Raw genomic sequence first — 112614 nt, 5'->3', positions numbered from 1 at the left:
GAATTCAGTAATGTCTTACTGAATTAAAACACACACACCTTTCTTGTATACAGAAAGGCACACTTTCGGGGCTATAAGAACATGGTCAGAGATTCATCTCAGCTGAGCAGTCCAGAGCTTATCTTAGCCTGTAAACATATTAAGTAATAATAAAGAGCTGGGCATCTGAGCATGTGCAAGGTGCCAGAGCACTGTATTAACACAACCAGGGAAATTCCAAGGAAGGGATTCCAAGTCAGAGGAATTAATTTACAGGTGGATTTGAGCTCCAGCATTTCCCATTTTAGAAATTAATGTCTGCTTACAGCAGTACAGAGATGGGTTAGCACAGGGGTGGGGAGTAGCTTGGATTGCAGCTCCCATCAACCCTAGCAAGCCTAGATTGTGAGGGATGATGGCAGTTGCAGTCCAGCAACATCTGGAGGGCCACACATTCCCCATTCCTGCATTAGCATCATGGTGTGGCTCTTAAAGGTTCAGAATGACTAACACCTGAAGAACTACAGAGAATTTGATGTGATCTGTAGTTGAAACATGTTTGTCTAAGACAACAGCATAGCATTGGCAACTGTTGTCCTTTTAGTCTCACCTCCCAAAGAATAACAACCTAGTCCTAAAGAGGTGCTTTTATTGAATAAAGTTATCAAGATATTGGGTTCATGGATTGCAGTTTGTAATCTGTAAACAGTGTATTGTTTTCTATATGTTTGAAATAATAGTCTTTATGATCCAGCCACTATCTCTGTGTTGTGATTAAGGCATTTGCATTAATGAGTGCTCTTTATATCCATTGGTTTATTTTACTAGAGTCCTGTATAACCTGGAAGCTTTCATCTTGTAAGGAAGTTGGTTCAATAGACATGATCACTTTAGCTATTTTGTATATTTTGCAGCAGCAGGTTCATTATGTTTCTTCACAAAAGAATGCAAAGAGCCAAGAAACTACTACCCTCAATGTGAACACTAAGTAAACAATTAAACAATTCATCCATATAAAATGTTTATTAAGCAATTTAAAATGAGAAGGCAGGTTGAGAGAGAGACTGTACAAAGAACCAGTTTCAAAAGTGATTTTATGGAAGATCTATTGAAACTTCCTAGACAGTGAAAAAAATGTTAAAAGAAATAACTTGAAAAGTCTGTGTGCACAATTCTTAGGAAGCATCATTTTAATATATTCTCAAAAGTGAGTAATAAAAAATACTGAGAGCATCTGCTTAAAAACTAAACTACAATATTACTAAAAGTGGCAAAGAAAATGTAACACCCATAATAAATAAAACAACCATCATAACAATGACTGCTACATTCGTCACTTGTTGATCGCAGTGGCTGCAGTCCAGAGAGCTCCTTCAGATGTGCCCAGTGAAACTTGACATTTTATTTTTTAAGCACAACACTCCCTACAGTGTTCACAACGCCAAAAACAAAACTGTTTTTGGAACTACCTAAAGATTAAAAAAAGAAGGAAAGGCTTGGCCTTCATAGTGGAATTGGAAAGCTACTGTTTGAAAAGAAAAAAGTCAAAAGTTGCACTTATTTAGTAGGAGCCTGTAGGAAGTAGTTGTGTAGTTCTCAGGATTGAAGTCATTGTCACTGACCTAGTTTGTATATCAAGGCCAATTCTTGGGTTTAACAAAGGAATTGGCAAGGGTGAACAGGAGCAAGCAAACACACTGTCTCCCGCACATTCATTGTCTCTATTTTCAATTAACGTCCCGTTCCTGGGTTGTTTTGTGGTGTGTTATCAAAACCCTGAATCAGAAGCAGCCCGTTTTCTATTGGGGAAAGTATTCATTCAGTTTCTTGAGTACAGGCAAGTATTTTAGTCCAATTTGGATTTACGCAGGCTTAACTGCTCTATTGAGCTGCTGCCTGAAGACCAAATTATTTATCATGATATTCGCTTGTATAAACTATTATAGGGGAATCTCTCTTTGCCTAGGAAGAAAGATAGAAACATTGTTTTCCCGAGAATTATCTTATGATCAAGAGGACTAGCATTTCAATGTGGAAGATCCAGACAGGTTTGGTTCACATGAACACTTTTCTCATGGCTTGACCCCACCCCTGCAAGACTAAACAATACTGTGGCACAGGCCTGCCATCCCAGAGTCTGTCCTTTTAAAACGACAGCATCTCCATCCTCCAAGGTGACTGACACACACACTTTCTGGCACCATCAAAAACACAGTTGGAGAGCTCTGTTGATACATCAAGTCTACCAGTAGTAGGTAGAGCAATCTCCTTTTTAATTATCACCTTTCTAGCCACATTTCTGAGCTCCAAAAGGTGATAAGAGTGTCTATGTGTGACTCATGTGATTTGTGGAACGAGTTGGCTGGTTATCCTGGCCACTCTGGCAAAACATAGTAATTATGGAATATGGCTCCCTATTCCTTTGTCACCATTTTTGGTTTTCTGATGATTCTATGCAATGTACACTGAAACTATGCAGGTGACCCCTACATGTGTGAGAATACAGATGTTCTTCTAGGTGTCTTAGCATAGGCTAGTAAGGTTCTTAACTTTTCCTTTATTTTTGCTTTCTGCTTTTCCCTTTGTCCCTTTCCATTTAATTTGGACCTGATGAGGTGAGTTTGTGACAAGTCCAAGAGAATGTTTTTTCCCCTCCACCTATGTTGCTTGGAGCTATGTTACCTACTTTGGCCTAAAGGGAGATCAGAGGAAAGCAAGTTAGCACTCAACCCAGTGACAGCTCAGCCTTCCCCAAACTGGTGCCCTCCAGATGGGCTGGACTACAACCCCCATCATCCTCAGCAATGTGCTGACTGGGGATGATAGGTGCTATAGTCCAACACATTTGGAGGGCGCCAGGATGGGGAAGGCTGGTCACTACATCTTACAGGCAGATCATTGCCCTGAAGCTCTGGATTTCTTTCCTGGCCAGAGTTAAAAGTGAGGTGGTGGTATTAACCAGATAGTGTGAACAGCTGGCTTACCTCATTAGGCAGTTACAGGCACTGGCTTTCTTTTCATATACTCATTGTGAATGGATTAGGCTACAATCTTATACCCACTTACCTGGCAGTAAATCCTATTAATCTCAGTGGGACTTACTTCCGAGTGGACTTACTTCTGACATGGATAGGATTTCACTGTTAATGAGAAAGTATAAAACGCCTTACTGGATCAGACTAAGTTCCATCTATGCCAGGGGGGCAGAACACTTTCATGGAGGGGGGCAGATTATCCCCTACCAGGCTCTCCACAGTCTGGATAATGTTGGTGGGTATGCCTCCCCACATCCATTTCAGCATTTCTCCGTGCCGTGCTGAGAGAGGTGCAGGGTTCCATATGTCCCTCAGCATGGGGAAAGGGATTCAGCTGGTGCGTGGAGAGCAGCTTCGTGAAGCAGCTTGGCTGGTGCTGGCATTCCCACTGTTATTTCTGATGTCAGGAAGCTCCACGGGCCAGATTAGAACTGCATGCCGGGGGCTCTGCACCCCTGATCTATGCCACCATTATGTTTCCAATAGCAGCCAGCCACTTACCTCTGGATGCTCACAAACAGGGTCTGATAATGTCATTCCTTGTTGCCCCCGTTCCCTCCTAGCAACCGTCCATGTTTATGGGATGAATGCAAATAACATTTGTCAACAGAAGCCCCACGCACAGCACTTTCTTTGATAGTTTGTTAAATGAAGAGTGGCAAGCATTTGTCAAATTATCCTGTCAAAATATATATTTTCAGACTTTAAAAAAGATAGCTAACCACTTTGATTCATTGAAATTGTGCTTACACCAGGCATGCTAAGCCAAAGTTCCTTCACATCTCTATTGACTCATAATCATTTCCGGGAAATCTTTTGGTTTGTTTTTGGTTTGTTGCCAATGACAGCTCAGAGAGAGAGATTTGTTTCAATTATATACTATGTATCTATCTCTCTCTCGACTGGCAGAATAGCAAAAAGCCAGCTTCCAATGCTTTACTCTTTATACAATGCTATGTTTATTCCACGTTGTTGCGTAATAGATTCTTAGAAAAACCACTTATCACCATTTATCTAGCATTACATCCCTCACCCCCTCAAAGCAAATGTGTTCCTAAGAGCAATACTATGCAGATATATTGCTGTGCAGCTTCAAATGTTGAAGACATCAAGGCTGTTTGCCACTTCAAAATGTTCAGAACGGAATTTTCTTCCCTACTCTGTTGTATTTGTAAGGTTCTAGGAGTCCCTACCAGTTGTCCCTTTTCTGGTGGACATCAGCTGCCTGGTGTCCAAACTGAATATGATCTCAGCTTCAATTGTCAGCCTCCAAGGGATGCAGTTTGCAAGTGTACACCAGAGACACAGAGGACTTACAAGTCAGTTGTTATTTTAAAAAGAGCAAAAAGAAAGAAATTAAGAATAATATGAACTTTGTTAATAATTTTTGAACAACTAAATGGTGAACAGATATAGGGCAGTATCCAATGTTGTCCATGTGCCACCAGGACCCACTATTGGTGCATCGAGAAACTAGTGCTTCCTAAACAACCAGAAATGAGCCAAGACACTTGGGTCTGGAACAAAACAGGACAAATGAGCTTGCAGAAGGGAGTTCTGCTGACTGCCTGATTCCAGAAACAAGTGTTTCACCTCATTTCTGTGGTTGCTGCTCTAGAAAGCACCAGCAGCAGGTCCTACTGGAGCAATGCAGTCAATGGAACACAGGGGCAACACTGGATAATCAATAAACCACATAACATGCTAATAAAAATTCACAGTAAATTCTTAGACTATTAAACAACTCAACAGTTTAAGTCCTTTTTTTCTCAGCTCTCTCAGAACTCTTTCATCCCTTTTCTCAACTCTCCTGGATTTTTTGGACCACCCCACTTTAGAAGCAAGGCTGAATTTAGGGTGAAGCAACTGCATACAGTAGCGGGCTTGGATGTGACAGGCTGGGAGGAGGGAGGCACATGCCACAGGCTATCTATTCTATTATTATTATTATTATTATTATTATTATTTCTAAAGCACTTTGTTACGAAGTGCTGTACATAAAAGAATAACTCAACAATTTTAAATACATAATTACAATGATTCTAGTACAACTTAACTAAAAAATACAGTATTATAACAATAGTCTTAATAAGCCAAATACACATAAAAGCCATCAGCATACTTTACTTCAGAAGCAACCAACCACTCCCCTCCTACTCAGAAAGATACGTTTTCAAATATTTCTTAAACAAACTACAAATAGTTATTGTTCTTGGCCAACACTGATCAACCTGGCTCATGTCGTGTCAGCATTCTTTTTCCCTATTCAGTGTGTGGGAAAATTTACCTCATCGTTCCTTCAACAAATCATCAATACCATGAAAATAATCAAACATCAGATTAGTAGTTTCAGCCACATTAACATAATGTTCATTTTTCTATTTTTATTGTTAGCAACCAAAGGGAAAAGACTTATAGAATGCTTGGCATAAAACATCTCAGTATATGGATTCATCCTAGAATGTTCAGGACTTTTGTAGAATCTCATTGCAGCCATTCCAGATTTTCTATGATCTGCAGTTTCACCAAACCCCCTTGAATGTTCCTTGCCAGACAAGTTTTATTGTGGAATTGTGAAAGTGTACTTGTGTCATTCTTCACAAATAGAGAGAGGGGGCACCAAAGAGTATCTTTCCATGGCTCTTTTCAAATCCCAATTTAAACTCCAGCTCCCTTATTGGTTTACGCTGTATACTTTACAGTGTGTGTGTGGGGGGTAACATCGGAGAATTCAGGGGCCACTTCTGCCCCCTGGGCTCCCCCTCCTATGGGATGCTTGGGGACAAATCATATGGAAGTCGCTGGCACAGGCAAAAACCCAAGATGAAATTCTATGTGACCACAGGCATGTTTACAGTCTGACGGAAGTCAATACTTTCTATGGAGTGCCTAATATTCTGTGGAGTCAGCACACATTTAATTAGGCTGTTTCCTCCTTTCAGCAATTTTGGGCAACCAAAAAGGAAGTAAGATGCCATATGTTTTTCATGGCCCTCTGGATTACAAGACACATAGTCATCAGCTTCGGTAGGGTGGCAACAGATTATGATTAGAATTCCATCCTTCTTGAAAAGGCTCCAGCAGTTCTTGCATATATTCAGCAAATGCTACAATTCTTCTTTAGCAGCTTATCCAGAAATCTATATCTATATTTATATCAAATGTCTGTGTCTATATCTATCTATCTATCTATCTATCTATCTATCTATCTATCTATCTATCTATCTATCTAATCTATCATCTATCTGGTTTTCTGGATTCATACTCTCCAACATTTTTACAGATTAAAACAGGGACATGCTTGCAACACCCCTCCCATAGCAAGGACCACTTTACAACCTCATCCATTATTACACATTGCTGAGAAATCTTCATTGCCTGCTGTGTGTTGAATTTGTTTGCTCTGCAAAAGCCAATCCTCCAGCAATTCAAAAGCCAGGAGGGTGACAGTTCTTTGAATTAATGATGTCCTAGAAAAACATCATTGTCCTACAATACAGTGGCAACTCCGGGTTTGGGGGAAGAATGCGGTTGAACAAAATATCCTCAAGCAGGCCCCTTTCCTCCACTAATTACTTTATTTATTTATAAAATTTATAAACCACCTTTTACCCCAGGGCCAGCCCTTTCATTAGGCAAAGTGAGGCAGTCACCTCAGGTGGCAGATGCTGGGAGGCAGCAGCAAGGTGTTGGAGAAGAGAGCTGTGTGTCATGCTCCCTGCCATGTGCCCTCTAAACTGAGCTCAGGTGCAATGGAAGATGCTGTCCCATCCCCAGTATTGAAATAAGATTCAACTGAAACTGCTAGTCCAGTTGGCTTTTCTACATGGAATGCGAGGGTGCACCTTCTTGTTTACTGCCTCCAGCTGCAAAATGTCTTTGGTTAAGCCTTCTTCACCCACAAGGGATCCCTGGGCAGCATGCACAACATCAGAACAAACAACTCCAATATAAAAATCGTACCATTATACATTAAAATATAAATTAAAATGACAACTCTTCAGCCAGCAAGCCAAACAAAAATGCAACAATCAATTCGGTTTAAAAATAAATTTAAAATGGCAAAATATGAAAATGTTAAACATCAAGATGGTGTTTGTTATTTTAACTAAATGTATATTTTAGGAACAGAATTGTGTGATAATATGCTAGGGCAGTTCAAAGTAGACTTCAGCATCTACATGGGATGAAAAGGCCAATTTGTGAACTTCATGATATCTTCCAAAATAGACATTACACCATTCAGGCAATTAGCTAGTTTTAATTTTTAAGGGTGCAATCCTATGCATGTTTAGACAGAAAAAAAGGCCTACAACTCCCAGCATTCCCCAGCCAGCTTTGCACCCTAAATGCCTCATTCCTCCTCGTAATCATTAAAATATTGATATTGTGCCCAGTTAGGAAACCAATCCCTTCCCCCCAATTTGCTTTTGCATTCCCATTTGAACGGCAATGTACTTTCAGCTCTGTTTCTCCAAAACTAGTAGAACAAGTCAGGTCAAATAAAAGCACAGGATAGACTGCAGTTGGCATAATAGGTTTCCCGGCATGAATCATAGACTAAACAATGATATATATATATATACACACACACACACACACCCCTTCTAGCCAACTACAGTTTGAAGTCCTCAAGTTGAGAAAGAAAATGCTTGGGTGTTGGCTTACTTTGCAAAGTGTTTTGGAATCTAAACACTTTTCACTGTGAAGGATAGCTATGGCCAACTGGCATAATGAGCTACTGGCATCCTACCAGTACAAACTATTGATGAAATAATTGACTACAGTTAGAGGAGAGGGGCCATGCCTCAACAGTACAGCCCCTGCTTTGCATGCAGAAGGTCCCAGGTTCGAACCCCAGTATCTCCAGGCAGGGCTGGAAAAACTCCTACCTGAAACCCAGGAGAGCTGCTGCCAGTCAGTGTTGACTATACTGGGCTAGACGGGACAATGGTCTGACTCAGTATAAGGCAGCTTCACAGCGTTTACCTGTGAAAACCTATCGGTACTGCTCAGTTGTGTATTTTAATCTCAATATATGCAAATTCTGAAACCACCACTGAAAATAAAGGATGAAGAATCCAGTTCGACACTACCGCTAACGTAAGAAGAGCCATGCTGGATCAGACCAAGGGTTTATCTAGTCCAACATCCTGTTCAAACAGCGGCCAACCAGCTATCTGTGTCATAATGTAAATGATGTTACACTAGTGCCAGCAACCTCTAGAACGATGGAAATAGCATTTGCGAGTGCAACAGGTTTGCTAATGTAAATTGCGTTGGGCTAGCACAAGCAACATCTAGTGCAACAACAATAGCGTTTGCCAGGATGACGGGTTTTCTGGGGAAACTCTTGGCATCAACAAACGCTATTGGTATTGTACTAGAAGTCGCTTACACAAGTGCAACGTAATTTATGTTAGTGGTAGTGTCAAAGTGGAATAACTCTAGCCTATCAATTCCTGCCCCCTCCCTACTTTGCAATGGGCATCTGTCAGCTTAGAGACTCATACTGGGGACAGAAGGCAGGGTTAACTTGGAAGGTTCCCTAACTTCAGAGCTGACGATTTATCTCTCCTGTCAGTTCAGGTGGGCTGCTCCTGCCTTTCTAGGTCCAGAGCTATGGCCCAAGTGTCCCATGCTGTAGCACTGGCACCACCAGCATAACATTGTGGTGCTTCAAGTTTCAAAGGAAAGGAATCTTATCCAATTCAGTAGTTCCTTTTTCAGTAACTATGGCACTTCTTTGTTTCTCCTAACCCCCTCTGAAAATGCAGTTAGCATAATTTAAAATCCATTTCAGGTTATTTGCAGCCTGATATCAGTGTAAGAGCTGATATTTTACAGAGGACTAGCTGCTTTTCTTTGCTGAGACAGGCAAAGTGAGGACAACAATCTCGTTTACGGATCTTAATTAAGAGACTGGAACAGAGCGTTCAGCTTTAGCACTGGCCGAGCGAAGCCATGCCAAGGCAGTCCTAGCACACTGGGTTAAAGGGTCACATCCCAAATTTCATATGCAATATCAATCAATGTCAAAGCTACACAAACCCCAAAGACACAGTGGCTGGCTATAATTAGTGACCTTTACTTTGAACAGATAATCTTTGACTCGCTTTTTCAGCTCTATGACACAGGTGTTATTGAAGATCTGCTTCATTATTTTATTGTCCCTCTGACTCCTTATGTCAGGAATGCCCCTGTAGTTTTCTGAGCCCTCCAATAGCCAGAATCAACAGTCAGACAAAAGGGCTGCTTTCCAAAGCTTTATTTCCATTCAGCCTAATGAGGCTTACAGATGCTAATTGCCTGAGACTCAGAGGAAAGACAAAGGAACAGCGTACCAGGGGTTTCTAAAGGTTAAGACGTCAGTTGGTCTCCGTTTGGAGAAAAGCGCGGCAACTGCTGAACTTAAGGAGTAGGAGGGGAAATTCTCCCCCTTTCCCGTGGGGCCTCGGGGAATAGCTGCTGACATTGAGTCAAACAGGCTAAGCGCCTCAGCTCGGCTCCCGCAACCTCTCACTTATGCCTGTTCCTGGCATCTAAAAGCTCAAGTTGTCCCTCCCTTTCCATGCCAGGGTCAGTATTGCTCCCAGGAATGTGAGCGGGGGGGCTCCCCCTCCAGCTGTACCTCTGAAACCTGAGGGGGTTCCTCTCCCATGGACTCTTATCTCCTCCTCAGAATCAGAGCTACTTTGGGACTCTATGGGCTCAGATCCAACCCTGACACCTTAGATGGGCCTGTATAGAGGTAATCTCTTAACCATGGTTAAGAGATCTGTTCCCTAAGTTAATCACAATTAAGATATCAGGAGTGGGCTTCTCCCCTCTCATGTACAAATTCCTCCGATTCTTCTCCAGTTGGCTTAATTCATGGGTAAATATTATGGCCCAGTTCAGACAACACAACAATCAACAGTTAAACAAACCAAGGGTTGTTCAGGAGTGAGTGAGCATGCATGCTCCCACCCACTCCCACTGTACTAAACAACCCAGGGATGCTCAGTCCTTGGGTTGTTTAGCATAACGTGCAAACCTGGAATTATAGTTTGTTGAGGGAGGAACAAACCCAGACTAGAAACCCATAGTTGTTCCTCCCCTTTCAACCCACAATTCCTAGTTTGCAAGTTGCACTAAACAACCCAGGAATGGAGTATCCCTGGGTTTTTCAGCACAGTGGGAGTGGTCAGGAGCCAGCACGCTCGCTCCTGCTTGTTCTCAGCAACCCATGGTTTGCTTGAACCATGGTTTGTGTCAACTGAACCAGGTCTATATCAGCACAGTTATTAATGATGCTTGCCATTAATCAAGATTCCCTGCCAACCAAGGTTTACTGGCCACCGGACAGCTTCAAATCCCAGTTAAGTGGGAATCCTAGTCCATAGGGAATTTATATTCTCTCAACTCTTAAGCATGATAGTTGTACATTTGCACAGGTCCTACCTAAGGGACAAACGAAACTTTCTTATGTCAGCTAGCAGATAGCTTGTGATAATTAGACAATTGCAGGCTCTTGTCACTGGGCAACTGGGGAATCCAGGGGCCTGCATGGAGACCTCTGATGGCTCCTCACACAGTTGCTACATATGCTTTAACTATGGCAAAATTTAGAATCAAAGATATCCAGCCAAAAATGTAATAGTATTTCAAGTTCAGCTGTGATGCTACAAATTTGTGTTTCTGTTTTAAATTGGTTGCATTTCGAATCATGTTTAGATTCTTTACTTGCATTTATATACTTGATTTTACACTTTGCATATTCTGTGTGTTTTACTGTATATTCTTTACTGTTGTCATTGCTCTTTGTTGTTACTACTTACTGTGCTAGTCTGCTGAATAAATAGATCTGAATTTGAGAAGCATGCAAGCAAGTCTCTTTCCTCCTCTCAGCCTCGGTTGCCCCGCGGTAAAATGGGAATAATAAGATTTCACTCACAACTCAATCCTATGCATGTTTACTCAGAAATGTCTCATCAAGTTCAGTGAGATGTACTGTCAAGTAGAGAATGCATGGGATTGCCATTTTAGTTACAGAATTATTATGGAGGTGAATGACAGGTCTTTTCTCATGTGATGCTACACTATGGTTTAGCATTATGTGCCCAAGTTTGCACAAGCCTCAGTCTTACATACTCCTCCCTCCTCTGGGGCGGTTGCAAGGAGATCAGAAGCTTGTGCTAAACGAGAATTTCCTGACACATCCAAATTCAGATGGTATGCCTGGTTAGTTTAAAGTATGGTTAGTTAAGCAAGCCAGGATCAAATCATGGCTTATGATCCTGGCTGTTCATTGATAATAGTTTGAAGTTTAAACTAAGCCAAGAGCAATGCCAGGTTAGCACCCAGTTGATGTGAACTTGCAATTAAGACAGGAAAGGGTGTTTCCAGAAGAGGCTTTGTTGTGCAATCATCCTGCCTCATTCAGCGAATTTTACAGGGGGGTATCATCTTCAATTTGTAGCCCTCCCCTGCTTTCTCAATGCGTTTTCCATCTTTTTTTCTTACCAGAAAAACTGTTGAGGAGGAAAAGACAAAATAGCTGCATGCCTTTTGTTTGGTAGCACTAGGAACCTTTCTCCTGGAAGCCTCCAAAGATTTCCTGTGGCACAAACTTTTAGTGGCCTCAATTTGTGCCACAACAAATCTGTTAGGTTGTTAAATGATCACAAGAATCTTCATAGGTTTTGCTGTAACAGACTAATATGTCACCTATGGATCAACTTTCTTTCTGCTGTGGCTTATAACATGCAACAAAAACTTGTCCATACAGTTGCCTGTACTGTACAGATTACCTGACATTTATTTACCACTGATTTATTTACAAAATGTAATACCCCACCCTTCCAGTGCATTTGCATCACTCAGGATGGCTTACAACCACTACAAACAAAACAGTCTCATATACAGAAATAAAACAACAGCATAACAGCAGAAACAGGCACGGAAGATTAAACAGAAAAAAAGATGAAGTTTGATTCTTTTAAATAGAAAAGGTTGGATATAAATGTCCAAAGGAGTACAAATAAATAACAGAGCAATCCTTTACACGTGTACTCAGAAGCAAGCCCCAGTGAATTTAATGGCATTTACTCATTGGAAGGACAGATACTGAACCTGAAGCTCAAATATTTTGGCCACCTAATGCGAAGAGAAAACTCTCTGGAAAAGACCCTGATGCTGGGAAGGATTGAAGGCAAAAGGAGAAGGGGACAGCAGAGGATGAGATGGCTAGATAGCATCACCGATGCAATGAATATGGACTTGAGCACGCTCTGGGAGAGAGCGCAGGACAGGAAGGCCTGGCGTGCTGTGGTCCATGGGGTCATGAAGAGTTGGACACGACTGAACGACTGAACAACAACAACAAAGGATGGATACGATTACAGCCCAAATAACATTTTGGCTTCATGCCATGAAAAGCTTCTCATGCTAATTTCTGCATATCAAGCTTCTGATAATGGCACAGGCCATACTGTTTGGCGGTTTTGTTTTCCTGGCCATTTAGGAGCCTTAAACGCAGTGTTTATTACAATCATATATCATTATACACTAATAGTGAGCTGAGCTGATGAGTGACTGTAGTGAAAACTGGGCACTGAGAAACAAGAGGGAAGTATAGCATGAGACCTAGGGTGGCCATGTGTCCTCTTAAGAAGGAAGAAGGAAGAGAAACAAAACCCATGAAGTTGCCCATTAACTGTTAGCACCTGGACAGCAGACTGAACAGGCAGGAACACAGGTCAAAGTCTTCCTCACTATGAAATTTTATTTCCATTTAAATTATTTATTTATTTATTTCATTTATGTCCCTTTTTTCCTCTTGCAAGGAACCCAAGGCAGCTTACACGGTCCTCCTCCTCTCCATTTTATCACCACAACAGCCCTGTGAGGTAGGCTAGGCAGAGAGTCAGCGACTGGCCCCAAACCACCCAATGTCATGTCCGGAGCCTTGGATCTCCCGAGTCCCATTCCAATGCTCTAACCACTACAGCGTACTGCCTCTCAAATTATAATAATTATTCCTACGTTTGCTCATTTACACCTGTAAATGAGCATAACCAAATTTTAGGAAAACCTGTGCCCTAGTTTGTGGTGATGCATTTCCTTTTGAGGGGGGTGGGGCGATCCATATAAGCGCCCATCCTTGTGGGACTCCGTGCTTTGCAGAAGTACGGAACACCTTCCTGGGAAGACACCCTCTCATCCAAGACTTCAGTGAAAACTGAGTATGCTCAATTGTGGGTGGGCGGGCGAAATGGGAAAAAAGGGAGGGGGAAGGAGAACGGAAAGTAGTATCCAATGTTAGTCCTACTTAGAATAGACCCATTGAAATGAAGGAGGCTTAAGCTAGCCACGACTAACAAGTCCCATTCCTTTCAATGGCTCGACTCTAAGTAGGACTGACATTGGATACTAGCTTGTTTAATATACCAGTATTAGCTTGTTTAATGGTTTGATACGTTAGCTGTTTAAATCACTTAGTTTTATACGGTTTAAATTGATTTCATCTGCACGCCACCCTGAGATCTGAATGACATAGGGCGGGATACAAAAATTATAAATAAATAAGGGCGCAATCCTATGCATGTTTAGACAGAAGAAAGGCCTACAACTCCCAGCCAGCGTAGCTGGCTGGGAGTTGTAGGCCTTTCTTCTGTCTAAACATGCATAGGATTGCGCCCTAAATATCCAGAATATCCCGAAAGAATATGCCTTCCTTCAGGGTACTCCATTCCGTCCTGAGCAAGAGCTCTCCACGCGGCCGGTCTTCCAGGCCCGACCTGCTGCCCGGACCACACACCTGCCCGACCCACCGACCAGGCTGCCCAGCGAGGCTTGCGCAACGAGGACGTTTTACGGAGGCAGGAAGGCCCGCGACGCCACGCTTCCCGCCGCTCCCCACTAGTTGTCCCGCTTCCTCCCAGAAACAGGAACCGGGCGGGGCGGTCCTGGGCGAGCCGCCTGCAGACTGGGCGAGCTGCCTCGGTGCGCAACGGGCAGGCTGCAGGAGCGAGAGCCGCCTAACGCGGCGGCTGCGGAAAGGTCGCCTCTTTTCTTCGTCCCTGTTGCGGAGGGCGGGGAAGGAGAAGGCAGCGCGCCAGCAATCCGTCTCTCCCTGTCTCCTGGCCAAGGCGACACAGCCTCAGTAGAAGACGCGTCAGCGAGATCGCTCGGCCGCAGCAGCAGCAGCAGAATTCGCCCAGCCTAAATTATTCACGGTCGCGTCTCTCCAGCGCCCGGCGATGCCCGTCGTCGACAAGCTCCGCCTGGAAGAGGCTTTGCAGGATAGTCCGCAGGTACCAGGGCGGGGCTGGGGGGTCGTCTGAACGGCGGCTCGGGAAGGGAGGGCGAAGTCCAAACCGCGCGCAAACGCGAGCGCTACCCGCAGCATGGGCGAGAATCCGCAGGATTGTCAGCGATCCAGAATAAGGCATTATTTAGCCGAATTAGCAGGCCTCCTCTGCGCGTCTCTTTTATGGATCTGGCTTCCGACCGCATCAAAGCAAACCTGGGGACTAGGAGAGCTTTTTGCCGCTGTTTTTCATCGGTGTTTGAAAGCAGATACATGAGGGGTTCCTGTTTAAATCCTCTTGATAATAAGTTCTTCTAGCGCTCCAGCTGCCTTTTCCCACAGAGTGTCAAGGAATCAAAATGGAAAGGTAGCCATGATGGTTACAGGCTTATTAACTGGGAAAGAGGGAGATTTTCCTTTTAAATAAAGAGATAAATGCCTCACGGTAACAGTGGGATGATATTTCCAGGGCCAAGAAAAAAAATCAGAAATTTCTGAGCAAGCTTTTGAACTCATCAAAACCCTTCGTCAGGGGAGGCATTAAGAAAACAACAACAGGGGTTGTGTGTTATGACACAAGATGGAAAAACAGAACTCTGAAAAACAAAACTCTAGTCTTTATGGACGTGATCTGATGTATGAAGGAATCTGGCCCTGTGGAAGGGAAGAATAATCCTGATAGCAAATACTAAGAATAATTTGCATTCTGTCCATCAAGTATGTTGTGAATGTGCAAATTTCTTGCAGTTGCTGTTAAGACCATAACATTACTCCATTTTATAAGGTGGGAAGGAGAGCATGGAAGCATTAGAACAATAGTTATTGTGCAAAGTTCTGTGGAAATATTAATGAGCTTTGAAGGGAGGAGAGGAGACCGGAAGTAGCTTTATCACTGCAAATGTATGAGAGGTTGCACTATGACAAATTTAGGTCACTTTTAACTGGAGGTGCACCACAGATACCTCTCCTTGAAATCTCTGGGAAGGGAAAGATAATTGTTTCTGTTTCATTTGTATTCTTGATCTCTTAGGCTTCATATGCATTAACTAACACACACACACACACACACCAGCAACAACAAATGTTAGAACAGTAGAGTGTATAATTAAGATAAAACAAATTATTGAGACTCCACCATTAAAATCTATGAGAGAGTTTTAAGTGTGAGGAGATTGCTCAAGGCTTTGAAATATTGAGGCTCTGAACTGATATTGAGGCGTGCTTTGTATTCCTTTGCTAGGGTAGAGAGTAGGTGTTTGAAAAAGAGGCTTCACTACCAAGTAATTCCCCCCCACCCCTTTTTGTTCTTCTTTCCTTCCTTGATGTTTTTGGGTCTTTTGAGGGGCTGCATTGCAAATGGGGTTTCCGATTCAGTGGAGAATATGCAGGCATCATGTGACTCGTCCAAATGGATGCTGGTGCTTTAAAGGCCTGGTTGCTTAACAAGCCTGGCTGCTGGTTTGTGCAGCACATGGAAAAGAGCAGAGGCTGCAAAGAACGTTTTAAAAACCACCGGATGAAATCTTTCTGTTTGTTTACAGAATTTACAGTGGGCACAATTCCTGGAGTTCAGGGCACTCCCATTTAAGGATGCCAACCTGTATTGTACACATAATTTTCACTTGAGTTCTCTCAGTTACTTGGGGAAACTGTGTACAGGTTCATAGGTGGTCTTCCAATGGAAGGAGCTGGAATGTTGGGGGAGCCTTCAGGCATGCATACTTCAGAGTTCAAAATGGTCCAGGAAAAAAGATTTACCAATTAATCTTGCCTGTTGGTGTGTATGAACAGGCATTGAGACCTAGTAATTTATGATTCTGAGTGTGATAACATTGGTATTGGGTCGTAGTTTTAAAACTAATTTCATTTGAGCTTTTAATATTGAGCTTGGTTACCTGCCCCAAGTCTTTACAATGGGGCTGACTATAGACCTGAATACATAAACTCATATTGAGGACACATTTTATGATCTGTCAGTTTTCCTCTCTAGAGGTTATGTTATCATTTTTTTAAGAATTGGTCAACTTGCTCATTACCTGCAGATGTAATTATTATTTCAGGGTGCAGATTTAATGTCGTCTTGGGAGAAAACACACACAAAGAACCACCCCCACCCTACCGCCTTTAAAGTTTCTTCTTAAGTTTAGTTTGTAAGTTTTCTTCAGCGTAAATATCTGGAAGCTGTGCCAATTCAGCAATTATGCTGTTTAGTGCCCTGTTGCAATGGTTTAATGCAGCCTATTCCACCAAGAGGGCTCAGATAAGATTCACCATACTCCCCTTCCTCTTCAGATGCTGCTAGCCCTCTGGCCTGAAGAGGGAAATCCGTCTTGACTAGTGATCACCTGATCCTTTTTTCTTTTTCTGCCCAGGGGATAAACCACAACTTACTCAGAGCAGTTGTAATGTTATGTCACTAGATGTATACATAGCCTTTTCCCTGTACAGATCCTAGGGTCCTGTTCCAAAGGAGAGCAAAGTATGAATAAACCTATACAAATATAGTAACTGATTTTAAGGTCTAATTTTGGTTCTCCATATCTCTTTCCCCAACATTAGTATAACCTTTTTCTATAAAATTGGTCTCTGAATACCATTCTGAGGAAAAAGCACACAAAAGGAAAAATCAGACTAATAATGTAAATTTAGGACGCAATCCTATCCAGAGGTTGAGCATCCTATGCAGGATGGGAGGAGTGTGGAGGCAATATTTGCCTCCGCGCTCCTCTCACCCTGCTTTTTTGCTAGATGGGTGATTTTGTCCATCTGTCTGAAGTGGGAGGGAAGGAGGCTGGGGTGGCTGGAGGATTCTTCATAAGCCAGCTGCCCCAGTCTCCTCCTGTCCCTTCCCACAGAAACACCCTCTTTCCCTCCTCTCTAAGCTCGCATTTATAAGCTCATAGAGGCAGCTGGCACGGTTCTCTCCACACCGGCTTCGAGGAGGCGGGGTCAGGGAGCTTGGACTCCTGGGTCTGAGGTCAGAGTGCTGTGTCTGGCCTTGGATCCAGGAATCCAAAGTATTCTGTGGCCCTCTGTACTCTGTGTAGGGGCATAGGATTGCTCTCTTCGTTTTCAGATAATGCATCCCCATCTTAAACATGCTTATTTGGAAATAAATTCAGTTGAGGCCTGTAGAACTTTCTGCCAAGTAACTATGTTTAGGATTTTGATGTAATTCAGTGTTCCCCAACCTGATGCTCTCCATATGTGTTGGACTACAATTCCCATCACTTCCAACCAGCATGCACAACACATCTGGGGGGCACCAGGTTGGGGAAGGCTGGTGTCATTGATTACCCAGGTTTGCCAAGTTTGCTTACAGATGAAAAAGCAGAAGAAAAGAACAACATGATACTGTGCTCCTGGACTAAAAGGAAAGTTTATAATGGATACATTTAATTAAAAACTCTTGATTATAAGCAAGATACTCATGAGACGTTAATGTGAAGTAACCTGCTTTTGTAGATGAAATTATGGAAAATTATGCTGTGAAGCATTGAGTTTTTTGATTCCCAACGTACTTCTGCACATTAAGTAAAATGTAGATGTGTGTAAATAATAATATTGTATTTATTAGTTATGGTGATTAAAATGTGATTTATTTGAAGAGCAAAGATTTCCAAATCAAAATTCCAACGTCTATTTCTCCCTTGTCTTTTTTTAAAAATTATTTTCTTTGATTGTTTCTGAGCAGAAGCGATAAATGACAGTTGTCCCTGTCATACGTGTATCATATCCTAGCTTGCCTCCTGTTATTTGGTTTGTGTGATAAGAAACCACTTCCCATTATAGCTGACTCGTGATCATTACCTTACAGCATCAAGGTTCTGGGACTTGCAGCTATCAAATAAACACAGCTGTGTGAAATGGATGCCTCAGGGAAGTGGTTTCAGGGTAGAAGCCTTAGCTTTCTAGTTTGCATTTAAGAAGAATAGAATCTTAGTTCTAGGAATGTGTTCACCTAATGTCACTGGGATTACTTCAAAGGATTATTTATTTATTTCTATACCGCTCCTTAGCCAGAGCTCTGTGCACAGTTTACAACAGTTCATAAAAAATAACGAGCAGGAGTTCCTTCAAAATACTCCCCACTTCATAAGCCTTCAGTTAAAGTTTATTAAGGCCCTTTTATTATTAAGGCATGGATTAAATCCTTGTTCCCTTAATAATGGTCTTTGCCACCACTTTACTCTCCCAGACTAGTTTTTCTGGGGTTGCCCTTGTTGCATCAGCTGAAGCTCTGGTGCTTTCTGCCTTAATTTGCCACAGCTCACTTATTAAAGCCTATATAATTAGTCAGTTGTCAGGATATGCGACCATTCTCTGTATGGCCCCAGTCCTTTTGTCCCTCTCTGGCCCTCACCCTGACAAAGATGTCTATAACATTAATATTGTTCGGAAATTCAGCTGGTCCAGAGCGGTGCAGCTGGACTGTTGACCAGGGCTGGTTACAGGGAGCACGTGACTCCCTTGTTAAACAGCTTGACTAGCTACCGGTCTGTTTCTGGGCAGAATTCAAAGTGCCAGTTATGACCTATAAAACTCTATATGGCTTGGGACCAGGCTATCTGAAGGACCACCTTCTCCACATGAGCCTGCCCACTCCTTAAGATCTTTGAGAGAGGTCCTTCTTGGTGGCCGCTCCCTGGCTGCTGAGATTAGGTTTGCTCCCTCTCTGCTGCCCTTCCTCTGGCAGGCAAAAACTGCTTTATGCAAGTGGGCCTTTGCTGTGCAAGTTGGTCTGTTGATCTGGATGCCGTTTTTACTGTATTGTGTTTTTAATTGTGCTTTAATGTATTTGCTCATTGTTGTTTTTATTAGTGATTGTAAGCCTCCTTGAATGCCGTTTTTGGTAGAAAGCTAAGGTACAAATCAAATACATAAAGCATTGCCTTAAACTGCCTCCAAAACACCTCTTACTTCCTTCAAATCCTTCCTCATAACACACCTTTTTTGTTGGCTCAGCTTCCTAGTCCCCAAACCCCACTATATCCTAGAGTAACATGTGAAGGGGTAAAGCGCTCAAAAATGGTCCATGGGGCCACGCCTGTAATCTGCGAACATGTGACTCCTCCAGGCCCTGCTGTCCATGAAAATACGTGGATGTCTGAGTTGGGGAACCCGACCTGTATAGACCTTGACATGGGTGGGCTTCCCAGCATCCTGGAACGCTGCCTGATTCGGGTTCCAGAACCCAGGGAAGCCTCTGCGCATAGTGGCTTCCAGCACAGGGGTGTTCTGGAGCTAGGGCTTGCAGGGACGCAGCGCCAGCACTTCTTTATTTACAGAGACACTGACGTCACCTGCCAGCCCCCTCAGAATTCCCTGTTCTCCACCGAGCTGCAATCCTCACAGTGGCTGGGGCAGGAGATGAATTTTCCCAGCAACAATATATTGTCCCTTGTCCTAATGTAAAGTGTTTTGGGGGTGGGTTGGTCTTGAAAGGGCAATTAAGACCCATTAGCTTTAGGAAAGACCCGCTCCCCTAGCGGATGAAAACTTTGAGAACGAGTTTGTTGATATGGAACAACATAGCTGCCTGTGGTTTGGACTCTCCTGGGGGAGGGGCGGGGTGGCTTTGGGAACTGTCCTGTTGAGTGCCTGCCTTCAAAATTCATCACCTGCAGGAATGCACCTGTGCTTTCCTGCTTCAGGTGTCTGTGGATGGCAGTCGTAGGAGGAGGTCTGTGTCATTGGGAGTGAGGCTACAGGTGAGGCCCCATAACCCCTTTCTACACACTTCACTTCTTAATGAATGTGATATGTGAAGGAGTGTAAGCATAACAGAAACCAAGCGCATATTTTTCCCTTAGCTACCCTGGCTTCCATTTCTACTCCCCTTCCTCTATTATCTCCCTTGTGTTGGATTTTAGATTGTAGGTTCCCTCAGAGCAGAGACTTGTCCTCTCACATGTTGTAATGTGCCACCATGCACATTGATGGTGTGAATATCTATAATAATAAAAGAGGATGTCCGTCAGGGTCATAACACCACGACCATGAAGCCTAGATACCCGATACTTGGCATGCATACTAAGGAGACTCTAGGGGGTGTGCAGCGCAGGGTTGGTTTTTTAAAAAACGCACTGATTAATTTTAATTAATTTAAATGTGTCCATGTGGTTGAAGCCTGCAGTAACATCTTCAGCAACTAGGGGCAGACTCCCATAACCATAAGTTTAACTCAGGGGTGACTAACATTTTTCAGTCTGAGGGCCAAATTCCATTCTGGAGATGCTCTCAGGGGCTATAGACAAAGGTGAACCTATAAAGTTTGAAGCCTGGGGAGATTAGTAGGCCAAGAATCACAGTTATACGCCTGCCCCCTCCCCTTTGCTATGGGGTAGTCCTCATTGGGGGGGGGAACAAGTAACAATATGAAAATACAGCTTTCTAAGAATTATACATTAAACTTCAACAAAAGCAGACCAAATATCCATATAAGTATCCAGTCACAAGTATTGTCTATATAACACCTGTTCAAATTTTGAAAGTGTTGTTAGGTCCTCAATCCATTGCATTATAGGAGGTGAGCGTTTATCCTTCCAATGTTGTAATATCAGTCTTTTAGCTGTCAAAAAGGTGTGGAGACTCCATTTGCACTACTTCCAGGAAGCAGATAGATAATTTAAGAGGACATGTACATCAGTAAATATTAAAGAGTGTTCCAATACAAGGTTTATCCGTATAATAACTCCTCCCAAAAGAGGCAACCATTGACCATTGTCAAAACATATGATTAAAAGAAACATTAGCTGTGTTACCCCTCCAGCAATTAGCTGACTTAGACAAACCCTTATTAAAGAGACATTGCAGCATCCAATACACACGGAACAAGAGTTTGTGTGGAATAAGGCATAATCTGAGATCCATAGACACTTCAGATACAGACACCGCAGTGGTGATCCATTGATTAGGCAAAATGGGACAATCTAGTTGCTTATTCCATTCCTGCTTAAGACCCTGTGTGTCGTATTTATTCACCAATAATTATTTATAAACATGGATTGTGGGTTGATATAATTGATCAGCCTCAGTAAGTGCTTCCAATAATGAAGGAGACTCTGAAGCTGTAAAAGCGGGAAGTTTAGGGTGACCTAGAGCAGTGGTGAGCACAAGTTAGATCGCCAGATGTTTGGGACTTCAACTCCCAGAAGCCCCTGCCTGCATGACCAATGGTCAGAAATGCTGGAAGTTGAATTCCAACTCATCTGGAGATCTGCTTTCTGCCCACCCCTGATCTAGGGTGTTTCTGGAGCAACACGTTTGTTTCTGATCCCTCCGCTGAGTTCACAGAGCTTTCCTGTGCCTGCTTAGTCACAGCTAAGCATTGTTAGGAAGTGCTCATTTGAAAAGATCATTTTAAAGAGATTTATTAGTAACTAGACCCCTGGGCGGTCACCACAATCTCTGATAAGAGACATGCACTGAACTGAGCTGAAGTTGTCCTGTGACTTACATCTGAGTAGGCATAGTCCTAAAATACTTATAAGGAGGCAGGGATCCATTGGATTTTTAAAACATAAAAAAAAGAACACACTCCAGTTGGCTGACATTTATGCTTTTCATTGCATAGTTCTGTGGTTGCTGTGGCTTACCTCTGAGTAGACATGCACAGCCACATCCAGCAGAAATGGCTTCCTACTAGAAATTGGTAATAGTGGGATCTGGGAATTTTTTTGCTAACGTTTGCTGATAGCCTCTGAGAGCTTCTCCAAAATGGAATTCGGCCCTCAACCTGAAAAATGTTAGTCTCGCTTGAGTTAAACTATGGAATTCACTACCACAGTACATATAATTTGTAATTAAATTAATCATGCTGCTCCATCTTACCGCTCTGTACTATTATTGTAATTGGAATTGTTTTTAATATTGTATTTTAAATGTGATTTTAATGTTTATGTGTGTGTGTGTGTGTGTGTGTGTGTGTATATATATATATATATATATATATATGCGGTATAGAGGTATCACAAATAAATAAATAAATAAATAATAGTGATGGCTGCCAACGTGGACAGCTTTAAAAAGGGATTTGTCACCTTCATGAAAGATAAGGCTATCAGTGGCTGCTAGTCATGACTATATACTACCTCTGGTATTGGAGGCAGTATGCCTCTCAATACCAGTTATGGGGAAACATGAACAGGGTCGTACGTTTCACATGTCTGTTGTTTTGATGGTTGCTTCAAATGCATATATGGTGAAAGCCAGCACAGTGTAGTGGTTGGGGGGTTTGACTAGGACTTGGAAGACCCTGATTCAAATCCCCACACAGCTACGAAGATCATTGGGTGACTTTGGGCCAGTCACAGTCTCCTGGCTTAACCTACCTCACAGTGTTGTAATGCAGTAAAAGGGGAGGGGGCCAGGAATGCCACCCTGAGCCCCATGGAAGAAGGGTGGGACACACATGCAGTTGATACTGCATGAAGATTGCCACAGTCCCATAACTTGCCCAGGGCCACTTGGTCAGTCCAGTTGCACGGTAGGGTAGGAGTCCAAACTTCCCGGTTGTCAGTCACAAAAACTTGTCTTTCTAGAACCTTCAGAAACAGATGTCTTATGCATGAATAGTGAGAATATCAGCCTGAGCGAAGCCCTGGGCTGTTGAGTGTAAGTTCACCGACAGCTATTCTGTTCAGAAAAAACTGCCTCGCATAGAGGGAGAACCGCACAGGACATCTGCAATCAGATCTCCAGATACTTCAACTAACAAACAAAAACCTTTAAAATAGCTGCGAGCACTTTGATTTTGATCTAACAAGGAAATGTTCATTTAAGTAAGTGTGTCGGGGAGGAGGGAGCACATAAGCACCAAAGAGATTGGAGACATTGGGAACATGTCATCTGAATGCAGCTAGAGGTTCACATTAATGTTGAGAAGAAACTAACATGTCAAGCAACTTCCCCCATCCCTGGCCACTATGTATGTATGTATTTATTTATACATAATTACTTTTATACCGCATAATATCCTAAAACCAACCTATGTACATATGTATATGAGATTGCTCAGTCCTGGTCTCTCAAATGGGAATGATATTAAGAACACCATAAGAGCTCTCCAGGATCAGACCAAAGACCCATCTAGTTTAGCAGCCTATGTCTCCCAGTGGCTAACCAGATGCCCCAATGGGATGCCCACAAGCAGGACATGAGGGCAATAGTCTTCTCCAATTGTGTGTTGCCCAGCAACTGGTAATCAAAGGCTTACTGATACTGGTGGTAATACATAGCCATCATAATTAGTAGCCATTGATAGCCATATCCTCCACGAATTCATCTAATCCCTTTTTAAAGCTAGCCAAGCTGGTGGCCATCAATGCATCTTGTGGTAACAAGTTTCATATGTGCTGTGTGAAGAAGTACTTTGTCTGTCCTGAATCTCCCACTATTCAGCTTCATTGGATGACCCTGACTTCTGTAAAAGAGGGAGAAAAAAGTCTCTCTCTCCACTTTTTCCACACAATGCATAATTGTATACACTTCTAACTGATATTATATGTTCTTGTGAACCTGAATGTGAGGAAGGAAATAACAGTGAAGTGAGTTGTGTGTGTGTGTGTGGGGTGTGTGTGTAGGATTATAGCCATGTAAACCTCTACAAATGTCTTCATTGCTGAATGCTTCTCTTTGTTTTAAGGGTTTTGATGACATTGCTAAGTTTTGAGAGCCTCTGTCAAATAATCTTATGCGATGTCTTAATAGTTCCCAGAGAGGCTCGCCTGGTGCCTACGTTGTACTCTTTCCAGCACCAGGTGAAGACCTTATTTTCCCAGGCATTTTAGTTTTTCAGTTTCTATTGTTTTGAATCTGTATTTTAAATCTTTGCATTGCTGCTAAGTTTTATTTTGGTTTTACTTTTATACTGTAGTTTTAAAGTTTTAAACTTTTACATTGTATCACATTGTATTTTATGGTTTTAATTGTTGTGAACCACCCAGAGAGCTTCGGCTATTGGCCATATAGAAATGTAATTAATAAATAAACAAACATACTACTACTGGCTTGTCTTCATTATACATGTTTGTTTTTATACTGTACACTTCCTTACCCATAAATTTCCATTTGGCATTAAACCGCTGATCTTTTTCTTTCATCAGACCCGCTCTTTGCTGAGTGTGTTTGAAGAAGATGCAGGAACGCTTACAGAATACACCAACCAGTTACTTCAAGCAATGCAGCGAGTTTATGGGGCTCAGGTAAACAGTTTTCTTCTACGTGCATTGGGGGTCTTTCTTTATTTTAAATGACTTACTGTTTTATTGCATTTTCAGAACTGGTAATACAGAAAACAATAAACAGAGTCCCCCTTTCCTCTCCCACAAATAACAAAAGGAATTACAATTACCCTGCCTGGTTGCTCACTTTTTTTTGGTCCACGTAGCATTAATACCCCCCTACCCCCCAAAACAATATAATCTGAAGCAATTAGTACAAATATAAAGGTCTGTGTTTGGATGGTCATATCTTGGCTTTTAACCATGCATGCAGCCCCTTCATAGCAAGCTGTGATTAAACCAGGAAGCCTCTTAGCCGTTTCATCTGAACTGGAAAACACGTTTTGAAGTTGATTTAAGATCCTGGCTTGTTCCAAAGCTGGTGACCATAGTTTCCTCATGGCTCACGTGAAAGGAGGAGTGAAGGGGCTGCGTGTACAAGCAAAAGGTTTGTGCACATCTTGGCTTAATAAGCCAAGGTACAAGCATCCAGACATGGCCACAGTTTTGCACTTACTTGGCTAATCTAATTTCATAGCTTCAGTTCCCCAGTATTTCTTTCTTTCTTTCTTTCTTTCTTTCTTTCATTCATTCATTCATTCATTCATTCATTGCATTTAGAAAGGCTCTCACAGAGGCTTACAGATCAATACCAAAAAACGAGAGCTCCTGCCCTCAGGCTTACAATTTCAAAATACAAGATACAAAAGGAAAAAAGCGTGGGCAGGGAAAAGGAAACAAACTCAGGCATCAATTCGTAATATTATAAGTTTCTTATAATGACCTGCTGTAATACAGCCAGCTGTTTTTGTTCTTCTTATCGTAACCAGTGGAAATAGAAAATGCAAAGAGAAGAGGAACCAAAAATTGCTGGGGTCGCAGCTGAGCTGATGGAGTGGAGTCACCCTGCTTCCTATCTCCTCCTCCCCTATAGCCTGATATAATGGCTGCTGAATTATATTTCATGGAGAGGCAAAGCCTGATAAGCTGGCCTCTCAGCAGGACTGATGGTGGTTCCTCTTTTCTTTCCTGCTTCTGCTACAGCCCGATGGAATATGTGATTACTGGTCTCCAGTCTTCCATAAAACAATCTGATTTGTGTCTTCCCTGTTGAGCCCTTACTTGCTATGTTAATTTATCCATTGTTAATAAATCCCAAATTGTTTTTTTTCTTTCAAAGTATTGAAATTGAAATTTCTTTCAGAATTTTGATTGATGGACACAATTTGGTTGCTTTGTGGCTGGATCTACATTTTTATGTAATATGGGTACTGGGACCTCTTATGCTAGCGGAATACCTACTAGAGGCTTAATGTGGCCTGGTTCAGTAGCGTCGTTGTGCCCATGTGCTCCCTCTTCCATTCTCTCATGCACCATAATAACAAACTTGCATGGGCTGTTAAGCCACATTTTTCCATTGCATCCAATCCTGCTTTGAAATCCTTGTTTGTAGTCAAAGATTAAACCACAGTTTCCCAGTTTGGATTGCATGGGACACTGTGGCTTGGCAAACCGCAGATATTTTCCATTACTGCAAACAGCGGAAGAGGAATTGTGTGGGCACAGCTGTGGTATTATTATTCTGAGATCATTGCATCCAAACCAGGCCTGTGTCCACATTAGGTAAATACTCTTGGAGCCAAAGTAGATGTGATGGAGGAGATCTAACAATAGGATCACTTGCAGGGTTCTTCAAGTGTTTATAACAACTGCAGCTGGGCATGGATGTGGTTGCATCCATGGGTGGAAGTATGATACTTGTATGTCTTGCATTGTGGGGCAAATAGGAGCTTTGGGAAGGGATTTTTAATTGGGAAGATGACTTGGGGAGGGGAAGGTTTACCACCCCCTTTCCAGAGATGTGGTCCCAGGTTAAACTGCGGCCCCCGCTACAATTAATTCTTTAAAAATTGTGTGATAACCTATTCACATTACATCAACTTTGGTCCTTAGAGTTTCCAAGTTTCTGCTGTGAAGAATGTCCTAACTATTGTTGATCACTGTGTGTATGCATGTGTGTTCAGGAAGTTATTTGTAAGACCAGTGGGGCCATATGTCTTCATGTTGTGGAAGGGATTTCTGCTCCCATAAAGACAGACAGGCCTGAGAGAGTTGCTACAGCAGGGCTGCTGCACCTCAAGCCTGTGGGCCAAATCTAGCCCACCAGGTGTCCTAATTCGGCCCTCTGGGGTCCCCCAGATGGCTTTGCCCCCTTTCCCCTGACTGCCAATTGTTTGGTGGTTTCCCAGCTTTTGCATTGTTTTTTTTCCTGTTTTAAAAGGTTGAAATGTCTCTCTTAAAGCTTAGCTACTGGCAGTAAGAGCTTTAAGCTAAACGATGCTGGTGTTCTTTTTGGCCCTGCCCCCTTTTATCTTTGGCCCCGCCCACCACTGGAATGCAGCCCCTGAGAACTTCTCCAAAAGTGAATTAGGCCCTCGGGCTGAAAGAGGTTGAACACCCCTGTGCTACAGGAATAGTGACATGTCCAGCTGAACCTCTTAACCCCTCTTTTTCTTTTTCTGGAATCATGTATGTAGAAGTGTCAATACATTGAGGCCCAACCCCTGCAAGTCTTTAGATTTGGGCTACCTAACTTATAAGTAGATGTTGCATCACCTCCTATAAATGCCAGCTGTAATGTCTGGAGCTCAGCCCTTCATGGGACTCACCTTCCTGGCATTCTTGTTTGTTCGAACTCTTATTCCAAGGTGTGGCATTGTCATTGGAAGAAGTACCAGTTCACATGCTGGGAATTATGGATGTGCTTGGATGTTCATTTCAGTTTATAATTTCGTTAATGGTTAGGTGGGAGCAGTGGAGAAATCAAATTAATTGGCAGGCATGGAATCATATTGTGTGATAGCTTTGCTAATTATCAAAATTGCAGCATGGAGAGAATTTCATTTGCCTTTCTGGTCAGCTTTGTATGTATTTGGGGTATAAAAAATAGCTATGTTGAAATAACAGTTGCTGAAGTGACACTGTGGCTTTATAACTAAGGTGATCTTTCTCTTAACTGTAATCTTGTATCTGATTGTATCAAAGGTTATATATTGTTTAAAAACCAACTACCCAGGCTTTTGCCTGTACTAATGTGCTTGATCCTCCAAACATGGAACTGATTAAATCAGAGTCATCTTGAAAGAAGTTGGGGTAATTGTAGAGTAAGTGCAGCTACTCAGTAAGTCAGTTCAAGTAAGCTGCAGGCAGTAAAAGCCTGCTTTCAGAAATGAACAGGGTGGTTTATGTGTTGTAATTAAATTGTACTACATTTAACTCAAATCTGAATTTGAGCACCGGACATGACATTTTGACAGTCTTGGGCAAGAGAATTTCAACCTGGAGAATTTGCTGTTGATCTAAATGAAATCAGACTAAACTGAGTTGAAATGTTGACATTTAGCTCTGTTATAGTCACTTTGTATGCGCAAAGGTGCCCCCTGCATCTAGCTGCATAAGAAGGAAGCCTTTGTATGTGTAAGAGAGCAAAACGTATGTTGCAAATTGCCCTTGGAGCTCTACATTTGGGGATGCGTTTCACTCTGCAACACTTTTGCAAAGCAAAGACAATCAGTGATACCAAAATAAACTGTGGTTTTACAATGGCAGTCTTTGGAGGTCACAGAAAACCGTAATTTAACCATGGTTTATCATGACGGGAATGAGCTGCAGCAAGCCTCGGGCTCATGCACTCCCCATTTGCTCTCCTCCTCTGGTGCGGCCCCAAAGGAGGAGACTGGAAGCATTTGTTTCCATTTTTGATTAACTGAAGCTTGTTGTTTTCATCTGCTCTTGGCCAAGTGTAGTTATCTTAACTATGGTTTGGAACAAACTGGACATAGGCGAAGGGAGAGTGGGAGTGCGCAAGCCTGAAGCTCACTGAGGCTCAGTTAGAAAGTGACAAACCAGCTTCACAATCTATGGTTGAACTTGGCTTGTTTGGAAACTGACCAGAGTTTGTTTTAAACCACAATCTCTGGTTCATACCTAAGGACAAGACAACTTTCATGGAAAGTGAAACTAAACACTGGATTGTGTGTTTCTGAGGCTTCACTTTGGCTAGTTCAAGCTTGTGCACGTAGTGCTTAAATTTGGTTTAGCATTATGTGTGAACCAATGTATTGTTTCCTCCTTCATTTTCTTGCACTATTAAGTCATAGGCAAAAGGGGCGGGGGGAGAGAAAACCAGTTTAGCAACATTATTCCTCCATAGTGGCATTTTATTACCTTAATTTTGTCTCTCTGCGCATCCGCAATACAAATACCAGATAATTTTAAAAATCCATAAACACCATTCATACTTCTTGGTATTTAGGAGAGGGAGATCTAGCAATGTCTAGATTCCTCTAGGATATATTCAAATTTAAATTGCAACAAGGTATTAATTTATTATTAAAGCTAGGGTCTGTCCTTTCAAGAAAGAGACCCCATACATGGGTCTACTCAGTGTGTAGAATCTGCAACCTGTCCAGAGTTATTGGTGCTCATGAAGAATAATTGTATAGGATCTGAAAAGCAGGGGTATCAACTGCCCCCTCCACTATAGGGCCCATAATGACCAAAAATGAAAGAAGTAGCTTAGGCTGCCATCCTGTGCACACTTATCTGGAAGTAAATCCCATTGAACTCAGTGGAGCTTACTTCTGAGTAGGGATATACAGATTGTGTAAAATCTGTTCTGGTTTTTTTTGTGGATTGTCAGGTGCATTTCGTTCTGTCATCCACACCCTGATGGAATTGGATTTTTTTGTTTCTGAATTTACAAAAATTTGGTTTTGCGCATGTGCATTTGTGCAAACGCACACATGCAAAAATGTGCAAATTCCTCCAAAATATGCATTTTCATGCTTTAGCCTATGGGAGAAATGTACATTTTTGCTCAGGTTTGTTTTTTTTTTTGCCAATTTTTCTACAACAAAATTTGCACCAAATTCAGGAAAGTTAGAAAACTGGTCCGCAAGTCCGTGGAATCTGCCCAATGGGGAAAGCTGGTCCACTGCGGAATCCGCAGGTTGGATTCATGAACATCTGAACTCATTTGGATCTGTTGCAGATTTCTCCAACATCCCTACTTCTGAGTAGACCTGTATAGGATTGCACTTGAAATCTCCCAGACCAGTGGTACTTGACCAATTTGAGTGCTGATACCAGACACGTGCAGTCAGTTCACTCTGTCTTTAACTGAGTGTGATCTTTAATCCTGAGACATCTTTTCTCTTTGTAGAATGAAATGTGCCTGGCAACACAACAGCTCTCCAAGCAGCTCCTTGCATATGAAAAACAGGTACCTCTGATGCTCTGTCTGCATCCTGAGCTATTTCTTTGTTCGGTAGATTAGATAGTAGAGATGAAGAGCAGACATGCCCAGCGTTCTTCAGGCATTGGCTTAATTATGTTCGTAGAGATGCCAGTAGGAGCACCTTCCAATATCAGAAGCGTGGCGAATGATGAGCGCTTGTACTACTTGCTCAAGATGTTGCGCAAAGTTAGTAGGTGAAAATTCAAACCACCATGTTGCGCTTCGATCCTTTGTCTTTCTTACAGGAAGATCAACTCTCATCACAACGGTGTACTCTGAAGGGAGGGTGGGCGGTGGGGCGAGAGCCGTTGCATCTCCACCCTGTCGCCTTGAGTTCCCAGCAGGGAGGGACACTGCAAGACACCGAAAAGATCTGGAGTCCAGTCTTTCCCCTGGCATCAATGGAAGGTTTTTTCCTAAGGTTAAATGCAATGTGGAGGGGATTTTTGAGGAGAGCACAGGGAGGGTAGGGTTATCCTTTCCCTCCCCAGCTGTGATTCCCCTGGCAGATGAGCTTAGGAAAAAACAACCCTTCCCATTGGCACCAGAGGAAAAATTTCTCCACCTCAGCTTAATTGCTATGTGGGGTCGGGAGGAACATTGCAGTATTTAGGGAGGGTGGATTAATTCCTCCCTCCCCAACTTCAATCCTCCTTGAAAATTGCCCTTAAGCTGAGAAAAAAACCCTCTTATTATTGGCACCAATGGACCCTTGGGACTGTGGGAAATAGATTCGAGTCTGTAGGAAATCGATTCGGAGCTGTAGGAAATAGATTTGGGGCCAGGGCCCCAGGCTAGCAATGCCCAGGTTTCACAGGGGTGGGCAACCCAGTATCCCCAGATGTCTTGGACTACAATTCCCATAATCCCTTACCATTTTGCATGCTGGCTTGGCTGATGGGACCTGTAGTCCAAAATATTTGGAGGGCATATGGTTGCCTACCCCTCTACTAAGGAATGGTGAGTGCAGTTCTCCTTCTCCTTCCCCTGCACACTCAGTATCCCCAAGTGGAACACTTTGTTTTTTCTTCATAGCACTGAGTTTCAGACATTTACTAGAATGGGGAAAATAAATGGTTCATTGGGGTAGGGCAGAACCTGCCCATGGTCATTCCAGTGCCTGAAGCAAGAGAGAGCACCCCCCCAGCCCTTTCACCTGTGTCTGATATTGCAGCCTGTTTCACTTTGTCCCGTAGAACTCTATGGGAGCCACTGAAAACCCCCCAAGCCACTTATTCCTGTTTACCTTGCAGAATTTTGCTCTGGGTAAAGGAGATGAAGAAGTGATATCCACCCTTCAGTACTTTTCAAAGGTCGTGGATGAGGTAATCCTATTGCCAGTAACAGTTTTCGTAGATTTTATGTTTTCCCCTGTATATGTTCCTCTCACTGAAACTAGCTTCCTTGGGATTTCCAAAGAAGCTGGAGAAGGGAGAGCTGTTCATGCTTTATGCAGTCTCTTTAGAATGCCTTAGAAAACAGCTATTATTCAGCTACTGAAATGATGGACAGAAAAAGTGTTCTGAAGTGTCCTATTGTTTTATTCAGCAGACTCTGCGAAGAGTCGTGTGGCACCTTAAAAGACTGACAAATTTATTATGTCATAAGCTTGCATGGACTACAGTACAATTCATCAGAGGGTGTGTGTGTGTGTGTGTGTATATTATGTGTGCATGCATGTACAGTATATATTAGTCGTGTGTGTGTCGGCATATATGTATGCTGATACAGGATAACACTTAATGAATCGGCTGAAATGGATCCTATTCCATGAAAATGTATGCCATAATAAATCCGTTCATTGATAAGGTGCCAAAATGCTCCTGCTTTTTGTGGCCACAGTCTAATGTGGCTACTCTTCTGGAAGCTGCTAAACTTCTATTAATTCTAGATGACTTTAAAAAACTCTTTACGGACACACCAACAAGCATAACCTAAAATTTACAGTATTTAGAAATGGCTTCTTTAAACAGTTGCAGTTCTGTCCTTCTTGACTCAGAAGCATTTTATAGTTCACATCTTGGTCAGTGCACAAATTGAACGAAGCCTGTCTTAGGTCCCTGGAGTTTTTGCCTTGCATTTGTCTTCAAAATGCTTTCTTAGAACTCTGTTTTATTTACTTGTGGCATTTATATACCACTGACTATCATAAAATCTCTTAGCAGTTCATAATAACACATTTTGAACTGCATGCATTTATAATGCAATGTATTGGCCACTGGCCATACTGGCTGGGGATGATGGGAATTGTAGTCCATCACAATGGGAGGGTTGGGGAAGGCTGCTCCACTTTCTCATAAGAGCACTTCGTAGGAATCCATATTTGTCCTACTTCCTTATTTGAGTTAATTATAAGCTGGCTATAGGGGCTTATTTATTAAGAGGTTATTGTAGACCCTGGTTTTGAAAGCAAATGGCTTTTTCCAGTTTAAAAAAGTATTATTCTAATATGTACAAATACTGTTCTTTTTTTTTTTTAATATACTAAAGGGACAATCCTATGGCCCTAGACAGCATCTAAGGGGCCATAGGATAGCCTGGATTCCCCGATTCAGGGTCAGAGACGGTGCTCCAACGTTGGAGGAGGGAATCGGAGAACTGACTCCTTGCAGCAGGCATGGAAAGAACCATGCTGTCTGCCCTCCAAGGTTGGTGTTTTGGTGGGTGGGGAGGGGAGGAGATTGGAGAGGCCAGGATATGTGCTATCCTGGGCCTCTGCCAGCCTCCTTCCCTCCCCCTCTGAAGTGCCTTAGCTAGATGAGCTGAAAAGCCCATCCAGTGAGAAATGCAGGGTTTGAAGAGGGGGAGGCAAAGATACTTGCTCATAAGCCTCCAAGTTCAGGGGCTCACGATCATCAAGGGTGCAAGCGATAGGATTGCGCCCTAAATCTAGCTCCATAGACAAATGGAATTAGATGCTGTTGGTTTTGCCTAGTGTGGATTTGGGTGAGTGGGTAATGAAGTGATATTCGTCAGTTCTGATCAGCCCTTTGGGTGATGTGTTTTATTATAATAGCTGTTGCTAAAGATGGAGAACTAGGTCTGAGAGACAGGCCAAAGCGTAGCCTTTAGAGCAGCCTTCACCAACCTGGTGCTCTCCAGATGTGTTGGATTATACCTCCAATCATCCCCAGCCAGTGTGGCCAATGAGGTGGTGGGAGTTGTAGTCCAACACATCCGGAGGGCGCCAGGTTGTGGAAGGCTGCTTTAGAGTTTTCATGTCTAGGCATGAATTTGAACTCTGGCTCATGTCTGTCTTCCTGCCTGTTCCATTGAGCAACACTGGTTGACATCTCAAACACATGAGGATGAACTTCATGTTCCAGTCTTAGGAACGCTGAGATAGCTTCACTGCTTTCCTGCCTTTCAGCTTAACCTTCTGCATACTGATCTGGCCAAACAGCTGGCAGACACAATGGTTCTTCCCATCATCCAGTTTCGTGAAAAAGATCTTACAGGTAAATATTGGTTGGGTTCTTCTAGATTGGGGTGTTCCCCTGTTGTTACCTTTTCATTCTGCAGCTTCCCATAAGCACAAGTGGGACTTCTAAGTGCCATCCTGTGTGTTTACTTGGAAATAAGTCAGACAAACCTGGGAGACACATTGCAAGGGGCTGAGAATAAGAGGAAGTGGATCCTGGCTACACCTATAGCTTCTAGACTAGGGGTAGGCAACTTGTGGTCCTTCAGATGTTTTGGCCTAGAACTCCCCTCAGTCCTCACCATTGGTTATAGTGGCTAGGGCTGATGGGAATTGTAGGCCAAAAAAAGTTGCCTACTCGTGCTCTAGACAGTGATGCTATGGGATCTCCAGCTGCCCATTGCACAATGATGGATAAATGTTTTCAGCTGCCCAAGACACATACTGAAATATTATGAGGTGCAATATTATGGCCGTATTTTAACAGAACTTTCCCAGTGTTCTCCTGCTGTACCATAAAATCCCTAATTTACCTATCTGAGTGCAGCATCTTTGTCTTTTTTTTCAGCAAAGTTCCTGTATAAGGTTTTGGTACCAGGTTTTATACTGTTTTAGCAAGCACACATCTTTTCAGTTTGTTTGAAAATGAGCAAATATGGATAGGACTGCATTGAAGGGGAAGGGCCAGGGGCCTAGTGACCACCAGTCTAGGCTTGGCTACCAAATCCAGCTAAAATTTGTGGTCTCCTGCTGTCAGCTCAGTTGACAGACTCATTGCGTCAGTGAACCTCTTAAAGGGGAACAGGAATGCACATGCTCCTCTCTTGTGCGCGCGCACGCACACAATGCAATGTGTATGGCAAGAACTTTTATTTTGAAGGAGAAGGAAGATGTGATCCAGGCCTCCGTGTGGAACAGCTGCCTTACAGATGACATTGGCTGGGTTAACACAACACAACAAGCCTGAGTACAGTTTGAGCATGGGTTGTCGTTGAACTGTGGGTTGTTGCATTGTGTGAACCCAGCTGCACTAACAAAGCATCGTTTGTTAACCATGAACAACCCGCAAAGAGAACCCATGGTTGGTTGTTAGGTTGTGAACTGTGGGTTGTTCATGGCTAACAAACCATAGTTAGTTAGCATGGCTGGGTTGATGCAACGCAACAATCCACAGTTCAATGACAACCCATACTCAACCCGTATTCTGGCTTGTTGTACTGTGTGAACCAGGTCGTTATCTGTGTTGGCTTTACCCAGCCTGGTGTCCGTCAGGTGTTTTGGACTATAATTTCCATCAGCCCCAACAAGCGTGTTCAATTGTCAGGAATGATGGAAGTTGTAGTCCAAAACTTCTGGAGGTCACCAATTTGGGGAAGGCTGATCTATGTGGTAGAAAGGAAGGGCTTTCTTCCACCTTTCAAAGAGGATTGCCAGATCACTAAGTGTATGCACCAGATCAAAACGTTTTTATTTGCCCACGTATTTCAAGAGATTGGTTAGTCTGCTCTATTGTTTTAGCTGCCTCTAAGCTGTTTTATCATAGAGGTTTTGTTGTATTTTAGTTTTGATGTCATTAGTTTTAGTCACTCCCTTTGTACACCGCCCTGATATCTGTGTGGATGAAGGCTGATTTTAAAATATTTGTAATAAATAAATAGTTCTTCATGTGACTTTCTCAGTGATTCCCCTGATCATGTTTCTGCTACTGTTGAGTAAACTCAGCATGGAACATGAACTCGTGTCATTTTGGTGGGCGGATTAAGGATCATATTTGGAGAGAAATTTAGGCAAAGAAAACTCATATTTACAAAGTAAAATAGTTCACTGGAATTTGAAAGGACGGTTACTGTGAACGATCAGATGTGCTGATTAATCTTTGAACATTCACAGTACCCTTCCTTTCAAATTTCCCTGGACAAACTTTTCAGATTCTTTACCCTAATGCACAAACTGGCTTCTGTGTTTTTTTTCTTCCCAATAGAAGTAAGCACTTTAAAGGATCTCTTCAGCCTTGCAAGCAACGGTATGTTTCACATTTTTGTCTTGTTTGAGTGGAATTCACCTCTGCATGAATTGTGATGCTAAAGTGTGCCTTTGATGCTTGCAGAACATGATGTCTCCATGGCAAGGTACAGCAGACTTCCCAAAAAAAGAGAGAACGAAAAGGTAAAAGGTTTCCTATGTTGGCTTATTGGACCATATTTCTCAGCAGCAACACTTTTGTGTTAGTATGGCGCCATATTACTTTGTGGGGTCAGGGGGTGGAGGGGGGAAATGCATGGCTGTTTTATATGTACATGCAAATAAAAATATGGCGGTGATGAACATCTTAGAAATACAGTGGTGATGAATGGCTTTGATATGTCTGCTACATGCTGGGTGCAATTCTGAGAGGGGTGCACTGCCCAGGCAGTTATTAACACCCAAGTCCCATCAAAATTACTGGGACTTAGATGCTAAAATGCTCACTAAAGCCCCAATGATCTCAATGGGTCTCTAGTGTCATTTAACTGCCCAGGCATTGCACGGTTGAGCCTGTTTTGGGGGGCCTGTCTGCTGGCCCTTTGATGTTCTTTACAAACAGTCTTCTTTTTAAAATTTAGCTAAAGGCAGAAGTGGCAAAAGAGGTGGCCAATGCCCGGAGGAAGCAGCATCTCTCCTCATTGCAGTATTACTGTGCCTTGAACGCTTTACAGTACCGTAAGAGAATCGCCATGCTGGAGCCCATGCTAGGATACACACGCTCTCAGGTTTGTATCCTATGCACAGTACCACTTTGCAGCATCTCCAGGTAGGGCTAGGAAAGACCCCTGCCTGAAACCCTGGAGAGCTGCTGCCAGTCAGTGTCGACAATACTGGGCTAGATGGACCAAGGGTTTGACTCAGGATAAGGCCTATCTTTCCTATCGTTCTTACCATGGGAACAGCAAGTGTGTCCCGTAAAGCAAAACTCTCATTCGTTGTAGGTTAGCTTGGGTCCAAGGTAGCCATGGAATGAAGTGTTACTCGATCAGAATGGTTGGCAGGGCACTGCTTGACCCACCAGACCAGATCTGCTTCCTTTTTAGCCTCCTTTCTCCTTCCAGGGATTGTCAGTAGTCCTCGTTTCAGGGTGACCGAATAATTTGATTGGGTGACAGTGAAAAAAAAGTAACAATTGCAATTTGGGTCAGTTTTGTCACTTCCAAGCCCTGATTTGAAAACGTTGGTGACCATTCCAGGATTTGGACATGTTCAGTGACTGAGTGCTAAGGTAGCCCCTTGATATTCCAGTCGCTTTGCGCCCAAAGCATATCCAGTATTCTCAGAATATTTTAGCTGTTTCACACCACATGAGCCAAATACTAATATGTGTCGATGAGGACACTCTTTTGGAAGACTACAAAGCCAGTTGAGCAGTGTGACTTTGAGAAAAACACATGTGTGAAAACATTCAGAGCTTTTAATTGAAGTGAGCGATATTGAAGGAACAGAGGTACAAAGACAACCTCTTGGAGTGATTTCCCCCCCATGGAAATCCACTGTACTTTGTCATGGATGCCAAATTCAAAACACTCCTCACTTTCTGGTTTGTTTACATGTTGTGGCTATAACCTTTTAACACTGCATTATTGGAAAACAAGTTGGTTGTGACTGAGGGTGGCACATCAGAGCAGCAGAGGACTGAAGGGTGCTGGGAGTGGTCTTGTCCCTCTGGCTTTGGGTCCACCTTCCTTCACTCTCTGCTGTTTCTGAGTAACACAAATAGCACAGTCGCTCTCAGAAGGAAAACCTGTTTGCTGCTTTCTTGGGCAGTTGCTTAGCCAGTGTTAGAATGAGAAGTAATGGAAGATTTAATTTTAGGCCTTAATTATTTATCCTAGGCACTAATAGTGAACTCATTCTCTGAGTGCAGATTCTTATGTAGCCAAAAGTGTCACCATCCATGCATAAGATGGCAGGTATCAGCAGGCTTGGAAGAACCCCAAGGTTTGCAGAAGTACCAAAAATGTTGGGGGGAAAAGCCCAAAGGAAGGGACCCAAGAACAGTCCAGTGAGAAATGAGAACGCTCAGTGAACACAGAATGGTGACTGACGTATGGGGAAAAGGAATGGAATGGAATGGAATATGCTGGAAGAGGGCTTGGCTAGCTGGCACTCTGAAGAATTTTGTTGCAGGTTCCACTTATTTTACTCTATTTCTAAAAGTTAGATCCTGCTTTCTAGCCAGCGGCTCTGTGACTCCCAGTACTCAACACCACCTCCCCCCCCCCCCCGCAAAGTTACTGTAAGCTAAGTCTTTCTTCAGAGGTACTACTTGGGATCCATTTTTATATTTTTCAGATTAAATTTTTTAAGAAGGGAGCTGAGATGTTTTCCAAAAAAATGGACAGCTTTTTATCTTCTGTTTCAAACATGGTTCAAAGGTAACAGCTCATTCTGACTTGCATTTTTTGTTTTGTGCTTTTGTCACTGCTGCTGCTTATGTGTGTATGTGTGTGTGGGAGAGAGCTTATTAATCCCGACAGTCGCGGATGCAACCTGAAACCATCACAGCCCCTGGCAGAGTCTAATATTAATGTCTATAACCTCTTCCCACATTCCATCTTAAGACTATGACCATATAGACTATGTGACTTCAACACTGTCAGCCTTTTCCCCCTTCTCTTCCTCCCCCTGCCAACCTGTGTTTTGTAACATCTTGTCTAATGAGGCGATCTGGAGATTTCAAAAGCTTGCACAATATTTTGAGTTAGCCTAATAAAGGTATTGCCCTAAAATGAATATTGTCATACCTCTTGTTATTCATTTAGTACATTTCTGTACCGCCCAATAGCCAAAGCTCTCCTTTTATCCACAGGAGTGTGTTCAGGAGACCACGGTTTGCCTGGAAGCAATGTCCTAAGCATTGGGGATGTTGGGTGGAGTCTCACCCCAGCGCCCTCCCTGTCATCATTCTCCACTTGGCACCCAGGGTTCCTACTTGCTCTTTGTCAGGGATGGAGTAGGACAGTGAAAAACGCATCCGGCCTCCTCCTAAAAAGTTTGAGACACTGCTGTTGACCAGTGCTGGCTAAGTGCATGCTGGGAAACTGAGCATAGTCCTATGGAAAACCGACACAGTCTTGACTCCACAGATTTTGAAAGTAGTTGCTTTTTCTCCTAGTGCAGTTCTGTAGAACCTCAAACGTTTTAAAATGTAACCTGACACTAACGAAGCTCAGCTGGAACTGAATCGCAACATAACACACAGCAACAGCATTTTCTGCAAAGCATTGCCAGCATTTCCCAGGTACCTGGGTTGGAACTATGATAAATCCAGAAAATCCAGCTGTATGTGCTGTACCTAGAAAACGCAAAAGATAATTGGAAATACTAGCGCTCAAAATACTTCAAAACACTCTCTTAAATTTCTTCCTGTTTCATTCCAGGATAAATATTTAAATTTTATAAACTTACAAACCTCATTTAAAAAGTATCACTACTATAGTTGTGCCCCACATTTGTAGGATTGCTTTGACTTTGTGTCTTGGATATTTTTCTTGCAGTGTACAGGAAGAATTGGACACTGAGGCTGAAGCAATGCGGGTGTCTCAGCAAGATCTGCTTTCAGTTGGTGAATCAGTGTATACGCCTGATTATGATGCGGCCACACCTCTTATCAACAGAAACCTCATTCAGAAGGCTGGGTATCTGAACCTGAGGAAGTAAGGAAGGTGTCCATGAACTTGTCTTGCTTAGCTTGATAGATCAGTTTAGTAAACTTAGCTAGTTTCTGGATTTTCCAGACTCTTGTCTGGTGCTGAATGTGTACACAACATGCCTAAGAGAAAAAAAGAGATGTGTCAAATCAGGGATAGGCGACATGGAATCTGTGAGTCCCAGTGCACCCTGAGACACGTTTCTTGGTGGTCACTGAGGTGCCCTACCCATCCCAGTTTTTATTTTATTATATTTTTAGATAACAAAGTTTCTTACAGGCAGCTGGGACTTAGAATCATAGAATCGTAGGGTTGGAAGGGGCCTACAAGGCCATCGAGTCCAACCCCCTGCTCAATGCAGGAATCCAAGTCAGAGAATCCCTGACAGATGGCTGTCCAGCCTCGTCTTGAATGCCTCCAGTGTGGGAGAGCCCACCACCTCCCTAGGTAATTAGTTCCATTGTCGTACTGCTCTAACAGTCAGGAAGTTTTTCCTGATGTTCAGCCAGAATCCGGCTTCCTGTCACTTGAGCCCATTATTCCGTGTCCTGCACTCCAAGATGATCGAGAAGAGATCCTGGCCTTCCTCTCTGTGACAGCCTTTCAAGTACTTGACGAGTGCGATCATATCTCCCCTCAGTCTTCTCTTCTCAAGGCTAAACATGCCCAGTTCTTTCAGTCTCTCTTCATCGGGCTTTGTTTCCAGTCCCCTGATCATCTTCGTTGCCCTCCTCTGATCCCTCTCCAGTTTGTCTGCATCCTTCTTAAAGTGATGCACCAGCCCAGAACTGGACACAGCACTCCAGATGAGGCCTAACCAGTGCTGAGTACTGGTGACTTCTTCAAAGCAAAGTGAGGGCCTCTAGCTGCTCTCATCTGCCTTTCCCATGAATGTCTCTCAGCCATAAGTGGGGATCCGAGACATTCTTAGGAAATGAAGATGGCAGCTGGCTACAAGCAGAAGGGTTTGTCTGCAGCACACCCATTTTGTGTTAGTGCCCAGCACAATTTCTCAAATTGCTGAATGTGCCCTGATGTAACGGAACTTCTGACATTGCTTTAAATCTTCAAGGTTGATATTACAATGTTTCCTGTACTGCGGAAAAATGCATTAGCATTGACAAAACAGTATCTAGGATCCAAGCTGTGCTGAGGTTGAGTAGAAAAACACTTGTGGTGGGTGTACATAACCAAGGCAGAGCAAATGCCCATCCATGGGGAAAGTTTGCTGCCACAATGGGCGCACTTGCAAAACGGGGCCTGAAGGGCTTAAGCCCTCAGGCGATCATGAGCAAATGAACATAAAATAAAAGAAAAATACACGGAAGTTAGAGGAAAAAATGAGAGAACAGCAAGAGAAGAGAGAAGGTTTATTTTCATTTTTTGCCTCAGCTAGTTCTAGTTTCCTTCAGGAAATAGCAAACAGACGGAGAATGTTCCCAACGAGGCTGCCACAGTGGTGGTCGAAAGTGAACTGAGGGAATAGGCGGGAACCTGCTAGGGACGTGTCCACTGGGACAGCGGGGGAGGGTTCCCGCCAAGAGTTCCTCAGCTAGAAAGTTCCCGACTGAAGCTCCGTGCAGGCCGGAGCCCATATGTGTGATGCACAGAGACTGTTCTTGGTTCTTCACCTCCTTCTGTATCTTGCAGTACTGGATTGCATACCACTCTGGAGGGTCTACCAACCATCATGAGCACCTTTTGTAGGGCGGGTGGGGCAGACTTAAGGGTCTGTCACAGCAAGCGGGGCTGGAAATAACCAGCGTTGTGGCTGTTTGGATCCCAGCCTATGGTTAACGCTCACTGGGGCACCGATTATCCTGCATCAGCATGTTTGATAGTCAGATGATTGCGAGCTCCTTAGCGTTGAATACACGTGATAGGGGTCTTAAGGGTAAGGCCTAGTGAAAAGTGCAACAGCCCAATCTGCTAACCCAGCCTTCCCCAACCTGGTGCCCTTCAGATGTGTTGGACTACAATTCCCATCAACCCCAGCCACCATGGCCATCTGGAGGGCACCTGGTTGGGGAAGGCTGTGTTAACCATATTTAGGGTGCAATCCTATGCATGTTTAGACAGAAAAAAGTCCTACAACTCCCAGCATTCCCCAGCCAACATGCGTAGGATTGAGCCCTTAGTGACTGTACAGCTGTGACGATGGAACAGTGGAGACTAACGGGGGCTGCCATTATGCTGTGCTTCTTATCTAGCTGACTCCTGCTGTAAGACAGAATGCAGAGCTAGATGGATTGTGACCATTTCACATCCTTAAGGTGCATTTCCTCGACAAGGGTTCCATTTTCAGAAGCGTCCCTTTCCCCTCCAAATCATGCTTCAAGCCCAAACTATAACAACCCCAAACCAGTAGAAAGCCAGAGAATCTCAACAGGAAATGTCCTACTTTGCCTGAATCCTTCAGGATGGCACACTTCTTGACACTTCTGTTTTAAAATAACGTAGAGAAGATGATTATTTTATCTCTTTATAACACTTCTTGAATCCGTTTTCTGCCTAACAGGTGTCAACAGCCATAGGAAGGTAGGCGTTGGCCTTATACCAACTGAGATGATTTGTCCATCTAGCCTAATATTGTCTGCTCTGAACCTATTTGGAGGTTAGGGTTCAGTACCTTGGATAGCTCCTTTAGAGTTCTGGCTGGTTCTGACCGAAACCCAGAATGGAAGCACAGCCCCACTGAAATTGGCCACCAGCCTCCACTGACTCAGACTGTTAGTGGCTGTCCCGGGTTTCAGGCAAGATTCTTTCCTCGTTCTACCTGGAGAAGCCGGGGATTGAACCTGGCACCTTCTGCATGCCAAGCGTGTGTTCCACCTCTGATCTGCGGCCCCTCCCCCAAATGTGCAGTCAAGCAATGTCATTAAACCAAATAGCTGAAAGAGAATAAAAGCAAGAACAAGTTGATATGATATCTCCTGTCCTGTAGTATAATAAAGGGGTGTGTGTGTGTGTGTGTGTGTGGAGGGGATGAATTGACATTGGATGCCCAATTCCTTTATCCCAAAAGGGTTATTTCATTGGTGATGGAGAAGTGAAACATGTTATCTGGTGGTGACGACTGAGACAGATCCTGACTGTGACTTAGAGGCAGTCTGACTATGTATTGTCGGGAATGAATCTGAGCATGTGGAGATGTCTAGCAGCTCAGATTCAGAATGAGAACAGCCAGAACAGGGGGAGGCACCCTCCCTAGTGAGCCCAGATATGGCAAGGCTTTCTTCACAAGGCCTTGACACACAGATGGCTCAGCCTGAACAGCCCTCCCTTTCCTCCTTCATGAGAACCTAAGTTTCGGGGGAGGAGGAGAATGAGGGGTGTGACTTGAGGGATGCTAGGGTCCATCGCAGGAAAAGTTAAGAGGCGGAGCTCAGGGGCATCCCTGCAAAGCTAGTCTGGCCAAGAAGTTCTTGCCCAGACTGCTGGCAACTTCTCTGACTTCCACTTCAGCTCCTCTATTGATATAAGTAATTGTGTGGATTAGCTGTTGTCATTGCAGTCTGAGAGTTTCCTAGAATTTGCATTTGTAAGGAAGCTAGTCCTTAACTAATAAAGTAGTAAGCCTGAAGCCTGGTATCCTGGAGCGTGTTGATTGCGAAAGGGGAGGTCGAAGGATTGTAACATGTATACCAGTTGATTCATTCATATATCACATTTCTATACTGCCCCATACCCGAAGCTCTCTGGGCAGTTCACAAAAATTAAGAACCATTAAAATACGTTATATAAAATATAGAACCATTCATAATAACATATAACAAATAACACATACAACAACATATATCTAAAACAATCATCCAGAGACAATCAAGAGACTCATTATACACTGCCAAATGCCTGAGAGAAGAGGACAGTTTTAACCTGGAGCTGAAAAGATGACAATGCCTCATTAGGGAGATTATTCCATAAATGGGAAGCCACCACTGAGAAGGCCCTCTCCCTTGTTGCCACCTTCAGAGCCTCCCTGCAGGAGGATACAACCGGGAGGCTGCTGTTGCACCTGCGTCTTGCTTGTGGGCTTCCTATAGGCAGCTGGTTGGCCATTATGTGTACAGAATGCCGGACTAGACGAGCCTTTGGTCTGCTCCAGCATGGCTAAATTGTGTTTTCTACAGCAAAACAGGCCTAGTGACTACAACATGGGACAGGTTGTACTTCTTCACCCAAGGTGGGAACCTGATGTGCCAACCCAGGGGAGCTGTAGCTGGGGGGCTGATCCAGGACCTGGACAACTGCTCTGTGATGGCCGTCGATTGTGAAGACCGGCGGTACTGCTTTCAGATCACCACTCCAACAGGAAAACCGTATGTATGCGAGGGAGCAACTATTTCACCAGAATACAAGATTTGCAGTCTGTCAGACTGGCTGTATTAACAGAGCTGCTTGGAACATAACTAGACACTTCCCTGAAGGCCAAGGTTATTTAAAACAAGTGTCTCTAGAGCAGCCCTCCCCAACCTGGCCACTCCAAATGGGTTGGACTACAACTCCCATTATGATATACAGCTTATTAGGAGTATTCTTCTTGCCATTTTGGCAGGTGCAAGCATAGTCGCCCCTGCAGGCCCAGCTGTCCCTGGCAGTGTGCCCTCTTTGACACACACCAGCTGTAGGGACAAGATCTCTCCTTTGCGTCTGCACCTTTTGGGATTGTGTCGAGGAGAGGACTTTGGCAAGAAGCGCTTGTAATGTGATGTTGCTGCATGGACTCGGAAAGCCCAATGTATGTCTTATACTAGGATATCATATAAAATACTTTGGATGTTGCTGATGAGGCCATGGGCCAGCTGAACCCTGGCTGAGGTGGGTCTGCAGGCAGAGGGGCTCCGGTTTTGAAATGGAAAGCAATACACGCAGAAGGCAATCAGAACTAACGATCCAGTACCTAGAGTTTATCCCAAACGGGAGAAAATGTCACATCCCATCCAAAAGACGACATTCTTGGGAGAGCTGATGTAGTGAAGCACAGCCTTCCCTGCTGGCCATGCTGATTGGGAAGGATGGAAGTTCCGGTCTGACACTTCTGGAGGGCACCAGCTTTGGGAAAACGCCAACAGGATTGTTTGTCCCGTTGCAAATAGTGTGTGTGCTCACGCGATTCCAGTCAGGACCACAGTGGGGGTAAAGGGGCAAACCCCCCTCCCCAGATACCATGGTCCCGACCTGGCTCTCCCCCCGCCCCATGCACTGGTTTTTTAGCTCTTTTTAAAAAAAATCGCCTACTTCCAAACTACATGTCACATTGAGTTTGGCCCTGAATGTTCCATCAGATTTCCTGCACATCCTAACATTCATATTCCAACCTATGTTTTCTGCTTTTATTATCCCCCCGCCCTTTAGAACCATAGGGTTGGGAGGGGCCTACAAGACCATCGAGTCCAACCCCCTGCTCAATGCAGGAAGCCTGATTGACAGGCGGTCTCCCATCCAAGTACTAACCAGGGCTGGCCCTGCTTAACTCCCGAGATGGGGCGCATCCAGCCCTTATGCTGGGCTGACTCTGACAAACCTAAATGCTCCTTGGGTGTGATGGGACCAGTTGGATCTTCAGCTGTCTTGTTTTGCAAGTTCACCCTGTGCCTTTGCTTGCATATGTCAAAACAAAGAAAGAAAATCAACACCCGTGTATTTCTTTGTAGGGGCATAACCCTTCAGGCAGAAAGCAAGAAGGAATATGAGGAGGTAAAAATAGTTCACTGCGTGAACATTTCTCATTCTCTTTTGTAGAATTAAGGGCTCTAGAACTTCAGGGTTATTTTGCCTTTCTTTCATTTGCTCTTGCAGTGGATATGTGCGATCAACAACATCTCCCGGCAGATCTACCTTACTGACAATCCTGAAGTGAGCATGTTTTTGAGAGGGTTTTTTAAATGGGATTTCCCCTAAAATATGCCTTCTGTGACTCAGTGTTCACTCAGGCACCTTGAACAACTTTCTTAAGGCTGTGCTTCTGTTTCACTGTAGGCGGTTGCCATCAAACTAAATCAGACGGCGCTACAGGCCGTGACCCCAATCACAAGCTTTGGGAAAAAACAGGACAGCCTCTCCCCCAGGTAACTCATATGTTCGAACAGGTCGTATTTATCGTGGGTTATTTGAATGCTTCCTGCACATAGGAAGGCTAGGCTATAACTCTGGTTTCCTTGACATGCTAGTTTTCTGCAGTCAGAATGTTTTTGGCATGGGGATGGGGGCATTCAATCATGCATTCCTCCTGCTACATTCTGAAGTAGTACTTTCCATGGAGGGCTGTATTGCATGATATTTACGAATGTGTTGTATGTTTAAACTACACATGGTAGAGCCTACCACCTGAATCATGCAGTGGCATGTGAAAGCTGGATTTTGCCAGGCTAGGGGTAGGAAACCTGGTGCCCTGCAGATATTCTGAACTACAAATCCAAGCACTGACCAGATCTTAGTTTTAGCAAGGTTACTGACTTCTGTGCCTTTAGAACAGGGGTGGAGAACCTGTGTCCTTACACGTGTTGCTGGACTACAACTCTCCTAATCCCTGACCATTGGTCATGCTGGCTGGGGCTTCTGGGAGTTGTAGCCCAAAACATCTGGAGGGCACCAGGCTGCCTACCCCTGTGGCTAGGCAGCCCAACTTCAGATGAACGTGCACCCTCTTAATAAAGTACCAAGTAAAAGTACAGAACTGTGTATTTCTTCAACCTATTCTTAGTTATGAATCCCCACTGGAAACTTGAAGTGCACATATTCAAGATGGCATTCTTTGAGCCTCTTTGGATGTAATGGCAGTGTCTGGCAGCAAATCGTGGGTTAATTAACCCACGAATTATGGGGATGCACACTGTGCCCAAGCTGCACACAAGCTGCTTTCTGCTTGCTTCAGCTGCATTTGAGGGTTGTCCGATTGGGCACTTGGGGTTGTTCATAGGTTAAACAACCCCAAGTTAACCCAACAAGCCATGGGTTAACTTGGGGTTGTTTAACCCACAAACAACCCCAAATGCCCCTGTTCGGACATCATGTAAACAGCCCTTGAATGTGACATTTGAGGGTTGTTAAAACAATCAGGATCGGCTCGGGCGCAGCACGCATCCCCACAAATTAACCCACGATTTGCTGCCAGATGCCACCATTACATCCGGACAGGGTCTGTGTTTAATTATATTTAAGACCTTTTCACTATCCAGATATTACACTGATGACCTTTAAAAGTTTATTCAAACACTAAATAAATGCCTACTTGCCCATTCTCACCAGCCTTTCCATTTGTGGGAATCCGTCTTCCCTTCCAGCTACCTTTTTCATATGGAGCCATTCTCTTTCCTTTTGCTTAGCCAGGATGTGAAGAATGTGGAGATGCTGAATGATAGGTCAATCCCTAATGAAGCTGCCAGCATTCCAGATTCCACCGAGTTAATTGCACCTGGAACTCCAATTCAGTTTGACATTGTACTGCCTGCAACAGAATTCCTAGATCAGAACAGGGGTGGCAGGTAAGCCGGTGAAAAATCTTCAGTTTGACAAAGTACTCCCTTCCTTTTGTGTCACAAGGCGATTATATAGCAACAACCACTGCTGTGTGTGTTACAGGCGCACAAACCCATTTGGAGAGTCTGAAGGTGGCAAGAAAGAGGAGGAGGCAGGTAAGTACAGTGGATGCTGTTCATAAAGATCACAGTTTGATTGGGCCGCAAAGCAATTGAGGTCAAGTTCTTGCCTCCAAAGGCAGGGCCGTCTCACCTTTCCTACCGTCCCGTCCTTGCAGCATCCTCTTAGACTGCGCAAAGCTGTGCCATAAGCAGAGAGGTGGTGCACCGTTGCCAAGGTATCTGCAGAGCAAATATCTCCTTTGGTAGGCAAGCCAGGTTACAAGCTGTAGTGGAAGGCAAAGTATGAAAAGAACCACATGGTCGGTTTGATCCAGGGGTAAACTCTTTACACCTCAAATGTTGCCCCATCTCCATAGACCAAAGTTGCTGTTTGATACAGAGCAAAGGGCTCAAGAATCATCTTTGTAGATCAGACCAGGACCTATCTTGTGCAGTATTTCGTTTCCGACCACAGCCAGCAGAGCATGAAGGTCTTATCCTTCCTGTTTTGATTGTTCTCAGCTTCTGGAACTCAAGAGACATGCTGCCTCTGTTCATGGCATCAAAACAAAGAAAAGGGTCTGTATTGGACTGGGAATGAAGTTACCTGATCAGCATCCTAAATATATTTTGGTCAATATGGGGCCAGCTCCATGAATGCAATCCTTGGAAATATTTTTAAATGGGACTGGAAGTGGAAACGATGGTTTGTTGCACTTGGCAGTCATAGGATGCTGCCTTCGCAACACTGCTGCGCACGATTAGCGGAAATATTTGCATCTGCATCTGTTGATTGCTCATCACAACACAGGCTTGGTCTCTTGTGGCTGAATGTGTGCACAGCCCCTGTTGGATCTGCATGCTCTGTCTAAGCTGTGGGGAGGGAGGCACAGTCTGTGACCCAGCCTATTTTCAGAAGCCCTTTGCAAAGAGAAATCCCTTCCTCCCCCGACAGCCCACTGGGAAGAGAGAGAAAAGTGGGTGGTACAAAGAGAGAGAGAAATCCCTGAGCACTGTTGGCCCTTCCCTTGCTCACAACTGGCTTTGTCCCTAGCCACCACCAGCATGCAGCCCTTGAGAAGCTGTCCCCAAGGGAATGTGGCCCTCAAAATGAATAAGGTTCCCCACATATCTACAGGGTGGTAGATCTCTGGTGCAGTCCCACATTTAAGCCGCCACTTGATGCTGCAGTCAAGCAATGAGCATCCATATATGGACTGTCCATTGAAACACAGGCATTAAAGAACATGTGCATCCCAATTGATGGCCATCACTATGTCTTGTGGAATTCACTACCACAGGATGTAGTGATGGCCACCAATTTAGAGGGGGTTTAAAAGGGGCTTGGACAAAGTCCTAGAGGAGATGGCTGTCAATGGCTACTAGTCATCGATGGCTATGTGCTACTTCCAGTACCAGAGGCAGTGAGCCTACAGACACCAGTTGCTGGGGAGCATGGGCAGGAAGGTCCTGTTGCACTCACATCCTGCTTGTGGGTTTCCTGTCGGCAGCTGGTTGGCCACTCTGTGAATAGAATACTGGACTAGATAGACCCTTGGTCTGATCCAGCATGGCTGCTCTTCTGCTCTTAAGAAAAGATTCCTCTTTGGAGTAACTGCCATCTCTGCAGAAACACGCCAGGGGTAAAATTAGATTATTTGATATCTTGAGAGGCAGTGTAAACTAGCACAGGAAAAGACGCTCCTTTTGTCTGTCTCTTTTTCCCCAGATTCACTGTTGCAGCAGATGTTCATAGTCCGATTTCTAGGATCGATGGCAGTCAAATCCAGCCACACTGTTGAGGTGATCTATGAAGCAATGAGGCAGGTGCTGGCAGCCCGGGCTATTCACAACATCTTCCGCACAACAGAATCCCACCTCTTGGTCACCAGCAACGACCTGAAGTAAGCAACACTTCTTTGCCTGCCTACTCCCTTTTTTGTGTCGCCACCTTTTTTTTCAGCCTTGTCCATGAGCTGGTTGAGGTGAAGTTAGTGTTGTGCCAGAAATTTCTCCCACATTTTTTTCGACATTCCCATTCAATTTGATAGAAAAGAAATTCAAAGGAGAATAATTTGGAGAAACTCTCATGGGTTGTGTTCAGGGTTCTTGTGTTTACCTTACCTATGAGGTGGCTGAGGACCGTGTGTGAGTGTCCTGTCTTTCATTATAAAGAATCATCTCATCATCAGCTTGTAGCCTCCTTGGCTTCCTGCACTTCAGTTAAAGCCCAGGGGATGACACCATGAGGTACTTCCTCCCATAGGGCTTTTTCAGATCAGGAAGTGCAGGCAGCCTGGGAGGCTGCAGAGCAATGGAGAGATGTATAATGGAAATTTAAAACACGCGCAGCACCCTTGGCCACCTTGCAGTGATTAGGTAAGCTCAAAAACATCACCAAAATAAATTCAGAATAAATTATAACTAGGGATGGTGTGACAGTCTGGTTGGGGCTCGAAGCCCGGCAAGAAGTTGCCAGTTCGGCCCCCCAGATGCCAGTTCGTGGACCTGAGCTCTTGCCCAACTTGCCACATGATGAGTCAGGCAAGAACACGGGTGCCCGGTCCCTCAGCGAGCCAGCCACCTATCAGCTTGCGCAGCTCATGGGCAGGCAGGGCAAGCAGGGGAGGTTGCCAAGGAGGTCCGAGCCATACAAGCTACAGGGGGGGGGGGCAGCTTGTCGAGCTCCTCCTGCCCTGGACGGAGATGGGCTTGTCCATCCCTAATTACAACATGTCCTGAGAATGAGGCAGAAAAATGGGCGCCCCTTTCATGCAGGAAGAAAACTTTCAGGAAATTAGTGGGCAGATTTTTTCAGAGCACTTGTTCCACTGTTCCCTGGAGCTGGACACAACACTGACCCCCTCAGACCTAGATTGCGAAGGATGCAAAGTGGGGGCTAGGCTGCCAACATAGCTGATATTGTTGTCACTGTGGCAACGCAAAAAAACAAAAACTCTTAGGAAAAAAGAAGCTGGGCTACAGGCCCTGCCAACGGTGAGCCCTACCTGTGAGAAACTATTGGAGAATTTCTCAGCCCCCTGGAGAAATTCGGTGAAATTATCCCCCCATTTTCTCTGCCCACAAATAGGGTGGAGAATTGCAAGAGGCCATTTGCGAACAGCTCTAGGTGAAGTTCATGGGGTTTGAGCTGATTCTGTGAGCAGAGATACATTCATGAGAAAGGGAACTTTTGGTACCTGCGAACAGAAGAAGGAGGAGCTGATTTTCACCAACAACCCTCTGCTCACCCCAAATTTGCTCCAACGTTTTGGGGAACCCTCAAATTGTGTAGGAGGGGCTAAGATTAGAAGAGCCTTGCTGGATCAGACCAAATGCCTATCTAGGGAACATTCTGTTCCCAGTGGCCAACCAGACACCTATGGGAAGTGTACATGCAGTCTTTGAGTCTAATAGCACCCTCCCAGTTGTGTTCCCAACAGCTGGTATTCAGATGCATCCTGCATCTGATACTGGAGGCTATAATTATACAATATATAGCCATAATATATAATATATAGCCATGACTGGTAGCCATTGATATAGCCTTATACTCCATGGGCTATAGAGGTGAAAGCGAATTGACAAAAATCACCTTTCCCACTCCCCTTGTTAGCAGGTGCCTCTGCTGGATCAAAGGCCCTTCTGTTCATGGAAGGGCACCTTTGGATCCAACCCATAGCTCCCACTGGCTAGGTCACCTTTAATCCTGAACACGTCTCCCATGCAACTAAAGATGTAAAATTTCCAGATATTTTGAGGCCATCGGAAAAAAAACACGTTTTTTCCCCGTTTTTGTGTGTGTGTGGGAAAAGATGGAAATTTGGGGGGGGGGACTGAAAAATAAGCAATATTTTCTTTTAAGCACTCTTTACAAATCTAAAGTCACTTTGTTGCTTTAAGAGAGACTTCCCAACTTGGTGCCCTCCAGATATTGTGGACGTCAGTTCCCATCAGCCTCAGGCAGCATGGCCAATGGTCAGGAATGCTGGGCACAGTAGTCCAAAACATCCAGAGGGCACCAGGAGGGGGAGGGCTTCTTTAGGAACATTAAGCAGCCTTTCTGTTCCTAAAGTGATTTTATGTATAACTTAGTTTGCTCATAAAGTAATCATATTTTAAAACTGTTCAAAGTAACCCAGTTAGTAAATTTGTAATTATTGTCTGAATAGATTAGAACTACATTAAATGACTAGAAAAGTACTACCGGGCAAAGACTGGAAGCATGTTTTGCTGCCTCTCTGAAAGCCACCAATCATAAGATCAAAATACTTGCACGCAACTGCCCCTGCTATTACTTGAATCTAGAGGGCAGGCTGCGGGGGCAGAAGAACATCTGATAACAGCATTCCATAGATTTAACTGCCTCGGCTGGTTCTGGACCTACAAGAAGCCTGCCTGGAGCTCCCAATATCATCCTGCAGATGAGCCTGGAGAGAAGAGATGCAGCTGGTACTGCTTTTAGTACAGCCTTCAACGGTTCCCAGGATAGTCCTGGAAAAATGATTTAAAATTCTTAAGATGCTAGTATCTCCGTTTTTCAATTGGGTTGGGTTTGTAGCTTTAGCCCGGGCTGCATAGCAGGGAGGAACAAACAAATCGTGACTCTTCCAAGCAGAAGGAGTTGCATGCTACTCATGTGACTGTGACTAACTCTTGCTGGAAATGAAATCCCCACAGTAAACATTAACTGAGTCCACAGATCTTCCAAGTTACATATTTGAACAAAGAAAGCTTATGGACCCTACCAGCTATTTGGTAAATGGCAAAAGGTAGTCACGACTAAGTGTCAGGATCCAATGGTGCCCTTGCACAGGCGGCCAAGTCTGCCAGTCCCAGTGTGTGCACAGCCCCACTGGTGACCGTGATGTAGCGCTTCTGGGGACCACCCCCAAAATGAGCAGAAATGCCCAGATGCCCACGAGCAGAAACGCCCATTCCAGACACGAGTGTTTTCACTCATTTTAGGGCTTGCTGCCGGAAGCGCTACATCACGGTCACCAGTGCTAGGGGCCGCACATACACTGGGACCAGCAGACCTGGCCATTCGCACAAGGATCCTGCCCTTAGTTGCAATGAATTGATTTCAGTTGAGACTTACAATGCAATCCTATACATGTCTACTTGGACATAGCTTATTGACTTCAAGGGGACTTACTCCCAGGTAATTGTGCATAGGATTGCAGCCTGACTCACAAGTAGCATGAGTTAGAGTGGGGCCTCTGTACTTTCTCTGTTAAATCTGAACATGCATTCTTTTTCTCTCTACATGAACAACAGATTAATAGATCCTCAAACCCAAGTTACAAGAACAAGTGTAAGTACATTCTTCCTGCCATCACAACACAGAAATTGCAATCCTTGCTAAGTTGCCAGCTGGGAAGTTGTTAGGTAAACGCTTCCTAGTCTTAAAATTCTAAAACCTGTTTTTCCAGTTTGAACTTGCCAGCGTGACACAGTTTGCTGCTCATCAAGAAAACAAGAGGCTGATTGGATTTGTGGTTTGTGTCTCTGAGTCTCCAGGCGAAGATTCCATGAGCGCTTATGTCTTTGAGAGTAACACTGAAGGTGAAAAGGTCTGGAGATGGCTTTGTTGCATTATTTAACATACATTAAGACGTTCCAATTGTGGTCTGTAATTACAAGCCTCGATAAGAATTTAGTGAGTTGATTACTCCCTTTGCCTTAGTAACTTTGTAAGCGCCCCCCCCGCCCCCCTTTCTGGGATTTCTTAGCAATTAATTATATTGTACTTCTGCCTGGAAGTGGAGTTGGGGGAGAGCATTTAAAATATATCTGGATGAGTTTAATATTATATTGCATCTCTGCACGGGAGGTGGAGGGACTCCTCTCACAACCCCTTGGCTCTATCCTCTGCCCCACCAACACTGATTTCCATCAGCCCCAGCCAGAAGGACCAATGATCAGGGATGGTGAGAATTGAAGTCCAACATAATCTGGAGTGCCACAGGTTCCTCAGCCATCTTAGAGTCATAGAGTTGGAAGGGATTTCAAAGGTCATCCAGCCCAACCCCGCCAGTGCAGGAAATCCACCAATACAGCACTAATTATGCTGCATTCTCACCATACATACAGTTGATAAAGCTTACAAAGCCCATTAATTGGTCCCAACTTATTGATCTGGAACTTCTGCCATATGTTCCTGCTTTTCTGATCCATGGTAATAGAAAAGTCTTTTCAGGAATTACCGAGTCTTGCACATTTGTGTTCAGACAAGTCTTCATGAACAGTTGTAAGCAGGGAAGCTTTGCCTAAATCAGTACTATTAAAAAACAAAAATACACCTTTTCGAAGTTATTCTAAGGCTAATTCTGCTTCTTCTGCAGATTTGCTATGCAATAAGTCTGGGGAAGGAAATCCTTGAGGCTCGGAAGGTAACATTCCACTATTCTTCATTTCACATTCCTTAGCCTCTGAAGTACTGAATCTCACTTTCAAGACTTTGTCACCTAATGTTACTGCTGTATATAGAGTCCCAATAGGTCATCCTTACTCTGAAACTATGCCAGTCTGACTTAGGGAGATGAATCTATGTGAAGCCCCTTAAACTAATTCCATGCAAAAAGTACTTACCTACTTAAAATTGATTCTTCGAACACACTTACATAGTGACAGTGCTGAGCTGCAAAGAGCACAGTGGCATAATCCATGCTTACAATCTGTAGGTGTGAACCAGTCATAAGTAACCAGCTTTAAGTTTCATTTATTGAAATGGAGCAGCTAAGCATGTGCTTCCATTGAACTCAATGAGACTTCTGAGCAAACATGCATAAGATTAGGTTGTCAGAAGTGCATAAATGAACCTAGATTGTGTCTTATTTTGTGAACCAGAGAATGACTGGGGGAGAGGCACGGATTGATAGTGAAGGATGAAGAAATAGTCATGGCAGATAAGGTGAGGCTAGTTTTTAGTACACAGCCTAACTTCCCATCCAAATATCAGCCTCAGCCTTCTGTCTTCTACCGTTGTTTGCTCTAATCTACTTCCAGTTTATTCGCTCTGTATTGAGAAATAAGCACAAGCGTTTCTGCAAAGGCATTAAATCAAATTGATTTATAGTCACGTTTACAACTAAGCGTTAAGTCGTGTCGCAGAGTTTTAGCAACTAGAATTTCTCCACATAGTTCATGTATGCATTGAGCTTAGTGGATCCATAAATCTACAGCATCAGCCCAGTACAGTGAAAATGGGTTTCCAAATACTATTTTGGCTGGAATTAGAAAGTGATTACTCACTGGAAATGGTCTGCAGTTTCAACTGGGTTTCTGCAGCCTATGGTAGCCATTACTTCAGAGGAGGAAAGGGATTCATGAAGTCAGTGGGATTAAATTTATTTTAATCCAAGTTTGTCAATTTACCAATCATTTTAGCAACATGAGTGTTTTAAAATATTCAGTGCATTAGATGACAGACGGATCAGAACTGATTTGAGAATTCTGACAAATCCTTTCAGGCTTTTGGGTAAGGGCCAAACTAGACAAGATGTGATTCACACAGCACTTGCATGAATTACTTTTCAAAGTCATGCAGGTGTGTGAAGGGGCAATCTGGATTAGGACTACAGCACAGTGTAAAGGGTGAAAGCCCCTTCCCATTTGCTCTGATCGGTCTCCCACACTTGCATGCTACTTTTTTTAAAAGCCTTTCATATGATTGCTAATTACCTGAATGCTGTTGTGTCAAGATTGGTCCTAACAATTCAATTGACTCTCATTGTATCTTCATTATAGGATCCAGAAGCACTAGCTCAGTTAATGTCATCCATGCCACTGACCAATGATGGAAAGTTCATGCTTTTGAATGAGCAGTCAGAAGAGGACAACACTGTACATGGGGACGGGCAGGAGGAGTCAGAAGCATAAGCTGCACTTCCTCTCAGTGGAGGTGGCTAAACTCTGTGCTCTCAGCTAAGAGCCAACATGGGTGGATATCTTGAGAGAACTTGATCTGAAATGTTTGTTATGGTAAGCTGACAATCTTTGAAATCTTCCCAACAATCAGCATCAAATCACCTGCTACTAGCATTGAGGAAAGCCTGATGGCCACCAGCAAAGATTTAATACAAGACAGACATGCCTCAGGGTTCTTCTTGAGATGTTAAACCACTTTCTCACCCCATGTAGTTCTTTTAGGAACTCAGCAAGTCCACCTACTCCTAGTTTTCTACTGCAACTAGGGCTGTGTGTACTCCTTTAACTGCATAAATTGTGAATATGCACATCTGCTTGTTTTTTGCATAATTCTGCTTCCTGTGGAGAGGGGCAAGGAGTTGCACAGGCCAGTGACTCTCCACCCTGTGGTCCTAGTCAGTGCATGTACACACACCACAGGCAAGCTACCATGATTTCACCGGGCATGCCTGTCATCTTAGGCACAACAGATTGAAATGAGAAGTTACAGGACTATACACAGCCCTAATAAACCTTTTAGTCTCTACGTATCACAGTAACAGTTAATGGAATGCATTACTTCTAGATGAAGTTGTTTTTAGGCTCCAGTATACTTTTAAAAAGGGTAACAGGAACACTATTTTGAGCTAGGCTGTTTAGAACACTATTTCATAAATACTTTCCTATTAATATCTATTTTTATATTGTATCTGGAGTAAGTTTTCAATATTAATCTAAGTGCCTACCATTTTTGTGGGGACCAAACTTAAACATTCTGTAAAGCAGGCATCCCAGCCCAGTGAGGTAGCAGGTGGACCAGAAGCTGTGCATTAAGCCCACCTGAAGTCTCAGCTACTCACCAGGGATGAACAGTAATTTTTTCTGGGCAAGTAACTTGTCAGAACCACCACTCCTATGAGCCAGGTAGGCTAACTTTTGCACTGATCTGTAAAGTTGGGTTAGTGCTCCTCTAGGATTAACATGGGAACTGGGTGAGTCTTAAACAAGCCCTCTTTTCCCAGATGAAAGGATTTCTTCAAGCCTAGATGTGGGCAGCCTGGCAAATGAAGCACTTTTGCACCAAGGAAGCAAAGCAGCTCCTAGGGAAACATGTTTCTTCAGGAAGAGGACCAATCTAAGCATGTAGTCTGTAAGACCTTACCGCTCATAAGGCTAGTACAAATTGGGACACACCACTATACTGGGACTCCTGTGTTTACTATTGTAAATTCAAGTAACATGCAAGAACAGAGCCAGCTCTGATGAAGTTTACCTGATTTCTCTGTGGATGTTTTATGTAATAAGTATATTTGTTTTAATGTTAACAAAGCAAGGGCCACATCTTGTAATACAACCGTTTAGCAATAATCATAGATTAAAATCTTCTTTGAACTAAATAGAGTATTTTGATTGTGTGGAACTATGATTAAGTCATCCTGGCTTCTGAAACAAGACCTACACCTATGGATATAAGTAGTTGCTCTACAACTCCAAGTGTAGTTATCAGAGCATGAAACTAATAATAAATCATGACACCAGGAAGGAAATACTAAATTGACTCATTTAAGAGTCTGAGCCCTTGACCACTCCCACCCCCTTTTTCAATCTAGTAAACTCAAGCTGACATCAGCTATTTTGTGGAGCAGGCCAAAACAGACATGGTAGCTTAAGCATGCTCTGTGCAGGAGTAGGCAACCCAGTGCCTCCTGGGTATTTGGGCCTACAACTCCCATAATCCGTTGGCAATGCTGGCTGATGGGAGATGTAGTATAAAAATCTGGAAAGCATCAGGTTGCCTACTCTTAATCTAAGTAACATCTATAGTTTAACAGTTCTAGATATCAAGGCTAGAAAAGAGTACTGCCTGAGATCTTAGAGAACAGCTGTCAAGGAGAATAAACAGACCAGTGTTAACTCAGTCTAATGGGAGCTTAATACGTGTCATGATTACTCTTACCATACTTCTGCATGGTAAGTCTATGGCATAGCCATAGAGCTGTAGCAACCTCATGAACAGGTTCCAACACTGTACCTCCCACCCATCCCACATGCACCCCTCACCACCACCACAAGGGCCAGTAGAACTTAGTTGGGGGCCTGCGTGATCTGCTACATTGCTATCTTATGGGCATCTATTCCACGTAGATTACATTTTGCAGCATCCTTAGTATCTAAATCATCCCCCAAAGTCCATCTGCAGTTGTTATAAGTTTATTGTCCTTCAATGGCTTTATCTATTCTTCCTGCCAACAAGTGAAATTTAAAAAATCAACTCTTTGACTTTGCCCACGTTCCCTGATTTAGACAGTCTCTGTACTGTACCATATTCTTTGGGTATAGCAGACTGCTCTTAACACTGCTATTCGCTTAGGAAGAAGGTGGAACAAATTTTTGAAAAAAAACAGTGTAGAAACCTATTGCAGGAGGAGAGGTGATACTTAATTTCTACTAGCTTTATAAAGCACATGAATCAATCCTAATATTCTGTTCTGGACACAAATTCATTAGCACATAGAAGCAAGTATATTGCTACCAGTGGGTCATTGCTAAAGATACAGCATTCAGACTACTCATAAGACCTAAAACCTGCCTCAGGGAGTAAATACACACAAAGCAAATCCACTTTCCAAAGTTACATTTATTAACATTATATACAGAATATCTAACAGAACAAAAACTGAGGTAACAGCCTTTTTGTAAAATGAATCAGAGTAAGACATGTTATATTTGGTCCCCTTCATTCCTGAGAATTTGAATATAGCTATCTGATGGAACTGGTCAAATTAACTCAATGACAACATGCAACAGGACCTCAGATCTGCACCTCAGTCACAAGCTCAAACATACAAGTGTTCGAAGTACTGATGACTTTGTTATATTGATCCATTTAGCACTTCTTTTTCTTTCCCTACCAAGCTTGGTAGACCTGGTGAGCTTATTCTGGAAAAGCATTTTAAGACCATGTAATAGACAAGGGTATTTTCTTTCACTTAGGCTTCTGTTATGGGAAATGGCTTGTAGACTGATGTTCTGCTACACACTTCATGGAAAAGAAGAGATCCTCACAAGCCAAGAGTGTGTAAAAATGTATTAAAGAACAAAAGCTTCCCTTTACTTCTGGCTTTTGTAAACAAAGCCTATGAAAGAGTGATCATAGCTGCTATGTTTATGCTTAAAGACAGATTATTAAAAGGTGAGGTGAGAGAAGAAGAAACAGTACTTCCATATCACCTTACTGACTCGGACCCGACTCCCCACCTCTTTGCACGGCTGTAATTGCTCTCCCAGTTTTAACCCACCTTCTCTACATGCAGCAGCTGTAAAACCTCTCATCTACTTGAAGCCGCATGAAATGTAAGGGCTCTTATGGGGAACCCATTCCATGTCACCAGTAGGAATGTATTGCTACCTGCTCTAACCAAGTCAGCTGGAAGTCACATTGAAGACCTAAATTGTTCATCACTTAATTGGTTTTACAGCATGAGAGCTGTTCAGTGACTACCATCCTATATTAACAAAGGAAGCTATATTACTGTACATATCTATATATTCACAGAAGCACTGCATGTACATGAGTTTAGATCCAGGTGAAGACTAAGGATGTTTTATAATGTGTCACTAAGACCATGTTAGTTTGGTTAGCACTGTACAGTTCAGGCACGTGTGATGCTTTAAGCTAAGGATTCTATCAAATTAGAGAACAAAAAGGAGAAATGGAAACGAGTATGTTTATTACAGCAGAGAGGTGCCTTAAATTTACATGTTTATACAGTGTCAGTCTCTGAAAGACCGATGTTGACCCTCTAAGCTGGCAGGTTCTTTGGATTCCAAAGGTCTATGGACTATGACAGATTTTTAAACAGGGACATAACACAATAGAAAATAAGGTGCAACAGCCTTACCAAGGATGTGAACTGATGTATACCTGATTCAATCAAACAAAATGCAAGAGAATTAAAGAAAATTATCAAAATTATCAAAATAAACAACCAAATCCTTCACTCCAGTCATAAGTTAGACCAAAGAGCATATTTTAGTGAAACTTCAACAAAAAAGGATGAACTGCAAATTTTGAGTTAAGTGAGTATGGATTATTTTAACTTGATAGCATATCTGGGTCAGTATGAAAATTCAGAAGGTGAAATGTTCCATGACAGATTGGTCCCATCCGTTTCAACAAATCACCGTTGCTGTAGATTTCTATAGAACAGGAAGCAAAAAAAAAAGGTCAAACATGTACTGCATATTCTGTCTGGGCAACTGCAGCAACAGGACTTTGCCCTTCTCTCCTTGTGCCTCCCAAAGATACTCTGGAGGATTCCCTCAACCCTCCAGAGGAGATTTGGGGAGCTGCAGGAAGGAGGAGGGATCAGTGCTGGCAGACAGGCACAGTTGGATACAACCCTATTTAAAGATAATCATGTTAATTGGCTCTTACTATTCATAGCAACTTCCTTTTTTCGTAACAGATGGCAAGCACAACAGTGTTTTTTTACAAACTGGGAAGAAAAACGGAGCAGGTAACACAACACTGTCTTACTAAGGTTGTGCTGGCTATTCGTTAGTTTTCATTTTTGGTTCAAAGTAACAATTTTAGTTGGGGAGAAAATTCCCCTGAAAACCACCTAGAATGTGCAAATATTTCCTGGTTTTCTTCCCATTCAGCACCACTGTTTCCCCTCCCAATTGGTGCTGCTTCCTCCTCAGATTAGCCATCAGAGATCACATAGTGAAAGGACCAATATTGCAGTGCTAAATAATGCCATGATTCTATCACTGAAGGCAATTTAAACAAGCAACATTTTTGCCAGGAATACAAAATATTTGCAAAATACAGGATTCATTTCAGCTCCAGCCTCATGTTTAATTTTATTGTTGGTGATCACCAACACAAAACCTTTGGAGGGCAGGGGAGACTACCTCATCAAGCTAGAAATTCAGCTCTCAATATTGTAGAACGTAAAGACCTAATTGCATTCTAATAGTTTCTAACTATGAAATTCCACTATGAAAAACAAACTTAGGCCATACAATCACATCATACAAAAACAAAGACATACCAGGGCTCTCATTTCACAATAGGATCTGCAGAAGTAGAGTTGGACAGGTCTCCATCGTTTGTTTTTACAGATTCTTCTACAAGACAGAAGGGGTGGAACCTCAAAATAATATTGTATTCTCAGCACTGCTTTGCTAACAAAACTTGTTTTACACACATACTACAGAAAGCCAAACAGTATTAACAGTCTCAACATTTAGATGAGCTCAAGCTTCTTAGCTGAATTGGCTGAAGCAATATTGGGGGGGGGGGTCAGCCATTTGTGCTGTCCTCCCATGGGCATTGCAAGAAGTGTGGGAGGCTGCAGAAACAACAGCGATGTGAAGCTTTTCTTTCAAAAGTTAAAAAGAACACCATTTTGCCAGCTCATTATATTGTTAAGGCAAGAGCCACCCCACCCCCAATTCATGGAATTTGTCTTCCCCCTGCCCGCCCCCCCCCCAAGTGGCAGAGTTTTGTGAAATTGAGCGGGGAGGGGATTGGCACAGCATAGTAAGGGCATTTGAAAACCAAGGGATCTTTAAAAAAAATAAAAGCCTTTGGCATTAAACATTTCAAAAATTGCATCACTACTACACAATAGCTGTGATGAAATGTTTACATACGCTCAACTATCAAACCAATACAGACCATCAAGACATGGTCCGTTTAATACTTGTATATCCTGTGACAATTGACAATACTATCCTGTGACAACTGACAGTACCTGAAGGCAGTAGTTCCACTGCCTATCGTTCACATTTAGGTAAACACTAACTTAGAATATAAGGTTCTACAGATAATCTCTCTGTCTTCCCAGGGGCTACTTGAGTTCTGTGTGTCCTATGAAGAGGCCAAACCCCACCACCTGCCAGCCAGAGAGGTCTCTGTTATATTTTGTAACATTTGTTTGCTTTAGTATTTTAAAACTAAGCTGCCTTGTGTGTCTTGGCGGAAGGGAGGTATATGCATGCAACAAGCAAAAATAACTAATCCCACTGAATGTTTTCCTTATGTATGCACTTGAGATCACTTAAAAAAACATCCCAGGATGCTAAAGACTGTATCAGAATTGGTTGTTAATAGAAAGGTAAAGATCATGATTTCTAGTCTATTTGGAATGAACATACATGAAGTAATGAACCACCCCCTGTATTCTGAAGTGAGCAACAGGAATTTATCCAAAGAATGAAGTTGGGTGATCTCCATTTCATAGTGCTGACCTTCATTTGGAAGCAAGTTCCTTTGGTTTCAAAAGAACATCCTAAGCACTAACTGTGTTTAGGATGACATCTATAGCCAATTAACTGACTCTCCAATGTTGTTAAATCTTACAGGCTTCCTGCTCGATTTGCCCATCTGAAAGCAGCAGCACTTCTGCATCCTATTACTAATCAATCGTTCCACTATCCTGAATTTTCAGGTAGTGCTCTGAGAGCGCAATCCTATGGCCGCTATACAGTGGCTAGACAGCCACAGGATTTTTCATTTTCTGGGAACCGAGCTCAGAGCCTGCACTCCAGAGTTGGTTCCCAGAAAACCGTCTCCCCACCCACTCCCCTAATGCCTCATTGGTGGCACAATTCATCCCAAGCTCTGAGCTCTTAAGAGCAGCACAGAGCAGGGGAAAGGGAGGATCCTGGAGGCGGGGCGGGGATGGCGGAAGTGCCATTGTGACACTTCCTTGCACTATCCAGCCTCCCTCCACCCCTGCTCCAAGGCGCCCCACCTACACAGCCAAAATCAGCCGTCTAGCTGCAAATGCAGTGTGGAGAACTCCAAGTTCGGTCACCTCCAAGTTCTCAGGTAGTCAACTATACACCACAGGGTCATGCCTTCCACTAGTGACAATAAAACTGAGGAAGTAAGAACAGAATGCTCAGTTTCTTATCTTAAGAATAACATACCATATGGTTTCATAGCTTAAGAGTGCATAGTTACAGGAAACAATTTGTGTCTGATGCCATCACTTCCCTAGACAACGTAACACTTTTTACTAACCTTCTCTGTCTTTTTTCTCTTGATTTTCTTCTGCTGCAGTTTTATCTGCTCTAAAAAAGATCCTTGCACTGCTTAGTGAGAAATAAAGTAGTTCAAACTCCTATAAAAATTAAAGAAAAACCCTCAGCAAGTGTTAGCATGTCATAGAAAGTCTTCGCAGTATCTGCATATTGCTTAAAGTGTACAAATACCAGAAACTCCCAATAATGTACTGCTGTATAATTTATATCCAGACCATCACACCTGTCCCTCCTTATAAATCAAATATGAGGAAGGGTAGAATAACACCTTTCAAAACAAAGTCAACTAGTCAGTGTATTTTTCTCCATTTTACAGCTGACACCCTACTAACAACTTATTCATTTCTACTTTGTCTCTGCGGGCCTTTAGAAAGATGATCCTTCAGACATTTCCTTGCAGAAGATCAAGTATTTATAATCTCATTAACATAGTTTGCTCCAACTGTCATTGTCCTTAACAGCAGAGACTCAACCAGGTATTTTTGCGCCTAGGACTATAGGGACTCATTTTTCTCTGTATCAGTGATTCTGAACCATACATATTCCCCACTCCCTCCCACCCCTGGTTCTAGACTTAATGTACTATTTTATGTATGTATGTATGTATGTATATCCCACCTTTCTTCCTTGTGGAACTCAAGGTGGCTATATAGGGTTCCCAGATAGTCTCCCCTCCAAGCACAGACCAGACCCAGACCTGCTTAGGTTCAGCAAGGCAGGGTGCCTCATGTGCATCCAGACCACGCCTCCTCTCCAAATTTAAAAAATGTGGTTTATCACCAATGAATTATTCCCAGGGAGCTTAATTGAGTTCACTTTACCTCCACCAAACCAAATGATTTTTTTTGCCTAGATGTAATAAAGGATAATATCTCTGCATAACTGCAGGCTACTCCCGTACACTTAAAACAGAGACAGACTGACTGGGTTCAGACGATCGCATAGAGAGAAGCCATCATGGCTTCTCCCCCCACCCCTGTGCATGCCATGTGTGCAACCGCCATTTACATAATTACCTGTGCTGCAGCATGGTTTGGTATGTCATCCGAACCCAGCTCATGGCATGGTGGGGTGACTCCGAACCCCCACCCTACATCCCATGACGTGCAGTAGAGGTTGTAGGGTGGGTACAAAGCCACCCCTGCCATGCCACACACCAGGTTTGGATGACATGCCAACCTGTGCTGCTGAACAGGTAATTATATATATGGCGGTCACATGCATGGGGCTCCTTCTCCCTATGTGATTGTCCAAGGCCCCCATTGATTCAAGAGTAGATGGCATGACTTCTGTGCAGGCCTGAATGTGATGATTTAAATGTTTGGAGAAAGGTTGTAGCTCAGCAGTAGGGCACAGGCTTTGCACACAAAAAATCCACAACCCCTGGCATCTCAAAGTAGGGCTGAAAAAGACTCCTGTCTGGAACCCTGGAGAGCTGCTACCAAACAATGAAGACAGTACTGAGCTATACTAATGGTTTCACCTGGTATAAGACTGCTTCCTACATTCTTAAACTTTTTTTGAAAGTACAGCCTTCCCTCCCCTTGCCAGTGCTTTGTACATCTTGCGCACAACCTATTCCCTGCTACAGAAAAGTCCACTCCTGTGGATCTTATCTCCTTATCACCATCCTTGCAGCCTCTCTTCAACAACATAAATGTTTTTTCACAACTTTCATTGTGAAACAGCCTTGGCAGGTCAATTCAATCCCTGAGATGGACTGAAGGAGTGGCTGGGACTCTAGCTAGATAGCTGCACCTCTAAAAGGTGCGTGCCTGCACTCAGCCAAGCAAAAGCTGACTAAATTGGTTTGGTGGGGGTAATGCTGGATCAAGTAAATTCCCTGGGAATAATTCATGGTGGGATTCGTAAGTGTCCTACCCCTAAGTTGTGCTCAGGTTTGAGAAACCATGCTCAATACACAGGAGTAGTTAGACACTTGCAATGAGTAGTTGGTTCGTTACTGTTTCAACTACTCTACGCATAATCTACACAATCCACTCCTTGGTTCTTCCCTTCCCTGAACAGTCTCCTGCAGTGGCCATTCCACCTCATCATGAGGTAACATCACTGTGTTGGTACCTGAAAGCCCCATTCCTTTTGCATGTCTCATAAGACTGCAAGCCATTATTTTAAACACCAAACTAGCTTTAGTTCACTGGCAGAAAAGCAGTATATATAGTTGCAGTAAATGCATACACACATACATCCAGAAATACAATGTGATAATCAGGGAACTGTCCTGCCTGCCCTCCAGCTGAAACTTGAGGGCAGTTTTTGAATACTTAATAATTCTGATCTTGTTAACAGCAAAGTGTACCTTGATCTCATCTTCTCCATTGAGTTAACTAAAATGTTAACCTTTTAGGAGCAGGAATCTAGCTTTCAATATGCCACATGCCTATGTGATGCTTCAGATAAACATCAAGCTGCAACAGTAACATTAAGTAAATAATTCATGCAACTGATATTAAATACCTGCAAACAAACTTCCAGTCGCTTGTGAGTGAGGTTCATAGTCTGTAGCAGCTTTTCATCTTGACTAGCTGATTGGACATTCTGTTGTTTTGCTAATGCTCTGATCTCTCTCACATACTTTTCTCTAACTGACTGAAACCAGTGAAGGGAGTCAAATTCTTGGTACTGGTCCAGAAGCTTCAGAATGTAAGCCACACCTGCAGGATTTTTTATTTTTTATTTATTATTAAATTTATTAATCGTCCATCTGGCTGGTCACCCAGCCACTCTGGGCGATGTACAGCGTACAATAAAACAGTTTAAAACAATAAAATTCTACAGTAAAAACATTTTCTAAAATACCCTAACCCACCCCAAATGCCTGCCTGAACAACCACATTTTTAATGCACGATGGAAGCTCATTAAAGAGGGGGCATGGCGGAGTTCCCTAGGGAGGGAGTTCCACAGAGTGGGGGCCACCACAGAAAAGGCCCTCTCCCTCGTCCCCACCAGTCTAGCTGTCCTGGCTGATGGGACAGAGAGAAGGCCATCCGAGGCTGATCTTGTTAAGCGGCCTGTCTGGTGTTGCTGGAGGCGCTCCTTAAGATAGGCTGGGCCGGAACCATATAGGGTTTTAAAGGTCAAAACCAACACCTTGAATTTGGCCCGGAAAAGCCAGTGCAACTCCTTCAGCACTGGAGTGATGTGATCTCGCCAGCAGCTGCCTTTAATCAGGCGAGCCGCCGCGTTCTGTACCAGCTGCAGCTTCCAAACCGTCTTCATGGGTAACCCCACGTAAAGCGCATTACAGTAGTCTAAACAAGAGGAGACCAGGGCACGTACTACCGATGGGAGCAGATGGTCGGGAAGGAAGGGGCGCAGCCGCTGTATCAGATGATACAGCGCTGTCCGGCTCACAGCTGACACCTGAGCCTCCATGGAGAGCTGGACCAGGCTGCGGACCTGGTCTTTCAAGGGTAGCCGTACCCCATTCAACACCAGGTCAACATCCCCCAGCCTCCTCTTGTCTCCCACCAAAAGTACATCAGTCTTGTCAGGGTTCAGCTTCAGCTTATTCCTCCCCATCCAGCCACTCACTGTCTCCAGACATTTGGACAGGGATTCTACGGCCAACCTTGGTGAAGGTTTGAACGAGAGGTAGAGCTGTGTGTCATCTGCATATTGATGACACCGCAACCCAAACCTCCTGATGATAGCCCCCAGTGGCTTCACATAGATGTTAAATAGCATCGGGGAGAGGATGGAACCCTGTGGCACCCCTCAAGTGAGTGGTCACGGGTCCGAAACCTCCTCTCCCAGTGCTACCCTCTGGTACCTGCCGGAGAGGAAGGACTGGAACCACTGCAATATGGTATCTCCAATGCCCAACCCCTCCAGGCGGTCCAGGAGGATACCGTGGTCAATGGTATCAAAAGCTGCTGAGAGGTCGAGGAGAACAAGGAAGGAGCGTTCACCCCTATCCAGAGCCCTCCTCATATCATCTACCAAGGCGACCAAGGCCGTTTCTGTCCCATGCCCAAGCCTGAAGCCCGACTGAAATGGGTCTAGATAATCAGTTTCTTCCAAGTGTGCCTTCAACTGCATCGCTACCACCCGCTCAATCACCTTGCCCAAAAATGGCAGATTTGAGACTGGGCGAAAGTTGTTCAGAACTTGAGGATCCAAGGAGGGCTTCTTTAAGAGCAGTCTTATCACTGCCTCCTTGAGGGCTGATGGCATCACTCCCTCCTCAAGGGAGGCATTCACCACCGCCCTGATCCCCTCACCCAGTCTCTCTCTGCGGCCCATAATGAGCCAAGATGGGCAAGGATCAAGTAAGCAGATGGTTGGCTTTACAGATGAAAGCACCTTGTCCACTTCATCAGGAGGAAGAAGCTGGAACCGATCCGACAAAATCGGTTTGCCACAGGCCGCCTCTTGCTCACTAACTGTATCCACAGCGTGCAGAGTAACACACCTAATCTGATCAATTTTATCTGCAAAGTGCCTTGCCAAGGCCTCACAGAAGGCCTTAGAATACTCCAGTGGTTCAGGAGCCACAGGACCGACCAGGCTCTGGACCACTTGGAACAGCCTCCTGGGACAGCACTCTGCAGACGCGATAGAGGCAGCATAATATTCCTTTTTTGCTGCCTTCACCGCCACATGATAGGCTGAAGATACAGCTCTAGCCCGTGTCTGATCGTCTTTGGAGCGAGACATCCGCCACCGGCGCTCTAGCCGTCTCACCTCCTGTTTCAGAGCTCGTAACCGCGGATTGAACCATGGTGCAGTTCGAGCCCTGTTCAGGGGGAGAGGGCGTTTCGGAGCCACCTGATCTAATGCCCCAGTGATTGTGGCATTCCAGCCACCCACCAGGGTCTCGACCGAGTGGCCGTTGGCGTGCCCCAGAGAATCCCCAAGCGCGTTCAGGAATCCATTTGGATCCATAAGACGCCTGGGGCGGACCATTTTAATGGGTCCTCCACCCCTGCGGAGGGGTTGTGGAACCGAGAAGTCCAACATCACCAGATAGTGATCTGACCATGACAAGGGGGTGGTGGATATACCCCCGACTTCCAGATCACTCCCCGCTTCTCCAGAAACAAACACACGGTCTTTAGACAAGTATACCATCCCACCAAAGTAAGTTATGAAAAAGTTGGCCTTTGATCACTAATATTAGAATCACGTCATATGTTTAAACCAACAAAAGTCAAAACTGCAACTCTGATTTTGCTATAAGGTCTTCACAGTTCTATGAATTTATATTTTGGCTTAGTAGCTTATCCTTTATCAAGGCTGAAGGTGGTGTATGTCAGTATTTAGATTTTTAAAAGTAGAGCTGGATCTCTGCCCACCAAAGGCTCACAATCAAATTTTTCATCTCTGTTTATGGGAGATGAACCTGAGTATAGCAAGGAACCAAATGACAAGTTGTCAAAATTGGTTCAGGTCTGCACTTGTCATTGTAAGGTGCAGTTGTTTGCTTGATAGAAGAAGCTGCATTTGCCAGAAGCACCATCTCCTGTGGAATAAGGCATCCTTAAGAATGTTCAGAGAACCCTACTACAACTGGAATAAACAGCTATAGAGCCAGTTAAACCGTAGCTGCTGAGGCAACTACATGGTGAAAAGTCTGCTTCTCAACCACTCTCAGTAATTCAAAGTGTCTTAATTTAAGGAATTTAAATTCACTGACACTAGCCGATGATGCAAACCTCCAGTAAAAAGAAAAAAAGTGGAGTCTTCTATCAAATGCACATTGTATATGCTTAGCAGAAAACTAGATACATGATCTTCATATAAGACTATCCAGAACAGTATTGTCTACTCAGTCTAGCAGTGACTCTCCAAAATCTCAGGCAGAGGTCTTTTCACAGTTCTGCTGTCTGAGATCCTTTAATCTGGGATACCAGAGAATGACCATGGGACCTTTTGCATGAAAAGCACATGCTCTACCACTGAGCTATGGTCTCTTTCATAAAATACTGCAAATGAAAATCATCTATGCAATATGATAGCCCATACAAGCCTTCCCCAACCTGGTCTCCTTCAGATGTTTTGGACTATTAACTCCTAGCATTCCTGATCACTGGCCATTATGGGTGAGTCTAATGGAAGTTGTAGTCCAAAACATCTGGAGGACACCAGGTTGGGGAAGACTGGTCTAGAACAAAATACTAGACAGCATTCTATCCATTGGACTTTGTTTTAAGCAGTTGTACAGGAGAAAAAAAATCCTTGTGGGAAGGTTGAACACTGCTCCTGAACTCACCCATGGCAAAACCATCATCAGTGAAAGCTGCACCAGCTTTATTCTTTTTATTCAGTTTCTCCTTGCAACCAATTGAATGTTCTATAAAGTTGAGAGCCTAAAAACAAGAGAAAAGGAGTTGCTCCAAAGGTAGTAAAGTTTCCAAATAAGATAAGCTTCACACAATTTGGTAAAATCAAAATATTAAATACAAACTCAAAGGTAGCCAGGTTACATGGGTCATACAACTTGGATGTATTATTTATGAAGGTATCTAGTATGTTTGTTTGCCTCTCTAGCTTCTTTATTTTTTTAAGACTCACTTGACTGAGGCAGAAGTACCTTTTTAAATATCTGTTATACAAGGATATTACTTTTCTTAATATCAGAGTCAAGTCAACAGTTCAGCTAGCCAGTTACTTGGTGTCTGCTGCTCTCTAAGGTTTCAGGTATTTCCTAGAACTGCTATCTGAAACCCTTGGATGCCAGGTGTTGAACCTGGGACGTTCTACACCTTTACTGAGCAATTTCTCCTCTGCATATATTAGTTAGTGTTGTAGGTACAAGCTGGAGGGTTCATAAGGAGGCTTAACAAATTTAGTGTGTAACCTTTTAAAATATTGGCAGTTTCAACACAAGAAATTCCACACATGTAATCACTTTTATCATTAATAAATCAATAAGAAAAATCTAACCAGCGGGGGAACAATTATATAAAAATTGCGTAGATGCATGTTCTTTGGACTGCGAAATTCAGGAGCAAACACATCCACGAGCATTTTGAAGTACTCTGTGCCTTCTGCAGAGTTGCGTGTGAGATCACCAAGTACAGAATCCAGTTGCCTGCAAAGCAAAGATATACCTGAATTCTAGAGGGAAAACATTTTGATTATACTCTCTTAGGGTTATTTGTTCCTTAGACAATAATTTTTATGGAAGTAAAAGCAAAGGCCAACTAGTTGTCCCATGATGATCTTAAGGTGCCACTTTAAAGAAATGGTTCAATCTGCCTTAGGGCACAATCCTATGGAGATAAACATCAGCCTCTGAACTCAGAGGCTGACACCTATCCAATGCAGGGTGGCTAGAGCATGGAGGGAATCCTGTCCTCTCTGCTCTGGCTGTCCTGCATTTTTGGCTAGAAAAACAATTTAACACATCTAGCCGGGGAGTGGTGTGCGTGTGTGTGTGTGTGCGCGCGCGGGGGGGGGGGGGGACTGTGTGGAGCATAGGAAGCCTCGTAAAGAGGCTTCCGCTGACTCCTCACCCCCAGGACTGCCCCCTTTTCACCCTCTCTGTGCTCTATTCCCGAATGCAGAGAAGTAGCCAGCACAGAAAGAACTGTGCCAGCTACAAGGTGGTGGGGGAGGGGAGCGCAGTTCCCAGAAACCGAATAATTCTGTGCCCCTCTAGGCCATACAATTGCTCTCTTAACTACCCTAAGGCAGTTTACTTTCCCTTAAAGTTTTCACATATCTTGTAGCTCCACGGAAGAGATTCACAGCTGTTCCATTTTTTACCCTTAAATCCACAGTAAATTACTTTGAAGAAGGAAGTGCTTTAGCAAAGAGAAATCAAATGCACAGGTATGGGGGATACCTTGCTTGAAAATAGTACATGTGAAAAAGAACTTGGAGTTGCAGTCGATCACAAGCTGAACATGACTCAGCAGTGTGATATGGCTGCAAAAAAGGCAAATGCAATTTGAGGGTGCATCAATAGGAGTATAGTTTCCAAATCATGGGAACTAATAGTCCTCTATGCTGGTCAGACCTCATCTCAAATATTGTGTCCAGTTCTGGGCACCACACTTTAAGAAGGATTCAGATAAATTGGAATGAGTTTAGAGAAAGGCAACAAAGATCACCAGGAGACGAGAAACTGTCCTACGAGGTAAGATTGAAGGTACTGGGTATGTTGAGCCTTGGGAAGAGAAGACTGAGGCACTTTTGGTGGCACTTTTCAAGTAGCTAATGGACTGTCACACAGAAGAGATCCACAACCTGCTCTCTACCATCCAAGACTGTAGGACACAAAGTAACAGGCTCAAGTTACAGGAAGGCAGATTTCGGTTGAACATCAGGAAAAACTTCCTAACAGTCAGAGCAGTCAGACAATGGAACCAATTGCCAAGGGAAGTGGTGGGCTCTCAGTTGCTGGAAGTATTCAAGCAAAGACTGGACAGCCATCTGTGAGGGATGCTTTGAACTGGATTCCTGCACTGACCAGGTGGTTGGACTTGATGGCCTAAATGGCCCCTTCCAACTCTATGTTCCTAAGTGCTATGGTTGCCTCCTGCATGTGGACAAATCTTCAGCAGGACTTGGTGTCAAGTCAACAGCAATGCAACTGTTTAATACCAAGAATTTTTGTTCTTATCTCTAGTCTTCAAAAGGAGAATCAGAATATAGCAACACTGAATAAATTTAGCCATTGAAGTGCTAATCAAATAAGAATTTCCTGCCAGTACACAAATCTTCAAAATTGCTCATTTATCTTGAATGAGTTACATCAGCAATTTAAGGTTTGTGAAATGCTTCTGAACTGTGACTTATTCTCGAAGTGATAGGACACTCATGATTCTTTCCCTAACATGTTTTGACAAAAATGTTCTGCTTCATCATCATAACAATCTGTCTCTTTAAAGCCAAATTTTAATTTCTCCAGTGTTCTACTATACATTAACCAAGGTAATGTTATGCTGACATTCAGAGTCCTCAACAAGCCTTGCTTGATTTTGCTAAATCAACAGAAGGTAATGTTCTCCATTTTATGTTTTCCAGTGACCACTTAAATCAAGTTCTAATTATATGATACAAATATCAGCCCACCCAAGACTGATTTGAGTAAGTAAAGTTGCAAGATGGCCACTGGTTAGGGGTTGGTTCTCTAAGGGCCAAACTACAAGTACTACAGGAAATCAGTGATCAAAAGTTTTTGTTTCTACTTTAAAGCAGACTCAGAGGTTTCCTTAATTTTTTCTACCTCTGTTTTTTAATAATGAGGCTAAAAGCTTGGGGGTAGGTGTTATTTAGGACAAGAAAGTGGTGTGGGAAAAGGGTTAAGAAAACCTCCCCTAGTGCTACTACTCCAGTAAATTGTGGAGTTCACTTTAAAGTTCAAATAAAAACCCAGGAGATTCTGGTCCGGTTCACACAATCATCGTAGGCTAAACAAGCCATGATGGCTTGTTTAAGCTGTAGTGCATGCTTGGCGCAATTTGCGTAATCACCCACATGCGGTGGCTTGTTCTGTTGTCTGAACCTGGGCAGCATTGCTTGTTTGAGGGGGAAACAACCCTCAAATAACCCAGCAACAGCCCATGGATTATTTGAGAGCTGTTTCCCGCTCAAACAAGCCATGCTGCCCACATTGGGATGGCATGACAAGTTGTGGTGAGGTGGGGGTGATTATGGAAATCAAACCCAGCACGTGCCATGGCTTGTTTAAGTCTTATTTAACCAACAATGATCATGCAAACCAGGTCAATGGATCTCCTGCACCATGTGTAGTTTGGCCTTAAGTTAGTTCTGCAAGAGATTTTGGCAATGAAAAAATGAATTACAAAATCAGAATAAAAGACGAGCTCTGCTGCAGTCCAGCATCCTGCTTCCCATAGTAAGCAACCAGATGCTTCTGGGAAGCCAACAGGCAGGGCATGAATGCAATGGCCCTCTTCTGCTGCGGCTTCCAAACTGGTTTCCACAAAATATTTGAATGAATATCTATGAATTCAGGACACAATTTTATTTTGACAGGGTTTTTAAAACAACAGTTTAGGCAGGAATAAAATACATCTTTTGTACTTGCATCAAGGTAAGCTACCTGGCTGCTTTTTGTGTTTCTTCCGAGAGACCTTCCTCTTTCACAAGTTCTTCAAAATTAACAATATCTTCAAGATCAGGAACAAACCTACAAGTTTCATATCAGATTGACTCACAATTGTATATCATGATATGTATACAAAAACTAATGTAATCTTCCTGTTTCTTAAATTGTTTTATTTCTGCTCATGTTTTATCACACACTTGCTCATACTCTGTTACACAACTAACAAAGGTTCTAACTCCCCACCCCCATTCACCCTTCTCCTGGTGCTGTTACAGCATTCCTTACAATTTTTAGAAAACAAAACTCAAATACCAAGTTCATGATAAGAATGTTTATCTAAAATAGGCAGGTTTAAATTGACTAAACAGACTTACATAATTTATTCTAGGCACAGTGTTTTCTGGGTACAGAACAAGAACATTTCTGGCTATGTCCCTACTGTACATTGTTGCATCCAGCTGTTCTACCTGTGTGCAGTAGTAATGGATTGCTGTCTGTATGTTAACAGTAAGCCATACTGCAAGGAAGAAAATCAGAATAAAAGGAGCTGTAAAGACTTTACAGTCTTTTAAAGAGAGCTTCGGCTATTGGGCGGTATAGAAATAAATAAATAAATAAATAAATTTACAGCAACATGGAGAGGCAAGCTGAGATGTATTTGGTGCATACCTAATTGCACTACTACAGCAGTGAAGTCCACCAGATCTTATCATTCGTACGTAGCCCATAGCATTCCCTTCAAAAATAAAACAAGAAATTTATGCATCTGAAGCAATATTAAAGAGAGAAGTAAGTGACTGAGCACTTAGAATTTAATGACACATTTAGAAAAATAAAACTTGCTGGAGACATCTAATGAAGCTGTATTTCTCCCATGACCAGTACTATTTAATTTCTTAATAGAAGTCATATTATAAAAACATGCTGGTAGTGATAAGCAGTTTGCAGAATGTGTATAACACTCACTGATGTGCCTATTTTGCAACATTATGGCCCACTCCAGCTGAAGTGCTTAATTCTGTTCCATTACAATCCATGAGACTTTGAGGTGCTTGGTTTTGGCCCGACAGTACTCAGTATCTTTATAATTTATGTAAAACACATTTTAGAAGTACTTATGATATAACCAACCTTAAATCTGACAGACATTCAAGTAAAATGTTATTATGAAATAAAATCAGTAGTGATGAAAATAAGATACAGTTAAAATTGAGACCTCTTGAATCCCAATGTTCTTGACTCTCCCATTGATTTCAATGGGATTTAGCTGATTAATTTTGACTGAATCACACCCTCACAGAACAATAAGACATTTCACAAGTTCTATAACATCCTGAAGTGACATAATCCAGCCAACTTCAGCTTTTATTCAACAATGGGAAAATTCATGCACTTGAAAGCATCTGTTCTCTTGTTTTCTGGGAAGAATTTAACTCTGAAGTCTTAAAAGGCAGCATAAAATTAGCAGAAAGTTAATAATGGCTGCAATTCAAAGGATTGTACAACTACTTCCTTGTACCTAGGGATGTCTGAAAAATCTGCAACGGAATCAAATGAGTTTGGATTTTTATGAATCTGACCTGTGGATTTCGCAGTAGAATCTCCCCAGTCGGGCAGATTCTGTGGACCATTTTTCTAACTTTCCCAAATTCATATAAATTATATAGTACTGTAATATTTCAACATAGTAATATGCTATATAATATCCGCTTTCATACCTATCTGGCTTATTAGTTGCCTGAACTGGTCAAGGTAACTTTGTCCATCAGGTGTAATTCCAAGTTTTCTGATCCCCCGGTTGAATTTCTCTGCTCTCTCAAAGGGGTACTAGAACAATTATTTTGATATCCATTAAGACCAAACATTGGCCATAAAGTACATGCATCAGCCCCATTTTGTTTCTGCAAACACCAATACCTTTTCTTCTGCCTTAGTAATCCTCACTGTGCTATACAAACTGAAAGATGCACCTCTAGAATAAAGACTGATCAAGCCTTGTGATGAACACAATTTAATAAGATCCCTTACCTTGCAAAACGTTTTCAGAATATTTATCTGCAAACCTCACTATGTTTTTAAAGAAAGAAATATACAATTATGTTCTTTCTGGGTTAGAAACAATATCATTGGCCTATGCTTTCAGAAGACATTTTAAATGCAAATGTATCTAAAATGCCTAGAATGGAAGCCAAATACTAAGTTTGAAATATGTATTTGAGATGCCTTCTTGTAAATGCAGCTTTGACAAACTCCTGCATTCTGAACAGACCAACACCTCCAGCTTGAGTCTGAGATTTCTCCCCACCCACCCCCCAGAAGTGAAGTCCTGAAAAGACAGATAACCTGTGTTTTATTTCCCCAATACACTTCCACAGTATAATCCCGTTTTTATAATAACCCGTCTGGTCAGAATTGACTAGCCCTTTTATAATGTAAGTTTTGAGTAATTAAAGAGATCGTATCAGCCCCTAAATAAAAATACATATTTTCTAATTATTTCTAGAATTAGGCTTAAAGAAGGAGATTTGAGCATTCCACTCCTTCCATCAGGTGGTCAGCCTAGAGTTCTCAGGCTAGAAACAACCTGTGGTGGCAGCTTATCAGGATTCTTTCCTGGGAAATCCTTACAAAAAGGATGAAACTGCCCTATAATGAATGGAAAGGTTTGAAGGTACTTTAATATATTATAGACCAGGGGTGGGCAGACTCCAGGCTTCCAGGCTCTACTTTGTTTTTTACTAGACCCCCAAGATGCACCAACTGGAGCGATTTGCAAAAGATATGTACATCAAATTAAATAATTCTGAACCTACACATTTGTTTTGGGTACTAGAACTGAATAGAGCTCACATGCTTTCCATACAAAGATCCATCCCTGATTATGCCAAGCTTTCTTCATTTCATGTGTATACTTTAGGGCATTGTGCCTTCCCTCTTAAACATAGTGCTCCTGTTCAGGGTTCCATCCAGTCATTCCCTCCAAGTCAAGCATTCCACTCCCTACCCTCCTATTCCAATATTCAGTTTTTCTTTTCTGACTGTCACTCTACACTATGTGGTTACTGAGCATGCTTCAGTTTAAGGGGTTTGCCCCTTTATGTTAAGATTTTTTGGACTTCTGCACGCTTCTGGATTCCCCTGGGGAAACCTCCCTCTTATTTCCCAGTAGCCCCATTTTGGCAACAATCTTGTTGGCATGCACCACTTGAATTCGCTATTAGAATTAATTATGTTAAAGGAAAATAGAAAACGTGCTTTTATAAATATATAAAAACTGGTACCATACACGTCATATTGGAGTAAAATATTACAGCTCTTAACATAAGCACAAGTGTTGTTTGGTCATATCTGCTTAGTAACCATTGCTGGTAAATAAAAACACACATCTTACATTGCAACAGATTAGCAATTTACCAATTATTTATCGCATAATCTTAAACATGTCTACTCACATGAGTTCAATGGGGCTTATTCCCAGGTGAGTGGGTATAGGATTGCTGTATCAGTGAATTTTAGAAGATAACATTATATGCAAAGAAATCGCTGAATCTACAAAAGTTTCACATACAACATACCTTGTGGTCATTTTGATCCTTAACTTCCCTAAAGAATCTGATATCTTTGATCAGTCTGGATTTGATGTGTTCATCATACATGAACTGGCTAAAGATATAAAATTTCTTCCTCAGAAACTGGTACGTGAAATTTACCTGAAGAAAAGTGTTAAAAAAACACAATGAGGAAAATTATCAGTATCACAGAAGATGCTATAATAGCATTCTTCCTCTTCCCTATTTGCTCAGTGATTTGTCTTTATGCATTTTTATTCCGTTCAACAATGTGAAAACCTTCGCATAGCATATTATTAAAGGCAAATTCATACGTTATTGTTCTGATATGGTCACTGCTTACAAATGGTGAGGTCCCATGCTGTGCCAGTAATGTCTAGAAACAGGAACCACATGGCACGGTTGGATGACCATAGCTGGAAGGGCATACTACCTAGGCCCTTCCTGATGCAATGTGAGTCAACCGTATATCTAACGATAATATATGAATTGGCCCCAAGACTCAGGACTACCCATACTTGCTTATAATGTCATAGTCCAACTGAAGACAACGTGCATTGCCACACTGACTCTTTCTATCCAAAGTTGCTGTAATGAAAAAGCAAATGCCAAAGGGCATTCCTAGTTGGTCTTAAGAGTTCACAGTGGGACATGTGAGGAGGGTCCCTCATTAGCAATTGAGGCTTATGAGTCATAACTAGCACCTTAATTGTTCATAAGGAGACAACAAGGAGATTGGATCTGCTGCAATTTGCTCTTCTTGATCCACTGGATTCTACAGCTAAAAGATTCCAAGCCAGTCAGCAACACAGTAGCATTTATAGAACCTCAAACTACACAGACAGAAAATAAGTAGTTCTCATATACTGTGCCAGACCATTGGCCCATATAGCCTTTCCTAGCCCTGCTACCTGAGATAGTTTCAACTCAAGGTGCCAGGGACTGAATGTGGGACGTTCTACATGCAAAGCATGTGCTTAACCAATAAACTACAGCTACAAGATCAGAATCTGCCAAATAGAACTGGGGGAAGTACTACAGGCCTGTGACACAAATTAGAATTTTAGATGGAGTGACAGATCCAGAATATGTCTCAAGAGCTGCAACTTCAGTTGAACAAAGGAAGCTGACACCCCTCCAATTAGGGAAATCATGCCAGTGTAGTTATTTCATGTCCACTCCTAGACCACAGCCACACCCCGTGTATGAAGTGAACAGTGTTTCCCAGACTTCTAATAGCTGAGGCACACTTATTTTCCAAAATATAGTGTGAGACATACTTCATTCTTATATACTGAAAGGTATACTTTTAGTAAACATTACCACACCTACCCTCAGAGGAATCCACCCTCTGTTTTTGCATACATCACTGATATGGCCCCATCCCCTGGATGGAGACAAACCTAGAGCAGTTACTCATGCATCCAATGGGGTGCTGATGCCCCCACTGATTCTCCTGCGCCCCTCAGGTTCCGTAGCACAAGTGGTGGGCACCGCAGATTCCATTGCATAAGTGGGAGCCACCGCTTGCACAACCATTTAACACCTCCCAGAGGAAGCCCTGAAATGAGTGAAAACACTCATTTCTGGATCAGGACAGGTCAGTGGAGCTCCCTTATACAAGCTCCACTGACCTGACCCATTCAAGAAACAAGCATTTTCGCTTGTTTTCAGTTGCTCCCAGAAACACTGCATCTCTGTTCTGGAAGCGATGGGTGTCGCTTGCAGACAGGAATTGGCAGGGCCCAAGAGAATCGGCAGGGTTTTAAGTGCCCTGTTGGAGTCTGCCCTCAGCACAATATTACACAGTGGCCTCACACGCCCAAAATTACAAGCAATCATTATTTGGTAAAATGAAAAATACTTATTTCATATTATCTATTCTCACCTTTTGCTCAATTAATTTTAAATTTACCCCTCAGAAATATTATCGACTTCATAATATGTAACTTCTGTCTTATGGCTAAGACACGTTCCTCTGATTGTTCTGTATTGTTCACTATACAGTCTTAAGTAACGTCAGTGAATGCCAGAACTCAGGAACTATTCTGGGAATCATGCAGTAATACTTACTGTTGTGTTCATTATTCCTGTACCATGTGTTCGAATTGAATTAGCAATGTGCCTGATATTTATGGTGTTCAAATGCTTGTTATTGCTGATTCTTTCAATGAAGATCTACAATTAAACAGTTGTTGCATAATTATATTATCTATAGAATGGAAATCAATCAACAATTGGGGTATTTTTTAAGTGTACATCCCCCACTACCTCACCTGATTATTGAGATTGTAGAGGTATCGAGATACAAATACATGAATATTCCTCATAATTTCCAGAACATCAAGACCCTGAAACAACAATGTCAGGCAATTTAACCACAACCACATGTAGAAATAATCCAAATAATTACTGTGGATTTAAACATTTACACTATAAACACAATACAAGAATGCTTCTTTTTTATTACTATATTTATATCCTGCCTTTCTTCCATGATGGAACTCAAGGCAGAGCACATGGGGTTCCAAGATACTTCTCCCATCCAGGCACTGACCAGGCTTGCTTAGTTTTAGCAAGGTCACTGACATCATGCGCCTTTAGAACTAGGGTAAGGAACCTGTGATCCTCAAAATGTTGTTGGACAGCAACTCCCAAATCCCTGATCATTGGCCATGCTTGGCAGGGGTTGATAGGAGCTGGGGTCCAACAATATCTGGAGGGTCCCAGGTTCCCACCCCTTCTTTAGATCATACCATGGGACAGTACAGGAAATCAGCAACTGTAGCCCAGCCTCCAGATGTTGCAATTTGTTCATCTTAGTTTAATTGCTTAAGTCTTTTTCCCCCAAAGTGTCCTTGTTTTGGAGCCAAAACAGAGTTTATTTATTGATTTGATTTGTATACTGCTTCACAGCTGAACTCTGGAAAGTTTCCACTAAACATTTATAAATAAATATAATCAACATAAAAACAAACCTATAACAACCAGCAACAAAGCAATAAAAACAGCACATGGGAATGATCCAGAGGCCCTAAGTACTTCATTGCAGATCTGGCATTTCCCATAGGTATGTGCCTATACATTTCTTTTTATACCAGGGAATGCTCTACACATGTAAGAGGAAATCCCTATTACATGCATTCATTATTCTCCAACTATTAAAAGAGAATGATGGCAACCCAAACATACATGTTCTCACTTGCATGCCAGAGTTGCTAGATTGGGGTACAACGAAAGTACTCTCAGGACACAATCCTATACACATTTTCCTGAAACTAAGTGTCACGGAACTCAATTGGGCTTGCACACTTCAGTAGACATGTATAGAATTGCATTTCATGAGTTCTTAAGTACTGAACTCCAGTGAGAGTCATAAAAGTCTGAAGATATTCTTTAAAATACAGAAAGACACAATTCAAAGACCAGCATAAACCTGATGTACCTGTTCTAAAGTCTGACTAGGAAGATGTGCTTCTGTCATAGTTAAGCCATAGCGCTGAGTTGCTAAATTCCTCATTTCACTATACGTGGCCCAATCATGGAGAGCCACTGTGGTTAGATTGTAAAAAGTCTTGTCCAGGTAATGTGTCACATGCGCTGTACAAAGAGAAAAAAAAAAATGGCTATTTTCACTATTAATAACTGGAGAATAGGGCACAGAACAAGAAAACCAACCTACTTCACACATGCCATTTAGAACTTGGTAATCTGAGAAATACCTTGTAAAAGTATATCCTTGAGCTACATCAGAAAGACTGAAATCAGACCACCCCCAAAAAGCACAGTGGTAACAGCAAGAGGAATCTGGACTTCACAGAAAAAGTATTTAGCTTTAACAGGCAAGTACAGCCTACCTTTGATATCTATGAATCGATTAAAAAAGCGAATCGGGTTCAAAGAGAAGAAGTGGGCAAGGTCCTTCATTCCAACTTTGAATGGATTTCTGTCATCTAGCTTTAAGTGTGTGTGCACAGAGAGGCGCAGGTCCTTTTCTATTTCTTTGCATAATTTGTCCAGAAGGTGCTGCTCAAAACAAAAGTAATAAAAAACATTGTATTTCATGGGGTGGGACACCTCCATCTTCACAGGAGAGTTGTTACTAGATAATATAGTTCTACATATTATGAAATGAAGGCCAGTTTTTCTTCTATGATATGGGACCAGCAGAAAACTTTTATTCAGCAACAGGATGAATAAGTTACCTATTGCATATGCTGTATATAATATTTATGGTACGATTTTGTGGCCATTCACTCAAGAGCCTAACTGCTGGTCACTGACCAAACATTAGTATATTGTTTAAAATGCAAAAAGTATATTGTGTGTGTTAATGTTCTACAGCAAGTGCCTGCCTAAAAGCTAAATCCTGACAAGGCAAAAGGAGGAAGAGTGGGGACAACAGAAAGGTAGATTAGAATATGCAGTTTATATTATACTTTTATGAAGGTGTAGTGCTTACATTAAGAAATTAGCATTTCTTTAAAATAAAAATAAAGCAGAAAAACAGGAATTAGCAAAAAATAATCTTAAGGTGCTTGTTCAGAATGAATGTGAATTTCTATTAACTTTAAATTATCTGCACATTACCATAATATTCATAATTTAACATACTTCAAATATATGTAAAACTACCAGTTAGAAATACTGCATTTAGAAAATTTAGTCTATAACTCATAATTTAGGAATCAGTAGCCAGCCAGGTCAAGAAACTTGCGTGTGTTTAGATAAAATTAGATATACAATGCACACAATTCTTTCAGATCCTATCAATCCCACGCCTCCCCCCCAGTACAATTTTGATTGTCCTTGATTTACCCTCAATACTAGATGCATTTCTTCCCCACTGCATAAGCCCTACGAGAAATATAACAGATCACATTTAATAAGTATTTATGTATTTAATTCTAGTAATTCCAGTGTAATGTTTTGTAGGGTTTTCTCCCACAAATCTACAATATATTGCATTAAATGAAGAATTAGTATTTTCCTAATTTATAGCAATAGCTACTAGCCTGATATACATGTATCAATATAAAGGTAAAGGTGTCCCCAGCCAGTCGTGTCCAACTCTAGGGGGTGGCGCTCATCTCCATTTCTAAGCCGAAGAGCCAGCGCTGTCCGAAGACGCTTCCGTGGTCATGTGGCCGGCATGAACACCGAGGTGCACGGAACGCTGTTACCTTTCCCACCAAAGCAGTACCTATTTATCTACTTGCAATTTCTTGCTTTCGAGCTGCTAGCTTGGCAGGAGCTGGGACTGAAGACAGGAGCTCACTCCGTCACGCAGCACTGGGGTCTCGAACTGCTGTCCTGCTGACCTTCCGGTCTGCAGTTCAGCGTCTTAACCACTAAGCTATGCGGTCCCTGTATACCTGCTCACAAAAATCCTCAATAGCATATTTTATATTCCTTACAGCTTTCATACATAGTAAATATGATACTTGCATGATCACCTTGTTTAAAACATCCATGATTTCTTTATCATAGCTTTCCAGAAGAATCTCATGGGATTCCAAGTGCCTTGAGTGCATCATAGCTGGTACACAATCCCGCAATGCACTAAACATGTACTGTAAAAAAGTTCAGAATTAATCAAGAACCCAAGCAACAGTATAAGCTAACAGATACCTTAAGCAAACATAGGTAATTTGAACTGAGGATCCTGAATAATGATGCCACCTTCAGATGTAATACCAAACAAAGGTTTAGAGTAGCCTTCCCCAACCTGATACCTTCCAGATCTTTTGGACTACAATTCCCAGAATTCCTGATCATTAGCCATGCTGGTAGGGGCTGCTGGGAGTTGAAGTCAAAAACATCTGAAGGGAACTAGGTAGGGGAAGGCTGATTATGAGAACGAGCCCCAGTGAACTTTGGGCTTGCATGCTCCATCCCAATCCAGTCCTCCTCCAGTGTGGCTGCGAGATCAGAAATCTCGGCTTCCATTTTAGATTAACCTCAGTTTAGTGTGTCATCCAAAACCTAAACTGTAGTTAATCTTTACTATGGTTTATTAAAGCAAGCCAGCTTTATAAACTATGGTTTGAAGTTGTCTTGTTTCAATCAACCACAGTTTAGCTGGGTTTGGGTGACGCAGCAACCTACAGTTGATCTAAAACAGGTGAAAGATTCTAAACTCCTCCTCACAGCTGCACAGGAAGAGAAGTGTGTGTGGGGGGAGATGTGTGCAAGCCCCAGGCTCACTACACCTTATTCTAGAAACACTAGAGCTATGTTTAGCTTAAGTTCAAACCAGGACTAAGTCTATTTTTAAAGACTTTTAAAATATACCTTTGGAACACATTGGCCTTAAACAATACATTAGGTCTGGCCTATGGGTAGGATGAGGCCCACAAGGATTCCCTATCTTCTGACCCAGCAGCTTCTTCCCCTGGCAACACTCCCTGTGCCATGGAGGGAAAAGCTTTTATCTCCAATCAGCTGCTGATCATAGATAAGTGCTTTTCCCTAAGGGGCAGAGGCAGTGGTGCCAGAGGAGGAAGCTCATGCTTATTTCTGAGTAGATGTGCAGAGGCTTGGTATTTGGGATGCTTTTTAAAAGTGCTGCTGAGTAAGAACATAAGAATAGCCACACTGGATAAGACCAAGGGTCCATCTAGTCCAGCATTCTGTTCGCACAGTGGCCAACCAGCTGTCAACCAGGAACAGGGCATGAACGCAACTGCACCCTCCTAACCATGTTCCCCAGCAACTGATGTACACAGGCTCACTGACTCTGGTACTGGAGGTAGCATATAGCCATCAAGACTAGTAGCCATTGATTCTTTCAGCAGGAAAGAGTGATTTTTTCCTGCTAACCTCTGAGCAGATATGCAGAGGCTCATGCTGCTTACTTGTGAGTAAACATACATTCTATTATAAATTGGAAAAAATTAAAAGGGCGGCGGGGGGGATTTTTTTAGCCCAATCTACTTTTGCTTGTGGCGTTGCCCATTTCATCTGTGGCCACCTCCACCACTGAAATATGGGCCCCAAGAAGTTCTCTGATATGGAAGTAATCTCTCAGGGTGAAAAAGGCTTGTCACTGCTGCTTTAGGTGATCATAGATGAGCCTCAGGCTTGATTGCTCTCCCTTCCCTTTCTTCTCCCACCACAAGCTTTAACTTTAGAACAAGGCACACAGATACACATGTAAACCCTTTGAGAACTCTGATTTGTTCTTACAAAAATTCATTAACAAACCATGATATCAAACCATGCTTTCATATATTTGAAAAGGTTTCTAGAATTAAGGTGTTTCTTTGACAAAAACCCTTGCTATTTCTGATTAATTTTTACTTACATGTAACCTAGCAGCATCTACTGCATTTTCATAGACATCATCCAAATAAATTGGAAACACAGTTCTGTGCCAGTACAAGAAGCAACAGTCACATTGTGCTTGGACTCTAGAATGGGAAATTAGTGGAATTACTGAGAAAGAAAGCAACCATCCACAATTCCTACAGTATTGATACCGAAGGGTTATATGGCTTTTGAACAATGACAATGGGAGTTTCTCAAGACACACACTTTGTGTATCTAAAGCTAAATTTCATACCAAATATGCACAATCCTGGTTATGACATGGCATATATAATGAACATTCTGCAAGAATCAACAAGGCCCAACCTAGAGATGTGAAGGCCCAAAAACAAAAAACTTTGAAAGAGGGGGAGGGTCCTTTTTTTCCTAAAAGACCTTGTGGCTCTTTTCTGAAAAAATAGAAAATAGAACGATTTTGGATTATGAAATATTTTTCTTTAGAATTATGGATAAAATGTTTAAGACAAGCGACAGTTTGCTCATAAAATATCATGTTTGGTATACCAAATTTAAAAGTAGAGTTTATTTAGAAAATAATTACAAACTTACTGAGTTCACTTCTAATGTTTTTAACTTTAACGTTAATTTTGTGGCCAACCAAATGCATAATACATTTTATGTTCCTAAAGTAACAAAAAGGTGCAAGCCTATGCATGCTTAGACAGAACAATGTCCTACAACTGCCACCATTCCCCAGCCAGTATGACTTTATATTTGTAAAGAGCACTAAAAACAAAGTAATAAATTTAAATAATTAATAAGTACTCCATATTTTTCCATATCCCTCAAAATTTCCATTTCTGCCTACCCCACAGAAATAGGGGGGAAAAACAGCTTTTTCTGTGGCTTCAAAATTTCCAGAAATTTAAATCTGTAGCCCAGTCTCAGGTGACCCATGCTGCAGGACTACACTATTTTCCCATTATCATTCTGTGGTATTACTTACCGTTCCCTAAGTTCACTGATTAAGGCCAACTTTTTCATAACTACTTGAAGAGGAAGGAGCTCTTCATCTTTAAATGTTTTCTGAGAAAGAGAAATGAAAGAAAAAACAGACATGGAGGAGTATCAATCCAGTGGCCGCATCACAGTCATTGACCATATAATCCCCTGTGTTATCACTACTAATAAAAATGTGTAATATTGCAAATATAGGAGTAACTGTTGCACTTACCATTTGTGTGCCCACACTGAGGGCAAGGGAAATAACAAGTCGCCTCTGTTTTGTGCTAGGACCATTAAGAGTGTTCTCAGCCAATACAAGAGCAGAGAGTACATCAAGGCGCTGTTCACTGTACTTTTTGTCAGAAATTACCCTTTTCTTGATTTAAAAGATACAAAAAACAGCATTTGGGGTTTAGTACTGATGAGAGTCGACAGCAAGTAAATTGTATTTATGAGACTGCCACACTTATTTGCCTCAAGGGCTCAGCCTAAGACGGATTTACTACCAGCATACAAAATCTATTAACCAAAATTTACACAAATTACAGCAAGCAAAATTATCCCCAAACTAACCCCATTTCCCTTAACCCAACTTAACTATAGTCAGCACATCCTTGCAATCCTGAAGTTACTTAGGGTGTGTTCAGACTCTAGGGAAGGTCCTTCTGACTTTCAAAAGGCCAGTGAGCACAATCCACTGGAAACTCTTCTGCAGGAGGCCTTTGAAAACAAAGGGAGGCTGTGCCAGATCATAGATTCACTTTAATTTTAATGAAGCTTGAGCTCCACAAATCCCCAGTGAATGGTGCTAAACATTTCCTCTTCTGAATTCATTCTCTTTTGATGCTCATTCATCCATGCTCTAACATTTTAAAACCTCATTTTACAGTTGAGGTGACTCATTTATTCAGCCTTCCTTTTTGCTTTTATTTTTGATTAGTTAACAGCAAAAGAAATCAGTATGTGAATTAGTCTGAAATTTCACACTTACATGTTCACATAACAATAAACCGTAACTTATCATTTCATCTGAATGCAATCAATAGATGTCTTATGTTACCGAGAAAGACATCCATTGACTGCATTCAAATGGAATGATAATTTACTGTTATAGGAACAAGCATCAGGCTTGTGAGCTCGCCCCTCCCCTCTGAAGCATCTGCAGGGAGATTGAAAGCTTTCACTTCTGTTTAAGTAACTGAAAATTAGTATTACGTCTAAAACCCTACACTGTGGTTTACCTTAGCTCTGCGTTATTGTAACAAGCCAAGTTCATAAACCACAGTTTGAAGTTGGCTTGTTTCAGTAAGCCATAGTTAAGAGTAACAAGTTAGTTCAGGTTCAGATACCACACTTCAGCTACAGTTAACTGAAAGAGAGAAGCAAAAGCTTCCGATCTTCTCACAGCTGCACTGGAGGAGGAGGAGGAGGAGGAGGAGGAGGAGGAGGAGGAGGAGGAGGGCTCCTATACATGTGCCTGAGACTCTTTCACATAGCGATAAACCATAGCTTATCATTATGCCTAAAATGCAGCCAGTTTCTTTTTATGGTGCATTCTGCACACTATGCGTAGAGAAATAAACTTTTTACTAGGATTCTGCTAGAAGCTAAGTCTGCTGCACGTGCATAAGAGAAGAGTAGCTCCCTAAAGTGACTCTCACTTGCAAACCTTAGCATCCCATTCTGAATTTTTCAGGGAGTATCTATTTTTTTAAAAAGCTAAGGACATGCAGCACTGTTGAAAACAGTGAGCATACTGAAAGCTGAACTGATTTATTTACCTACAAGTTTATGGAATTTTTAAGAATCAGTTTTTTTAATGGAATGGAGAAGGTTCCTCTCTTTTGACATACGGCCATTAATCAGCTGTGCTCTTCATGTTTGGTATTGACAAAAACTTGCAAGAGACTGGTGCTGAGTTGGTGGTGAATGATAACATTATGATAATACAGAATATGGCCAGGCATAGGGCTTCACTTTTGTCTGTTGCAGTATCTAAAACCAAGAGCACCCTCTTGACCATTTGAGCTCGCTAGCAAATTTCTATTAATAAAAAGAATAAAGGGAAAAATCCAGTTGGTATAAAACTACTCATTTCAATGATACTTACGTTGGGTGTAAAATATAAGTACTTGCTGAAACTTTGATTACATACCTTAGCTACAGCAATTGCATTAAGAGCCTGATACTGAAGATGCTGAATTATGTGCGTGACTGAGTCAGCAACAATCATACTTCTTCTGTAAAATGTATGTTCTATTGCCTGTAGTTGGCCAAATTTCAGAACACAAGAGTTAGCATCACAGTTCTGCAACTATGATTTGAATCAATTTTTTTCTATACTTATTGAGTCATCCATGTGGAAAACTATTTCCACCAAATCTTCAAACACTCCAATCAATATGAAAGACAATTTGAATTGTTTACCTCCTTACACTACAATACTAAAGTGTGTGTGTGTGTGTGTGTGTGTGTATATATATATATATGGAAGTAACTTCCATTGAAATCCATTTCCAACTATATGCCAACACACACTTCAAAGAAGCATATCATATGTACTGCTATGTTACCAAGTCACAAGCTATGCTGCCATCACAGACAACTACCCTGATGTTTTAAGACAACAGTCAAATATACATTTTACAAGCAGGGCCCATTAGTGGCAACAGACTCTGGTAGCACACATACAATTAGGCCTAAATGTTGATGTAGGACTTCATCACAAGCATCATATTTTAAGCACCTGGCCAAAAGCCATTTCAGAATTACAATAGGTATCTTTTATCCAGAAAAACAATGCAGTAAAGAAAGCCTAGAGACATACAAAATATAAAACTGAAGCGATATACAAACTATTTAGAACAGGGGTGTGTAACTTCTGGGTGTCAGGGGCCACATTGACTCCTGGACCCCACATGTCCGCACCCACACCATGAATAAGTTTTACCTGAGTTACTGTTTACTTCTATTCTGTCCTGCTTTTTCCCACCTCATAAATTAAACAGACATACATCTTATAACTCACCTCCATATGAGATATGCTGCAAAAGAACTACTGTAAATATTAGTGTTACTAAAAAACATCTGAATGTTGCAACTTACTTTGAGAAGTTCCACCAGCCTGCATAATGCTTTAACTGAGGTTTTAGTCATTGGCCTCTGCATTGACATATGCAGATTCATTGTTGTTTTAATGATGTTACTAAGGCTGTAAGCATACAGAAACCCCTAGAGATAAATTGGAGGGAAAAGTGAATCATCATTTACTGCTTGCTGTGTAATAAGAGGAACTCTGTATTTGCATTACTTTTTGAGAAGGTATGGTTCAGACAAAGACCCCACAAACCATGGTTTGGCACTACATGAACAAATACAGAATGAGCCTTGGGCTCTCTTCCTCCCTCCCCTATGATTTGCAGCAAATCATCATTCCCTGTTGCATCCAAACTAGGGGTTGGACCAAGTCTTAGAGTAGACCCACTGAAATCAATGGGACTCATGTTAGTAATCACTAACTTAAATCCCAATGATTTTAATAAGTCTAAAGATATGACTGATAGCATCACCGATGCGATGAATATGAACTTGAGCACACTCCGGGAGAGAGCGGAGGACAGGAAGGCCTGGCGTGCTATGGTCCATGGGGTCACAAAAAGTCGGACACAACTTAATGACTGAACAACAACAACTAAGATATGACTAAGACCTGGTTCACATGTAACAACCCATCGGTTAAAAAACCAATGGGTTGTTGTTCAGGAGCAGGGACAGGTGGGGTAAAAGCCGCTTTTACCCCACGACTCATGATCAGCTCCTTTATAGGTTGTGCAGCATGACATACTAAACCGGATCACTGGGTTGTTTAGGGGCTAAACAACCCTGCAGTTAACCCATGGTTTGTTGTCCCCACTCATGCATGTCAACCCATCCATTTTTTAACCAATGGGGTGTCATTACATGTGAACATTTTCTAAGTCTGGATCCAACCATATGGTTTCTACTTATCCTATAATCCACTTCATACTCAACAGCAGATTATGGTTCAACAAACAGTAAGAGCAGGAGAAAATCAACAAATATGAACCTAACTGTGAATCAAGCAGCATTTTCTAACCATGTCACTTTATAATCTAGTGCACACCTGTATAAAAACGTTGCACCTGTTGGTGAGGTCTTCTGCAAACTTATCCATTCGTTGTTCCTTTGACAAAATAGATTCCATTTTCATCATCCATGAGCTTACAAACACATAATATGACTGCATCTCTCTGAAGAGAAAACAAATAGGGTTACTTAAAGGTTCAATCAGATATACCAAACCAAGGTTAAGGAAGCTTAAATATGGTTTGAAATGATGTTTGAACTGGCAAACCACGGTTTGCAACTGGCTGACAAACGGGTCAGGAACCACAGTTTGAAGCAAGTTTGAGAACTTTGGCTTGCGTTAACCATGGTTTGGCATAACGTCTGAGTTGATAAACAACAGTTACAACCATTACTCCAATTCCAGGGGTTGTTGCACAATGGAGATGCAAGTTAATTTATGAAGCAGACAAGCAACTGTAAACCATGGTTTGGGTTCTCAGCTATGGTTAGTACAAATCACAATTTGACAGGTCTGATTTCAGTCAATGTCATTTTACTTAAAAATTAATTACTTGATAAGCATAACCTGATCATCATGACCAGTCCAAGAAGAATATATCAATCTTCAAGGAAAACAAAAAAATGGAGCAAGTCTGATATATACGTCATCAGACTGAAACCACAAACAGAATGTAACACACTACTCCTGAATGCATTTATTTGAAAGTAAGGGCCAATACACACAAAATTACCCCCACAAAAGGGATACTTTAAACAGCTGTCTTTGTGTGGTTGTCTTCAGGCAATAAGGTCAGTTACATAGCAACTCCACCACATAAATAGGGGGATTTTTTTCAGACAGCACCAAAGAGTTTCTAAACAGTGTGTGTAGTAGTGTGGAGAAAATGGCAAGCTGCTGCACAAGGATGTGTGTTGTGCACCATGAAGAATCATTTCAAACTACCTCCACACTGACGGGGTTTCATGGGCTCCAGTCTTTCAACCAATTTATTTCTTATTTTCACCTAAGCAGCTTAGAATTCCAGCATAAAACCATTGTACTTGCTACATGCAAAGTTACATTACCAGTACCATTACTTATTACAAAGAGCACAAAAACTACAAAGGACAAACACAAAATCCAATTTTGGAGGGGATTGTTCCTCGAAGCTAAACATGTTTACCTGGGAGTTAGTCCCATTAATTCCCACAGAACCTGCCTCCATATCAAATGCCTAGGATTGGGAGTTCCGCTAGCTCCTATTATTTTTCAGTTGACAATTTTTTTAATGTACAGAAAAAAGAATTAAGTAGGCAAAAAAGGTTCTCCCTCTTCAAAACTTACTTGATAAGTGACTGAGACTTCTGCTGTAGAAAACTCTCTCTGTGTATTTTAACAGTATGAAAACTTTTCCTGTCCAGAAGCTTGGCAGCAGCTGGCATCTTCTGGATCAGAAAGGTATCAGCAAACCAAACAATATTAGCAGTAAGTGTGATAGCTGGCACCTGGAGCATCAACAATAACATTTGGGCAAAGGGAAAAAAGAGTGTCCATTAGGTGGATATCATATTATTCTATGATAAAGCTACTCAAAGATATTCAAATGCACCATGAAAATCAAACACTCACTACCTCCACAAATGTAGAACTGTCCTATAACATACACTGTTAAAGTTTCATTAAGTACTTCAAGGAATACATACATAACAGACCAGATTTAATTAATGCCATTTCATTTCCTACATTTGTTTAGGTTTCAGGGTCCACTGCTGAGCTTATATTTTGCAGCATCAAGATGACATAGAAAGACTAGATAGTGTTTTGGAGAAGAAGGAAGGGGATGAATCAGAGAACTGAGCTAAGCTACCCACAGTCCCTAGAAAGAGGATTCATCCTTCTAGTGCCAGAGCATGTTTGCACCAGCAGATTGCTGTGGTAGTCAGATTGAAAAGGGTTTTATGAGGCAAGTAGGACAGACACAACAACTCTGCACCACTTGCTTTTCATGGGATGCCACTTCAGCCATTGATGGACATGACAAGAAACCAGTGGCCCCACTGCTAAATACTTGAATAGGCCAGCTTAGTTTCAAACTTATTGGTCATTATCCTAAAATGAGCAGATATTCTATTTAACACATATAGAAAAGGATGGGCTTCCCAGTGTTCCATTTAGGATGGAATCATAAGCATATTTCTTTTGAAGTATCCTTCACTGGAATCAGTGGAACTTATTTCTAGGTATTTATTTATTTTATTTATTTATTATTAAATTTATTAATTGCCCATCTGGCTGGTCACCCAGCATGTAAACATGGTTATAGTTGGACTGTTAACTTTATAGCAGTTGTTGTTGTCAAAGTCTTCATCCCTTGCCAGGTCAACTTGAGTACTAAAAATTTAGAGATAACATTTTGTAGTTTCCTTAGCTACACACAAGACAAGAACTTTTGTTATTTAGGGGAACAAATTCAAATCATGAAACCGCAAAAACAAAGTCGCTAAAATGTTTTAAAGCTAGAGTTATTAACGAGAGCTAGTAACTAAATATTGATGACAAATTATATAAACTATATTTTACTAAAGGTTTTATTTTCACATTTTTTGTGAAATGTCAACTATTAGAGGAAAGTTACAAAGAACAAAATCTTCACCTTTTTGCAAATGTCCAACAACGATTTGTAAAATTTCTTGTCTACAGTCCGAAAAATCTGAAAATGCAGTACAAAGAGCCCACAAATTCCTACGTACTTATCTCTCTGGTCAATTTCTGAGGGTTCACCTTGTACAAATACACACAGAAAAGAACATTTTTGAAGTTTGCCACTAGACAAACAATATAACAAGCTTTACAAACAATAATGTGAATACAACAAGAATCCGTCGTGCATTACCAAGCTTAGATTCAACATTTGCAAAAATTGTGCGAATGCTATGTGCAAACTCCTCAGCAAAAGTGCTGTTCTTCGACACTCCACCATTGAGACAATCAAATTGCTGTTCTATACAAGCCTAAATGAGAACAAAAAAAGAGAGTGGTTTTTAGTGTTATGGAGAATATAAGCACAAATATATAATATTTGCAAACAAGAACTCTCCATCCCATTTGGCAAACTGTTTTTCAAACTGAGGGGACTTTCAAAAAAGTTGTGATATGGCATGCTTATTAAAGAACAGTGTCAGAAAGCCAGAATATACTTGATACATGGCTGAGGACAAGGAGAAGAACATGCACTTTAAAATTCAAAATCAGTGTAATTATGACAATTTTCAGAAAATAAGCCTCCAACTTTATAAGATTTTACAAGCCACATTTAAACTCATTTAAGAGCATAAACTAGTCAGTATTTATTATGTTACCTGGAATATCATCCCATCCAATAACTGGCTTTCTAGTTTTAATAGCAGCTTTTCAAATGGCTTCAGTTTATCTTCCTGGACTCCGAATTTAGAAGGATTGTGATGGACAGATTTTAGTAACCTGACAAAGCAAAACAAAATAAAGTCCAGTTAACGTTAACCCAACATCCATACATACAAGTTCGGAGAGGCAGACAGAAAGTATTCTCGGGTGGGGGGGTGACTTCAGAATGTTTGGGAAGAGCTTACCTTTACAAGGTGGCCAGGGTTTTTGTTTGTTTTTCACAAAAAAAGCCATCCCACACTTTAAGACTTCACTGCTTGATTGCATCCCTAGGCTGAATACCCCTGGGAATGACATTACATCACGATGGAGTTTTGCTCCTAGGCGCATTCTTGCAGAAAAATGAACACTGCCCCATTGTGGCCAAGAGTGTTAACTATCACACATGGGCAGCTTAAAAATATTTCATATCAGTTAGGTATTGCAGCAATAATTACAACAATACATGGGAGCCATATTAAGCTTTTATAGTATGTCACTGCTAAAACCTAAGAGGCAAAGAATAAAAACCCAGGAAGTATGAATACCAGAACTGTAAGCCTCCTATTCAAAATCCACTGAAATGAATAGGCATGATGCAGCAGGCCCCCTTTATGTGATCACTGTGTTGATGATATTTTTTATGTTTTATAGTGCCAGTAAAATAAATTTACCCACATACCTTTTGTACATGGTCCAGTGACCTTTCAGGGTGACATGATTATCTATTATCTCATCCAGTGTGAGTAAAACTGTCAGCAGTTCCCCCAGATGTTCATACATAGCCTGTTTGAAAAGTTACAGTTCACTGAATTAGACTGCTATACCCAGTTTCTTGGAAGTAATCTCAAATGAACTCAGTGGGGCTTAACTCTGAATAGATATGCATACGATTGCACTGTTAGTATCCCCAAGAAAATACAGTAGACATGAGATGAATATGGCCCTAACAAGTTACTGAGTGTGCTGTTCTCTCCATGGGCAGAGCAATCCAATAGTCTCTGGGAGAGCATCCTAGGGACCATAGGATATGTCAGATTCCCCCTCCAGAGGCCACAGACACTCCTACAGCCTCAGGAGGGGGAATCCAAGATTAGATCCTTCCTTCCTCCTCTTCCCCACCACCATGGAAAGCACTGCGGTGGCTGCTTTCCAAAGTCGCAACAACGACTTTGGATGACCTCACAGAGGTCACGATGGAGATACTGTAGTGGGCAGGGGAGAGAAGAAGCCAGAATCCACAGGAAACTATGGACTCTCCATCCCTGCCCACAACAAAGTAGGTCAGCTAGATGGGTCTCAGAGGCCTGTCGAGCACATAGTTTTAGTTTTAAAGAGGGACAGGAGGTGAAATCGCCTCTGTCCTCCTCCTGCCCCCTCTGGCTCTTGCCGGCAGGTCATAGGATGGAAGAGGATTCCGAACTCAGAACTGTAGGATAAATCTAGCTGTCAAGAAGGGATCTCTGAAGGAAACAGGCATCCTGGGCCTATTAAAGAACCCGGCACAATTTAGTTCTTCTTATTAAAAGAGCAATCCTATGGTCCCTAGGCAAGTGTCCTAGGGATCATAGGATTGCTCAGAAAAACCCTTCCGAGGTTGGAGACAGCGTTCCAAACTAGGAAGGGGGAATCAGAGATCTGAACCCCGTCCCTTCCCCACTAACAGCCTGCACAGAAAGAACTGTGCCACCTGCCTTCCAAAGTAGTCGGGGGCTTCTGAGTAGTGGGGGCACAGTACCCACAACTGCACCCTAAAAAGAGCTCCCAAGGAAGGCAGAGATACCCTAGTCCAACCTCCAGATAACCTAAAAGGTTTTACAACACACCATGTCAAAATCCTTAAATAATTCTCACCTGAAAATGAACTCCCGATGTCTCTATAACTTTAGGGGCATTCCTAAAAGACAGAATACTGTACTTCACATCCTTCAATTAAGTATTTTAGAGGCAACAGCCTTTAGCATTCCTAAATAAATCCACTGCAGTACTTAAACTATAACTGGGGAAATTACTTCCAACATATTTGTTTATTCAGTATTTTATACATCAATATACAAATACATTAAAACCTCCAGGACTATATATATATCTGTATGTTCCTGCTCATTCGTTTCATATATAAAACAAATGAGCTGCAACAAGCCATGGGTTTGTGCACTCCCCTCAGCTCCACCAGAACAGCCAGGAGGGGTTTTGAAGCTTTTGCTTCCTGTTTTGAATAACCGCAGTTTGCCATGTCATCTGAACTCTGACAAACTGCCCCCATTCTCAAGTAATGGAAGCAAATCATGGGTTAATTAACCCACAATTTGCTGTGGCACATGCCAGTGCCATTTTGAATATGCAGCCTATGATCAGGCTGATCATATGTTGCTCCACGAGGTCTAAACCTGGACCCGGATACAATCGGTTAATTGTGAGTTAAACAACCCACAGTTAACCTAACAACTAATTGCAGATTAGCTGTGCTTTGTTTAACCTACGATGAACCCATAGTGTCCAGGTCCAGATGTCACAAAGCAATCTCTGACTGGAAGTTGCATATACAAAATTAACCCAACGATTTGTAACTGTTATGTGAGAACTGGGTCACTGTGATTAATCTCCGCTATGGTTAGTTAAACAAGCCAATTTCAAACCATATCTTCAGAACCTGGTTTATTTCCACTTACAATAATTAAGATTAACCACTGTCTGGGGTTCAGAAGACATGCTAAACTCTGGCCAATCTTTTAAAAGCTGACATTTCTGATCTCCATACCAAAGGAGGAGAAGGGAAGGGGAGCATATGAGCACAGGGGAGGCTAGAATCATTCTCATAATGCCAGACCATGATTAACATTATATCCAAACACTGCCAGATGCGCTTCTATGAATGCAGAAGACGCTTCAGACACATATCCCATATTCCCTCCTCGAACATGCAACATTTAGGAGGCACATCAACATGATATATTTTTAATTCATGCACTGTGTATTCAAGAAGTAAATTTAAAGTATAGTATTGTTAACAGTAATTACTTGTTACTGGTATAAAGGACAGCCAACTGGTGAACTACATTCATCACCACTTCGTAGCACCGTGTCACGAAACAAGACAGCTCCTGAAACATGTTTTGTACAGATTTGTATTAGAAACCATTTCTCACTAAAATTAGTGTATTTATGTATTACTTTGCGGGGAAGGGCAATGCAGCAAAACATCCTTGTAATTAGGCACTTGAACATCTTATTAAAACAAACAAATCTGCTACAGCCATAAACATAAAATACACGTTCAGAATATTTGATGTTCTGAATACTGCCAACTCTCTTGATGTAGTGCTTGTTACTCTTTAAATCACAGAGCCCATAAATTCTTAATATTTTCAACACTATTTAGTCTCGTTTGAACAACAGTTATGGACATCAACAGTTGAACATCAACAGTTATGGAATGCTGTACCAAAACACTATTTACTGTTACTGCCTCTGTAACAGGAAATTGACTAACATTAAATTAGGATTCCACCTAGAAAGGGATTAACAATTACTAGACAGCATTTTCTATCTTCTGGAAAGTGCTAATGGCCCCATGCCTTGGAAAATTGCAAAAGAAAAACAGCAGGAAATTTTAAAAAAACATATTGTCTGGAAATTCTTCCAATATGGTATGAAACACTAGATTGCTATCTGAAAAGTTATCACCTACACCTCTGTGGTTTTAAAATAAAAGATAAAATCAAATAGGTAGCAGATATCTGTAACAAAGACAGATATGAATTTTGTAAAAGAGATTTCAGAAGAACTAGCTACCAGCCCATTTTAACACTGGATAAAACATTTCAGAACCAACTTTTTCTCTCCTAGTTTAAGAGAACTACATTTTACTCAGAAAAATGACCCTGATATGCAACAGTTACATGCTTTTGACATTATGCCAGACACAGAAATATGAGTTCTAACAAAATACAGGAAGTTGAGCAATTCAGATCCTGATTTCATTTTTTTAAACTGTGGTGAACTCAAAAAGAACTCTTTTTGAGAGTTTCTTGAAGTATTAGGTATTCTAAATGAATGTTTCTTTTAAAACTCAGTGTTTCAAGCAATATAGTTTTAGCAAAGAACATAACTTTGTTTTCTTCTGTATCTGAAGGCCAAACACCTTCATACACTACATAGCATGTAGTTCTGTGATTCCCCATCTGCACCCAGCAAAAGAAAACTCCCAACTAACTGCACTTCTGAGCAGGCAGACCAACAGTGAAGGGAGCAAAGAGGAGAGGGTTAGTTAACTCTTTCACTGCCATATATTTGTCCATTAAAATTACACATACCCCCGACTGCTTTTCTCTCTACAAGGCAAGAACTGAGAGGGAATTTTAGACTTGCCCCTTGCCCCTTTTTAGACAAGCAAGGATTCTAATCCTAATCATGTTTTAAAATCAATTTAATAATTTAAAATCATCTTAAGGTGGGGAGTGTTTTGGCCCAGCAGTATAACAGATGTCTGCAAGAGTCACATCAAAATGAACACACTTCCAATAAAACAAAAATAACTGCACTGCAAGACTCTATGCTTGGCTTTTCCTAGGAACTGCTTGAAACAAAACTTGCAAACCCAGGTGACCAGAAACCACAGACGGACAGCAAAACTGAGTGTGTGTAACACAAGTAATGACACAAGTAACCATACAACATTGCCCCTGGTTCACTCAAACACTATTGTCTGTGCACTGCCAAAAATAGCTTAGGCAAACGTTTTAGATGAAAACAAATAATTGGAGCAAGCAACAATTACGAAAAATATTGCTTAGCAGAAAAAGTATAGAAGTTGCAGAACTGTGTCATAGACTTTACCTGTAAAAATGAAATAAATCTTCCCATCTGTATTTGGCTATCTCCTTCCACCTTACTGGAATCCATAGCTTGAAAGGTAAAAATGAAAGTTACACTAGTGTTAGAAACACATAATCATTTACTCTCTTACACTTAAGGTTGTAACCAATTTTGTTTCACATAATTAAAACATATTACAACAAAGCCATCACCAATGGATTCCAAAAGAAAAGCTTATTACAGAACACTTTTTTCTTTTAATTCTACTTCATCACTGCCATCCCTTGCCAAGATTACAACAAAGAAGAAACAAACAAAGGGAGTATTCTGTTATCTACTACAAAAGGTACATTTTATGTGGATATTGACCCAATCTATTTGCCTAGATGCTTGCACATCAACCATATATTTTTGCTCAAATTCCTAGATATGACTAGGGATCACAATAATTGACGAATTTCTTAGTGGGCATTACTTCTGTGTAAAAAACACCAAGTATGTTATGCATACAACAGCAGGTGCAATGAGTACATTTAAAGGCCTATCCATCTGTTGTTCCAAATTCATTGCCCTGTACATCTCGTTTAAGTACATGCTATAAGCCACCTGCAATCAGGGTTTGCTGCCATAGGCTCACATGGCAAAATACATGTATGTGCTTGTCACATGTTGACCATGGACACACAGAGGGCAGATTTAACGAAGCCTCTCCGCTTATGCTATTGACATAGCACTAGCATAAGCAACTCTAGTGCAACGCCAATAGTGTCAGCTGGCATGATGGGTTTTCCGTGAAAACTCATTGTTCCGGATGATACAACTGCTGTTGTGCTGGAGGTTGCTTACGCTAGTGCGTCAACTGCATAAGCGCAGCAACCCAGTAGATATTGCCCAGAGTATATGTAGTTTTCCAACACTGAAGTTATATCTATGTAGCTTCTCCCACCAATGCAGCCTCATGACTGAAGCAAATGCACTTGACACACTCTCTCTGCATCCATGTACTGAATATGCCATCTCTACCTAAATGGCTTAGTTCCCACACAGTCAGGAAAAAACTATTGATAAAAACGTGAATCTTGCAGCTGCTACAGTTCTCTCTTTGCTTCCTGGCAGTAAGGAAGAAAATCAGAAGAACTGCTTTGTTTCAGTTTTGGCATCACATCATTGTATCTTTCAAACAGGATTTTAATAAAAGAACAGCAAGATATGAGAAATATCATCTTAAAGTCACTCACAGCTTTAAAGTAATGTTGCATTACCTAAAATACCATTACCAACTGTCTTCCTTTGTGAATAGTAAAGCTAAAATATACTAGAAACATTCCTTTTATCAACTAAATTAGAAACAGTTACTATAGAGCACTTCTACAACAACCTCTATGCTATGACCTCAGAAGGCCTCTTCCTCCTTCAAAGCTTGAATGAACCAATGTTCAAAAGACTGTTCTAAAAGCAATGTAATCTCATTCATTATACTGATGTGTGAAAGGAGACAGAGACATGTCCATAAGCTACAGAGTAGTATACAATATTGCCCGGAAGTATTTGATCAGGTGGCTGTCATTTCTGTGCTCAGTCTCCTCACCATTTTGGCAATAACATTCTTTCTACCACAAACTCAACTTTAATCATGGCCCCTCATGACTTACCCATCAAAGCATCATGACTATATTTCAACAACTGTTTTTATGTGTATCATCAGTATTTCTATAGTGACTCAAAGTTCTAAACTAAAATATTACAAATTGGTTCCAGCAGATAGTATTTAAAATGTATCTACTCCATGGCCTGTGGTTGCTCTAACAGCCAACAGGCCACACATCACTAACTTTAAGGTTTACTTAAAATATAAAAGTTCAGAATTAAGCATAGACTTTTTTTGTCAATTAAGAATATCAGTTCAGTACCACCTGTGGATTTCAGACCAGCAAAGTTACTCTGAAATCAAGTATTCGATTTCACAAGGTGTGAAATCAAAGGCCCCTCCTACTTCCTCCCAGTATACAAGCCAACTGCTCACGCAAGGGGTAAGGAACAAAAATTCCACCTGACGGAAGCCCTTCCTATCTTATAGAGTGCTGCTCCTGAGGAGGTCCACTAACCTGGGAGGCAGCTTTTGGGGGGAGGCATAGGGGGTTGCCACTTCAAGAGGGGACCTTAAAAGTCTCTATGCAGAGTGAAACAGCCACCCACACCTATCTGAATCATGACCAAGGACATTCAAGTCTTGTTCACTTTTATGTGCATGCAATCCCTCTGAGGCACATCACACTGCTGTAAGTTCCATCAGTAGAAGCCACTTTTATCCTTTGCAACTAATTAACCATCTCTATAAATACTCAACAAATTAATTAATAGACAAGAATCAATGCATGTTTGAATTACATCATTATGCATAGCACAACAAGATTTTTCATATATTAGCATAACTAAGGTACTTACCTCCTTCTCCATAAAACAAGAGGCCATTATAAAATTTTGTTTCTGCCTAGGAACAAGAGCAGAGATGTTTTTTCCCTCAAATGAGAAGTTTATAAAGGCTCAAAACGTGAAAATATTAACATGTTTAAAATATAGAACATAAACTACAAAGTCTAGACAGCAGTTTCTACTAGACAAATTCTAAGGGATATTACCTCATATTTTAACTTTTTGATCTCACAGCAAAGGGCAGCATACACAGTGATAACTTTGTTTAGAACCTGGATAAATCAAACAGAAAAAATACAGACTAGTACACGTACAGCATAAAAAAGAATATGGCTGCAGCAGACAGAGAGATAGGAAGCAGGACCTGCTTCATTGGCTTTGATGAGAGATCAGCTCTATTTGGCTTCCCTTCTCTGTAAACTGCTTCATTCAGGCTGGTCATAATAAGAACTTTATAACTTTAAGAACTGATGGCTAAGTTAGCTTGTTTTCTCCTCCTCCCTTCCTAATCATTTTTCCTATTGACCCAATTTGCACAAAACAGTGACAAATCATGGGCTAATTAATTAACCCACTATTTGCTGCAACATATGCCAAGCACATACCACTATCTCTTTAAATATGCAACTTCCAATCAGTCTGATTGGCGATTGCTCCATGACGTCTGAACCCACACAGTATGGGGTAATTGTGGGTTAAACAACCTAAAGATAACTTACAATTAGTTGTTAGGTTAACTTTGGGTTGTTTAACCCACAATTAACCCATACTATACAAGTTCAGATGTCACGGAGCAACCACCAAGCAGCCCAATCGGAAGTTGCATATTCAAAATGGCAGCAACACACACCACGATTTAACCCACAATTTGCTGCCATTAAATCCAATAATAAAAAAATGACAATACAGCATCACTAATAATTTCTGTAATCACTATTTGAAACTTAAGATCTTTACCTTATTTTCTGTCTTTATGAGTTCAAGTAGGGAAGACTGTTCATAAGGCAAAAGCTAAAATTAAGCAAAAACATGAGTGTTTTTAGGAAAGCCAGAGACCTGCCACATGACTAAGCTAAATTAACCAAGTTACTGTAACATAGTGCTTTCAAGCAGAGTCCCAAACAGAATTACATGGGGCTCTTTTTTAATGTTAATGATGCTGGCAGGCAACCGATGATCAGTTCACATAATTAAACAAAATGTGTCCTATTTCCCTGGAATCACATACAGCACAAAGCTATGAGATCTCTTTCAAAAATTCATATGAAAATGTATTAAATAAATCATGTATACCACATGGAAAAGGCCTACCAAGCAGTGACTTACATGATTTGTAACTAGGACAAAAGCTAAATATCACCTCTGGAAAGAGATGGGAGGGGGGAAATTCTGCTTGCCTTTAGACACTCATGTACTCTGCTAAAAATGCAGTCTGTCAGAAGCTTTTTCAAGCAATATACTTAAATAATGAGATTTTTCATTATAAAAAGAATGTATGGTTCCTGGGAGATGTGAATGTTAGCAGTTCCTTAGATATCAACTAATGAGCCCACCAGACTACAAAATAGGTGCAGATTGTAAATAATTAGTAAAATATGAATTACAATCTGGATCCAGGGTGGCCTCCAACAAACAATGCACAGAAGTGTACACATAGATACACACAGAAGCCAGCATGGTGGCGGTGATTTTCTTCTTCTGGCTACTCTTGAGAGCTCCCTAACAGCCTAACAATGTCAGCCAAGAAGACTTCCAGTGTGGCTTACCTAAAGCCAGAGAACTTGCACCATCAGCCTAAACAGACCACCAAGAGTGTGAGAGGATTCAGCTGGGGCAGCCCATCCCTCAATTTCCTTTGTGCTATTTAAAGACCAGTATGCCCTGAGTAGAAGCCAAAGGAGGAAAAGCCCAGGCCAGGGAATCCGTTCCTAACTATTCTTTTTTTCTATTTCATGCCATTGTAAATATTACTGTATTTTATTTAATCCACTTTTAGCTTAGGAAAAATGATTTATATGTGTCTGATATAAATAAAATGTCTTAAGGGTCTTAGCAAAAAAAGCCAGAGGACAATTAGTCAAATCAGTACAAGGCCAGCTTCTTACTACCACTTACTTTGAAATGGTGCAACTCTCTTCTGAAACCAGCTGCCCGCTGCATATTGAAGCCTTCCTCAACCTGGTGCCCCCCAGAAGTTTTGCACTTCAACCCCCATCAGCCCCAGTCAGTATGGCCAATAGTCAGGAATGCTGGGAGTTGTAGTCCAAAACATCTGGAGGGCACCAGGTTGGGGAAGGTTGCCATATCAGCTACAGTCCTGCACACAGCTATATAGAAGTCCCATTCCTAATAATGTGATTTACACATTGCAAAGTGCTGCAGCCCTATTCCAAGAAAAATTTGCATGTGTATGTTCAACTGAAAGTGTCTACACATGGATATGAAATACTTAACAAAGGATGCTTCCAGACAGATGGTTCCTAGTGCTACCAATCAAAATACTTTATGCAGTTTTTCAGTCTTTCCCTCCTTAGCAGATTTTTTGTGATAAGAGAAAAGATGGAAGAAGTCGAAAAACATGAAAAGGTTACAAATGGAAGATGATGTTGTCAGGATCCTCTGAAACACTCCATGCTTGAGGCAAGGCAATTGCACAATAAAAGCCTTTGCCTGGAAGTTCTGAGAATTACACAGAGAGACATATGTGAATATTAAAAACAAGCATACATTTAATGCAATGGGATCAAGATTGAAGTCCCAAACATCTCCTACGGACTCATCCAGTGCATCTTCAATTCTCTTCAGCTGGGATGTATATGCCTCAAGAAATTTCCCATAATTCTTCAACTGCACTTCAGCATGGATTTCTAAAAATAAACAGTATTATTTTTATTATGACAGGATACCATTAAACTACAATCTCTTAAACTTTCAATAATATATATGATTTAGATGAATATGTTGCTAAGTGCTTATTCTGCTTTGTACCTATTTTAGGGTTTTTTTAAAGATCTATTCCCACAACGGGCAATTTTCTCTCTGTCCTTGGCATTCAGTATTCAAAACAGAACATTTTAAAAAGAAGTATACATCAGATTACACAAACTTTTAGATAGTCAAATATCATGGGTATATGTACTCAAATTTAACAAGTCACTGCATCTATATTTCTCTGCGATATCTTTATACTGTATACCAGTATACTGTACAGTACAAATAATTTTTATTATTCTTGAATCCATCTGTATTTATTTAATAGAATTATGAATAGCACCCTCCACCTACCAGGAACTTAGGAGCTATACAATAAAACTACAATAAAGACTAAGTAAAATGTCTACAACATAAAAAATAAACATGGGAATAAAACATTCAATATAATAAAAGTAGACAGTGTAGTAAAGGGTGATATAAAACATTAAACACCATCAAAAGCCTAGCAGAACAGGACGGTCATCACTGCCCACCTAAAGCATAACAGAGAGGAAACCAATCTAACTTCTCTAGTGGTGAGCTGCATAATTACAGAAAAGGCCCTGTCTCAAGTACCACCAGCCTAACCTCTATAGATATTGGGACATATAACATGGCCTTCAATAAAGTTTGTAGATTATGGGCAGAAGGAGGTGGTCCTTCAGATATCCTGATCCCAAACCATTTAGGACTTCGTAGATCAAAAGCAACACCTTCAATTATGCCTGGAAACCAAACTGGAAGCCAGTGAAATTGGTCCAAACTGCTGTTATATGGTCTATGAAGTGTAGTCCTAAGAAAAGTCTAGCTGCTGCATTTTGCATTAGCTGTAGTTTCCAAACACTTTTCAAGGGGAGCCTCACACCGAGCATGCTACAGTAATGTTTACAAGAGGTTACTGAGGCACAGATTACTGTGGCCAGTTCCTCCTTTCCCAAGAAAGGGTGCACCTAGAACACCAGATGAAAACCAACAAAGGCACTCCTGGTCACCATCACCACCTGACCTTTCAAGAGCACTACCAGATCCAAGAGCACCCCCAAGCTGCACACCTGATATTTCAGAGGGAGTGCTACCCCATTCAGAACAGGTTGTACCCCCAACCCCAGGTTGGGCTGTCTTTTCTAGAATAAGCCTCAGGTTGTTCACCCGCATCCAATTCCTCACTGTGTCCAGGTAATGACAAAGGATTTCCACAGTCACCCTGGCATCAGATGAAAATGAGAGGTAGAGCTGGGTATCATCAGCTCTGTTGATGAGATCCAAGCCCAAAACTCCAAATAGCAGTAGTAATGTACCTATTAGCCATTATCAAGTTCACAGTTTAAACTGAACAATTCAGAAGTATCCTCCTGTCAATTCTACGCAAGGAGATTTTAGAACTCAAGTGTAACATTGTTGACCTTCTAGCAAAAATATGCAACACCACTAATATCAGCACCCTTACCAGAGGACTGCACATTAACCAACATAACACCCATTTTTTAAAAAGTAATTCATGGCAAACCAGTACATCACTTGGTTGTTCAGCCCAGACGCTGGGCTGTTAATCATAACATGCAAACTCAGCATTCTGGATTGTTAAGGGTTGAACAACCAAGAATTTGAACCCATGGTTTGTTGCTGGGTTAAAGCTCTGAGTTATTTAACCCTCAACAACTCAGAGTGCTGAGTTCAGATGTCACAACTAACAACTGTTCCTAGGTTGTTTAACAAAGTGAATGTAAATCAGAAGTAACAAGTGGGTAGAAGGCTCCCGTCCAGCCCTGCCAATTCATGGGTTGTTTAATTCACGATTTGGCATTAAGTGCAAACCAAGTCTTAGTGCAAGCACACAGCAATGCAAAAAAAAAAAAATCCCAACTTCATAGATTGTTAGGACATGAATTGCTGTGCCTATCCAGGAAACAGATCTTGGTAGCGGGGGACAACTTCAGGGTAACAGCCACTCAGTACAACAGCACTGAGGAAGGAACATTCCATGTTAGGTATGATAAGGGAAGGGACTGAAAAAAATATACCCAGTACCATAATTCTTTTACATGAATGTATAATGCAGCTGCATTTGGAACTGTATATAGAGTTCTGGTTGTGCCATTTCAGAAAGGAGATTGGAGAGCTGGAAAAATTGAAGAAAAGGGTAACCAAGATCACCAAGGTGTTAGAACATATACCCTGTGAGGAACCGCCTATTAATTGGGGGCGGGGGGGGGGGGAGAGAGATAACTAAAGAATTTAGGAATTATTAATTCTGTGGAGATGGCAGACAGAGAAAAAACTTTCTCCCTCTTTCATAACACTAGAACTCAGTGTCACCAACAAAACTGATTAGCAGTAGATTCAGAACAGACAAAAGAAATCCCTTCTTCATAGCTAGATTATAGAATTTGCTGCCAGAAGATGCAATGATGACCACTAGCTTTCGGGCACAATCCTATGCATGTTTAGACAGAAAAAAAGTCCTACAATTCCCAGCACCCTACCAGGTAGGAACTGAAGGACTTTTTTCCGTCTAAACATGCATAGGATTGTGCTCCAAGTGGCTTTAAAGGGGGGGATTCATGGAGGCTACATCCATCAACAGTGATTAACAACAACAGCTTAACAGATACTTCTTGTTCAAAGAAGCGTGCCTATGAATACCAGATACTGGGGGAAGTAAGAATAGGGGTGATGTTGTTGCCTTCATGCAATAGCTGTGGGCTTCCCACAACAAGATATCTGTACTAGGAAGACCCTTGGGCTGATCAAGCAGGGCTGTTTATGTTCTCCATCACAAAATATCTAAAATCTCCATATCAACTAAAGATAAAGAGAACTTTAAAATGTAACTGGGCATTTGCTTGCAGTAGCTTCTTGGCTTAGTACAGATCTAATTTCTTCATTTAAGACATTTACAGTGCAATCCATTCATGTCAACTCAGAAGTAAGTCCTATTGAGTTCAATAGGACTTACTCCCAGGTAAGTGTGCATAGGATTGCAGTCTTAACCACATGTACAAAACAACTGGAATTACAATAGTCAAAGCAGGAAACTATTTTCCTTTACCACACAATCAGCTAGGCATGGTTGTTTACAGTAAAGCTCTGTCTCTGAACACAAGCAGAGATCAGAAGAAAGGAAACAATACTTACAGAGAGAAAGACATCTAAGGGTGCAATCCTATGCATGTCTAAACAGAAAAAAGTCCTACAGTTCCCAGCATCCTACCAATTGGGAATTGTAGGACTTTGTCTAAACATGCATATGATTGCACCCTGAAGTATTTAGATTTTTAGCAACAAAGAACTAGTAGCAGTATACAGTGACATATTGATGCAAATCCACATTGGTTTCCTATATTGCTAAAGAAAAGAATCATGCAGTGGTGGTGGTGTGCTTTAAAAGCACAATTTATGGTCAGAATATTGTTGAACCATAAGACTGTGCTGAATCCAAAGATAGCTCAGCTCTTATGCTGTGCTTACAAGATAGATGTCCTATTGATTTTAGGAGAACTTTCACATAATGCTGTAATTTATGCTTTGTCATGGAAGTCACCCACCTGTCCTGTGAAGTAAAGCAGGTTGAGATGCACTTCCGTGTCCAATTAACCAGTAGCCTCCACCACTTCCTGCTTTTTCTAGTCCCAAACTGGGGGGGGGGGGTACTCTTTGCCAGTCAATGCCAGTTAAAAGGGCCCAATTCCTAATTTCCCCATAACACTCCATTAACCAAGCATGTTTCCAAGGTAGAATAGCTGTATTTCCAGGAAAAGTGCAGGGTCTATGTGCCTTGCTCGCTTCTCTATGATGACGACAGTGATTTATTAGATTTTTATACCGCCCCATAGCCAAAGCTCTCTGGGCAGTTTACAAAGATTAACAACCATTAAGATACAGTATATGAAGTTTAAAAAGCCATTTACATAAAAACACAACAAACAGACAGTACACACAGAGACAATATATATCTAAAAACAACTTTAATGACGGACAAAAAAGTATCTGGGGCAGAGACAGGAGTTCCTAAAGGGATGCACCCAGGAAGACTAAGTGTTTTCTTCATAAGCTTGAATATACAAAACTGGAATTCTGGGTGAAAAGCATTACGCTGAGCAGATAAATAGAATATCAAGCTGAAAAAGGTAATGTTTCCCAGAAGAAAACAATAAAATTGAAATGCTATAAATTACTATGACAAAAAAACAACCAGTTCATGACATTTTCTGAATAATTATTGTGTACTGTATTCAGCATGACAGTTTACTCCACATTATGCAAAACAATATGACACGTATATGTAAGTGCATGGAATTTCTCCAAGAACAGTTTATATATGGATTAATTTTTGATACTATTATGGCACTGCCACATGTGTTAATGTATTATTTTTAAAAAGGTTTTGAAAGCGCAAGTGGAAGACACTGTCTAATTCCAACTTCTGCAAACTAGAGAGAGAAGAGAAACCCACATACTACCCAACTAAATTATTTTAGCATGACTTAATTTTTCTGGCTAAAGCAGGGAGTATCTGCAAAAATAAAGCCTAACTGTGTCTAGGAGGAAACTACTTAATGGGAAAGAGCAGAAGAGACAAATCAAGATTTGAGGGACATTTGTAATGAATTACACTATGGAAAGAACAAACAATTACAGGAATAATATGCACTGTTCTAGAAGAATTTAGTGAAACCGAAACTCACAGGCAGAGGGCAAAACAGAAGGAAAGTTCTAGTTTCAGCAGGGAAGTTGCTTGTCAGAGAAAAAATAAAATATAACCACAATTGGGAGGGGGGAATCATGCTACAGACTAACATTCAAATCACCATGGTCCATTACATCCAGTTGACACACCCTATGTTGCAACAACAGATAGTTCCAACAGAATGCCCCCATAAGGAAACAATCTCAAACCCAACGTTGTTGAATCTCTGCCATGTAGACAAAATCTTGGATTTCTTTATTCAGTATTCATCTGGATTAGTCACCATCCCCCACTTCCATATTCACAACTACAGAGGGAGCAATCCTATGGCCACTAGACAGTGGCTAGACGGCCATAGGATATGTTGTTTTCCAGGAACCAACCTCAGAGCCTGCGCTCCGAGGTTGGTTCCTGGGGAACCAACCTCCCCCCCACTTCCACGCTGCCTCCAAGGAAGTGCAGAATAGCCCAGTCCTCAATGCTCGCAAGAGAAGTGTGGAGCTGCTGGAAAGGGGCATGGCTGGGGGCATTCTAGGGCGAGGAGGGTGTAGCCGCGTGTACGACACATCCTATGTGTCATACAGCAGCCTCCTTCCCCGCTCTGTGCTCCCACAGCTAGACAGCCACCATCGGCTGTCTAGTCAAAAAACCAGGGCAGAAGAAGCATGGAGGGAACGATCCCCTCCGTGCTTCTCCTGCCCTGCTTTGGACAAGCGGTTGCCTCCAAGTTCAGAGGTGGCCACCTATCTCAGTAGGATTGCGCCCTAAAAGATATCAGAATCCCCACCTGTAAAAATGCAATAAAACCGAAGGAAATCTATCACTCTCAGACTCCTGCCAGTCAGCCCAAAAAAAGAGCAGATAAGAATATGGGTTGGTTGCAGCATCTCATTCATACCACTGATCTTGAGGACAGGTGTGAGTTCAAGTGCAACTTAGAAGACGATACAATTTGACTGCAGATTAAGTCATAACGATCAGCTCCACACTGTGGCCTGTACTCACAACCACTATCCAGAGTTAGAATTCCCACTTCATTCACAGCATTCACACTCAAGATCATTTAACCAGGTATGTTTTAACACTTTTAACCACAGTTCTACTTGAAACAAAGGTGGCTGAAGAATTGTAAAAGGGGTGCTTTTTTAACCACCTTTACCAATGCACAGTTATGGGTCGACCTGGGATTTTAATCTGTGTTGCAGTTGTAAATATGGAACCAGAGAGTGGTAATCTATCCCAGACAAATTAATCCAGAAAAGAAGACATGATTGTTTATTGTAGAAAGAAATTTTAAAGTAACTACAAACATTAACTAATGTGTAGCCATACTAGTCCGTTGGAAACCTCCCCACAATTAATAGCCTTTGTGGCACCTTAAAGACTAACAAATTCATATGACCCAAGCTTTCGTAGTCCACAAATGCTTATGCCATATAAGCCTGTTAATCTTTAAGGCACCCTAAAACATATTAACTACTACCCACATAGAATTACCACATAGACGTTTCAAGAGAACCTAGACCCATCTAGGACCATTTGGTTGGGGAAAATTTGCAACAGGACAGAAATGCAAAACAAACAAACAACAAAAACCTGACCGGTACTGGTTGAAAAACTGGAGGGGGGGGGGGGGAATCTTTCCTAATTACTGGAAGTGGTTTGTAAGATTTCAAACAAGTTTCTAGGACAACCTTTTCTATTTCAGAAAACGAACTCCTGCATGCCTGTGTGACAGGAACGTATGTATGGATTTGCTGTGTGTCATTTAAAAAAAAAAAAAATCGAGGTTAGAAAAGATGTGATCTTTGCACAGACGAGCAAAACCCACCCTTTTACCCTTCGGCCACCTTGCCTGGGAGGAAACGAATGGCTAAAGTTGTTGAAGGTTATCACTGCCCCCCCCCCCCCCCGAGAGCTCCTCGTAATTCCCCAACCACCAATGCAGCAGGCTGGTGACAGGCAAAAGGGCCTGCCTCGCTGCTCGGGTCAGCTGGGAAGGGGGAGAGGGGGGGTGAAGTTCTTGAGGTGGGAGGCCCCATTTAGCGTGGGGTGGGGTCGACTGGGGGGGACTTTTCGCTATTCACCTCATGAGGGACCAGGCTCAACCACCGCCTCCCTCAGGAACTCCCTCCTGGGTTCCCTCAGAGAAGGAAACGCGCTTCCCGCCTCATGCCTTCCTCCCCCACCCCCCTTACTCTGAGAGCCGTCGTCGACGCGGTCGAACTCCCAATCCGGCGAAAGGGTCTCCAGCGCCATGACAGCCCCGCGCCCGGCGGCGGCGGCGGCGAAAGCAGGAGCTGCCCCTGCCCCGCTGACTGAAGGGCACGGGACTTCCTGCCACGCCCGCACGGCATTCTGGGAAACGCAGTCCCCCGATCGCGAGGAAAAGGGGAAGCCGGCTGCAGCGGCGATTGGGCGGGGAGCGAACGGCCAGGAACGTTCCACAGCGACCCCTGCAGAGCGAAGCGTCGAAGACCAGTGAGAGACCCGGGGCGGTCAATGCTGAAACACCGAGTAGAGGACAGTGCAATTAAAGACACGTCTACGTGGCGTGGGGGGGGGGCTAAACTTGTTTCACCATCACCTCCAAAGCCACGTTGTATCCCCGTGACTTATTTAAGAACATACGAAGAGCCATGCTGGATCAGGCCAAGGGTCCATCGAGTAGTCCAGCATTCTGTTCACACAGTGGCCAACCAGCTGCCCACAGGAAACCCACAAGCCGGGCATGAGCGCAACAGCACCCTCCTTTTAAAGCCATCTAAATTGGTGGCCATCACAACATTTTGTGGTAGCGAATTCCGTAGTTTCACTATGTGCTGTGTGAAGAAGTACTTCTTTTTATCTGTCCTAAATCTTCCACCAGTCAGCTTCATAGGATGACCCTGGGTTCTAGTATTTTGAGAGGGGGAGAAAAATGTCTCCCTATCCACATTCTCCACACCATGCATAATTTTGTAGACTTCTATCATGTTTCCCCTTACCCTCCCCTTTATCATCTCCTTCGAAGAAATGCAAATCCCTGTTCCTCTTCAGGAAACACTACAAATAACAGTGGCCGGGGGAAAGGATTTTTTTCCCCAGCCACAATATCTTGTTCCCTGTTGTAATACAAAGTATTTTGAGGTAACTTGGTCTTGAATGAACAAAGAGACCCATCAGCGTTACAAAATACCTGCTCTGGGTGGAGATGAAAACTTCTAGAACTGGTTTGTTGTTAAGGATCAACACTGCTGCCTGGATTTTCGGACCTTCCTTGGGGGCGAGGCTATGGTGACTGTCAAGAGGAGAGCCTGCACGTCAGCATTTTCCATTACACCACTGTAGTCCTCTTCATCAGATACATGTAGTGCTGGATCACTCAGCCAGCATTCTGTAACCACCGAGCGTGATCTGGGGGGGGGGGGTGTTGGGATTTTCCTTCCCTTAGCTGTTGTTGCTTTTTAAAGAGTTTTTGTATTTCTGCAAACCTTGGAGTTCCCCCAAGCCTACTGATCCATGCCTCTTGTGCATGGATGGTGCATTGTTTTGGCTATGTAAGGATCCATACCACAGAGAATGTGCTTGCTATTAGTATAGAGCAGGGTTGGAGAACCAGTCGCCTTTCAAATGTTGGACTACAACTCCCATCGCCCTGGCCATGCTGGCTGGGGCTGATGGGTGTTGGAGTCCAACAACAGCTGGAAAGCCACTGGTTCCCCATTCCTGGTGATATTTAGGAGAAGAGGCATGGAGGTAGAAGAGGTTGTTGCTACACTGTACCTAGGAGTCCTGAAAGTGGTGCCTACGGCACCTCCAATGGCACCCGTACAGCTCTTCACTCCCTACCCACTTCCCCCCCCAAATAAATTTAATAAAAAATTGAAAAATATTAGGGCACCAGGTTCTCCTTCCTGTTCCTGAACCTGATGTCTGATCAGCTGTTCAGTGGGCAGGAAGAGAAAGCAAGGGAGAGGAGTACAAGGGAGAGAAAAAGCAAGGCTAGAGGCTAGGATGGAAGAGAGATGAAAAGGTGAAGGCAGAGGCTGGGAGTGGAGAGAAACAGCAAGATAAGTGGGAGAGAAAGAGCAAGGCTAAGGGTTAGGAAGGGAGAGAAAGAAGAAGGCTAGGGATGGAGAAGGGAGAGAAATAGCGAGGAAAGGGTTGGGGAAGAGAAATAGCAAGGCTATAGGGTGGGAGTTGAGAGAGAGAGAGAGCAAAGGGGAATGTCTGTGTGGAGAGAAGAAGACTGGGTGGCCCAGGAAGCAACTCTTTCCATTTTCCCCTCCCTCCCAGCCTCGCTATTTCTTCCCCGTCACCTCTTTTGAGTAGCCAGGCCCTCATAGCAGCCATTATGTGACTATTCACAGCCTCCGTAGGAGCCATTTTGTGGTGGTGACCACAGCAGTTTCTCAAATTCTCAAATGTGACCACAGGTCCCAAAAGGTTGAGGATTCCAGCTGCACAATATTGCACTCTTTATCCTAGTGGCAGTTATATTAAGCTCTGTCTTTCTTTCTGGCAGCCACATAACTAGATGCCATTCTGTCCATAAAGCAGTGAGTGTCAGTCTACAGCATCTCTTGGTGAACTGAGACAGATTTAAAATCAGCGTTGTCTGCCTGTTTGCATTGACTCACCAGAGAAACAACCTCTAATTGGCACTGATGTCTAATATACACAGGGTTACTGCTACATCCTGGAACTGTTCTCACTCTATTTGCTTAGGGGCAAATCAAAATCCCCTTCATGGATCACTGCCTTGTTGTGGCGAAGGGGCTTGCGTAACTCAGTGAAGCCATAAGCTATGCCGTGCAGGGCCACCCAAGACGGACAGGTCATGGCAGAGAGTTCTGACAAAATGTGGTCCACTGGAGAAGGAAATGGCAACCCACTCCAGTATTCTTGCCAAGACAACCCCGTGGAATGTATCACAAGGCTAAAAGATATGACGCCGGAAGATGAGCCCCTCAGGTCGGAAGGTGTCCAATATGCTACTGGGGAAGAGCAGAGGGTATTTCCAAGTAGGGCCAGAAAGAGTGAAGCGGCTGGGCCAAACCCGAAAGGACAATCAGCTGTGGATGTGTCTGGTGGTGAAAAGAAAATCCGATGCTGTAAAGAACAATATTGTTTAGGAACCTGGAATGTCAGATCAATGAATCAAGGTAAGCTGGAGGTGGTCAAACATGAGATGGCAAGATTGAACATTGACATCTTGGGAATCAGCGAACTAAAATGGACAGGCATGGGCGAATTTAATTCAGGTGACCATCATATCTACTATTGTGGGCAAGAATCCCTTAGAAGAAATGGAGTAGCACTCATAGTCAACAAAAGGGTGGGAAAAGCAGTACTGGGGTACAATCTTAAAAATGATAGAATGATCTCAGTACGAATCCAAGGCAAACCATTCAACATCACAGTAATTCAAGTCTATGCCCCAACCACTGAGGCCGAAAAAGCTGAGGTTGATCGGTTCTATGAAGACCTACAACACCTTCTAGAACTAACACCAAAAAAAGATGTCCTCTTCATCCTAGGGGATTGGAATGCTAAAGTAGGAAGTCAAGAAATCACCGGGATAACAGGCAGGCATGGCCTTGGTGTACAAAATGAAGCAGGACAAAAGCTAATAGAGTTTTGCCAAGAGAACATGCTGATCATAGCAAACACTCTTTTCCAACAGCACAAGAGGCGACTCTACACATGGACATCACCAGATGGTCAATATCGAAATCAGATTGATTATGTCCTTTGCAGCCAAAGATGGAGAAGCTCCATACAGTCAGTAAAAACAAGACCTGGAGCTGACTGTGGCTCAGATCATGAGCTGCTTCTTGCAAAATTTCGTCTTAAATTGAAGAACGTCGGGAAAACCACTAAACCGTTCAGGTATGACCTAAATCATATCCCTGATGAATATACAGTGGAGGTGAGGAATAGATTTCAGGGATTAGACCTGATAGACAGAGTGCCTGAGGAACTATGGACGGAGGTCCGTAACATTGTTCAGGAGGCAGCAACGAAATCCATCCCAAAGAAAAAGAAATGCAAGAAAGCCAAGTGGCTGTCTGATGAGGCTTTACAAGTAGCTCACGAAAGAAGGGAAGCGAAAAGCAAGGGAGAAAGGGGAAGATATACCCAACTGAATGCAGAGTTCCAGAGAATAGCAAGGAGAGACAAGAAGGCCTTCTTAAATGAACAATGCAAAGAAATCGAGGAAAACAACAGAATGGGAAAGACTATAGATCTCTTCAAGAAAATTGGAGATCTCAAGGGAACGTTTTGTGCAAAGACGGGCATGATAAAGGACAAAGAAGGCAGGGACCTAACAGAAGCAGATGAGATTAAGAAGAGGTGGCAAGAATACACAGAAGAACTCTACAGGAAAGATCTGAATGTCCCTGATAGCCATGATAGTGCGGTCACTGAACTTGAGCCGGACATCCTCGAGAGTGAAGTCAAGTGGGCCTTAGGAAGCATTAGTAACAACAAAGCTAGCGGAGATGACAGTATTCCAGCCGAGCTATTTAAAATCCTAAAAGATGATGCTGTTAAAGTGCTGCATTCAATATGCCAACAAATCTGGAACACTCAACAGTGGCCACAAGATTGGAAAAGGTCAGTTTACATTCCAATTCCAAAGAAGGGCAACGCCAAAGAGTGTTCAAACTACCGCACAATTGCGCTCATTTCACATGCCAGCAAGGTGATGCTCAAAATCCTACAAGCTAGGCTTCAGCAGTATGCGAACCGAGAACTACCGGAAGTACAAGCTGGGTTTAGAAGAGGCAGAGGAACTAGAGATCAAATCGCCAACATTCGGTGCATCATGGAGAAAGCAAGAGAATTCCAGAAA

The 112614-nt window shown here is 42.3% G+C and overlaps 2 protein-coding genes across 4 annotated transcripts; one reads left to right on the top strand and one right to left on the bottom strand.

Moving 5' to 3' along the window:
- The first annotated feature begins 13980 nt into the window (after nucleotides 1–13980).
- On the top strand, nucleotides 13981–57535 carry APPL2 (adaptor protein, phosphotyrosine interacting with PH domain and leucine zipper 2). 2 transcript variants are annotated; one of them, XM_084809658.1, is made up of 21 exons: nucleotides 13981–14311; nucleotides 24414–24512; nucleotides 29755–29814; nucleotides 31083–31154; nucleotides 33200–33287; nucleotides 35232–35273; nucleotides 35358–35416; nucleotides 35854–36000; nucleotides 37574–37656; nucleotides 38779–38937; nucleotides 43062–43250; nucleotides 44586–44628; nucleotides 44731–44787; nucleotides 44911–44999; nucleotides 46257–46415; nucleotides 46513–46565; nucleotides 48241–48415; nucleotides 51792–51828; nucleotides 51947–52087; nucleotides 52859–52906; nucleotides 54264–57535. In XM_084809658.1, the coding sequence occupies exons 1-21, from the start codon at nucleotides 14258–14260 to the stop codon at nucleotides 54393–54395; spliced, it is 1986 nt and encodes a 661-aa protein (XP_084665784.1). In that variant the 5' UTR covers nucleotides 13981–14257; the 3' UTR covers nucleotides 54396–57535. The 2 variants fall into 2 exon arrangements, with proteins under 2 accessions (XP_084665784.1, XP_084665785.1); XM_084809659.1 differs by having other exon boundaries at nucleotides 51947–52079; nucleotides 54264–55824.
- WASHC4 (WASH complex subunit 4) lies at nucleotides 57043–108145 on the bottom strand. Of its 2 annotated transcripts, XM_084809657.1 has the most exons (34): nucleotides 107972–108145; nucleotides 100841–100980; nucleotides 99071–99124; nucleotides 98320–98385; nucleotides 98126–98171; nucleotides 95702–95769; nucleotides 93884–93966; nucleotides 92717–92759; nucleotides 91545–91648; nucleotides 90820–90940; nucleotides 90354–90471; nucleotides 90114–90241; nucleotides 88805–88965; nucleotides 87515–87641; nucleotides 86476–86601; nucleotides 85526–85633; nucleotides 83600–83746; nucleotides 83372–83451; nucleotides 82403–82508; nucleotides 80553–80669; nucleotides 78954–79122; nucleotides 78542–78696; nucleotides 77373–77447; nucleotides 77170–77274; nucleotides 75103–75237; nucleotides 73246–73354; nucleotides 72197–72263; nucleotides 71522–71608; nucleotides 68392–68539; nucleotides 67718–67814; nucleotides 63960–64156; nucleotides 61462–61561; nucleotides 59483–59558; nucleotides 57043–58622 (listed from the first exon to the last, which is right to left on the bottom strand). In XM_084809657.1, the coding sequence occupies exons 1-33, from the start codon at nucleotides 108030–108032 to the stop codon at nucleotides 59491–59493; spliced, it is 3516 nt and encodes a 1171-aa protein (XP_084665783.1). In that variant the 5' UTR covers nucleotides 108033–108145; the 3' UTR covers nucleotides 57043–58622; nucleotides 59483–59490. The 2 variants fall into 2 exon arrangements, 1 of the variants encoding a protein (XP_084665783.1); XR_014784270.1 differs by lacking the exon at nucleotides 63960–64156 and having other exon boundaries at nucleotides 107972–108135.
- Nucleotides 108146–112614: the final 4469 nt, after the last annotated feature.

Source organism: Heloderma suspectum, chromosome 7 (assembly GCF_057233095.1).
Source record: "Heloderma suspectum isolate Gila_16-S chromosome 7, 16-S_ref, whole genome shotgun sequence".
NCBI classification, from domain to species: domain Eukaryota; kingdom Metazoa; phylum Chordata; class Lepidosauria; order Squamata; family Helodermatidae; genus Heloderma; species Heloderma suspectum.
Note: the sequence above shows the minus strand (reverse complement) of the source record. Positions and strands in the feature narration are given on the sequence as shown.

What these genes read in the sequence shown, in the direction of transcription:
- WASHC4 (XM_084809657.1), bottom strand. Translation starts at nt 108,032, where the DNA reads ATGGCGCTGGAGACCCTTTCGCCGGATTGGGAGTTCGACCGCGTCGAC. An exon ending in CTTGTTTTATGGAGAAGGAG is followed by an intron (nt 95,770 to 98,125) that starts GTAAGTACCTTA and finishes TTACCTTTCAAG; the next exon opens with CTATGGATTCCAGTAAGGTG. An exon ending in GAAACACAAAAAGCAGCCAG is followed by an intron (nt 68,540 to 71,521) that starts GTAGCTTACCTT and finishes TTTGCTTTGCAG; the next exon opens with GCAACTGGATTCTGTACTTG.
- APPL2 (XM_084809658.1), top strand. Translation starts at nt 14,258, where the DNA reads ATGCCCGTCGTCGACAAGCTCCGCCTGGAAGAGGCTTTGCAGGATAGT. An exon ending in TCGTGAAAAAGATCTTACAG is followed by an intron (nt 33,288 to 35,231) that starts GTAAATATTGGT and finishes TCTTCCCAATAG; the next exon opens with AAGTAAGCACTTTAAAGGAT. An exon ending in CAGGACAGCCTCTCCCCCAG is followed by an intron (nt 45,000 to 46,256) that starts GTAACTCATATG and finishes CCTTTTGCTTAG; the next exon opens with CCAGGATGTGAAGAATGTGG.